This window comes from Manacus vitellinus, unplaced genomic scaffold (genome assembly GCF_001715985.3).
Source record: "Manacus vitellinus isolate BGI_N305 unplaced genomic scaffold, ASM171598v3 scaffold_9_pilon, whole genome shotgun sequence".
NCBI lineage: Eukaryota > Metazoa > Chordata > Aves > Passeriformes > Pipridae > Manacus > Manacus vitellinus.
The window spans coordinates 3488844-3633022 of NW_021940917.1; the positions used below are offsets into that span (position 1 = coordinate 3488844).

Here is a 144179-nt window from a genome sequence, read left to right on the forward strand (position 1 = left end):
CAGCTTCAGGGAGCTTCTTCAGTGTGGCACTAGCAGTCCCTGTAGGGGACAGATCTCATGATTCAAATAGACAGCATGTAGTTCAGTGGTCTCCTCCCCTGTCAAAAGCCAGCATACTGCAGGCTGAAGGCACTGCCTCTTTTGGGGTGGGGAGCTGTGGGTGCTCAGTTGAAGAACTATTCCTTAGCAGGGTGCTGCTGTGGGTGCCTGCACTCTGCTTGGCTGCCAAGACCCCACCAGGGCAGTGGTTCCTTCAGTTCCTCTCCCGGTCATTCCTGCACAGCAGAAGGTAAGACAAGTCTCTGTCAGAGACTGTTGTTCATGCCATCTCAGAAGTGTACCTTTGGGGAGGTGTTGCGAAGGAATAATTCTTTAAGGGGCTAGGTTCACACTTTCCCTTTGGCAGCAGGTTTTGGACACATAAGCAGAGCAGTTATCCCAAATGGCTTGTGCATCAGGGCACCTTCTTGCCCTCTCTCCTTTAAACGGACCCACGCCCACGCTTTAAATGGACCTTCCTTTTCCAGGCAAGACACGGAGGAGCTATGCAAAAGGAGTCATCCAGCACCACTACTAGAGGCGTTCCTGGGCCTGTCCCCCAGGTAGTAGCTTGCAATTGTTTATAGAGGAATATTTATATTAATGTTAAAATAGAGGTATATTAATTTTGAATAGCTTCTGCAGGTATTGCTCATATGAAGCATTTCAAACACTTATAGACAAAGGATTGGCTGCAGGACTGAAAATGATACAGGTCCCTAAGCACCCAGAGAGCTTTCACTTTCCCATTTACTGCAGCTCTGGGAGTGTGCAGGTCAAATGCAGCAGAGCATGGAGCACTGTGTGACTGTACAGTGTTTTCAGTCCCCAGACCAGCAGGTCCTTTAGCATTACTTGGGGCACACCCCGGTCCTGGAAGACATCCTCCCTGCACCCACACCACATATCTGCATGCTAGTGTGCCCAGCTTGAAGGGAGCCTGAACTGAGAAAAAAAACAGATGAATATGTGGGGAAGGCACTGAAAAATGGTATTAGTAATGCTCTGCATTTGCATGTCACATATGCGGCACATATCAGGAGGGCTCTAGATCCAGAACAGGGTGTACTGGCAGGGCAGAAAAGCCCAAAGATGATCAGAGAAAGGGTAGATTACTGGATTAGATCCCTTGTTTCTAAGGGATCACACTCTCACATTGCCTGTTCCTCTCACAAAACAAACCCACCAAGTCCAGTTACAAGCATAACCAAGCGTTTCTCTGTACTGTTGGTAATGGTTGTGCATAAGTGATCCCCATTTACACAAAATAAATGTGGAGAATGCAGCTATGTTTTAGTGACTCCCAGGACTAGGGTGATTTTATACTCTTTTTTTGTTATCTGTTTTCTACTATTTTCTTGCAGAATTAGTCTCAGGCATCATCCTTTAAATCAGCCCTATCAAGCACAACAGATTTATGCAGCTAAAAGAAAATACAGGCTCCTCCGTTATTAATATGTAAAGTCTGGAGATGAAGTCACATCTGTATGATGATCTATTTTGGTGGACCACGTGTGCTTAAATCCCAGGCTTGATCTTTCAAACTATTAAGTCTGCCATAAATATTTGACAATGAACAAGCTTATAAAAAGAAAATGCAAAATATGAATAGAGGGAGAGCAAATGTGTGATTCAATTTTTAATTATCAGCACCACTACATTCAAGTTCATCTTCTTTAAGAGGCAGAAAGTAACAATTTTCTTTCTCACTATAACCTAAATGATCAGCATTGCATTTGTTTGTATTTTTAAAGGAAAAGGATAAATCATTGTAGAAACAACAGAAGCTGGAAACAAGAAACAAAGTAGAACAGTCTGGTTTTATTACCATATGTAATCAAGAGCTTTTATTTCCCATTTCTCCTCCTTTTTTGTTTTTCTTTCTTGCCTTTTTTTTTTACAACCGACATTAAGTTGTGAATCATATGTTAGGGGGAAGTGGAAATGAAGGGAAACTGGTGACATCACAATACTTTACAACTTTACAACAAATGAGAGTCTGAATTTGTTGCATCTACCAGTGTATAGCAAGGGTGGAAAGCAAAGGCACACATAGGTTCATGAACCCCTCAAAACAGAGGGTGGAAGGGAACTGGGGGTGGGAAAGGATGAACACAGAAGACCCACCGAGTACGAAATGCACATTTCAAGGTCAACTCATTAACTGTGGTGTACACTGCGAAGGCAGATCTCTGCACAAGCTGTTGCCGTGATTATTCATCTCTATGTTTTGGGAGAATGCTTTGAGGGATAATATCAAGGGAACCTGCGTGTTTGGTGCTTCAGGGGTTTGGAGCTTGGTAAAAAGGTTGTGAGTTGGTTCTTTTAAAAAAAATTACCTTGCTACCTACTGTTTTCAAAGGGTTTTCTGTTTGTTTTTATTAAAACAACAACATTGCTTTGGATACAGATCTATCTACTCCAGTCTGCATAGTTCACTACGGGTGAACAAAACTGTTTCATAAAAGAAGCCATGATGAATTGAAAGAACATGCAAGCACCCTTGTTACACACTTTGGGGTAGACTATCCAGACTTTATATATACCATCTATAAACTAACGGACTTAAAATCGATCTTTTCAATCATTCAGAAACAAAACCAAAACCCTGAAAAACAAATGGAAGTATAAAATTTTAAAAAACAAATTGAAACAGAAACAACCACCTTACTCGAACATACTGTTCAGTAGAGATATATATATATATATATATAAAAAGCTTAGAAGCGATCCCCATCATTTTTCTACAGTATGTTGACACAGTTATTGTAACAGATTAAAAACACAACTACGTTTTTGCATAAACTGAAAGACTGGAAAGGAACTTACACACCTGCGCGCGCACACACACACACGCACACACCTGGGCGCGCACACACTCCCACACTAGCTACATGCACAGTCACACAAAAGAAACAAAGGAAAAAAACCCCGCGTTTTTCCCCAAAGAAGTATATGCAGCATCCTTCTGGAGCAGCAGGTAGCTACAGCAGGAGCCTGCCTGCCTGTCCTAGCTCCACGTGCCCTGCAGGCAGCAGGATGTGCGGCTGGGCTTTCGGCAGGGCTTGGCCCCTCTCACCGGTGCTCATCCCTGGCCAGGGGACATACCAGCTCCGTGGACATCATTAGTCATTTCCCTGCTGCCCAGTGAGAATGATCTCCATGCTGTAAAAGGGGAGCGGGAGGCGGGGCAAGGCAGAACCCCCAGCATGGTGCATTGGGAGCATCACCACTTGTGGGTGGTTTTGAGAGAGGACTTGGCACAGCTAGAAAGTCAAACTGCAGTGGAGGGTATGGAGCTAGCCTAGTTTCTTTAGGGATGTGGGGTTATGACAATAACCACCACTTTCTTTCAATGTCTTTACTCCAGTTTTTGAAGGGGCTTGGTGGAGGAGGAAGGATCAATAAATATTTGCATTACTCAAAGGGGAAAAAGAAAAAGGTTTTACATACTACAGCTCACAAATATACACAACTGAGGGTGTAAGGCACAAATTTACATGTGGAAGAAAACAGGCTATTCACAGATATATTCCCACGAAAAACCCGTGTGATAAGACCATAATTTATGCATGGTAACAGCCGGCATATTAGCTAGTTCACACTGTTTGAGGATTTTGTTTGCCGTCTCACATGCAAGGTGAAATGAGATGGCACATCACAAGCTGGTGCCTTCACAGAAAGTATTAGCTACTGACAAAGCCATGTTGATAGCAATGGTGCACAGATGTGCAGCTTTTAAGTTTCTCTTGCAGTTGCTTTAGAAGTTATGAACTTGCAGTATTTGTTGCTGTCTTAGGTCAGAGGCCCAGCCAGCTAATTAGCTGAGAGACTTAAATAGATATCCCCTTTTTTTTTCAGCTAACCAGGCAGTCCAGGCACAAAGTTCAGAATTCCAGCTCCAACTTATCTAACTCAGTAAATTTCTTGGAAAAATAAAAGAGTTCTAATTACTCCAGTTAATGAGATTCACGTTAAATAGGTGTAATTTTCAAGGTACTTCTCTGAAAAGCTGCTCACAGGATGATATGCAGGTCAGTTCTTTAGGAAAAACAAAAGTTGAACAATAAATAAGAGGAGTTACTTGTGTTAACAGTCAAGTGTTATTTATTAAAAGAGTAGAGGAAATCTATGACATAGTTTGCCCAACCCGGCATTTAACTGTTGTGACCGAATGGGTGTTAACACTGATGGGCATCATTTCACAGTACCTGCAAGTAGTAAACTTCTGCCATTGTTAAGTCAGAGTTAGCTTTATCAATTGATTTTTTTTCTTTTTTTTCCTTCTTTTTTTTTTCCCCCCGTTTGTTTGTTTTTTACATTTGTTTTGCTTTTCAGAGCACTCTTTCCCAGTTCAGGAATGCACTGTGCAGTTGGGGCTAGGGGGTGAAATGTCACAGTCATCTTTCACCTGTGTGCTTTTGGCTCAGTGTTTGTGATGGAGGATTAGTCTTTTGAGCAAAGAACTGGCAGGTTGTGGGGGTGAGTCCTGCAATTGAAACCTTCAACCATGGGTCATATGGCTCGGGTTTAAAAAAATATTCCACTTTTCCCAGAGAGCAGAAATCCAACACATTTTTAGCTTGCAACCACCATCTTCTCAGAGGAGCGAGTGATGACAGTTGCAGAACACTGGCTTTCAAGGGCAACTTCTGCTTAATTGCTGTCCTTGCCCCGCTCCCCCCCCACTCTGATTATGTACATGCATCGTTCGGCTTCATGGATGTGGAAAGAGGAGCAAAGGAAGGTTTGGGAGGTACGTCTGGCTTTAGCGAGGGCGTGCGTTTCAAACCTGACCTCGTCAGTGAGTTGTAGGTGGTGAGACTTGGCTGCCGAGATACAGTCACAGCCTGTGCCTGAGCAGCGTGGACTTGTATCGAGTCCACTCGCTGCGGGGCTGGTGGTGGGTTGTCACCCCGGCCGAAGCTCTGATTGCGGGAGAGGTGGGACGAGTTGGAGGAGTTAGTGTTGTTTCTTTTGAGAGTCGATGCCTGGTGACTTCTTGTGAGTGAGTTTGTAGGGTAGCTTCTCTTGTAGTCCATGTTGTAAGCAGAAGAGTGCATCTCCAGCCGCTTGCTCAGGCCACTCTGTGACAGCGAGGCCCCTGGGGGCCCGAGGGAAGCTTCCCGCTGGGGTACTTTTGGTGGCATGCTGTCAAGATTTTCCACCAGGTTAACCCCATGGCTGGGGCTTTTGCTACTGAGGTGGTCCTTGATAGTTTTGTACTCAAGAGTGGCATTCTGGTCCTCTGCAGACATCTGAGCCCCATCACTCATTTTTGGCTGGTCAATGTACTCATGCTGGTAGCCTTGCTGGGCTATGGGCAGGACCACAACACTGGGGATGTGGCTGGGAGAAGCTCTGAGCGGCAGGTCAGTTGGGATCACTGGTGAGGCCATCGGGGGGATATCTTTTGTGCAGGCATTGATGAGGTTCTGGTTTCTCTCCCATTCCCTGCTGCCTCGGCTGGGCTTTCTCTTCTGTTGCAGGGTTGGGGTGGACTCAGGGGTTGGCAGGGCAGCCAAGTCCAGATGGTGCTGGTCAGCTTTGATTAGCATCTTGGCAGTGCTGCCTGGGGTAGCCAGCTTGCCATTGTGCATCAGAGGCGTGAGGATAGCTTCAGGCTTTGGCTCCTTGGACTGAGCATCCCCAAAGAGGCCACTGAGCTTGGTAACACTGCTCATGGAGCCACGTCGGGAGTGGGTCAGCTCCTTTTCCTTCCTCTGCACAACAGCCATGTCTCTGCGGCGATGGTCGCAAATGCAGTACACTATGATTCCCGAAAACACGGCCCCCATGACAAAAGCAAGAATAACAGCAATGGCCAACAGGGTGACTGGCACCAGCTGATCATGACCCTTCAGGTAACTCTCTCGAATCACTCCTGCAATAAACAGCATACAGTGATTAAACAAATTAAGGACAAAGGAGGAGCAGGGAGGTGGGGGAAGCAACTCATCATTAACTACTTCATTTAAAGGCATGCCTCTGGGAGGTTAGCTTTTGTTTTGCAAGGTGATTTTGTTTATCAGGTTGCCCAAATTTGGAGACATACTGTACCTGTCAGCCATATCTTGCATGTGCAGCCTTGACTTTTCAGTACAGCTGGAGACTACAAAGTTCGGGAAGGGAGAGGGCAAGTGCAATTGGTTTGAAATCCTGGCCCTGGGCAACTCACACTAACTTCAGCAGATCAGAGCTATTAGCTCTGCTCCTCTGACATATGGCTCATTCCTCGCCTCCCTCTTTCTGATATCTCCTTGTCTAATACTCTCTTATTTTTACTATGGTAAGCCATTCACGTTGAAAAACCTCTAAAAGGAGGAGGGGAGATAGAATCTCTGCAAATACCAGAGAGGTGCATCCCACATTGTTTAAGGCTTCGTTCTCTGCTCTTCCTTCTGTTATCTTTGTCATATGTTTTTTAAGTCAGTGTCACATGCCTGAGCTTCAGGAGGATGCTTAAGTAACTATGAAGGATAGAGCACAGTGTTGAAATTTATTAAGCCTGCTAGATGACTGTACTGTCCTTGCTATTTTAATTTTAAAAGCTGTCTCCTTTCTAAACACATGAATAGGCTGACCTCTGTGCTGAAGCCTATGCTTTCTCATCTGAGTGCCTCATCTTGCAGTCCTGTGCTGTGGTCAGGTCATTGTCAAATCTTACTTGGCCCTCTGAGCACCTGCTGTCTGAGAAGGCGTCTTTGACAGAGCGCATCTCCTCCATCTGAAGTCCCTAATGCAGCATTAATGAATACTCTGAATTTCTGAGGAAAGTAGTTTGTTTTCTTTTTTTTTTTCTGATATGGTTGGGCATGAAGCCAGCAGCACTAATGAAACACAAGCACAAAGCCTATAGTTTGTTTTTTTTTCATTTCTGGTTTTGTTCTTACTGCTTAACACAGAGTAGCCACAGTCTGACAAGCAACTGAAGGAACATCTCTCCCACCTCTTTCTCCAGAGAGGACCTAAGTGCCAGGGCATTAAAACTCCACATGCTCAGCAAGAGACAACAAGACAGAAAATATACCTCCAAGGCTCTCCTGAGACTTCATGAAGATACAAAACTTTCATGTTGTAAATCAACTTCCTCTAAAATAATGTCTTTTCATGTATTTGGTACAGAAGGTACTTGCAGCCCAGAATTAGAACCAAAATGCTCCTCACAAACTATGTTAAAAGAGCATTGAAAAGCTGCCTCTACCCCACAGGTAGATATAGTATTGTTCTATATATATATATATATATATACTGTTCTGTATATATTCTAACTAGATATAGTATTGTTCCTATTTTTCTGTCCCAAATTAATTGCAGCATTTAGGTGGACAAGGGATATTTGCTTACAAGAGAGGAACTTTATATTTAAAAGCAAAGCTTTTGAAATCATAAGCACCTGCATGAGACATCACAGCTGGTTGCCACAGACATTATTGTGCTATGACAATATAGAGGATTATGATTTTGCAAGGTGAATAATTATCAAGAGTGGATGATCACTTAAGAAAATAAGATCCAGCATCCATATAAATATCTTAATAGTAAAAATGTAAGGGCAGGAAAGTAAATCTCAGAAAACAATATATAATTAGAAACAATCTTCAAATTAAGCGTTTCTAAGAGAACCCTCTTTTAAAGCCCAGCAGCTTCTTAAGAGGCAGATTTTTCTATTCTTTGTCATCAGTGCTTAACAAGCAGCAGCAAAACCTAGCTCTGTAATTTAAATCCATGTACAAAATTGCTGTATGTAGAAGCCCAGACTAGTGGTTACAGCACAGTCAGCAAAAACAATATTTCACTGCAAATGTGTTGGTCTCCTGTGGACTTTCACCTGCTGATATTTACGTGCTAGACCCTGCAGCATTTTGAGACCAAATTTATTTACACTGGTAAAACTGCAGTCATTAACTGGAGAATCAGTTACAGATACAGATACTTAAAAAGCCTAATTTCATGGACACCTTTCATGCACAAACTTCTCAGATATGCCCCTTTGGGCACTTAAGTCCAATGTTTTTTGCACGAAAAAGACTCAAAATCCCCACTCAGTGTGTTGGAAATGATATAATTGTCTAATTTTTAATAGCTTTAATTAACCTTTTGATTACTTGTATTAATTAATCATAGATGCTGTGTTAGGTCTTAAATCACTTCAAGCCAGCATTTAGCAAGAAGTTGTCATAAGCTACTTTTGTGGGAACATAGCTTGGGAAAAGTACTGAAACTGTAAGTTTTGTTAAAGGTTAACCTTGATACGCTTCAGTGAACAAAGCTAAGGAGAGAGAAAGATGTATTGTTGAAGCTGGACATCTGGAACCCAAGATTTATGAACTGCAAGGACTTTTTGCAGAAATCAGCAGATAAAGAAAGCGGCTAACAAAGACTCAATATATGTGATGGAAAGTCCTTTCCTAGACAAAGATACTAAAAGGACTAAAGATGTGACCTAATTATTATAAAAAGCAAAAAATTAATAACTAATAGGAAGTAAATACTAACTAATGAAAGAGAACTGTGTAATTAAGAACCAAGGAAAATTAATTTAACTGTTTGCTAAAAATGTAAAAATGGGTAGATAAATTATGTATTGGGGTCTATGTGGGATTAACTGAACTCTGTTAGTCTTACACACACACCTCTGGTCGGAATTAAGGTAATGCCTTGCTTTCTAATGCTAAAATGATGGTGTTAGAGAGTTTTATTTATCCCAGCAATTTCAGAGTATTTGGCAACAAGTGCCCACCTAATGGTGCAAGCACCTACAGTCAAAGCCAGCATGGGTTCATGGAGGGAAAAGTCATATCTTAGTAACTTAATATTCTTCACTGAAAGGGTGGTCAGTCATTGGAACAAGCTGCCCAGAGAAGTGGTGGAATTATCATCCCTGGAATTGTTTGAGAAGTGTGTGTCACTGCTGTCACATGCCACTTGAGGACATGGTTTAACAGAGACCATGGTGGTGCTAGATTAATGGCAGCACTCAGTGATCTCAGAGGTTTTTCCAACCTAAACGATTCTATGATGCTGTTATTCTAATATCCTGTTATTAAAGACTTTACAGTATAGACTGTGAACAAGAGGCTGAAGTGCAGCCCTGTGGGAAGGGAAATGGCAGTTTTGATTGATGGTAAACTCAATATGAATCAACAACATGTCCTGGTAGATAAAAGGGCCAACTGTATAAAAATATTGGAATGTGTCCAAAGGAGTGAAAAGACTACAGGGCATCACTTATGAGGAGTGGATGAAGATATTTGATTTGTTCAGCTTAGAGGAGACCTCAGAATCACAGAATATTCTGAGTTGAAAGGGACCCACAAAGATCATTGAGTCCAGCTCTTAAGTGAATGGCCCATACAGGAATCAAACCCATGACCAGCAGTACCATGTTTTAATCAACTGAGCTAGTCTCAGGGTCAACCACATGGCTGTGTACAACTTCCTCATGGTGGAGAGGGGAGAGGAAAAGTGCTGTTCTCTCTCTCAGGTATCTGGTGATAGGATGCAATTAAATAGCTTAAAACTCATGTTCGTGCCTGACACTTCCTACTGGCTAAGACAAACTTCAAGTTCTACACTCTCAGCCTTCTGCTTTAGGCTAAGTCCTACTCTGCAAGTGATAGCTTTAAACAGAAACATGCATCACTGCATACAAAAGCAACATGAAATCTTCAGTTTTAGGTTACCAACAGATATCAAATCATTAGCACTCACGTTACAAAATTACCACACAGTCCAGACTGAATAACCATTTGTGTTCGTGGGAGGGGTAGCTGGAATGAGACTGTGCATGCTGCAGGTGTTTTATCTGCATAAATTTATGATGGTCTTAAAACAGCCTGATTCCAGCTAGTTCCACTGGAACTCAAACCTTCCTGATGTTTATTATGTTTTCTATACTACAGGATATTTAACATTAGTGGTTTTGCTCTAGGCAGGCAGATCTTCTCTGGACACAGTGCCAGGTTAATGATATAATTTATTTTTTATCAGGGATCACATCCATGTATCTTTAGTTACGCAAGCAATCCCACTAACTTCAAAGTAAATAAAATAAAATGGGTGAGATTTGACCCTGCATTAGGGTTTATGGAATAGATAAAACTAAGTAATGAAAAAGTAGGAAAAATGTTCAGCATTCTATTGTCATGACCACAGGGCGGGTGGGGGGTGAGGGGTTGGAATTTAATACAAAATGGGCTGATAATTGTGGTAATTGTCTATCAGTATCTCAAGCCCCTAACATCAGTAGTAACTGCCTTCACAGACTGGGATGAATAAGCAGGTGTGTGATCCCAAACAAACCAGTTTGAAGCAAACAGATAGGACAGTGTTCATGCTGCTTTACAAACTGCACTGCATGTGCTTTTACCTATCCCACAGTTCTTAAAGAACAACACAGACCCCACGGCTCATTCATTTGCACTCATTATTCAAGGAATTAAAATTAATGGAGAAAGTACTCAGAAAAATGTAGGGCTTACATTTTTGAAAGTTAAGTAAAGTATTCAGACTCTCACTTTTGAGGAAATACCTGCTATTAAAAAAATCTTACAGCTATATGGTATCTGACATACTTCTAAGCCATCATGTACTGCAAAACACACTGGGCTGGCTGCATAAAATATAATGGAATGGGACTGTAAAATATGTTTGATATAATTATCACCACATTATTTTTATCTTATTTAATAATAAAACTATTATTCTAAATTAAATACTTTTAAAGTGTTATGTGTAGCACTTTCCTGTTTGCAAAGTATCATTTTTAAAAGTGAAAATACATTGCTTACTTCATACTCCTGTTTTCTGTAGTGAGACATCACTAGGGATAACAACAAGCTATTCTTTGGAAAGGGACAGTGTTGACACAGTTACCTGTATTAACATTATACTCGGGAGATGTGTGGTGGTAAAGATGATAACAGTAAAACTGAAAATGTTACAAAGATGCAGATGACATTAAATATTTGCACCTTCAAGGATCAGACCTTACATGTCACTAATGCCACAAACATGCTGGCATTTACTGACCTCCCTGAAGTCTTCCATTTAAATCAAGCTCTCTTCCTTACAAGTCACAGCTGGGCTTACAAGTTCAGGGTCTTCCTACAAGTGATGCATTATTATTTCTAGCTACTAAAATAGCCAGTCTAGTCACCCGATATTCTCCCCTTTTCATGGTCATTCTGATTCTCACAGACAACCTGATCCTTCCTCCTCCACTAACTTTCTGTAATTTCATCCTGTGTCTTTTTGTCTGCATCTCCTAACCTCACCACTCATTTTCTTTATACCTGGTACTGTAACAGTCTGGAACGTGCAAAATCACCTCTTCTTACTCATCTAATGAGAGAGAAGACCTGATATGGTATTGCATTGTTCTGCTATACATAATTCATTCCTTCTTCTGCAGAGCTGGTAGGTAAGGTAAACTGTTTTGGCTGGCTGGTTGGTAAGAGGACATTAAGAAAAATATTTCCAAACCTTAAGGGTGATTAAATTCTAAAATGAGCTAGTGCTTGGATGAATCACATGAAGAGCATTGATCTAGCTTGTTCACTAAAGGTAGCTGGGGGAAAAGCAAGGAGACATTACATTTTATGTCAGTAATACATATACTTTTTCTAAAGTTCTGGAAAAGAAGCAGACTTGTGGCATGTCTCTGGGTAAAAATAAGACAGAAAAGACCAGAGGTTATACAATGATATAGATCTCCTGTATACTAGATTATCATAAGCTGGAAGGTGAGGCTGCTTCTTAACAGAAAGTAAGGCTTTTCTTAACAAAAGTATTAAGGGCTAGGACAGTATATGTGCTAAAAAAACCAAAAAATTAAAAAGCAAGATGTGCACAGGGCTGAAAACATTACTGTATGAAAATGCTGATGAAACTATTCTGGGCATGCTCTTCTCCAACTAATTTTAATAGGAAAGAAATTCCAAGGGCAGAAATGTAATTAGGATGAAATAATCACAAAGGAATAGAGTTCATCATTCTAAAGAATATATGGCATGAGCAGAGCTGAAAAAGAATAATGAATATCAACACAAAAATCTTCAATAAAGGAGGATAGATAAGGCAAGACATGGAGACTTAATTATTTACTCCTTTTCCTGCTTCACTTTTCAACAAAATTCCCCACTCTGATCTGTGATCAGAAATATAACAAAGTCAGGGAATAAGTGTTGACCATGATAGAGAGAAAAAAGTAAACATATTTAGATAATGTTGACATTTTCAAATTGTCTAATGGAATCTGTCCCCAGCAGCTTAAGGAGCTGGCCAAAGCAATTTCTAGACATTGTACAGTATCTTGGACAACACTGGAGGTAATCTAAGTAAGAAGAGCTCTGGAAAAGGACAAGCATACTATCTGCCTTTGAGAAGAGCCAAAGGGAAGACCTAACAAAACACAGACCTGCTAGTACAATTTTAGAATGGGGATGACAATAGAACAAGTGATAAACCAATCAATTTTATGAGCATTCAAAGGATGATAAAGTAATTAAAAAAAAAACAACCCAGAGCAAATTTTTCAGTAATAAATTACATTAAACCAGACAAACTTTCTTTCATGAAAACAAAAAAGGTTTACTTTTTCTTTGACTTCTCTAAAGTCTTTGACTTATCTTCTCAGAAGTATATGAAAGTGAGTTAAACCTGCTGAAAAGTTGCAGCTGAAAAGTACTGATCAAAGTTCTACCTGGAAAGAGATCTGAAGTAAGGTGCATGTCTCAAGAGAACAGCAATTAACAGGCATCTGCAGAAAGGAAGACCTCAACTCCAGAGGCCTAGCAAAAGAGCTGTGTCCTTTTATACTGTACAGTTTAAAAAGAAACATGTCATGATGAAGCCTAAATTTCCTTGTCTCACCTGTGATCCTTGTGTGACAAGAATGGCAGAACATCAAGAAAAACCCCACAGTAACTTCTTTTAAGTCTAGCTTCTTCCCAGTTTGAATAGCTTAATGTGAGGCTGTTTTAGTGATACAATAGCTTGGATGTTGCCTTCTTCCACAACCAAGCTGAAGTTGGTGAGGAAAACTCTCAGGACAGACAGCAATACCTGGTCCGATCACTACAAGATCCCCTGTATGAACACCTTTCAGTTTGAGCACTACAGTTAGCTGTAGTGTGGAGACAAAGACACCTTTGTCCCCGAAATGATTTATGGCTGCAAGAGGTGTACCCTGGACAATGGGAAGACCACATCCCATGTGCACCAGGATCACTCTGTGATCAGCTCGGCAGGAAGCTGTCATTGCTCAACTTTTCAAAGTTGCCTGCAAGAGTTCGTAAAGTAATAACCCAAAATGGTGGCACACAAAGCTGAAACATGGAAGTGGGAAATGAAGAATGATGTTTTGGAAGGGAAGTGAGGGAATAACTATCAGGAAATCAGGTAATATTTATCTCTAGAGCACACATTAACTGCAATTAGGAAGGGAGTGTCATTGCTGCCTTAAACTTCACCTCTGTAGCTAAATGGGAATGTGCCTACTTCCATCTACAACACCTACAAAATCACTCGGGACTTTCTACAGAACAAGTCATTGTTCCAGAAAGACACAATGATTTCTTCACTGTTATTATTTAAGGGGAAAACTTTGCAGATAATTTCACTCTTCAGTGCAAGCTTCTCTGTCTGTTGTCCATCTTCTTCTCCTTAGGCTTGCAAGAAACACTGGTAAAAACCCATTATGAATTAAGACTTTTATGGGCTTCAGAATATATTTTTTAAATACCACTGAAAAGGTTTTCAACATGTGTCTCCAGGTGCTAAAACTATGTTTACAGGTAGTCTCATGCTGCTAAAAGACTATTTCAGACTGGAAAATCCCTACAGGTGCAAACAAGCTTTCTACCTCTTTTTAAACTAGTAATAAAAAGGCTGACAAATTTAGATTGGACAGCCAGGTTTAAAGTGACAGAAAATTCAGGAATGATCAGAGTCTACCATGGATTTCTGAGATCTTATCTCATGTTTTCCTGAAGGAATAATTTCAAGATCTGACATAAACAAAACACATTATAATCCCAATGATTTGGTGTTTGACACTTTAATGGAATTGCTTTCTTGAAAACAATAAGTAAGCTTTTTTCCTTCATCTTTGTTCCAGCTCCAAGAACTCATTCTGCTGATTCAGGGCAATACAACCCAGTACCCATTTTTCTGGACTCTCAGTGTCACTAGCTAGAAAAAAAATCAACTCAAACATTTGTAGTTAAACTTGCTGGCAAATGCTTTTTCCCCCTCCTCTCGCACTAAAGCTGTATTGTTGACTTGTAAAGGTCTGCAACTCTAAGTTCTGCATGACTGTGCTGAGAACAGTAATCCATCTCCCCTCAGATTCCACCCTAGGGCTCTCAAAGCCAGTTGCCTGAGCTAGTAGTCTGAGATACCCAACAAAGAAAAAGTGGATGCCTACACTTGGAGAGAATAATGAAGGTGGTAAAGAAAAAACCTTCAGTTACAAGAGACCAGAGGATCATTGGAGGCATAAGGAGAAATCATAGTTCAGAACTGTGAAAACAAAATCAATATATAATGTGACTGAAATAACAGATAACAAAGCCTTGAAAAGTATCTAAGCAATCAGATCGGCCTTTGTTAGGGTTTTCTCTCCCTTTATTCGACCTATTTCAGAAACAATCCCTCGAGGATAGGTTCATCAATTGATCTCTAATAGCGGTTTTATTTCTCCTTTTGACTGGTTCAAATTACATCACTTCACTTTTCATGACAGACTGCCAACATGACTCTCCATAGAAAAAAAGATGGTTGTAACTTACAAAAGGAGGAGAGATGAACATGTCCATATGAGATAACTTGTGACTCTCTGAAGTAATATTTTCAGAATGGATTTAAGTTATCTGTTTTTAGTTTGATAATGAGCCTGAAACATAATTTTTCTGCATGTCATAGTGGCCACACAAAACCCACACCATAGCCTTGTGAACTCACACTTATGAAATTTGAGAGATTAGAAACAATGGATTATAATAGATGGAAATGACAAGATCTAAACCAGAAAGTTCATGCTCAGACAACTCTCACACCCACTGAAGCGAAGGGGAGGTAGACCTGAAAAGACTGGAACAGCAAGCTCTTAAAGCTTTTTTAATGGTGTTACTTCTGAGTAGTATCTCTGTTATTAAGTTTGCAGGTGTGGGAGAAGGGTTGTTTGACACAACCTCCTGCATATGTAATATAATAATGAAAGTCATTACAGTCCTGAAGCCAGCTCAATTTTTGTTTGTCTCAGAGGCTAAGCTCAGGGCCAGCTCCTGCACTAGAAAGCATTTGACAACCTTTGTCCCACTGGCAGGTGGTATGCAGTGACTGATCACTTTGAACTCTCCTGATTTCAGTACTTTCCTTCACCTCTCACCCTTTCCCAGTGAGAGATGATAATTTTAGATGCCTGTGTGATGGCAAAAAGCAGACATAGCATGTCCTTTACAAAAAAGTAAAACACGGGCATTCACAGTAGTTAAAAACAAGAAGCATAAAATTCAAATGTCAAGGAAAATTAATTCTTTTGTAGTTTGTCTCGGCAGAGACAAACTTCATTCTGCTTTGCTTCTTAAAACACAAATTTCCTTTAAAGTCTGCAGCATTTCCTCTAGTGACGTAAGAAAAGCTCAGTATACATTCTGGGACCTTTCTACTATGCCTGGGATGAGCTTAAACATATCCAGCTGCTCTTTATTAGCTTACTTCGGGGGATCTTTCACAGCTGGGTTAAAACAGATTTACATATGTTTGGCTGAATATGCATGATTTCAGGGCTCTAGAGAAGTTGTTGTAGCTTGCAAAGTGAATTTCTCATCTTCACAGTTCCCATTTCACTGCATGGAGCTCCTCTGATGGTGCAGAACAAATGCTGGGTGTTTTTTTTTTTCTTTTTTTTTTTTTTCTTTTTCTATTCCTGACGTGAGCATTTTGTATTCTGGACAGCCCAGTGCCTTTCTGGAAGATGTTTTTATGAACAGTGTCAAGGAAAGAGAAGCTGTCACTGAGAAATTCTGTAGCTTTTCCTCTCCTTTTATACAGCCTGTTTTGAACTATGGCCTTTCTGCACAACAGGGAAAAGTGAAGTTTGCAGAATGTCAACATTAGCAGCTCTGCTTAGCAGGCTGAAGCTCAAAGCAGCTTTAAGGAAGAATTCGGGTTAAATTTCAAATACTGCATATGACCTAAAAGTGAAAATTGTTTCCTCATCAGCTCTGATCTTCTTTAAAGGCACAAAAATATAAATGCTAATTTTGAGCTACTCGTGGAACTGAACACATCACAGCTGAACTAACAAAGGAGTTATCTATTATACATTCAAGACATTTAAATAAGACATTACTCTATATTTCCTATTCCCTGAGGTCCCTGGAAATTATTATTAAACTGTTGAACAACTATGTGACCAAGCCAACAATGTTTATTCATGCACATAGACTGTATTTCTTAGGAACAGTCCTGCTGCCCACAGCTGGGTTGCTGATGCATGTTAGAATATGGCTGGACCAGGTCTGCTTTTATACAGAGAAAGGATGAAACCTCTTCTGTCATTAAAATGCTACCACTGTATATTGCAAACATTGTGGATTAACTCTTCATTTCTCCTACACTCGTGAACACAGGAGGTGTAGTTAAAAGACCTAGACTCAAGAATTAAAACATGCCCCCCATCACTCATCAGTAAAAGACAAGAATTCTTCCAGAAATATTTGCAGGGCTGGTGATGTAGGTAAAAAATAGCTTATACATATCTGATATTAGGTTTATATTGCAATCCCATAGCCTCATCTGCCTATGGATACATTAAGTGACTGAGGAATTGCGATGAGTTTGAAACACTGGCTGTAACAGTCAGCAAGACTCATTTTACTGCTAGTTCTTCATCGACATCTCACTATTCTTCAAATATAAATATCAGCACACTTCTTTCTCTGTTACATAAATTTGAAACCACAGTATGTCCACTAAAGCAAGCATAGTCACTCCAGCCACATCCTGAGGTAAAAGACAGTATTTCCCTGATGGACTTCTTGCCCTGGTGCTGCTATGATATCTCTCTTACTTAATTTTCTGTCTTCAGTAGTGATTTGCATTTTTCTGTATGTCAGACTTATAGTTCTTTGCTTTTTTTTAACCTAATTTTTTTACCACCTCCCCACCTTGCAGGCAATGCATGTACATTTATACTTTGATGCCAGAACTTCATGGATGTTTCCTTTGTGCATTTTTTTAACATGCTCAGTAACTACTAGGGCCGGTCTGCTTCCCTGGATGAGGTGAACCTGTAGCTTAATCTGAGAGGACATACTTTGGCAAGTAGGTATCTGTCCCAGCTCCAATAAAGCTGCCCTGGGGCCAGCAGTAATCTAACCACACTTCTGTGGGCAAGCCAGTGTCCTCTCCAATCCCATCCAGACACCCTCTTGACTGTCCAGCATACCTCTGGGTTTGCTTTACCAAATATCTCACAAACAGCAGTGTTGCTGCAAACATCAACTCCCCCAGCCTTCCAATCAGTTCTGGTTCTGGACAAATTTCACTTTTCTGGATTTACTGTAGTTGTTTGTTTCTGCTCATGCTCTTTAACACAGCATTTTCCAATGCTGCAGGAAAAACAGGAAGTTTGCACAGCTAGTTAATGAACACCAATGTAGGTGCAATAACAAGGAACGTGACTGGCTTTTTCACATTTGTAGACTAGCTCTCAAGATACGTTTACTGATCTACAGATATACAAACTTCTAAATGGGAGGTTAAAGCCTCATTTTTTCCTAGTATTGGAACCCTAGAAAATTTCATCACAATCTCTTTTCCCTCAGTGACCTATATTTATTCCCTCTCCTCTTTTCTAAACACAGTGTAGGTGAGACCAAACCTTTCAGGGAAGCACAGCTGATGTTATCAACTTGTCTTGCTATGAGCAACTACAGACAAACTTTGTCTTTCCAGGTCTTGATTCTGGGTATATGAAAGTAGCTGCTGATTTGATATTAGTAATTTAGTTCAATGACTGGAAGTGCACACTGAGATATACAAATCCCCCTGCGTACACAAAATTAATTGGTCTTACTGGATGACTGCCTCAAGACATTGCCTGTAGCTGATCATATTTAGACAAAAAAGATATAAAGTGCTGCAGGACTGTAAGACTTCTTTAAGACACTGAATAGAGTCTACTGTTTTGTAGAGATAAAGTTGAATGCTCTCTCCAAAAAAAGAGCAGTGCTCTTTATGCTCCTTGTTATGAGCCCTGATTGCCCAAATCCCTGGGCAGGCTGTGGTGAATGCAAGAAGTTCAGTGCAGAGAGCAGGCAGAAGAAGGGACAGAAGGCACTCCTGCTCTGTGCCCTTCTTTGAGAAGCACTGACTGGGACTCATTCAGCAATGAATACACATGGAGAATTGTTGAACTGTTTGATGGGGGCTATAAGCTTGTAGCAGAAGTTCAGTTTCTCCAGTGCTGGCCACAGGCTCAACGAAACTACCGATGGCCTTTTCTGCACCACATGATAAGACCACCTCTGTTAGTGTCTTTAAAAAAAAGTGGTACTTAGTGTTCACCCAGCACTGTAGCTGCTGTCTCACACATCCTTCTTTCTTCCAAACAGGAACTCAGCATAATTTTCTGACTTAAAGAATAAGAAAACACTTGGAACATATGTGCTTCTCAGAAGACTTTTGGAATTATTCTAGTGAAGGCTTTGGTGTAGTGCTGGTCAGGTGTTTCTGCACACCCTTAAATACCTTGTCTGTGCTGGTACTGTTTGTGTTCAGTAAATGCAGATCTTTCAGGCTCTCCAAAAATACCCCTCTGTTTCTTTCTACAAGAACATGATAGTGAATAGCAGTAGCTTTGTAGGGCTTCAAAAATGTGCCTGCTTACCCCCCTCCCTGTTTTTTTTTTAATAACAGCTGTTCTTTTATTTTCTATCACAATTGTGTGTAAAATTGGATGGAACATGAACAAGATGGCATGTTATTGACAGCATGCAGCTGGTGTTATTTTCCAATTAAAAAAATCCTTGTTGGGCATTTGAAAGAACTGTCTAGTTTATGCCCAGTTGTGACAATGCTATCAAGCTGCACCTTCAGCTGAGATTTTATTTCACAGAAGATAGCAATCTCTGGTTGCTGGTAGAAGACAGTTTAATATCCTGGCCAACACAAAGTTGGTGATGAATGTGCTGTTAGCCATTTCCAAATGTTTGCTGCATTGTATACCTGTGCCAGAAATGCCTCTTAATGCTTCCTGAGCAACTACTCTATAAACCAACCTAAGCTCTTCTAATGCCAATGGAGCTGTTAAAATCTACTTCAGCAGGGACTCTGACTTATTCTGCTCTGCTGGGGTAGTGAGAGCTGTCAGACTATCAGCTGGTGGTTTAGGAACACCTCAATGTACACAGAGTTGTTTGTGTATTTAGTTGCCTAATTGTGATGAGTCTCTTCTGGGCATGAGGGAATGAGATTTAAAAAAAAACTTACAGCTTGGTCAACAAAACTCTTTTTTCCCTCATGGTGATGTCAGGATGCACATTTTTGATACAATAGTAAATTCACACTATTTGCTGAAAAACTTCTCAATAGAATGCCTAAGACTCTTTTTTGTGTAATGTGAGAATAACAACATATTTTTTCCCTATCCTCTCTCTCAGCTACTGGCACAATCTTGGAACACATGACTGAAGTCTAGCAAAAGTAATAGCAACGGTAATCAGATACAAGAGACTACAGTGTCTCACTAAATGACTATTAAAAAGCTCGAAGTAACACCTACCTGAACACCTGACTAAACTAAGGAAATTCATAGGAACGACTGTTTTCCAAACACAATGACATTTGTTATCTCTATTTAATGTTCAATAAAATTACAATTTCGAAATCTCAATTATGCCCTCTCCAGGTTTTTCATTTTTTAATTAACTACATGCTGTTGATCAGTGAGCACCAGCCCATGCTGACACAAAGATTTAAGTGTGCCTTTTTTACAGTCTTAAAGAACACTATGAAAAATGGAAAAGAGTTATTTGGGATCCTTCCTACATACTAAGAGGGATGTTGATACCATTAACTAAAAGACAATCTATATTAGAAAAATGTAGGTGGTGTTTTGTACATGGTATGTAATTAAACTACGGATCGTATTAAGAGTACTCTGAACCAGGACTGTAGGTGTTTAGGTCATTGTAAAATTACTACAGGACATCTTACTGGTTAATTAATACAATATTTAAAACTAGGCACATCTTATATGAGGAAAATGAATCACTCAAATATCTTTAACAGCACATTGACATTTTAATAGTATACTGGCATTAAGAACCCTAAAAAGTGCTTTATATGTCTTTCAGCTACAAGATTGTCAATTTTCAAATTTCAAAGCAATTTTAGAAATCTCTTGTTTAAAGGGCTAGGCTGCCCTTTCAATTCATCATCTTTGTATGGCACGACATCTCCCTATAATCAATATAAACATCACAAAAATGAAACTGGGTGTTACTCAACATCCTGTCCACCAGTTATGCTTTGCTATTTCCAGATAGAGTAGTGGCCCTGTGGGGCAAGCACATCCTACAGTGAATTCACAGCTCTTGATAAATATGTCAGTGCTACAAGGGTCAAACAAGAGCACGAGGCAGTCTGTTCCTCCACCGAGCTGTCCTCACTGGGTGACTGTGGATGAATGTAGCTGGGGATCTAGTCCATCACACAATAGCTCTAATGCCCTGAACCCTGAGCAGCTGCCTTGACAAATTAGACATGGCCTCTTTTATTGAAAAAGCAGATCAAGGTCCTGGGGCAATGACAGTTTTTCTCTGTTTTAGTAAGACAAGCTTCTACTGCTCATTGCAGCCTGGAAATGGATAGCCTGACTTGAAATCTATGCAGGTGGACAATTACGGGTCAAGGATACCTGCTGTTTCCTGAAGCCACATTTGACATTTGATGTTACCTATTTTAAACTTCACCTTTCTTTTATTTGTAGGATCCAGTAATTTGGGAGCATAAGAGCTCTGTTTCCATAACTAGAGGTTGCAAATTGATACAACCTCTTCTATTACCAGTGATGTCTTTTTTTTTTTTTTTTTGGCTACTAAACAGCAAATGGCTCTTGGTTCTAATCTTACTACTCACGCTTTGACTTGTGCTAGTTAAATCTGAAATCTGTACTGCTAGTGAAATGCAGAAACGTTTTCAGTTCTGAAAATGTTAAGTGAGTGCCAGTGCTGAAGTATAGGCATTTCTTTAAGTGTGGCACAGGCAGCTGGCATGTGTTGGAATATTGCCCCTCCATTATTTTGATTTACTTATCCTTGCCTATCTTTTGCAGTTAAATTTGTTCATTTCCTTACACTTTCAAATGGCTACAATAGAAAATCTGTTACTAAATGAGCTGGAGCTTTTTTTTTATGTAAGGTTTGAAATGAAGACTTAGTCACAGAGAAGGCACTCTAAATCACTGCCCTATACTCTATTATAATGCTCATGTTTGACTAAAATTGCCTTAAGGATGTGGCCCTGCTCAGGGATTTAGTTCCTGACATCTTTGCTGAACGCTTTGTCTCCACACTCTCTCTTTATTCTTGTTCTCATAGAAACTTACAAAAACACAATGAAAACAAGTTTGAAGAAAGTCTGTTGTCAGAAGCATCCTTCCAGCATTCCTCTTTCATGAATTTTATATAAAATTTCCATTTTATTAATTAGTATCTTGTGTTCTACTGCCACTGTTTGAACTTGAGGATGTAATCTGAGATGACTAGTTGTCTGTAGCCCGGGGAGCAGACAGCCCATACATGCAAGACAGACAGAGGAAGGATCAGTGTCATTTCTCTGGACAAGTCTGGTGTGTTCCCTTAATCCCGGCTGTACAGCCCTCTGGTGCATGTCACAGGATACCAGCAATTCCAGTGTGCTGAAGTCATCAATCTTCTGGCATGTTTGCTAGTTATTAGCCTGGTTTAGTGACACAGGTATCTGGCCACTAAAAACTATGCTGTACAATTTGGTCCCATTTAACTGCTAATAGTGGCTTTCTGGTATTCATCTGATACAGAGGTTAAAATGGTGCTCCACAGTAGGTACGCTGTGATTAGTCTATGAGACATTTCTTTCCTGGGCAAGTTGCTCATTAGAGCCATTTTAGGCAAATATAGGGTTGTTTGTTCTTAAAAAGTGGTTTCTTTAGTATTTCGACCAAGCAACTAGCATATGTGACAAACATAAATAAGGCCTCCCTCTAGAAACATGGATGTTTACAGTAAGCTGATGCTAATTTACCTAAGAACATTTCTGAAAAAAAATCTATAGGTCTCTGTTTATCATAGACTCATTCAACCAACCTCTGTTTAAATCCTAATGGAAAAAGTAAGTCACCTTGTCTCGTCTAGGTAAAATCCCTTTGTGAAGGACTGCAGCTCTGAGTAACCACACCTCTCACTCCAAATCTCAGCCAAATACTATGTAGTCAGAGACAGAGTCAGGGCAAATTCTCCACTCCCTTTCTCACAACATTCTTTGACTAGACTGTGGGCAAAAGACTTAAAAGTGTAGTAAGTGAATGATCTGGTCTGATTCAATCTTCATTATTTCCTCAGAACTCAAAACATAGTGATCTGCAAAGTACCTGCAATATGTTTGTGTGTACAATGGCTTGAGATATGGGAAAGAATAGCAATGTTTGCCTAGTTTTCTCCCAGGTGCACAGTGCTTTGAGTTTACATCTCCTCCCGAGGCCCCTATGCAGAACTGACCACGGTGCAAATCCTTCTGCCATTAGCCTTACACTTTTCTTAGAATCAGTCAGTTCCTTCTGACAGTGTCAGGATGATGATACTGATGAAGTCCAAGCCCTTCTACTCAGACCTGCAAACACTGATTCAAAAGCTAAGTTTTCACAAATTTTGTGCCACTTTAATTCCTCATCTGAATTATTACATAATGCCAGCAAGATAATAACAACGTTCCTCTGCTTTCTCTGATTAAAACCCACTTTGAATCTTTAAGATCCGTGTACATATTAGCATATAACAATATTTTTGTGTAAAAACATACTCTGCAAATGTACTTCTGGTGCAAAACTCAGCTCTCCCATGGTGAACAACAGATGCTTAATTTATGCAAAAAAAAAAGAATCTGAAGCTTTGTTCTGCCATGGATTTTTTCCCCTCTCATTTCAAGTCTACTTGTAAAGTATCTTGTTATATCAGCACTTTATGTTCTTTATCATAACTGTACCTGAAGTTTCATATAATTCTGTCTCACTGCAACAGAATTTGCTTGAACATTTGCAGACTCTCCAGAGACAAGCATTGTCAGCACTTGGCAAATCTTTCAAGTAGTGATAATCACAGTAAAATTTAGTAATACTGCCACTTGTGTACAATATAAAAATCTTCTTGAGGCAGGTTTTGAAAGGAACAGCTCTTGGGCTCCCCAAGAGCACAGTCCTCTCCAAATAAAGGAGTTGACTATTGCTAATCATGCCCAATTTTGTATCAGAGGAAGAGCTGCAGTTACTACTACTACTAATATAGATTCGACAATCTATATAGATACTGTCTATAAAGGATCACTGTTGATATTCAAATAAACCAGCAACTCCTAACTCTGTAAACTGTTCATCACATGCTGCTTTTGATCAGCTTTTTTACTATTGCTACATGGATATCGACAAAAGGCTTGTTAAGGAAAGGAGATACCACCTCATAATCTTCACCTAATGAGTGCTGAGACAAGAAGGAATACAAACATTAAAGCCCGCTAACAGCAACACTACACCTTTGTCATTCAGTGCCCAGCTCAGGCCACTCCACCTGAATGCTGTGGAGAAGCTGTAGCAGAGCCATTAAATCGTAAGCTGAATTTGAAACCAATTTATCAAAACTGTGATTAAAAGGCGGGTTCCAGGCAATTAGGGAGCAAGTGAGAAAGCTGGGCTGTTGGCTACATTTGCACTAATGAACCCGGGATTTAAAAGCATGAGGCGTTTCTGAAGGGAGGGCAGGAAGGACAGGAGGCAGCAGAGAAGGGCAGCAGAGTAATGAGGGACAAGGCCAGCTACTCTTGAAGAAAATCACTTTATTTTCTTCATGGAGGCCTGTTGCAGAGCTGTACATCTCTACTCCCTCCTTCGTTAGTAGGACAACTACAGAGAGATACATCACTACGGCACTACTGGGGTGTAGAGGGTAAAGCCTTGGAGTGCCCCACAGGAGGAGCTTCATGACTGTGACTGCAAAGGGAGGAAGACCAAGTACAATGGCAGCAGGGGGGAAGGTTAGACAATGAGGTTAGGGAAACGGTTTCAACAAAGGTGAGAAACACACAATTAAATCAACACTAAAACACAGCAAGGAAAGAAAATAAAAGGTAAACATACTCTAGAACATGTGTTTTGGGGATTTTTGTGGGTTTGTTTTTGTTGGTTTTTTTGGGGTTTTTTTGTGTGTTTTTTTTTTTTTTTTTTTTGTTAGTTTGTTTTTGTTTGCTGGGGAAGAATGGGAGTAGAAGAGGAAAGGGGGGTGCAGTCTGCCCAATCAGAGATGGCTTTTTGTTTGCATTGTTTTGTTTGGCTGATTTTGTTTGTTTTCTTTTGTTATTTTGTTTGTTTCAGGTTTTTTTTCTGCAATAGAAAGAGCAGATTCCTTAATGGCCAAAATGAAAATGCCAATGGGATGGCAACGCATAATTCCCACCCTATGGGCTGCACTACACATTTTCATCTTGGCAAGAAATGTGATGTAGCTCCAAAACAACAGTCCCAGAGTATATTTAGCTACCAAAGCTGTGGCACACAAATGTCACATTCCCATGAGTCAACCCTTTTAAAGAACCCCTTTTCACACCCCCCCAGATCTTCCCCAAGATGCCTGCACTGAATTAAAAGTGAAGCATATGGATGGATGTGACATCATCAAAGCAACCATGCTACAGAAAAGAAAGCAGTAAGTGGATTCTATACAATTAGTACAATCAGTAAGGAGCCATTTGTGAGCACAGAAAAGGAAAGAAAACACTGTTCAAAGAATTTGACAAAACTAATGAAGAACAACACAAAGCACCTTGCAAAATCAGGAGAAAATGTTAATTTTTTTTTCTTTGTGAATGTGTGAAAGCAAAAGAAATCACAGCAAAAGTGAAAACAAAATTTTGATAAAGGGATAGTAAGCGTAACATTTCCTGATTTGATTTTGTGTAAGAACTCCTTCCTTTGCCCTGTTAAAACAACAACTCAATAGCAATTTGGGAGCCAACTGGCTCTGACTGGGCAAGGCAAGAAGTAACAACACACAAGTAGATGGTAATGGTAAACAACCATGCGGTCACCTCTGCCGCCATTGTTTTCATTGGTGTAGACTGCTTCCAGCTTTGTCAATATTCATAATTAGGCACCAAAGAATGTGTGATATTTAAATGACCCTGTCAAGTGTTTATAAGGCTCTTTGGTAACCATCCCTCCCTGGGGAGGGAAGTATGGAATGTAAGCCACTTCATCAGTCAGTGAATTGAAGCGAAAATGATTAAATCCAATAGCTATACATTTATTAATATTGTCACTGCATGTGCTTCTGAAAGCTGCTACTCGCATACAAGATGCTTTTTAAGAGCTAGCTTTCCATGTATTAAACGTTGCTTTGCAAAAGACTTGTGAAGCAGGGACCCACACATAACAAATAGTGCCATTAAAATGCATACACATCTCTGCATTCCTTTGGGTACATAAAGGGCCAGATTTCCCACTATTAGTTTCTGACACCGCTCTCCTGTCTGACACTAGCAGAAGAGCTGGGTTTAAGGATCCCTCCCTTCCTTCCTTCCTCCGTCCCTCCCTCCCTCCCTCCCTTCCTTCCATCCATCCATCCTTCCTTCAGTCCTTCATTCCTTCTTAAATCTGCTTAATGACATTTGCCCCTTTCAGAGTGGATGAGAGAAAGATACCACTTACTTTCAGAAGAGGGAACACTAGATTTTCTAAGAAATGTCCTCTCACCTGAAGCATTTTGAATGACAAGTGTTACTAGCAGACTGGACAGAGAAAGAAAAGAGCCTTATTTTTTGGCTGTCAGCATTCTCAATGATTTATTGCTGAGATGAAAGAGGAGAGCTAGTTAAATCACATACATCTTTAGGAGGGCATGCAAGTTTATCTGCCTTCTTTCCTCTCTACAGAAGTGATACCCAGAAACCGCTTTTTTGCAGTTGTCCTTCCACAGGTGAAAAGAAAGGGATGAGGAATTAAAAAAAGCGAGGATAATATCTCAAACTGGGTTTAAATAGGAATTAGGAGTCTGAGCTTTCGTCTTCAGCACCATAAGTCACTTGCACCCAAAGTTACGGTTTTGAGTTCAAGTACTGCAGCTGCCTGAAATTCTTCATCTGCCAAGGCTTAGCAGCCCACAGGTGTGCAGAGTGCAAAGAGGCTCTGTGCTTAACACACAGAGAAGTCTGATCAGGTTCTAGAAATTCTCTTTTTTGGTTTAGATTTGCAGTTATTCTCCTAGAATGTCTACAGGATTAAGCTCTGAAAAAAAAAAAATTGTTCAAAAGTTTTTCCCTTTTTTATAGGAAAAGCTGGGAGGTAGGGGACAAGTTCATATCTTTGCCTGAGGGAATCGAAATCTTCATATTCCATTTCCTGCCAACAAGCCTAAAAGCCAAGGCTACTAGATTAATGTTTGCCATGGTATCTCAAGAAATTTTACTGAGTCCCCTGCCTAATTTGACTGGCCTCCTCAACTGGAAAAATGCTTAAGGCTTTGTCTCTGCTGGGCCAGCCAGGTGATGCCCATTGCCTTTATGGTTACAAACTGTGAAGGCTCTTTGAGGTCAGTCCTGGGGAGTTCAGTGAGAAACCCCGGATATCCCAGGACTGTGGGAGGCATCCTGTATCTGGGGCTGTTGTGAATAACAGGCACTGAGGTCACAGTTTGGGTCCAGACCACCGGCAGCTGTTCATGCAGCTCTGAAGACTGTTCTGAGATGTTAATGTGCTCATCACCCCCTGCTGAAAGCCTCCTCAGCCAATGCAGAGAATTCAAGATTCACTGGGTCAGATGGAGGGGAAGGAGTATGATTTAGTAATCTACTAGTTTGGGCAGACAACGCAAAGCATGAGGTCTAGCATGCCAGTAGCTTCTCCAGGAACAGATGATGCTTTTGACTAATGAGTTTTTCATGTAAAATGCATGAACAATAGAGACTGGAATCCACATTTCAATTAATATTTTAAGTGTTTTATATCAAGTATTCATAGCAGAAAGGACTGAAGCTCACATGTGTTCCTGCCCCTGGTGAGTGCCCTAACCACTCAGCAAGTGAGTTTTACTCATACCCATCTTCCTTCTGACCCACTGAGTACTTAATTAGTCCACACAGAGCAAAACATCTTCAACAGAGCAGAGATTGAAAAAAGAGATCTAAGAACACCCTGGAGAAGAATAACAAGGACTCACATCTCTCTAGCAGTGGAGCTATTTGAACCTAACTCCTCTGTTTAAAAGGAACAATTTTAAACTCTTTGTGATACAGATTAAAAGGAGTTGGGAGAGTGAGGAGGGTCAAGATGCAATGAGAGGCATCACCATCCTTACCTAGGAGAAAAGGTTCTTTTTCTCTGAGTATGTTCTAGTGGCAAATTTAGGCAATTCTCTGCCTAATTCTCTGTATGTATCACAAAGGGAGACTGGTGGCCAAAGGGCTTGTATTAGACCTAGCTGGTCCAAGATGGAAGAGCTAGTGATCCCCAGGTGAAAGAAACTGGGCAAGAAAGGCAAGAGACTGGCATGGTTGTGTCAGGATCTGCTGGACAAACTATAGGGCAAGAAGGAAATGTGTCAATGGTGGAAGTAGGCACAAGTATTCTGGGAAGAGTATAGGAACACCGTCTGGACTTGATGAGATGCATCCCAAAGTCCTGAGGGCATTGCCTGATGTAATTGCTAAGCCACTTCCACGACATTTGAAAAGTGTGGCAGTTAGGTGAAGTTCTAGGCGACTAGCAAAAAGGGAAACTTGTACCCATCTTTAAAAAGAGTAGAAAGGAGTACCCTGGGAACTACTGACCTGTCAGCTTTACCTCTGTGCCTGGGAAGATCATGGAACAGATCCTCCTAGAAGCTCTGCTAAGGCACATGGAAGACAGGGAGGTGATTTGAGACAGCCAGCACAGCTCACAGCTTAACCAAAGGAAAGTGCTGTCTGACAAGTCTTCTACAGTGAAGAGACTCCATCAATGGACAAGGAAGTGGCTACTGACATAATTTATCTGGACTTCCGTAAGGCCTTTGACACACCCTCCAAAATCCTTCTTTCTAAATTGGAAAGAGATGGATTTGATGGGCTGACAGTTCGAAGGACAAGGAATTGGTTGGACTGTCGCATCCAGAGGGCTCAGAGGGTCAATGGCTCAGCGTTCGGATGGAGATGAGTGACAAGTGGTTCCCTCAGGGGTCCGTACTGGGACCAGTGCTGATCAATGTCTTCAGCAATGACATAGCGGCATTGAGTGCACCCTCAGCAAGCTTGCAGGTGACACCAAGCTAAGTGGTGCGACTGACACACCTGAAGATGGGATGCCATCCAGAGGGACCTGGACAAGCTTGAGAAGTGGCCCCATGAGAACCTGAAGAGGTTTAACAAAGCCCATCACAAGGGGCAGCACTGGAGTCAGGACAACTCCCAGTATGAATACAGGTTGGGGGTTGAATGGATTGAGAAGCACCTGAGGGTGCTGGTGGATGAGAGGCTGGACATGACCCAGCAATGTGCACTTGCAGCCCAGAAAGCCAATGGCATCCTGGGCTGCATCAAAAGCAGCGTGGCCAGCAGGCTGAAGGAGGTGATTCTGCTCCTCTAAACTGCTCTGGTGAGACCTCACCTGCAGTGCTGCATCCAGCTCTGGGGCCCTCAGCACAGGAAAGACCCGTGGGAAGCACCTGTTGGAACAAGTGAGGGCCACAAAGATGACTAGAAGGATGGAACACCTCTCCTATGAGGACAGGCTGAGAGGCTGGGAAAGAGAAGGCTCTGGGGAGACCCTATAGCAGCCTTCCAGTACCTAAAGGGGTTTACAAAAGAGCTGAAGAGAAACTTTTTACAAGGGCAAGTAGAGATAAAACAAGGGTGAATGACTTTAAACTGAAAGAGGGCAGGTTTAGATTAGATATATGGAAGAAATTCTTTACTGTGAGGGTGGTGAGGCACTAGTACAGGTTGCCCAAAGAAGCTGCTGATGTCCCATCCCTGAAGGGGTTCAAAGCCAGGCTGGATGGGGCTTGGAGCAACCTGGTCTAGTGGAAGGTGTCTCTGGTCATGGCAGGGGGGTTGGAATGAGACGATCTTTGGGGGTCTCTTCCAACTCAAATGATTTCATGGTTCTATGATTCTACGGTTGTTGAGAGAAGGAAATGTGAAATTAGCTGAGATCTGCTAGGAATTCAGACAAAGGCAACATAAAAGTGCACCCTTAAGAGCAATGGGAAGCTCGCATCTTGCTCTTTCAGAGAACAAATCAAATTTAAAGAGGGCTAAATCCCCACTATTTCCCTTCCTTTCATACATAAGACACTCTGTAAAGGCATGCACTTCTGTTTGTTTTGTGTGGTTTCCTCAGGCAGTGAATTATCTAGGACTGAGTCTAAGATTGGCTGTTTAGTTTCAGGCTTTACGATAAGCTTTTAATTATAGCACAAGAGTTTCATTACATGTTACTCCAAGCCAGCTGGAAGCAGTTACACTTTAGTCCTCCTCCCCCTCCCTCCTCACCACAGGACATCATTTCCAAGGCCTTACCCTTCTTGTCTTGATGATTATGGGATGAAACTGCCACATATGGATCTGTATTTTCAGATGAACCAAGCGGATCCTTCCAATCCAGCAAGCGTCCCCTAGCATCATAACCCTGTCGAGCGCGAGAGTCAGAAGTGGTGGTGCTTGGGACTAGGGAACTGGAGTGTCCTGTTTACATTATAAATACAGGTAGGGAAGACAAGTCTCATTAGTCACTTACCACTCTACCTCCCCATGCTCAGGAACACACGGACTGCTTTGCTTCCATGATGGGTGAACATCCTGCCTTAGGCTGAGCAAAACTCCTCCAAAACATAGCCCCAAGAAAGAGGAGATGTGAACCTTTCAGATCAGGGTGCTAAGAGGTGCTGCCACTGAGCTCGCAGTTCTTTGCTTTAACTCAACAGAGCTAAACGTGTGAAAGAGGGTAAGCACACTTCATTCAAGTCAAGTATCCTTTGGCTGGATTCAGTACACAGCCTGACTGAAACTGAAGTGTCAGCCCATACTGTCATGGTACTGGCTTAGTTAAAAAGCAATTTTAAAAAGAATTTAAAACAGAAAAACTTCTAAAATAGCCAAAACTGAATGGGAATGCCAGAACTACAAAATGGCAACATCAGTGGCACTCTGCCTCATGCCCCCAGGGGAATGAAGGACAGCCAAGCACCAGTGTGCTCACATGGTGGCATCCCTCTCCAGATGGGATATGTCCAGGGCCAGCTGCTCGCACCCGCTTGCACCATCACTATTGGTCCCATCTGAGCTGATGGTCCAAAATGACTCTGAAATAAGCACAAAACTGAATATGGTTTCTGCTCAGAGTGACAGTTAAGACAATGTCTCACTATGTGGATCTGCCCAAGAACCCATGACTCCAGCAGCAGCTGGACTGAGGTCTCAGGTGCCTTTTATCCATTACAAATGCTCTAGACATTGTTACCGCTGTCCTGAATAAGGCTGATTCGCTCTTTGCATATCAAACACCCCAACCAACAGCACATTCACAGAATGTGCCTCGCTGGAAACATGGCACAATTTTAAAGGTGGATTGGCTCAGGCAGAGATGTAGCACCCAAAACGTTTGAGATGCTTGGAGTCTACTGTCTCTGGAAGATGGCTCAGCTGCTTTGGGGAGGAAGTACCAAAAACTATCCACACTACACCATTTTGACCTCAAAACCACTCTGAAAGTTTCCTTTCAGCACACGTGCCAAAGTGAGTTATTTTGAGCAGGACCCAAGGAGTTCTGGACCTCCTTAATTTGAGATGGAGTAAGTGTATTACCCCTTGCCTACTCTTCTGAGACAGCCTATTGAAAGAGGTGTTTGTGACACATGCTCAAACACAAACTAACAGAATTGGATTATTCACATACAGAATGGCATATAGTGCTTTTCCTTCAGATAACACTAGATAGACTGACAGGAGCCCTTCTCCTTTTGAACAGCCCAGCAAACTAATTTTCCTTCCTTAGGTGAATCTCCCTTGGAGAAGAGTCCAATCACCAGGCTACAGACTGCCCTGGCAGGGACCCTTTCCCTGCTCCTTCCCTTGATCTTGCTTCACTGCTTGGAAGAATAACTTGAGACTCACTGGGGCAGAGACAGATCAACACAAGGAGCTGAAATTTAAATCCTCCCAGCGAAGGCTTAGAGCTGGGCAGTTAGAGCCTGTGCTTCTATAGTTTATTTTAAACACTCACTGGATAAGCACAAAGCTTTTGGAAGCTGCATCTCGAAAAAGCTGTTTAATTGCCTTCTAAAGCCATCCAGCCCCAACTCTCAGAAGAGAAGAAAGAGATGATGAACCGAGATCCTCAATTCCACTTCAGCAACCAAAATCTAATTGTTGGCCACCAATGTCCTCAGGCTTTTTGAAGTACCCATGTGCTTCATTTTATCCAGCCCTTTCACCAGCTTCATGGTGTTGAGCTACTGAGGAAGTCAGCAAAATACTGCAACTTCTATTAAGATGCTGTTATGAAGTCCTGCCGAATATTAATGAGGAAAAAAATGTCTGTGCTCCTCTGTATGTTTTCAAGGAGCCCTTCTGATTTCCTGCACAGGATTATAGGTGGAAACAGTTTGGACTGTGTTTAGCACAGGACAAGGACACAATGAACTCCTGTAACTTGTATGCTTAGAAAAGAAAGCTGGTCAAATTCACAGCAACAGAATTTAGCTCTGGACTTCAGTCTGAAGGCTTATACTGACAAAGGCACTGGATTATTTTTTACCCACTCATGGTAGAAAGTCTGGTTTCTCCCAGCCATCTTTCTTTAACATGGCAAATTAAAGGCTGTATTTTGTTAAGAGAGAGCTTTTAATGTCACTCAAATAGAAAAGAGAAGCCAAAATGTTATTGTCTTTTAAAAGGTTTCCATAAGCCACAGCATGGCTGGGAACATTGGTAACACACAGTTAGATAATGATGGACTCTGATCCAAATGTGCTGCCTACTCCACAGCAATCCTGCAGCAGGTCTGCTTGTTTCCAAAAGGACAGGTAGAGGTCCAGTGACTGAAAGCACACACATATTCCCTTGAAGTAAGAATATGTTGGAGCATGAAAGGGTTCACTCAACACCATTTTACGCTTGTCAGTTCCTGTGCTCATCCCCAACAAATAAGACAAATAACAGGGCAGAGAACATGCTAGAAAATGGAAATTATGGGATTTTTATGTTTTCTTTTCCCTAAGGACTAATCCACAGTTGCAGCATTCATGGTGTTCCAGACTCCGAGTTAATACCTCATTCAGCAACCACAATAATGTGTACAGTATTTGGTCAGCTAACAAATTTGGTCAGCTTGCTGCACTCAACATAAGAAAGCAATTAGTCATTGCTTGATAAGGAGGTAAAAGAAAAGAAAATTTTGCCAAGTAGCAATCATGGTTTTGCCTGTGTTTGATACGCGTTTATATACCCATATCTCTGTCCAGACACTTGCACTTTTAAGTGTGTTTAAAGGGGGAATTCTAAGGAAAAGCTATAAGTAAGGTCAAAGAAAAACATGTCATAATACAGTAATCTAGAGGAAGTATATGCCTAAGGGACGCATTTTCTGGGGAAAAAAAAAATATTTCCTGAACCATATGTTGCCAATACACAGAGAATTTCCTTGTAATGGAAAGCTAAGGCTTTGTGAAGATATTAATGTGTACCAGATGGTCACTAGGTGGAGAGGGGTTTTATACAAAAGAAAGAAATCAGTCTATTCTCTCTTACTAATGTGTTAGTCAAGTACACACTAAGAAGCAAGCTTCCACAGCTAATTGAGATAAACTTTCTTCCATTTGATTTTGAGGAAGCAGGGCAGGAGCAGATTAAACCTTAGCCTGTCCCAGTTGTGCTAGAGCAGTATTCTGCAAACACTTACTACTGGGCAGTGATACTGCTCCCTTAAGCAGTATCACAGTGCCCTGTAAGTGTCTGAATAGCCAGTCCCACTGGGTGAATTTCAGTTCTGAGCAGAGTGGCACCACAAATGTGTGAGCTACTTAAGTTTCTCTCATAAACAGAAAAGACTGGAGTGGCAGGCAACCCAGTCCTGGCCCTCTCACACACAGCCATTATTAAACCTTTACAATGTGTTGTATAGTTTGCAGCACATAGTGGGCCTTTTTTTCCCATTACACCATTTTTACCACTCTGACTGTGCAAATAGGCTTTGCTGAAATTTAAAGAGGCCTTTGCACATCTGAGATGTGGCCAGTACCTCTGTGTTAATAATGGTTAATACAAAATCATCTGAAAAACCAATTCTGCCTTTGTTTTAAAGCAAAGTGTCCAAATAACTGCACACATAGTGCTTTTCAAATGTCTTTGTTTAAAGCAAACACGTAAAAATCACACAGACACACTTTTAAAAAATCTGGTTTAGGTGCTTCCATTATTTGCAAAAACTTTTCATTTGGAGTGCTGTAATCAAGTAACAGAGGCAGAGTAAAAGCACTTAGTGTCTACAAGCACAGATAATGATTCAGAAAGGCTGCACTTCTGTAACTAGAGCTTGTTCTGAAGTGCACTTGTAAAACGTAAGCAGAATTTTTCAGGTTTAAAACAAAGACAGAGATTCAATACGTATTTGATAGTTTCTCTAATATGCACAAGTCATTAGGATCTCAGAGGTTAAGATGTCTGTGTGCTATCCTATTAACAACTATAGCAACCTAATTAGACAATTAGAGGGAAAAGCTAAATCAATACTACAGAGGGAGAAAGGACTATAGCTAGAGGGTTAAATAAGGGCCCAATTCACTAAGAATTGATGTCTCCAAAGGTAATTGAAGCCGCTTAGAATTTTGCAGAGGAATCTAGCCTAATCTCTTTGTTTAAATATGTGGCTCTTGCATAATTTCTCTCTGACCTTCTGCAGCCAGACCTTTAGTCTGCTATCCTCTCCTTGGGTGTCACTTGAATAGTCACCTGTGTGGACTTTGCACTTTACTTGTAAGCAATTGATCATGTAAGACTGCCCTAGAAAGAAGCCCACTTGCCAAACTCATGAGGAGTTTGGTGCCAAGAACAAAGATTAAGGGCTTGATTCTCCTTTCATTCACACCGCTACAGATTGGCAGTAAGTCTGTTGAAGGAGGGTGATTTATAGTGGAGAAAATCAAGAGAATCAGGCCTTAAGACTTCTTTTGTCTTAGTTTCAGATGCTTTTGGAAATATTTGGCCCACTGAATAAAAAAAAACCCTGAGCATTCACTTGGTTGGTATTCTGGTTTACTCCAGTGTTCTGAGGCTTAATCTATTACAACATGCCATTTACTTATGCATTAAACTGTACTCAGTAACATTAAAATAGATAATTCATAAAATTTTCATTTTCTCAAGAAAAAAAATTACTCAGATCAGTTACTACAGTTAGCAAACATGAACATGTTTACTAAGACCGGTTTACTACCTCATCCTAGGATTTTTGCACTTCTGATGTGGAAGATCAACAGAGGTGACTAGTGCATTTTCTTTCATATTTTGCCATGATAGGTGAAAAGAAAGACTGACTGCAATAATATCAGAATGGATACTTTAACTAAACTCATAAAAGGAGGAACTGACTTGCCTAGCAGCCTTGTTATCAGGGTGTACCTGAGAAGGGTCAATGAAATAACCTGTGAAAGACAGGGCATGAATGGGAATCCATGTTAATGCTGGGTCAGCATTTCTCCAGTGCATCTGTCTGTAGGGTTCTGCGGAGTCTGTCTTTGGGCTTGACAGTAAAATGAACCCCCCTTTTTTAATCCTACTCTTTTTTCACTCTGCTGCTCACTTGAAACACTCTTCTGCTTTTTTAGTCATATCAGTTTATACCGAAGTTCCTACTAATACTGTAGTTAGCAGGATCCAGAACCACAATCTCACAGCTATAACTTTGTAGCCTATGAATTCACTTAGAAACAGCAAATCTAGAACATTTCTGGCACATCAGCACTATGTCCAAAACCATTTTCTTATCTTTACATTCAGCAGTATGGATTTTGTTATTACTCTTTTTCAGTTGTTGCTCTGTGCATTGGAAATACAGCAATTTTATAATGAAAGAAAGTACAAACTGTATATGTAAGTGAAATTGTGAGTCTTCCATATATTACAAAGTCTTAACTTGCCTTTGATTTAGTACACTCCCTTCACTGGTTTTCATTATCATATTTTCAAACAAGTTTCACCTGCACATTTTTCATTTCCTGGTAATAAACAACAAGGGGAATTTGATTTTAGTTTTACAAATGTTGAACAGCACTATTGTGCCTCCAGTTATTTATATGCTGCTGTACTGAGCTGTCATTTTTTCTGTTTTACACCTACATATTCTGCAGGCATGAGATGAAAGGATCAATTAAAAGTTCATCTCAACTTCACATTAACCTATCTCTTGCTATGTTCAGTCAAATATATGGTGAATTCGACCTAGCCTTGCTGAACTGCTAGTCTTGTACATCCTGAAAGCAACACCTCAAGGAAGCTCCGACCCCATATGGAAATTTCCCACTGACTTCACTGGGAGCAATACCACATATCCTCAGCTTGTGAGAACTTATCTTTGTTCAGAATGTCTATAAAGAAAAACTATTGCAATGTATGCCTAGGTTTGAATTTAAAGTGATTATTTATTCTGCAATGATTCCTCATGAAGATATTTGTTCTTCACTCTTGCATAATCCACTTCCAAATATGCAGAACAAAGTGATGGAAAGCACTGTGAGCACAGTTTAACAGCTGCCTCATGGGAAACTGGTACTGTAGGCTTGCAGAAATGATCCTCTTCAGCTCAGGTAATTTAATTTGCTATATGAATTTCTTTTATTCTTTTTTACAGACTGGGCCTCATTCGGGCAATAAGATACTGCAAGAATGGACAACATAAATGACTCATCCTAGAAGCAACAAGAACCTTCAGGAACTGACACATAATCCAGTCTAAACTCCCATGGCTAGTTTTCCTTACGAGAGATCTTCCTACCCAAGGGTAGTTCCCCTCCTTTCCCTAAGGTGTCTCTGACTGGCTGCTGTAGCAGTAATGACACCAGCCTGGACGGCTCATGAGTGGGATGTGAGCTGCTATATTGTTTTTCCTGGTGAACAGGTAAGATGCATCACTGTACCCAAGTGTTCCTTTGAGTGTTCAGATGAAGCATACTCTTAATCATGTCTGCTGGCATGTCATTAAAATAGGCCTTATCTCACTTTATTTCAGTGGAGACAGTTTTGAGGGAGGACAAAAAAAGAGGGATTGAAAATCAAGAGGTATGACTTAATCCTAATTGTGATTAGTGAATCGGGCCCTAAAAACCAACATAAAACAAGTAAAAAAGGGTAACAGCTATGTGAGTACAGGAACTACTAACTAACATGAGGATCTAGGGAGAATTTTTAAAAACACTCATAAACTGACCATACAGTGTGTCGTAAGACATTTCATGATCAGGTGAAGCAGTTGAAATGTCTATGAACAAAATAAATTGGGAAGAAACATTTAATACAACAGAAGTATGAAAATACTTAAAAGTTTAGTAAAAAGTGATTCCTCCAAAATGTATTTGCTGTCAGTAAATAAAGAAACTAAGAACTTCCTTACCATTCAGGGCTACGAAGGAATCTGAAAGACAAATAACAAGGGAAAAATCATTATTTCTCACTTGTTTTTTCTTTTAAATAGTTTCCTGCTAGCAACCATTTACGTTTCAGCCGACATTTATAAGTATGTCGTTAGTACACTAAGGACCCAGGCAACACTAATATTCAAACATACCCAAAAACAATGTTGGGCTTTGAAAGTGTTCATGACCAGCTCTGTACAAGGAGTAGCAAGTGGGAAGGCCAGTGTCCTCCCTGCCATGGCTTTCCTTACAAGTCCTAATCTAATGCAAGGCATTGCAAGGGATGCAGCCAGCAATAAGGACAAAACTCAGATGAGCCATGACCACATGAAGTAATAAGATCAGCTAGCTTAGCAGGGAATGAAATCTACCCCTGTGCAGTGTCAAGGTTCAACGCATCATTCAGGGCTAAAGAGGGATTTAAGCAGGGCATGGGCTTTGTTGCTTTCTGCACAGATGCAGATCTCTCTCCAAGAGCGCAATGTGGTATTCCTGAATAATTTCCTACCCCTTCTTTTATACGTAACAGATAACAGGTACACTCCACTCTTGCCTAACCTATTTGCCCAAGGAGAGCAGAACTGGCTGAAAAGGGCAAAGATGACCAGCTGGGAACTGACCTGATTTTGGTTCTAACTCATTTTACAGGGAACAGAGGGCAGAGTATGTGTACACCTCCTTTGAAAATCTTTTGAGACAGCCTACACTACCCTGCCTTAGGGTAGAGGCTGAAATCCTTGCACTCCTTCAAACATAGTGATCACAGTAATTAACAGCTCTTGAATAAGGATGCACAAGGCATGAGAAAACTCTGGCTTTCTACAAAGCAGCTGGCCCACACTGTATCCCATGGCACACTCCAGCCCTCCATTATTTTGCTCTGTATTACAGCAGTAGTAACTCTCTAACTGTACATTAATTCCTCAGCTTCATCAGTTTTATTGCATGTACAGGCATCAGTGCAAATTGCACTGAAAAAAATGTGTCTTGATTTCATGAGGTTCATAAATAATATTTGGGGCTCAGAATTAAACCAGCTTTGGAGAGAACAAGAGCTGTCCTGAACACAGATGCTGGTATTCCTGAAGGCTCAGAAATCAGCATGCAAGGCTCCTCTGCATGTAGTGCAAGCTATGCACTTTTACGCATTTCAGTGCAAAACCGTAAATGTTTAAAGACTGTGTTTAAGCTTTCAACTCTTGGTGTCAGTACTTAAGGTTTACTATTGAAATTTCTTAGGCAGAGTCAGTAGTACATAACCCTTAACACCACTAAGTTGTCCAGACTGTGTATAAAATCCTCTAAGCTTCACAAACTAAGCAGTTGTCACTTCTTGATTCAGATCCAAAACTGAAGATATATTTCACTGTCTCCCTGTGCTGCATGGGAATGTAGTCCACATCACGGACTACACTAAGAAACCAAGCCACTTCTGTACATAAACAATCCAACCACCATGGCTAATAAAGACAGTGAATACCAATTCATTATGTCATTGCTGTAATCAATATCCTCTAGAGCTGAGCTTTTCTCACTATGTAAGTGCTTTGAAGTCTGATGTTTGTATAAATTACACAAACAGGGCTATTTTCCTCAAACACATTTAAACAACAGTTCCTCTTCTGAACCTGCATAGTTAGCTGCAGTTGCTGTCCCTGTTGGGGCTTACACTGCTACAAAAGAATGCCTGACAGGTATTCTGAGGCATCCTTCTGAGGCATTCAGAAGGATACTGGGACACATGGTAAAGAGAGGGTAAAAGCTTTGCTTACTTTGGCAGTCACCCAGGCCATCTGTATTGCCATGTTCTATGTCCTGTTCAAACGCCAGTCTGAATAATACAAAGAAACAAAACAGTATGAATAACAACAGTCACAGGCATAACCAGAAAAAAATTATCAAATGTGCAACTGAAACTGGCCATTTCTTTGGAAATTCCACACAAAGATTGAAAAATTTTAATACAGACATTTGAGTTATTCATCATTGCTTAATGATTTCTTGGCTTCTGATGATGCTCTGTCTTTATATTATTACCTCTAAAAAATCCACTGCATGCCTCACTACCAAGGGAGGAAAAGAGATTTGTGTTTTTTAAACTGTTAAATATGTGACATTATTGGGAACAACTATAATGCAACCTTAACTTCTTCACAGAGTGGACCAGGTGCACTGATACTTTGGTGTGAGAAGGAAGCTAACCAACTGGGCAGGTACTGTGCTGGGGGAAGACAATCTGCATTCCAATCATTTAGGTACTATGATGGATGAGACTGCAAGGCATATGGTCCAGCCCACAGAATGTATTCCCTTCAACTCAAGGCGCTCTACTGAAAAACACTCACAGGCTTTTCTGACATCCTCAGTTTATGCTCCCAACCTCTGCCTGTGATTTTGGATAACTAGTGAAGCTGTTCTTCCAACTTCCTGTAAGGTCAAAAGCGAACAACAAGAACCTTGAAAAACTTCCAACACAAGCCCTTGTCTACATTAGTTAGGATCCTGCCCTTGAGGTATAATTACCCTTGCAGAAAACTCATTCTCCACTCCTGGTCAACCACCACCTGCTCCAGGAGGGCAGCTCACATCTCTGCCTCCTGGTGGCTAGCTTAGAAGTCCACCAGACATCTCCACAGCTGCTCTGGACCCCTTTCTAATCACTGGACAGAGCATGAGGTGCCTTGCTCATTTCTGGACTTCACCATTGCAAGCTGCACTGCCTGTGTCTTGATGGATCCACTGATGAATGCGGAAGCTGCATTCCGTAAGGTACGGAAGTCCCATAGAGCTTGCCATGGAAGTTCAAAAGGACTCAAACACTTTTGGAATGCTGAAAAAAACTGATTCGGGCACAGGTGCATTTTAATATTATTCTACCAAATGTCCAGTCAGGAATGGCCCACACTTTTGTAGTAAAGCATATACAGACACATATATTACAAAGAATTTCTTTACAGAGAGGGTGGTCAGACATTTGAATGGGCTGCCCAGGGAAGTAGTGGATTCTCCGTCCCTGGAGATTTTTAAAAAGAGACTAGATGTGGCACTTGGTGCCATGGTCTAGTAACCGCAGTGGTAGTGGATCAAGGGTTGGACTTGATCTCTGTGGTCCCTTCCAACCCAGCTGATTCTATGATTCTATGATTCTATACAGCTATAACTTCCCCAGTGGACAAAATAATTTTAATTGAAACAGAAAGTTAAGAACAAGACAGAAGCACAGGGATTGTAACTTGTCCATTACATACCAAAGACCTGTACAGAAGCAGGGTTGAGTGGGCCAGCTGTGGGGCTGTCAAGGCTATGCTTGCGATGTCTGTGCTACACTTCCACTACTACATTGAGGAAGTATAGCTGTATACCTCAGAGTGAGCAATCATGGGGTGTGTCAGAAGTGGCCAAGAAATGTGAGCTCTGAAGTGGGTCTGCTCCCTGTAGCCTTCACAGACTTTCATTATTACAAAATAATGAAATTTTACTGTTAAGCAAGGGGAGACCCAGCACTTCTCTAAATCTGCTTTAAGCCCTTACTGTGCTCTGTGATTCTTCATAGTAAATTAGAAAGACTGGTTTTGTTTTCAGTGGACAAATTGCTTCAGTAATTTAATTTGGATTCTATTGCCTCTTTAATCAGCTGTGATGGCTCCAGTGTAGGCTGGTCCAGACATATCCATCCAGTTCGCTCCTTTCAGTAACACGCGGACCTTAGTACAGCTCTTTCATTTTCTTCTTCCTCCTCTTTCAGCAGTTACCAATCAGCTGACACTTCACATCAAAAAAATTTGTGAGACATTTCAGAAGTGAATGCAAATAAGGTAGAAACAAACACTTCCCACATTTTTCCTGCCCTAAGAGCCCCATGTTTCAAATAGCTGTGCCCAAGACTGCCTGGCGCCACTGCCAGAGCTTTGCGTCCCATCCAGCCAGAGCTCTTACTCACTTGGAGCCAAGGACCAGCTGTGTGCACACCCCGCTCTCCTTCACCCATCCACAGTAGGGGTCTCTGGACGCTATGCAGGCCCTTGAGAAAGAAGAGCACAAGGTGGCATTTGTGAGCGCTTCCGACTTCCTACGCCAACTGTTCGGGCTTCCGACACCATCAGAAAACACCTACTTTTTGCATCTGCCGTGACGCTCACAACGGCCCAAGGGAACCTTGATGACACAGGTGGAAAAGGCGATGTACAGGGCACTGCTGGGCTTGTCAAGCTGCATGCCCACGATCCGCTTGTCCTCCATACCATCATAGCTGCACCTGATTAGGAAAAAAGTGAGCTAAGGTTGCAGATTGGTTCTCCTGGGAAACCAGAGGAGACCTTAGTGATTCCTCAAGCTGAAAAAAACCCCCACAAAAAACTCCCCCCAAAAAACCCCTAAGAAAGATAGAATTGAACAAGCCGAGGAAAAAATCCTTACAATAGCGACTAAAAACACTGACAGACACATAAGCAAGTATTAAAAATGCATGGGACAGGGGAATAAGAATTGGAGAGAGACAGCACACCAGACAAGCTTCTGAGGGCCCTTCATTTTTTGTGTTTATTCTTCTCCAGTACTCAAAGTAGCTGAAATTTCTGCATGATTATGGCCCACTTCAAAGCCCCCTTAGGCATATTTCAGGAAGGCTGATGTGTGGAAAGCTTCCCTTTGAGAGCAGCTTCCTGGTTGTTGAATTATTTGGAGAGAAATCAGGGTTTTTTATGGGATTAGAAAATTAATCTTCCTTTGCAGAACTTCACTTTTAATTATCCATCAGCTGCTGCATAGGATGGGCTAGTTTCTACACATACTAAATAAAAAATCTTATTGCAATGTAGAGACTGATAAGCAGACATCCCTTCCCCAAACAATTTAAAATTACTGAAAATACTTGGCTTCTCTAACCAGTTCCCTTTCTGTGGGACAAACTACTCTCTGGGAAGTCAGAAGTTCAAAATCACCCATACATGACTACAAAGAATCAGATACACACTTTTCGGGATTGTAAACATTGATCTCCTCCAGGAAAAGGCTGTCATTTAGGAAACCAGTGTTTCCTGTCCGTGCCAAGAACTTCAGGATGATTCCCTTCTCTGACCCCAAGAAAACCACGGTGTAGTTCTGATAAGGCCCAGCAGCAGAGTCCACAGCAATTTTGGTCAGTCGGTATCTAAAATAAAAATACAGCATTTTACATCATTTGAGGTTAGATCGTAATTTTTTAATCACTTTTGCCACTTCAGATAAGTGGCATTGCAGCCTTCTAGCAACTATATAACACATGGAAGCACTTTTCCTACCTGCCTATAAGTCAACACAGACTGCGCCAGTTTGGCTCCCCAGATGTTGGGGAATTTTCTTGTGTTTGCACGTCCATATGACCAATAGCAAGCAGAATTGTCCACAGAAAGCTGAAGGGATGTTAAAAGTCTGAGGGCATTTAGGAATTATTGTTCTGATCAAAAGGAAAAGCCTGGTAATTTCTTCAGGCAGGGAAAGAGAGTCAGCACAGTGAACTTCAAAATTTCATGCTCTGTCACATTAAAAGCAGCAATAATGATAACTGAACGAGATTCAACTTTTTTTTTTGGTTAGGAAAAGCTGTGCCAGTACAATATTAAAATACTAAATACCATTTTACCTCACTAAAAATACAACCCCCACCAAGCGAATTCAGTACTGGGGTGATATCGAATCTTGGGATGACTCAATTTATTGAAAATGAATATACTGGTAATTTGGCAGCAGTTAGCTGGTACTGGCTATCAAGGGGAAGCACTCTGCAGTTTGCTGTTCTCATCTTTGGTTGGAGGCATAAAACCTGACATAAAAACCTGACATAAGACACATTACTAAAGTCAGATTCTTCAGAGCTAAACACTGCCCAGCAAAAAACTCAGCCCTTGTTCAGAGGAAGAGAGCAATATGGCAAACGTTAGTCATATTATTCTGCTCACAGCTGGAAGGTAGATAAGTAGTACAGTGACCAGAGTAAAGAGTGAGAATATATTTTGATAGGAAAGTGATGGTGTATTTACCACTTGCTGATGTATGAGCCTTTGTTCAAATCTGTTATTATTTGTCTTTTGTTGCCACAGAAAGGATACAGACTATGTGATTACTTACGCCTATATACTTTTGCAAACATTAAAGCATACCAGTAGATAACCTGACATACATCTACATATCCTGTGAACATATCCTGGCAGACACGTTTGTATCCTGTATACATATTCCTGAGTTGTCTGCTGATCCTTGCCCAAATTTTTCTACAGAGCTGTTCTCAAATACTGACATATAACCTGGCAGGTGGGTCAACCTTCCCTGCACAGCATTTCCTCCAAGATCCAGTTTCAGCATAGCGTGGTTGGAAAGGACTGAGGGTTTTTCCTATCTTGAAAGTTGCTCAGGGAATTCTGCAGCATCTGCTCAGCTCTGCCACCACTCCTTGCTGGATTCATGCCCAGCACACCAAGGACATTTACAGAGTTGGAGAGTACTTGGAACAAGGCTATTAGCACAACTTGACAGCTACAATGAGGACAAGAGTTCACTTAGTGGTACGTACCTGACCATTGTTCTCAGGAACCAGGGTCGATTAACAATTGAAGGTACAGCCTCATCCATCAGTGGATGTGTTTTGATGAAGTTCAGAGTATCATCTGGGAACTCATTAGATGTTACATATTTTTCTAATGATGCAGAGCCAGCACAGCAACCAGGCCTACATAAAACAAGAGAGTAAAACCAGAAAATTTATTTGACATCAAGAGCAAACTTCCTTTTGTTATGAGGCCCTCATTGAAATCTGATGTGCTTTACAAAAGTTTAAATGGAGGATTGAGAAGTCTAGCGGACTTGTTTAGCCCCTCAAAGTAAGCCTAAAATCTTGCTCTATCCTCCATTCAAAAGAATTTTACGTCACCTAAAAGCACACAGGCATTTCTTCATCAGGAGTGTTACACAGAGCGTTTGTAGTTTATCCACTCACATGGAACCTAATCACTGCATGCATGCATTTGGCTTGATTCTGCCCACTGGCACAGGTACTTTCCTATTTGTAACTTGCCTAGTTGACTGCTCTTTCATGGAATAAAAGCAGTCCCTATAATACAGAAGGAAGTTGATTTTTTTAATAACATGTGAAAGAATGCCACTTTCAGTCCTGTCTGGTAGAAAGCAGAGTACCGGAGAAGACAACACAGATAGCATCCATGTAAACATTGGTTTTACCTTTCACTTAATTTGGATGAGATTATTTAAGAATAATAGCACTTTGAGGACTTTCACTGAAATGTTATCTATCATTCTTTGCATTTTAAATGGAAAATGGCTCACCTTATTTCTAAAATCTACCCTGATCCTAAGAGGTAGCTTAAATTTCGTGCCCGGACAAGCCATCTCTACAAAGGAAGTAGAAAAATGCTTTGTCTGTTGTTTGTATTTTTTGGGCCATTTTCTCTAACAAAAGGTGCATTTGATGTCATTTTCTAGAGCACTATGACTCTTCAAATCCTTGAGCCACTGTGAGATGGGAAGATGAAAGATGGACCATTCACTCACAAACACACAGCAGCGTCCAATTTTCATCTACTTTTATGTGGATAGTCACTGACATCAATGGAGTAATGTCAACCTGAACAAAATACAACACTGGTCCTATCATATGTGTTGCTCAAATTCAGATAAATATTCAAACATTAGGTAAATAAATCTTATGTAGGAAGATAGCATAGGACTGGAAGGAACCAGCTGCATCGACAACTCTGGTACCATATGAGCTGAGGAATGAAAACTACATGCAGACACTGTGTCCTCTTGCCTCTTCATATCCAAAATATTTTGGTTGTCTTGTAACTGCACGTAGAACTAGCAAAAGAGGCAGAGAAGGAGAAACCAAAGGGCATTGCTAGTTTCCTAGGTCCCTGCAGGGCTCTGACTCATGAGGCAACATTCCCAGAGAACTTGAGGGAGCAGCCTACACCTTCTGGCACCGTGGTGCTTAGGCTTTCTGTATATCTAAGCTGGAGGCCTATTTACTCCTAAATCCTAATTGCATGATTGGATTAATCCTGTTTTAATCTCAAAACTGGTTTAATCCAGTAAACATAATGCCAAGTAAACCCTGCTGTTTGGCCAAACAGGAAAGCAAGGCCCCTGAAAGGGTCCAGTAGGTTTCTGAGAAATATTGGGATCAACAGGGGCAGAATCGCTTCTGTACCATTTTGAGATATTAAAAATGGCCTTATTTCAAAGGTGCCTCTCATGTACTTCAACATGAGTTAGAAGTAGTGATTATTTCTATTAAGCAGATTGATGGCCAAATGTTACATGAAATAGTGTTCAAAGTTCACCTCACATTATCTCCTGCAGGTTTAAAAAGAGAAGTATTATCCCATCTTCATCATAACTGTTAGCCTGCTATTGGCTCATCCCAAACTCATAATGCAACTTTCTTATCTTCCTTCTCACTGAAAGAGATTCGTCCTTCTCCTTTCCCTCTTCTCTGACAATATTCACTATTTGAGTAAGTTCTAAACAAATGACCTCGGAGCTGTTGGGCAGCCTTGCAGTCCCATGGCAGCCTATCATGTCAACAACTTGTTGAAACACTGAAGAATGCAGAAAAAAATCCAGCAACAGTGCTTGAAGGTGCCTTACCAAGTCCCAGACTGAAAACAAACACAGAATTTGTCAGATTTCCCAGTCACCTCCAAGTTCTTCTCTTGAGAGACAACTTCAGAATAAAGACAGCACAGGAATGCTACACTTGGCAATTCCAAAACATGGTGGACCAAATTCAGATTAGGCAGAAGCTCAGTTGCCACCATAAAGCTTTGTAGAATCATAGAATCACACAGTATCCTGAACTGGAAGTGATCCACAAGGATCACTGATGTCCACTTCCTGGTCCTACACTGGACCACCCCAAGAATCCCACCATGTGCCTGAGAGTGTTGTCCAAACACTTCTTGAACTCTCTCAGGCTTGGTGCTGTGACCACTTCCCTGGGAAGCCTGTTCCACTGCCCAATTACCCTCTGGGTGAAGAACCACCCTCTGATCTCCAACCTAAGCCTCCCCTGACACAACTTTAGGCCCTTCCCTTGGGTCCTGTCACTGGTCACCACAGAGAAGAGATCAGTGCCTTCCCCTCCTCTTCTCCGTACAAGGAAGTTGTAAATGCAATGAGGTCTCCCTTCAGTCTCCTCTTTTCCAGGCTGAACAAACCAAGAGACCTCAGTCACTCCCTGTATGGCTTCCCCTCAAGGCCCTTCACCATCCTTGTTGCCCTCCTTTGGATGTCTCTAATAGGTTTAGATCCTTTTTATATTGTGGTACTAAATACTGCAGAGAGTACTCCAGATGTGTTTTTCTTTGAAAGTTAATTAAGGTATTACAAGCAATGTAAAACATGCATTTAAGTGATAGAGCTTAACTGAGATAAATGAATTTTATTTATCTACATGCATATCAATAGCTCAGAGCAAAATGAGACTGGTGTAAATGAGTTAACAACTGTCTGTCAACAGCATTTTGTATGAAATGGGTACTTTCAGGAAGTACAAAGAGAGTGTAATAGAGGAGGTGCATGGAAACATGAAGGAAGTGGAAAAAGGGAAAACAACTCATAGGAGGAATGAGGCAAACTGAATCTCCAGTTTGGCGGAATGCTCTTTTTTTCTTTCCATAATGCATCCACTGTGGCACTTAAATTCCATGGTAATCATAGAACAGCAAACTACAGAACTGGTGCAGGCTTTGCAATAAGATATATCCATTACCGAACCAATTTGCAACAGGTGTGTAATTCACACCACTCTTAAGTGATTATTCTGACCAAGTGAATCTGATGCTGGCCTGATTTATGTTACACAAATCTTCTTTAAGTGGAAAAATTCTTGCTTGTATACTTTAGATCCAAATTCAACTGAACTTCTATTTTACTGTTGCAACATGTATAATTGTATCTGCACCTTACAAGGCTCTTCAAATTACCAAAAAACCTGCATGAAGGAACAGAACAATATCATCATACATGAAACGTACCTGGGCTTGGGCACTCGTTCATCAGGAACTGGTGTCCATGTGGAGTCTGGAGACTTTTGTTCTTTGAATCTCCCAGTAAATACATTGGCAATGTCAATCATGTCATAGGCACAGACTGCAGAGCCAGGGATGCTGCAAAGTAACATTTCCCAGAAATTGTTACTCATTCCACAGTTACACACAAAACCTTGAGCAAAAAACATGCTCTGTAGGAGTCATAGTGTCACAGGCTACTCACTTCTGAACTCTGAATCCAGTATTGACAGGAAAAGCCAGCCCCATGGAAAAGCCTGAAACATACCAATCAGCAGACAGCTCCTGCCAGCAGAATTTATTTCAAAGCCTCTACAGAAAGAGGTAATTGCAATGATCTTGAAGAAGGGAAAGAATCTGGGAAACTCTGGCTACCACTGGCAATGCATGAAGAGTAATGGCCAGTCTCATTCAAAGCCCATTATTTGGAAATCTACGTTCCTGTAAGTCATAACATCTCTCAGTACTAACTCTCACAGTCCCTGTCATGCCTCAAAAAATATACTGTAGACAGTTCAGAAGTTGGTGCTAATCAAACTGAAACTGTCCTGCAATGTGCCATTGACCTGGCATTTACGTGTAATTACTCCATCCTCCCATGGCTTGACTTCCACAAAGTTTTCCCAATGGAAAGGAGTTAACTGTGATCAGGAATTTGCTGCACTCAATGAGATGTAAAGAGCTTACAGAAGCAAATTCAATGTTGTTTTTAGATCATAATGTCGCAAATTTCCACTTTTTGAATATTTACATGCAACTGTACAACAGCATTGTCTAAACATAATTATATTCTTACCTACATAAGTAGGTAAGTCTTAGAGGTTTCCCATGGTCAGTCACTTGGAAACATGAATTATTCATTTATCCACCTTTCCTTTTTTTAACACATAAACTACTCTTCTGTCCTTTTTTTATACATGAAATACTCTATTTGTGTCTGGCTTTCACCACTTGATTTTATTGTGTAAACAGCATGAACTCAGCTGGCTGAGGCTTTCAATCCTGCTTTTATCTAGTAGTTTATTATACCCAGAGACAAAATACAGTAACTATAATACTGTTACAGAGAATAAAACTAAACTCATAAAGGTATATAAATTGATAGAAAAATAACAGTTTGCATATTAAAAGGTTTCAAGATGCGCGTTACTGAAGAAAAATAAGTAGGGGGACAGTATTAGTCTTACTTTGATATCCACAGATTGTGCTTTTACAGGGAAGGAAACTTTGAAGCTCTATATTAATGTGATACTACACAACAGAAGTTTAAAACGGAGGCAGTCCCACATATGTTGATGTAAAACACGGTCAAGGGTATATGTGGCCACAGAGAGGCCCTCACCCTAAAAGGCACCTCAAAATCCACTCTAGCAATAAGATTTTGCATTTTGCTGAATTCAGTTGTAAAGAAAAAAACAACGAACCTAAAATCTTGGGGTATGTTTACAGAACTAAAAGTGCTGAGAATTGTGCTCAACATGATGGAGGGATTGCTGTGGTTAGAGGATTGCAACATCTTTTACTATTAAGGATGGCAGTTTGCAGGTCTGTAGCACAATGAAGTGGTAAGGATGGAGTGTGCCGGGGGTTGTAGCCATGCCATCTCCGAGCCACTGGACTACAATCCATCACCAGCTTCTACCCTGAGTGACCTTAGACTAGACTGAGGAATCTCTTACAGTTCACTCTAGGGGGAAATTTTGTTCCAGAGACCAAAGGTATTTGTTGCAGCTTTTCCTTAGTGAAGGAGGAATGAAAGAGATACATCCACGTTAGAGATTTCACAGAATCATAGAATATGCTGAATTGGAAGTGAACCACAAGGACCACTGAAGTCCACTTCCTGGCCCTGCACTGGACCACCCCAAGAATCCCACCATGTGCCTGAGAGTGTTGTCCAAACACTTCTTGAACTCTCTCAGGCTTGGTGCTGTGACCACTTCCCTGGGAAGCCTGTTCCACTGCCCAATTACCCTCTGGGTGAAGAACCTTTTCTTGATCTCCAACCTAAGCCTCCCCTGACACAACTTTAGGCCCCTCCCTTGGGTCCTGTCACTGGTCACCACAGAGAAGAGATCAGTGCTTGCCCCTCTTCTCCTCTTTTCCAGGCTGAACACACCAGGTGACCTCAGCTTTTCCTCATACGGCTTCCCCTCTTCACCATCTTCGTAGCCCTCCTTTGGATGCTCTCTAATAGTTTAGCATCCTTCTTACACTGTGGTGCCCAAAACTGCACAAAATATTCAAGGTGAGGCTGCCCCAATGCAGAGCAGGGCAGGACAATCACCTCCGCTGACCAACTGATGATGCTTTGCCTGATGCCCCCCAGGACATTGTTGGCCCTCCTGGCTGCCAGGTCTGCCTAACAGAGTGTCTCCAAGAATATACGCTTCCTGTCATCTCCAGTGTCTGGCAAAAACTGGGGCCTATAAAATAGTATCTTGATTTTTACACCAAGAACTTAGATTTTAAAATGCGAGCTTTAAGGAAAAGAGTTATTCATGACACGCCACAGGAAATACTAGCAGAACAGGAAGACAATCTTAATTTTGAGATAATTGCAATATACAATCTATTTTCTGATGTTGAATCTCTGTTTGTTCACTTGTTTTTATTAAGCCAGATTGCATGCAAAGAGATCATCTTAATTTAAGCTTGTATTCCCTACTGGTAGCATAATTATTCCATTGCAGTTCCTATTGTTTTGACGTCAAAAGCAGTGATTATACATTACAGGCTCAGGCTTACTCTCATTTGAAGTCAGTTCTGTGAATGACCTCATTGAGGTCAGGCTTTGACAAGAGGTAGCAAAACTAGATGTGTAACTAGTGTATAGCAAAACTAGATGAATTTCACTAACGAAGCTCCCATTTTGCTCAAATGTTACTCTGTGAAATTGCAATATAGTTTTTAATTAGAATGTTACTATTTTATTTTAACTTCTCCGGCAGTCCTCAATAATTGGATAAAACTTCTAATAAACTCCGGAGAAACATGTTTTAATGTGTTACAGTAATAAAATCTTTGCAGGTAAATGCACACTTTGGGATAAACACATGAACCATGAAATAGGTGGTCTGGGGACGCTTCTTCCCAGCCAGCAAGACAGCTTAGGACCTTGAATCTCCCAGGAGAGTCAAAGATCAGCAGGGTCAATACAGGGTCAAGGATCAATGCAAGAGTCAGCAGGGATGCAAGAAATAAAGGGAAGGAGATAATGTGGTTCTTGGCAGACCCAGTCCTTTCTTTGTGAGGAAAAAAAATGGTATTTTCTCTTTGGAATAACATTCTGCAAGTTACATGCTGTAACACCTCTTGGTGGCTGGTGTGAATTATTCCCATGGATAGAAAAGTATGTCCAAGGAATGTGTCCCAATAGTTAATGGCTCAAAGCTGCTTTTAGTCATCAGATATAAAATGCAATAAGCAACACCAGGGTTCCTTAAAATGAAACACAAACTATTGGTAAGTGCATGGTACATAAAAATTATAGTGTATGAGCAATCACTTCTTGCACCTTCATAAAGTGAAAAGAAACTGCACTGAAAAGCAAAACATAAAGGAAATAGAAGGTAAAAGGTTATTGTGCCTATTACCTATTATACGGAGTGGAGAATGTAGCTAAAACAACATCCCGGCCATTGAAATGGATAACATCTGTAACTGCCTGCAGTATGTTGAAGTAGAAGTGTGAATCACCAGGAACTGAGCAGTTCAACCGGGCCTTGAGAAAGGAAGTCCACTGTTTTTCCAGCACTCTCTGAGATCCTCCCATGTCATTTTTGCAAACCTGGGCCACCCTTGGGAAAACTACCTGGAAGGAACAGAGCAAAAATAATGGAGAAAATTAAATGACTGTTTGAACCAAAGATTTTGCTGGAATACTGCTTTTAAAACATTAGGAATAACACAGTAAGGTGCTTAATTTAATATCACATTTCTGTAATTTGTGACAAATAAGAAACAGAGAAAAATTAAGCTTTGGAACAGTGTGCTATGAAAGATAAGACTGTGGCATTTACTATACAGCCATAAATCCTTTAGGAGATCTGTTCTCAACCCATATAAAACTCATTTCCATACAGACTGCTTAGCTTTCTATTTCCCCAAACAAAAGCACATTTCATTTTCACAATCCCTGCAACCCACACTGCCTGCTCTGACTCTTGTGTTTTCAGCACTTAAAAACTATGCAAATATTGCTGGGCTTTTATTCCTGCTCTCCACCTTTGTGACCTTGGTCAGCTTTTCTGACTGCTTAGTCAGAAAGCTATTGTGAAATTAGCAAAAATGCAAAAAGTGTTTAATTATTCTTTGCAGAATAGCAGAGCACAAAATTCCTGCACCTGTTTACTCAGCACTCCAATTCATATTTCTTACAGAAAAATATTTCCCTTCTTTGGAATCCATTTTTAACAATTATCTACTATACTGAACTAACTACATTAGCCTTAAGCTTTTTATAATTTCAGAAAAGCGACTCCAGCATAAACCATCACTGTAAGAAACCACAGTTTCCTTTTAAGACAGTGCAATGTTTCACTCCAACCAACCTTTTGGCTTGAGCAATAGGAATCCTCTCAAAATGATGACCTTGTCATCGTGATTTATAGTGATCATTTCAAGGTCACTCCTAACAGCACTGGTCCAAGAATAAGTTTTCCTCCTCCTGAATCTGACAAAGTCATTCAAGGCAATGTTTTTGCCCTTACCTTTCCCATGCTGTTGTACTCCACTGCTATTTCCCGGAAGAAGAAGTATATGTAATTGCCATAGTCCACTGCCTGAACAAAGTATGGTTCTAGAAAGAAACAACCGAAGATATCCTATTTAGGCACCACATACAGCATATAGCATGCCAAGAGAAGCCAAATACATTCACACTTAATATCCAGAGGTGAAACATCTGCATTTGAGAAACTTGATCAGTTTTCAGAACTAACAACATCGCCACAGAAGAATCACTGTCTGGGGACAGGAGAACTGGGGACAAGTCTGTGCAACATCACTGCAAAGTAGTTAAGTCTTTGCCACTAATATGTCTGCCTGCAAGAGGAGAAGTAAACAGGCATTTATAACTGTATGCCTGAGGGGTCCAAGCAGTGCTCTTTATGGCATGCAGGCTGTGAGCGGAGCGAATAACAAACCAGGTAACTGTTTCTGCCCACATGTGTCTGTAGCATCAAGCAAAGTGGGACAGCCAAAGTTGACATCTGGCAAAACATTTCTGCGTGCAGAAAAAGACTTCAAACTATGGCTTTGCTCACTCTAAAATGCTAACTTAAAATCACTACAAATGCTAACTATTCCTAACACCTACATAAAGCTAAACAGCACAGTTCTTAACAATGAGGGCATTTAGAGCACAGAAATTGCCTAATTTAATGACAGCAGTACAGTCCCTAAGAACTATAACAGAAAGGCTTTGTGCAATATTTATTTTCATTAATGAATCTTAACATTACTGGATAAACCTTCTATATTTCATAAAGCCTTGACTGTTACCTAAAAGTCCTGTGGCAGGAATATTTTCAAACGCAGCCAAAGCACACTGAGCCCTGCAAGTTCCAACCCAACAGATGTAAACTGGTGGATTTCAGCTTGGAAAGCTCACTGGAATACATATTCTGATCTACCTAGCTCACAGGTTCTGTCAGGTCCAGTAACTTGGGATCAGGAGAAGAGAGGAAGAGATAAACAGATCAGGGTAAGCAAGAGATGTAATCTAGTTCCTTCTTTCTGCCAGAAAGCACTGGTGAAATGACAAAGAGGTCTGTCAGGAATTCAAGTCTCTCATCAGAGATGCCGCTTTTTTCATCGTGTGTGTTTATCTACCTTTCAGCCACTTGGAGTCATGTTTAACTGTTCGCAGAGTTGGGCTGTCTCCAAGGCTCCGGTATATGACTGCATCTATTGCAAGGAAGTCGGTCACTGTGGCAGAATACAGCTTTCCCTCTGGAGAGCAAGGAAAGAAGAAACAAAGGGGAAGGAGCATTACAAATAATACAATTGCTTTCTATCACCAGTCAAATGAGATGGAGGACACAAAACCATCACAATCTCCTTAGGAATACTGGAGAAAAAAAAAAAATCCAGCTGGGTAAATGGGACTGAGTACTGAACAAAAGCAAGTCATTAGTTTGCAAAATGGTAATTTCAGAGGGATGCTGTAGGAGAAGAAACCTTATGGAATAATTCTTCTCCAGTTCACTGAACTACCTTATCCAGTTTTTCTGCACAAGCCTCTGGTTCAATGCTCTGAAATCCTGCCTAAGTATGTGAGCAAAACAAATATAACAGAACTGTTAGTTTTAACTGGGAGTGCAAACCAGACAGGTCTTGGAGACTGTAGGCTAATTGACACTTACGAAAAATTCTCCTCTTGAGAGCACTTTTCCTCTGCCAAAGATCACTAGGAAAAAATTAAATAGCGTGCTGGGAGCCCTGCTGAAACAGTGATGCAAAGAGATGGAGGAGGATTGCCCGTCAACGTTTCTTTTCTAACATGCATTTTAGGCATGAATTATGCATTCCTCTCTCTTAAGAAGTGGAGAACTAGTGATAAGAAAGAGTCTATAAAATGGCACCCGAAGGACAACCAAAAGATGTAACACTATCAGGAGGTAAAACCACAACATTTAGCAATATTTTTAAATTTTATTTGTTGCCTAATCTGTTTGCAGGTCATGGTAACTGTACAGGACTGTTTTCATGTTTGAGACAGATCTCGAAACACGATGTCTGGTACGTGCACAAGCATTGCAGCATGAGGACAGAAACTTGTGTCTCTGTTGCATTGCATAAAAACTAGAATTGCCTACATCTCCTTTGACAGAGATTATGTTGAAGGCAGCAGCACTGGGGACATACCCAGGACAAAGCACAGAGGCTTTTATTGGTCAAGGTCTCCTCATTGTACTTTCAGACATCATTTACTTTAAGACTGAGAGAGGATCTCATTAATGCATATAAAGATATCAAAGGTCTGTGCCAAGAGGATGGTGCCAGACTCTTTTCAGTGGTGCCCAGCAACATGACAGGGAGCATTGGCCATAAACTAAAACACAAGAAGTTCCACCTCTACATGAGGAAGAACTTCTTTACACGGAGGGTGGCAGAGCGCTGGAACAGGCTTCCCAGGGAGGTCATGTAGTCTCCCTCTCTGGAGACATTCAAAACCCACCTGGATGCATTGTATAACCTTCCCTAGGTGACCCTGCCTTGGCAGGGGGGTTGGACCAGATGACCTCCAGAGGTCCCTTCTAACTCTAACAATCTCTGATTCTGTGAATTTCAGCTCCAGATTTAAAATTCAGACTGTTCTTCATTAGCAGAACTGTATGCCTTGTTCTGAGTCATGCAATTCTTGTCCTTATCTGGCTACTTCAAAATGAGCATTTTTATTTAGCAAAGCAGAAAAAATAATTACAACATCCCCCTCTGCTGATACGAAACCCAAATTTAAAATAGAGTAAAAAGCTGAATTGTTTAGATACGGATGTCTGAACTCCTGTTAATACAACCACGCATTTATTTTCTTTCCTGCCAAGTTCCTGAATACCATGTGACCAATTACAATTCCCACATATCAGCTGTAATAGCTACAGGCTGCAAGAAGAGCCATATTCACATAAGTGCACCCAACAAACTCAGATGACCTGGATTGGTGCCCCAAACTGCTCTGAAGTGGCTTTTCACTGCACTCTGAAAAATTATCATGGGTATCAATATGTATGTCTTGTAAAACAGTGATTTTCTGAAGCTAGTAGATTTACAGGGTATATTCTAGAAGTATTTATTTGAACAGTATCAAATTTATTCTGAATCACCATGAAAGAGTATGACCATTTCTATAAATATTCTCTTTATTTTCAAATAATACGAAGATTTCTTATTATGGTAAAGTGGGAGTCATCTTACCAAACTTCATCTGCATGCAAAGTGAATGTTTACAATAGGCTGGTCACAAATGCTTTCTTGGCCAGTATAGTGAAAAAGGCCCTTCGGAAAGGTCATTCAGACTGCCCTGAGGATAGGGAATCTGAGATACATGGGAAAATTATTTCTCTGAAGCTGTTTTTCTCTTTCCATGCTTTATAAATTACCTGCTTCAATTAGAGAATTTCTCCTGTATGTTCTTTTAAGTGCAATTAAGAAATTACATACTACCACCATCATCATCACCATTATTCTTGAAACAAAAGGACCCATTTATTTACACTATAAAGAGTAAAAGAAAAACTTAAAAAAAATGAAATCTGTTAAAGAAACTCCTTTGTGAGGCAGATGATGATACCTCAAACACAGTAGTGCTTAATAGAGCCTTTTGGCCACAGACTCAGTTGAGAGTGGCTGAAATACTTTTGCACTCTTAAATCTTAAATATTTCCATGTGAGCTCCCAGGCTCTGCTTTCTAGCATCACACCTGTTGAAGAGGACTGACATTATCCTGGATGACTTCTTTATTTTCTTCACCGCCTATTTTACAGCCAAATCTAAAAACAGATCACCAGGATTCACTCTAAGAGAAGTTCAATAAAGAAAAAATTTAATCAGGAATTCATGAACAGACATACAAAAATACTACACAACCATAGCCAAAATTAACCCCATTATAAGCTCTCACTTTTTCTAACTATTTTCTAACTACTGTAGAAGAAATTAGAGCTAATTGTATTCTGCTGCATGCAGTATAAATCACCTCTAACCAACACACTTCTCTCCATTGCCTACAACAGCTAGTAAGACCATACTGAAATGTTTTCAGCTTTAAAATAAAATCAATTTTCATTGCCTTCTAGATCTAGAAAAGGGCACATCACAGCATTTTCCCCTAACTTCTTTTTATTATGAATGTTAACTTAGGCTTAGAGTTGTTAAAGAGAACATCCTGCCCAATCCTCATTAAAGTTCACACAAGCTTTGACTTCCTCTGACTTTTACAGAAGCTGGATGCCACCAGAAATTGTGTCTCATTGGTCATATTATCAAGAATACAGGAAATACCGAAATACTGAATCAGGAAACTGAAGTTTCAGGCAATGTTTATGAGCAAGGAAGGCTTTTTTGCTAGGGATTTCCTTATGCCCGCTATTTTTAGTCATTGTTCACTCCCTTTGCCACCCTTTAGATTTAGGCATTCTGGACTCAAACAAGAGGCACAGTGTTATGGCAAGCCTGGGCTTCAGGACAGAAAGCAAAAGTTCATCTCCATGAATTTACCTGCAAACAACGCAACGTTGGCATGCTTTGCATCATAAGGGCACCTGGCCATTCCACTGAATTCATCTCCTAGGAACTCCAAGGTATCCATCTGAAAAACCAAAGGGAGCTCCTCAGATAGAGAAACAGAACTTCTTACCCAAAATGAGGCTTATGACAGTGTTCTTCTTTTCTGGGCAGGGAGGAAGGTCCTTTCTCTAATTCTGCTCCTAACTATGAAGTAAAAACCTGAGAAAAATCATGCTGTTAAATAAAATCAGTCTGAAGAAAGTGTTGTCCAGTAAGTCAGGTATTCTTTTGGAACTAATCACTCTTAACACAACATATTTTACAAAAGTCTTCAGTCTATATTCTATCTGTACACAAGCTTTGTTTTGAACTGTAGCAGCTATGTGGTCTATGGTTCTGGCAAGGCTTCAAAATTTATCCTCAACAGGGACCTAACAGAGACGCTCTCACACACACAAAAGACTGCAAACCACAGTAGTCAGAAGAAACAGCATTAGAACAATTATCTCTATGTGTATTTTCCTCCTCCAGGTTCGGAGATCCTTCTGCTCTACTCTCAACACTGGTGCTCTCTTCCTTGATTTGCATACTCAGAAAGATGCTCTTCAAGCTTTACTATCAGTTGAGTCTGTCTCATGGAGAAATCCTCTTACCATCAGGCAAGAATTAATCTGTGCAGGAATTGTAAAATCTGAGGCTTATATGTAACTCTTGGGAAATAAATTCACCCTGGGCCCTGACGATGACACAAATATACAGATTGACTTTATGTTAAGTTCAAGAAGGTTTAATGAGCTAAGGAGTAAATGTACACCTCTTACCTCCTTAAGATTCTTATACTACTGTATTTTTGGAATAAGGACCTTTCTAGCATATTGAGGTAATTTAAGCAGCTTATACTGTATAAATCACATACAGTACAGATTCACAGAGCATGAAAAGTAACACGCATGGCACCATCAACTACTTCAATCAACTTCTAGTTTGTATGTTACAGCTTCCACATCCTCCAATGGATGATTTTTCATCATTCGTTTTCTGTTTACTCAACAGCTGAAAAGCATTTCATGTGATAGTGAGAGGAAAGGAGTTACAGTCCTGAGCAACTTTTCCTGCACCAAGCTCCACATGCTAGGCTCATCCCCACATCCACTGGCATGGCTGAGGGACAGCCCTGACTTCTGTTTAGCACATGTCTAGTTCTCTCTCTGTATAATGCAGGAATACATGCAGGAAGCCAGGGCAGATGTTCAAGGGACCTTCTGCAGACTGTCAGAGGGATCACTACCCAGTCCTGTGGCTCAGCAGCAGGTGAGGCAATCTGCAGAGGCTGTGCATCATGGGGAACGAAACACCTGGAGTAAGGGTAAGGAGGGCCATTTATATCCCTCACATCAGGATGGCAAAGAAATTTGTAGTTGTATTCAAAAGACAGCTTTCTATGAAGGGGATTGGTTGAGATTTGTTAGCCTCATTAATGACATTGAGAGTTAAAAAATTACAATTTGCACTAGGAGTGGGCAAGGAAAGAAGGAAAAAAAGAAACAGCAGTTAACAGAGTGGCTACCTGTACCTCACAGTTACCATGACAAAGGTTTGTATTTTTACTCCTCCACAGACTGAAAGAAAACATTATCCTTAACTTCTCTCCTGTGTTTCCTAGACTGCAGCCATCACAGTAGATAGACAAGGTAAAGCAGCACTGCACAAAAATCGAGGAAGAGCAGCAGTCACAGCGAACACCACTAAGAAAGTAGTTTTCCTGGATGTTATCATCTTTATTTTGTTTTTTGAACAATAACTCTGAACCCAAAAAGTAAATGAGAATTGTCCTATGACTTTCTCAGAAGCAGTATTAACAAAGCTGAATTTTCTTTTTCCAGAAGAAGAATGAGAAATGACCTGTGGGACTTAACAGTGCCTGGAAAAGCAGGGTCTGGCTATCAAGCACCTAAGTTAAAATCATTCAGCTACTCCAGAACCATCCACTGTTGGGAGTTATATCAGAATATACTGGTGAAAGCCTGAGAAAATAGGAAATATTTCAATAAATGGGTCCTGTTGAAATGCAAGTAACAGAGACACACTATACCAAAGCACTAAATTGGGTTCAGAGCATTAATGTCAAGTATGCATGGACCAGCACACTTTTCTTCACTGCTCTAGAAAATGTTTTGGCTTTGCACATCCCCAGCTAGTGTGGAATACATCACTGTCCTGCTGCATTGTTCCCTATGGAGATTTACTGTTCAATCACTTCCACAGCACACAATGCCGTAGGGTCTCCACAGCTTCCCTATCCGCTGGGTCCCCAACACTAAACTCAAGTTTTGCTGTCCTCAAGCAATGAAAGAACTCCTTTTGGCATTGAGAAGAGCATAACAGAGAATTTAAAACATGCTACTCCAGAAGTAACCCCCAGCATTAATCTATGATTTGATCAGTGACAAGCTGAGGATCTTACTGAGGAGTGACTACATCCCCAAGCAGAGACCTGAAGGACTCTTGCACTTACTGAGGGCAATGCAAAGTGGCAATGCTCTTGATGGGCAGGAGTTGTAAAGAAGTAGGTAATCAATCTGAGAAATTCTCAGAAATCCAATCAACACTGAACTCAATAGCGCTGAAATAAGTCAGGAAAAATGCTTCAGAGTTGAATGGTGCATAGCTGAATGACAACCTCATGCTGCTGCCAGTAGAGTCACAATAAATCCAACCAAAAGACAAGGCATAAATGAAACTCCAAAAACAGATCACATACCTTGTAGTTCCTGCAAGAAGGGTTAAATGCATTTGTTCCACAGATAAACAGTGTATCCTCACTTCTTTTTAGAAGAACCTTAATAAAGTTATGACATTCATCCTGAAGAAAAATAATAAAAACTATTTCAACTACTGCATCTTGGGTATCTGTATTTTTATACCATGATATTTCATTGTCAGGTTTCAAATGAAATTGGCTGGTAGCCACTGTGATTTTCTGACCCTTATTTTGTCTGTGTTAAACTGACAATGAGCAAGTTGCAACTGATTTATATTCTAGTGGTTTAAAAATTACAAAGAACTGAAGACACGACATTCACATTACAGCTCATATTTTGCTATTGTTCACATAGGTGAATTTTTGTTTGAAAGATGTTGCTTTACTCAAGACTGAATATGACCTTCTCATCTATGTGCTGTCAGACAGTAGCATCACCACTACAATGTACTGGCATAAAGCATCTGTAACTATAAGGGGAACTAGATGTGCAGAATCAAAGAGTCTATGTTTAATTATGTTACTACTTGTGTTAGTCACGGGTTACAGCAAGGTGAAATTGGTGTGAAAAACAGTCCTTCTACAACCATACATTCATGCTTTCTGAAGCTTTACACAAACGTCTCAGTAAATTCCTGCAGGGAGATGGACAGCAGTGTTAAAACAATGGTAAGCGAAATCAGTGCACTAAGCATTGAGTCCAAAACTCTCAATGCTTTAAGCATTTCAGGATATTACTGTGGCTTCTGTCGTAATATTTTATCACATTCGAAGTGAATTATTTTTGCAAATTAAAGCCTTCAGTAAGTTGACGAAAAAAGCAATTACTGGCAAGAAGTGAATGGCATGATCCATTCCACATCACAGACAGCAGCCTGAGATAATAGTGAAGCATCTAAACTAAAGTAGCAGATGCAGACAAAATGAAAATTGCCTACCTTATGTTTTCCCTTCATTCTGCATGTGTCTACATCGGCTTGTCTAGATTTCCATGTCAATTTCTGCAAGGATCAAGAAAGAAATCAACTAGAACTCAGAGGTATTTTGCATTTGATTTCAGAAGTAAAAGTCCCTTAGGAGGGACTAGCTGTTGAACATATATTTATCAAAAGTTTTCTACACACTTTCTCCATGATTAATTCACCACAACAATGAAAGATCACTGATGTGGAGCATCACTTAATTTTGTTTTGCCCTCTATTCATTAGATTGGAATCCTATCCCTCTTTTTTTAAGCCTAAATCAACAAAACTTAACAACAGGCCAACTCTGAGAAACGTGTACTTTTCTTAGAAGTACTAGATGCTCTCTTCTTTTAAACTTATACTGCTCTGCAAATCAGAATAAACATTTATGGACTATGAAGCTTTAATGGATTCTAAATGAAATATGTATTATGGAAGACAACATTTTAGATCAGCAAAGAAATCAAATTCAGGTAATTCTTATCAGTTCAGTTCAGCTGGCAGGCTCAGAAAGCCCTACCAAGACATTGCTGACTTTATCTGCTAACAATCTCTCTCCAGAATATTTGAAGGTGAATTCCACCCTGGATTTTTTTGTGATGAGTTTCAGGAATGGCCAAATGTGGAAGGTTCATTAATTATAATAAAACTTTGGTTAAAATCATATGGCCTAAGGCACTATCACCTTAGACACTATTGCCACAGTAGTTCTGACAGTGTTTCTGATAAGTAAACTGATGCACTGTGTATTCATGAAGGGCTCCAAGATGAAAGAGTAACCATAAACATAAATGTTTATTTCAACTAAAAGCCTGTGCCCTCATCTTTGATGAGTAACTGGGCATCAGTTCATCTTCAGCATCATTCATAGTTATAATGAAGCACTGTCCTCTTTCTACAGTGGAATTCATCCAGTGCCCAAATTTGTATGAGCTTCTGCTGGACCAAGGCTGTGTTTGGTACACATTACACAATATGACTGCAATGCAAAGGAGCTGAAGGGAGATTATTTTCAGTATGTTCACGTTAATATACAGTATGGTAATGCAGACAAAGCTCTTCTTAGTTTGAATGTAACTTCCCATGGAGATAACGTGAACGCATCTACACAGTGATGTTACAATAAGATTTTATTTAGTCAGTATTTCCATGAGTAAAAAAATTTGTGTGCATGAAAATATGTAACTTGCTTTTTATGATGAAAGTTTCAGTATACTTAATTGGGATAGTATAAATGTTATAGAAAGCTGCTGCATACAAATTAATAGATGTTTGACAGATGTTCCATCAGGGACCTCACTGTATTTCAGCACAGATTGCTTATCAGAAATTTGCAGAGGACACGATTGCTCTTCTAGCTTTCTCCAGATATGATTAGCAATGCCATCTTACTTGCTTATTACAGTTTTTACAGCAGCACTAGCAAGTTCTTTGAAACAATGTCATCTTCCTATTTATTTGAAACTTGTCTAGTGTCCTTGGTTTCTGGATGACGATAAAAGCTACTTACTTTGCTAAAATAAATTTCTTCTGTATGTGATGTGTCCATATCAACAGTATAAATATGGTCCCTGTAAACAAAGGCAAACAAATACAAAGTCAAATGTAGTAGTCAGACAGTTCATTTTCTATAAGAGAACTATCTATTACAAGATAATCCATAATACATTTTTAAAAAAATCACGGTCTTATGAGGAAACATTACTGGCAGCATAGCCTCCTTCTCCCAGAAAAGCACTTTTGCATATAAACTGTTTGCCTTCGCATTAAGAAAAAAAAAAAAAGAAAAATTATACCAAACTTCAAAGTAAGATTCTTTCCCAAAAGCAATTATTTGAACAAATGAGATTTGGGAAAGTAGATGAGTCTCATATGATTTCTCTTCTATCAGTCCTACAGCAGATGTCATAACCTAGCATGCAGATGTTTTCTGTATCCTGAAATCAGCTGCAATAGCTCTTGGGCAGCCTTTGCCAGATTCCTGTGCTAGCAGTCACTGCGTCACATTTAGCCATTCAGGGTTAAAAAGAGGTTAATGCTTCTTTCTTTCTTTTCTTCTTTTTTTTTCCTTTTTAATTATGTGTCTAACCTCAGCTGTTATAATTTGATTGACAATACGGTAGACAAAAGGCTGACAGCCACAAAACCATTCCCAGAAATCATTCTTCTCTTCACACACTGCTGGCCAAACTAAACTGTAAAATACTTTTCTGAAAAAAAGTTCATTTTTTTTTCCCTCACATTTACTGAGAACCTCTCCCTCTCTAAAATTAACCGCCAATCTCTTCTTGGAAAGAGGAAATAGACTCAGGTACTCAGGTAAAGAGATATTTTTAAGCATTCTCCTCCGTGTAAGCTGAGAACAAAGACAGCTCTGTATGGAAACCAAAATTTGAAAAAAACCCACCAACCCACAATGCTGTAGTAACCAGCACATCGAACTGGGACTAACCGTCTCATTTTTCCTTGAAATAACATTGGCTTTTTTCAACATGCGGGAAGCTGCGCAGCTGAAGCATGATCCACAGCATTTGAGGGGTCTGCTGAAAGCAGGATACAGGCTGTTTCTATTTTAGAAATCCCTGCTCTCAAGGTTAGCTTTGTTTTATTGGGTTTTGGGGAAACAGTACTAGTCTCTTAAACAAAGCAAACACAAAATACTGCTGTAAGAGAAATAAGCAGAACTTCTCTCAGGTGGAGAAAGAGGCAGCACTGGTGTGGGGAACTGGTGTTTAAAAATTTGTCTGCTATGGACCTTGAGGCTGTTTGCTTTGTAAGATGCCAAATTGAAGAGTTGTGGGTTTTCTTCTCCTCCAGACTGTAAAACTAGCACTGTCATTTTCTTCCAATATTGGTTTAATGCTTCAGTTTATTATTTACCTGACTTTAGTGACAGAGCAGTGGTCAGTGTTGGTGCTGGACTAAAATTACCTATTAGCATGATATCAGTTTCACAGATTATGGCACAGTTCTCTCTTTATGTACATTGCTTTCTGTTGCTGTCACTCCTGCTATATAAACAGTGGTGGAAAAAAATCTCTTGAATTGTAAATGAGGTGCTAGTGGACCTCTAAAAACCTTCTTCCAGCACAGCTCTTGATTTTAATCATCGGTCTTGCTTTCCAGCAGTTACAATCTTTTCATTTTCAACAAGACAATTAGAAAATACAGTGGTGGTACTCAAAAAGAGTAGAGTTATTTAGTTCCACTCTCAGTAAAACAGCTTTCAGAGGACTTATTTCTGGTTCAAGAAACAGTTCAAAGAAAACTCAGATGCTAAGTTATGGGATTGAAAGAGGGTTAGCATCAGGAAAATTACATATAATTTTCTCATGCCGAATGTGAAACATAGTTGCTGACAGTGTCAGGAGAGAGCGAAAGAGCTGTCAAATTCGGAGGAGGGCCAGCTAACCACAGACAATGTGGGATTGTTCTTGCCCTCCTTTTCCCACTGCCACCCAACTCCTTCTATCTACTAGCTGTGGTATGTGTACAGCTTACTGCTAATTAAGTTATTCTAACACAAATTTACTTAATCCTCGAGCTTCCGTTTTTCCCACCTCCAATGAGCAGAACCGAGTTTTGTTGCCATGGCATAATCTTGTCGAGGAAGGGAATTTAAATAATGCCACCGGCTGTGCTTGACCCTTGGCCATTCAGTGCATCGTCTGGAAACATGTAACTGCAAATGAGGAGGGAGCCATCCCATCCCAGTGCTCCAGAGATCTGTTTTGTACATACACATGAGGGGTGGCAGATAACATGAACAAAAGCTGGCACTGCATGAGACAATGGGAGGAGGAGACACAGCAAACTTAGAAAAAGGGGTGTGGGCGTGGGAGTGAGCGAGCGCAAGTGAGATGGTGAGGGAGTACCCTTCCCACGAGAAAAAAGAAAACAGAGCTGGTCGTTTGCAGACTGCAAGCCAGATATTCAAACAGTAAGGCTTCCTGGGCTTTGGCTGAGTTATTCTGATTTATATTGGTTGGGTATCTCTGCCCGATAACATGAAATAAAGCCTTTCTGAAGTGACACAAAATTTTACTTGGTAATAGCTAATACTGGAGTCACGTATCTCATACGACAAAATAAGCAACTGACAGAAATTTTGCTTTGTATCAGCTGCTCACTAATAAAATGTTAGCAATTCTCAAATTTGAGTTAGCCTCTCTGGTGCACAGAAACTGTCTGCAAAAATCAACACTGGATTTTCTAAAACAAGCAAACAAAAAAACCCACCCTAAACACAACAGTCCTAAAATAAATACTCTCAATATTTAATCATTTGTTTTGATTGCTTTTCAGATAATTGAGTACAAATATAAACTCAGCATTGCTATATTTCAATGTCTAAAAAAACCATGAAAGTAACATCTGATATAACAGTCAAGAGATTTATGTTAGCTACATTTTTCAATGAATCTTGTTACAAAACTCTTTGAGAAACACCTTTGACTGTGTACAATTTGCTTTCAGTCTCTACTACTGCCTCTGAAAGAGATGTGGTATTTGAATTACAAACTTTGAATCACAGTAGATACTGAAGGATGACTAATTTTCTGAATTTTATTACTTAAAGATAAAAATGACCTTCGAATTTTAACTTGTATTGCATATACTTCTCAGCTCAAGAGGGACCTTATTCAGTTACACACAGATGGGGAAAAGAATACGTCAAAGGGTTTTTGAGTTACCAAGGAAAAGAACTGTAAGAAGATTTTTTTACATGCTTGTATAAGCACAAAACAGACAAGGTCTTTATTCTTTTTTGTAGGTCACAAGACCCTAGTAGTATATAAGAACCTCATTGTAGCAAGTTTTTTTATACAAATACAAAAAATGCATATTCATATACTAGTACACATGCTGTCCCCCAAATATTAGCATTCTTTATATAATTTGTGCACGCAGTGGTTTCATATCCCAAAACTGTTTATCTGGGTTTTCCCATTATAATGCCAGTTGCTTGGGCACTGCAACACTCTAATTGTGTCAATCTCAGTCTGGGAATAAACTATGAAACAGCAAAGTAAAATCCACAAAGCAGATTTACTACCATCTCACTGCAAATGATTTTCTAACTCAAAGGGAAACAAATAAGGAGAGCAAAGGGAGCTCAGCCATGAAAAGAAGGAAATCCTGACACCACCTTTCAAATCTCTTTAGCCCTCTTCCCTGTCACACTCAATAATGACACTAAATGCAGCAAAAATACTGTCTCTGAGTTCTGGTAAAGCACAAGGCTTTGCCACTTGGTGCAGGGCTGTCCTCTCCTCGTGCCCTATAACCAACACCACCATAGCTCCTCTGCAAGGATACTTGCTCTTTGCCTGGGCTCGATGAGAATGTTTGGCGCGAGTGAGAACGCTGAGCTCTGCCACCCAGACCCTGTGCAAAGTGGCATATGAAAGAAGCCTGACGAAACTGCAGTTAGGCCGTGCAGCTGCAATGGCTGAGTAGGGCAACAGTTAGAAGTGTATTCTTCTAGCAGCCAGGGACATGACTCTAAAAATGTCACTCAGTGACCGTACTGGTGTAACAACTAATTACTTGGTGCTGGATGGAGATCCACAGGCAGATCTCCCCCACAAGATGCATCCGACCACCCAGAAGATGGGGAGTGGCTGCTTGAGAAGAAAGCCAGGCAGCTCCTGGAGGCTGCCAAGGGCTTTGAGGACAGGGCTGGTGGTGAGAGGCTGCCTGTTCAGCAGCTGTTCCCTCTCACCTCCTAGCCATCCCACCCGTCGCTTCTCCCATCTGCAGCAACCGCCTGGCTCTCTGTGGCACATGCAGAAGGGTATGTATTTCTCCAACAGAAGACCAGAAAACAGGCAGGAAACGAGCTGCTACTGGAGAGGCAGCTTGCAGGGAGGTCTCTAACAGGATCTGGGTCCAAGAGCTCTTAACCTGGACTAACCACCCTTGCTACTCTGGACCCCTCTTGCACTCATTCTGCATCCCTTGTGTAATTCCCACTCTAAAATCCCCTTTGCTAACATCAGGCAGGGAAATGAAGTGTTAATATCTGATCTGTGCCAGGTTGGCAGCTGTATAATGGGTGTAGCTCCTCCACTGAGGCTGATAGTGCCAAGCTGAGCTTTGCAAACTGAATGAGTGGCTCTATATGCAATTTTTATAATAAGACGTGCTTGTGTCTGCACAGTATAGCTCTCAAAAAAAATCCAGACACTCAATTCAGTTAACCTTGCAGAAGCATGTTTGCTTCTTTTTTTTTTGTCTTAAGACAAAAAATCATGCCTAAACCAGCAAAATTACATTTAATAAGACTAATCAAAAAGTGCATTTGTGCACCAGCAAAATCATTCTCTAAAATTATCATTATTGGTGAGCACAAGCAAAATAAAAGGATGAGGACAGACTTGCTCCTCCATGGGAGTAAGAAATTTCTCTGGCATCTTCCCTGTTGCAGGACTTAAGGGGAGGCAGAAGTCTGTAGTCTTGAAACACAGGTGTAGCTCGTCACAAAGCTGAACTTTAGCAGACCAACTGACAAGGTTGCCAATCTGTTTTACTAATTACTTGCAAAGCTCTGTCTGAGTGTAAGAAAATCCTAAAAATAACGTGTCCATCAGAGAACTCAGAACATTCCTCGTCTTCTCCTTCCTCCTCTTAAAGCAGTAAGACTGGGGCATCAAAGCAGGAGACTACTGACCTAGCAGCAACGTAGAGGGTCCTGTTCATGACCATGACAAGCTGGATGTCCAGCCGGTGCCTCTGTGTGGTGTTCCGCCCTGGTTTGTGACCCACAAACACCGGATACTGTCTTGTATCTGTAGGAAGGAAAAAAAGTCAACAGGGTCAAAAGAGGATAACAAACTGAAATGTGCTAACATGGGTTATGGGGCCCAGCTATAGGAGAAATGTGTGGCTTCTGTTCTGTTCTGGAAACACAGCCTGGGGTTGGAAGGCAAGAGCATAGGGAGCTGGAGAGTTCTTCAAGGTTACAGTCTCTGCAGCTGCAAAGGAAAAAGTCATCACCTTTGTAGAAGACAAAAACTGTGAATTTTGTTTAAGGATAAAGCTGTTCTGGAGCTCTTGGCACACAGGTAATGGCACTCTATCACAGTTTTTCTTTCACTGCTTGCAGAGCTCAAATGCTTGCTCCTGGCTGCCAAAGAGTGACTAGCAGGACAAAGCTGTTCCACAGTGGCCCATCAATCACCACAATGACTGGACTGGTACTGGCTAAAGCAAAAGACTTGGCTCTCCTTGGTTCAGACTGCCAGTTCCCTGGGTTTTCTACAGGACTGGACTGCCATCATACAACAGCTGCAGGGATTTCTGAGAAACAGTGAGAATTCACCACTTGAGTTTTATGAAGTGAAAGTCATTGCTTATTATTCTGGCAACCAGTCTGATACGCCAGTTCTTCTGGCAAGTAGACAACTTGAATACTGACTGGAAGGCCTATACTGAGCTTATGCTATCAACGAGTCAGCTTTCCCCCTCACTCTATCAGTCAACAAGAGCATTTATGGACTATTCCCATGATATTTTTTCATGAGTATTCGTCATACACAGAGTGTGCCATTGCTCTCCAGATGATCGGTGTGTACAACCTATAACAACAGCGGCCACTTTACAGTTAGACCTATATGTATACATCATCATGACATCTACATGCACAAACCAGGGAGCTAATTAAGTAAATAAAATGACAAAAGAAAGGAGGATAGTCCTCTGACAAGCATCATCATCAGTGCAGAACTGCTGTGTGTGTTATATAGAGCTGACTACCACCTAGCTATGCCTGAGCCTTTTTCCCATAAATATGCTCTCCCAAAAACCTGCATACGTTTGAGGAAGTCTATTTCTTCAGAAACTCACCCACTGCTTTAGGGTTCTCCTCTATTGTCTTCTAAAAGTATTCCACCTGTTAAGCTTGGTCAAAATATTGATTCACAGCATGGCTTCAGCTAAATACCTGGAAGTGCCATGTGTCAGAAAGCCTGTGATAAAACTGGACAGAAACAGGAACTTCTCTGCAAACCAGATGCTGAGAACTCCTGAAGAAACAAAGTAAAACACCAGGCAGGATTTATGTTCAGAAGCTTAATTCTTCTGAGCATGTCCTACATGCAAAATGCCAAGATTAACTGTCAGGCTGTTTTCTATCCAGTAATGTTTCCTCTGTAACTCAGGGATCTAGCATGAGCAGGGGGCCTGTATGTTCATGTGCACCTCAGCATGCCATGCTGCAGAGGACAAAGTTATCCCACGTTCCATTTCTCCAAGGATCAAGGCCAGCTATTTGTAAGTTAGCATGAATGATTAGCACCACCCTTCTGGAGTGAGAAAATGTTGGTGCTGAAGCCCCAGTGGTCAGTCTAGACACTAGGGGTTTCAGTGGGGCTTGCTTGAGAGCAGTTCTTCCCTGTTCTTCTGTCCTAGATGTCTATTAGCATTTGCAGAACATCAGGTGTGCCCTGGAGTCTTGTCTTTCAGTTGGTGTCACACAAGTTTATGGGTGCCAAGGCCATCCCTGAGTATAGTAAACATGGACAATCAAGATTCACTTTAAAGTCAAATTCCTGACCAAACTTAGGCCTAAACACAAGCCTGCTCTTGGTTGAGTTGCTACTCTCCAGGATACTTTTAGAGGCCCAGATCCTAAAGACTTTCTTTAAAACATATGAAACCTTGGGAATCAGTTAAGCTAGGCCTGATGTGCAATGTGAAATTCTGTGAAATGCACAGAAAGTTCTCCACCTGTTTAGCCAACAAATCTCAATATGACTTGCAGCTGTTGGTGTTACCCTATGTTTTGGAGAGTTTGTGAACCTCTGCTGGTAAGAAAGGAGGGAGATCCTGTGAAGGAGATACTTTGTCTTGATTTGGTTTTTAGCTACATTTCTAGCTTAGAAAAAAATGCCTAATGCTCAAGCAGAACTTAATGAAGTAAGTTCAATTATTTGTATTAGATCAACAAACAATAAGACCACGCGAAAGATCATGTTCCTATATTAGTATCTGAGAATTTAAATCTGGCAGAAATCAAGAAAAACAGCTTTATTCACTGCAACTGTGATAAAATAATGTTGAAGTCCCCTGATCAGTATTATATGAAGTTCTCTGTCCCCTTATACTTACAGTTGCCATGCGAAATACTGATAGGCTCAGAATCTTCTGGGAAACCAGCCCCAGCAAAGTGTAGCAGTATGAAATATAGCAGCAAGGCTTCTGACCTCATAGTAGTTCAGCTGTGAGGCTCCACTTCTTCACTTCACCCTGTGGAAGACAAACAAGAATTTATGCACCTTCTGTTGAATCAGTTTTAAAGAGTCAATGAAAAGTAGAGGGAGCTTTTCCTCTCCTCAAGCCTCTCATTGTACTTGAGGATGCATGTTGTGTTTCTAAGTGGAAACAGCCCTACTAGGTCAGTTCTTCTTTAGCCCATGCCCTAGGAGTGCCACATCTTACTCAAGGATAGACTAAAGTACCCATGTATTGCAAAGAATTTGCTACCTCTGCTGCTTATATGCAACAAAAACACTTCATCCCCTGCACTGATCAACAGCTGACAAGAGTTTTCCAAGAAATATTTTATTTCCCCCTTTGGTTTACAAAATTGGATGATGACATGATGACACACACCATAAACAAAAACCCCCACACTACATTATTCTGGTTAAAAGGAGATTAAGGGTTATACTATGGGACGCATTCATACCCTGCAGAGCTGTGAATCAAGTCACTGAGAGAACTTGATGGAGCATGCAGAACATGTCATTGGGTTTTACTATAAAAATATGTACCCATAAATTTAGGTGCTGCAAAACCAATACCGCAATTTGTGATAAAATAAGGGAGAAAAGAACCGTCCAAACCCAGCATTTTTTCCCCTGTGTTCCACTGATGCATTCATTCATTCACATTTCATGTACAAAAGTATCCCTAAATCTTGAAGATAAAAGGAACCACCGGGGCCTTTGGATACAGTGAAAGAAAACAGCACATAATACAGTAAATAGTTCATAATTCCCAGGCAAATTTCACAGAGACATTGATCTGCAGGAGAAATCAGTGCAAAAGTGGGGTTTTCTTTTCATCCCTTCCACAGTTTCAAACCTTTGATGCTGCCTGCCAAAGATTCCTTTTGAACAAAGCTATTTTACAGTAGTCTGTCAGTCATTCAAGATTTATGGGCAGAAAGTCAAACTTCATAACCTACATAGTCTTTGAAACTTAATTTGGCAAACAAAGTGCTAACTTGCCCTTCTGCAACACTATTTAATATTAGATACCTACGTCTCCTTTGCTGATGCCAAAAAAACCATTAACAAGTCTTGAGTGTTGGATTGTCATTTGTAATTTCACAGATACGGCTGATTCCTCATTTTTTAACCAATTGAAAAATGTCAAAATAATTAATTTGCCTCATCAGATATTTGCTTTCAAATAAAATTTCAGTTCCTATAAATGGATTGGAACAGGGGCTCTGTTGCAGGGTGGTAGAGTCCATAAGGACTAATGATTTATTATACCCTGTGTTAGCCTATTATTATTTCAACACACAAATTGGAAATCTGGCTGATTCTCTATTTCTATTAACAAAGTAACTGAGAGACAGAGTTAGACTGAGACTGGGAAAAAAAATGTAAGGCAATGACTGACATCTTAACTGAACAAAGTGTCAGATGGATAGCAAAGGATAAAAATAGCAAGAATAAATGCGACACAATGCAGACAGTCTGTCTATTATACCTTATAGGAGAATGCATACTAGAAGATAGTACATACAAGCCCCAAGAGAACTATTTCAATCTAGCACTGGTTAGGCCAATAGATGTGTATGACTACTGACACAGCTATGTCTGCCTGGAAACACCTTTCTCTACCTGATTCCTCCATTTGTCTCTTTAGTCACCTCTTACATTTTCTCTTGACTGCTAGCTCTCTGGGGTAGGAACTGTTTCTTTCGATTTGTTGTCATTTGGGGCCCTTAGGAATGCCCAAAGTAGAAATAAGCAGCAAGTAAATAGCACGCTTGGAAACACAGTTTCCCTCAAGAAGTGTTAATTAAAAGTAAGATATACACATTAAAGGGGTTTATTCCTTTAACTCTATATAATGTTTCAAAAGTCACTTTGCTGCTCAAAACATTTTGTCCCTATAAGCACCCTGCAAAGTGACAAAACGAACTACCTTAACACATAAATAGATTGAAATTCTTTTCTCCTTGAAATTCCTACAATCCAATGCAGAAATCTTTTCTGAAATGCACATGAGGAACAACTGTTTAATGAGAAGAACTTATCAAGCAATCCACATCTTCCACTTAAACTGTATTTATGTACAGTATTAGTCTGCAGGCTGACAATTCAAACTGCTTGGCCCGCAATGAGACTGGAGCATAAGAATAGTTGCCTTCTGTTACTCTCTATCAGCACATGATCCACTATCTAACAATGTGTATGCTGTGAGGAAAGCATCACAGTATTGCAGACATAACTCTGCCACCCCCCTTTAGAGCTTGAAAAACTTTTCCCATGGGTGAGTCTGCACCATCACTCCCTACTTCTCATTCAGACATGTGTACTGCTCTATGTAAATATGTATGGGAGACAGCTTCCAGGAAAATGAACAGTGCCCAGCACACTTACTTTGTGATTTCATGTGCATGCTATTGGGCCAGATCTGTTTTCTTTTACCTGGTAAATGAACTGACATAACTTTGTAGGTTTTTAAGCATATGAAATTCTCTGTCATTCTTAAGGGGATTTTTCTGGGCAAGAAAAGAGGGAGAAGAGAGAAAAAAACCATAATTCTCTGTTGCTCTAGTGCCAACATAATTGTTCCAATTCACACGAAGTACATGCAAAATGTCTACTTTGATCTGTTAATGATTCGAGTAGATGACACATATTTATCAATGCCTGTGCCAATAAATTAACACTGAGGAGGAGGATTCAAGTTGCACCTAAAGGCAGCTTTTCACTCAGAGATAATTATTCAAACATATTGTTACTTTTGCAGTTCTTACGATGGTGGAACAAGCCATACTGGCTCAGTGGAATTTCAGAAAAGTGCTGATTCGAGAAGGTCACACTTATTTTTGGTACAATTCTCCCTCTGGTTGGGCCCCTGGGAGTGATGTAAATGTTCTCACTTGCAACTGCGCTGCAACTACTTTCTAATCAAAAGTGAACACAGTGTCTGATGAAGCACGAGCAGTCAGGCAGTGATGCAAAGCAAGTACAGGCACTGTCTCCAAATTAAAGTTTTGCAAACATCAATGGAGAACTCTCCACCTTCCATGGAGAGATCTGAACTGCAGTTCAGTCTGGCCTGCATTAAGCCATACTGGATGAGAGAGAACTGGCTCTGAGAACTCCAGTTCTCCCTGTTCAGAACATTACTACCAGTAATGTTCTAACATGGTTATTACTCTTCTTGAAAGAAGCTAGTGGTGACAAGAAGAGTGAGTTTTTTATGGTGGTCTTCTGTGACCAAGTATGCTATCAAAATACAGCCATGCAAATGTTAAAGGGCATATTTTATAATCTATGTCTAATGCAATGACTTGTAGCCATTGAGTTGGCAGAGTAGATCGGATTTCTTCCAAGGTTCAAAAAAACCACAAATAAGCTGCTTTTTGCATTCCTACAACCAATGCAAATACAACTTTATGCTTTGGTGCTGGTGCTCTGTTCTTCTTTCTGAAGCTGATGGCTTCAAATACTTATATAAGACATTTTGTTTTGGCTACTTCTGTGCTTCCCTCCTTTTTTTCATATTATAGTTAATTATAAATAAACCATATGATCACAGTGTATATAGAAATCAAAGGTTTCTCTTTTTGTACACTTCAGCCCAAAGATGAACCACTTCTAAGTAGGATGTTTTGATACTAGTGCAATAAGTTGCTATTACTACTATTTTTATTTATTCAGAGTCTATGTATACATATACATATTCATATCCATTTATCATCCACATATAAATGCTGGATTTAGGGTCATTCAATTTTGTAAAATTCATGCTGTTGGCATGAAGGAGTTTCTGAAGCTAAGAAAGCAATGATCATTTCAAAACATGTAGAAAAGTCTGACATTTCTGTGCCAAGTGCTTTCCACTATGGCTATCCATGGCTATCCAAGCCAACAAGAAGCCATCATGATAAACTCTGCTTTTTGCTGCCTGATATTTTTAGCATTTACAACAGTCTGGGTGGAAGTACACATAGAATAGCTGTTTGGCCAAGGAATTCATTATGTGGCTTCTGCCTTAATACTGCAGTAACCAGGTTATTTTATCTATGGCTTTTAAGTTCCAGAATGGTTATACAAATCCAACGAAAAATCTAAATGGAAGAGCGAACTTCCTGGTAAACTCCATAAAAGTGCAAGGCCAGATTTGATCTTGAGATCAAATTTAACAGCAACAGCAATGACACACTTCTTCCATATTAGAAAATCTCCCATGTTGTTGCTTTGGCCTCACTGTATGTTCAGCTAATCCCAGCTTAACTCCAAGCAAAATCAAAGTATGCAACCATGTCAGAATTTTCCCATGGCATAGTAAGCCTGCTCAGTAATGGACAGATCTTGTTATATTCACTTTTTACAAACCTTCTTTTCACCATGACTGGCTCTGTTCATACACAGCAGCTGCACTTTGATCCACAAATTATGAAGTTTAATGTGAGAATTACCAGATAAAATTTAATGGTTTGTGTTATGCATGAAGCAGGACCAGAAACCCTATCAGCCCTAAAAGTCCATGACTGCCTTAAACAAGCTCTTTTGTTTCTACAAACATGTAGAGTTAACTTATTCTTCAAAAGGACAGTCTAATAAGAAGGAACAGCATTTAACCAAATAGTGAGGAAATTAAAAAGCAAAGCCAGATGAATCTGAACTCTTACATAAGGAAAATATGACTGGTAAAGCAGCAGCCTATGTGCACTGGTCCTGGAAATACTCAGCAAACAGCCCTTAGAATCATATGCAGCAAAAACAAAAGTACCATTAAAAAACAGGGAAGAAACCAATTTGAGTTGCATAATAGAGGTAAAAAAATTGGAGATTCTCCTGTGGTAAGAGTTTTAAAGGCATATAAGTGATTTAGGAACCCAAGTCCTACTTAAGTGTCTCATCAAAAGAAACTTACAGAGCAAGATCTACTCCCACAAAAAAAGCATGTATTGATCTATACAGCACATGCTTTGCTGTGCTGAAGGCAGAGTGCAGAAACCAGTCAGCCAACCTGACTGCTGCTTCCTGCTATGGTACTGATTTGCCATGAGATGCTGGCAAGTATCCTTCAACTCCTTTGGCTAAGCCTTTGGAAATCTCTGAGTGGAAAACACCGTTAGTTCTATTTACCCCTTTAAATTCACAGTTCCTAGAAAGTGAAAGACAAGAGTTCTGTACAAATCAGAGGAAGGAATTAGGAATAATGCAACAACAAAAACAAAAAGAGAGGAATACAACCTGAAGGCTGCAGCTTCTGGAGAATGAGGAAAGTTAGGCCAGAACAGCAGAGCTGTTCAGAAGCGCGTCCTTTGTCTATGCCTGTCTGGGTGGTGGGTTAGCTGCTGCTCAGCCACCTCGCATGGCTGCACCAGGCAGCAGAAGGGATCATAAAAAATGCCCACGTCGAGTGGTGCCAAGGGGATCAGACAGATGTGAGCAAACAGTAGATCAGTGAGCTCAAGAGAGTTGAAACACAAGTGGCTATCAGCAAGACACAGCATGGAGTGCCAGACATTACAACTGAATTGGCACATGGTAGGACATTGCCTAGGATGTCCTAGCTTTTTTGCCTGTGTTGTACTTTCTCTACTGATTGCTGCTCAGTCACCTGAATGGTAGTGCAGGTGGCCACAGAGACTTAATGCCTCACTACCAACTTCCAACATCTTTTTATGACTGATGATGCAGTCATCATTTGTCTTTCCTCTCCTACCCTGCTCCTGTTGTCTCTACAGCTGGCCATTCACTTCATGTGGCCAAAAAAGCACTCTAAGCACTCCAGGTAGCTGGCCCTTATGCCAGACAGGCTGGCACATGAACACATTGGGGTAATCACCTGCACTCCCCTTCAGATCTCATGATAACACGGGGTTGCTCCTGAACGCTGGTGAGGAGAGACAGGCAGTGCCCAAGGGAAGCCCCCACCTGTCTGGCAACACTGTTGACCCTAAATTATGTGTATAAAGTGTACTCTCTCTCCTCTTTGGTGTGTATCAAAAAGTTCTCACTGACTGTAAGAGGACTGCATGGGTGCCCTCTGCTATACACGCTTTACTAGCACTTAATTGGATTCAGTACTGCTTACTCATTGCCCAGCTGCTGTGGGCTGCATGCCAGGCATGACGATTAGGCCCAAGGGAAAGACACCAATGAGAGTGATTTTGCCTCATATAGTAAGCAACAGCATCTACCTTCATTAAAAAGAATAATACAAACTTCATTGCTAGTTTGGTGAAACACAGATACATGGACCATGCAGATTTTCCCACAAAGACTTGCAAAAGTGCATGTCTAAAATAAAATTTTAGCCAAAATACAAAGTATTTTCACACAAGTTTCAAGGGTACTTGCTTATTTTGTTCAGGTTTGTACAAACCTGAGTCTATACCAGCTTTCCTCTCCCCTCGTTTGCATCTTTACAAGGCCATACCTCACGCACAGTAATGTCAGCTATGATATGTAACATCACTACCTCTTGCCTCAGTAAGTGACAAACTGAAAAGATTTGGACAACCCCCAGATAGCAGTGATGAGCCTCGGCCTGTCGAATGGTAGTAGCAGGTGTCAAGTCAGTAGGCAAAACTCAGCATGCTTAATGCTGGCAACCTGTCCTGTCAAGATCCACATTGCTGCTCCATCCAGTGCAGCGCAAAAGGAAAATGTAAAGAACAAATGGAGGCCTAAATAGACAAAACCTTCTGCTGACCCGAGTGAGACATCCCTGATGACTGCAGCGTTAATAGGATGCTGCTGTTCAGAGAGGGAACTGTCAGATGGAAGATGAACATCTCCCAGATGGAATTAGAAGCATCTCAGGCCTATCGATTTTGGTTGTAACCTTTACAGTAAACAGTCCACGGGGGCCTCATCAGCCACCTGTTCAGTGATATTTGCATTGAAATATAGAGCCAACGCAAATGAGAAAATGGCCACAGTTCTCGCTAAAGCATCTGCTCTAGCAAGATGCATCTATCTGTGCATCACCAGTACAGTAAAGAAAGGTAAGGTTTTAAAGAAAGGGGTAATGCAGTGGCCCTAGCTCTCTCACATGGCACCGGAAAAACAAATGCTCCATTTGTCATGATGCTGATAGTGCTGGTAGTGGTATTATATCATGCAATATTTCACTTTCTAATAATTGCTCAGTTTTATACTGAAATCAGACTTGCCAAAACTGGGAGGAAAGCCATCTGTGCCTGAAGGAGGACTGCCAGAAACATTTGCAATTTTATTTTGGGGTTATAAACCTGCAAAATGGAACAAAAGCAATGCCTAAATAACCTCTTTCACTCAACACCCCCAATCATACAGAGCAATAGACCTAACTCTGGAACAGCTTGGTCAGTCATTACAAAGATGTCTTTATTATTTTTAAAAGCCTCACTCATTTAAGAGATAAAAATAGGTCTATTGATTATTTGCGGAACTTCGCAAAACTATGTCAAGATTCTGAATTGATTTAAGAGCTAAATGTAGCAATCACAGCCTTTTGACAGGAGAGAACACCATCTCTAATACATACTTTGCTGTTTCATCTCAGCATTCTTAATAGAAAACAGATACACTACTAGCAACACCATTACTCTCTCCAACCCTCATTTTGCCTGGGAAATATCAGTGCCAGTCAACTGACCTTCAATTCCCTTATCTGATGGATGGAATTAAAATTACGTAGCTGCAGGTGACCCAAAGCTGTAATGTGCCCTCCCTTTGTTTTCTTCTCCTTTTGGACAAAAAAGGTAAAAAACAAAGTCTATTTTCACAAATATATTTACAAATATATTTACAAATGTCACCGATTAAAAGTTTGACACAGCCCTGCGGACATTGTCTCAGCTGCCACATGCCTGCTTGTAAACATAACATTAGGATCAGGTAGTAATCTTCAAACAACTCTCACAGCTCAGCCAACTCCATTTCCCGCAGATACTCAGCATTTGCTTCATTTCACTGCTAGTACATACTTATATGGATTGCAGCCCTTCTTCACCCTCTATCCAGGAGGAAAAGCTTATTTTCCAGCCTTTTTACATCAGCATAATGGATCGATATATAATGGCATAGGTTACCCCTGAAGAAAAAGTTAGAATCTATACAACATTGCAACATGCAGTGATAGGACAAGGGGGAATGGCTTCAAACTGTTTCCCAGTGTGATTGCGGATGCACCACCCCAAGTGTTCAAGACCGGTTCGGATGGGACTTTGAGCAACCTGACCTAGTGGAAGCTGTCCCTGCCTATGGCAGGGGGGTTGAAATGAGACAATCTTTAAGGTCCCTTCCAATCCAAACCATTAAATGATTGTATTATTTTAATATCACTCTGTTTAATGCTTAATGTAATCACAAATATTCTCCTTTGCTTTTTATTAATGCAAGAAACATTCAAGCACTTAAATATGAACCCTGGCTGTATTCTTCGGGACTCTTGTCCCATTCATTTGAAATTAAAGTGTCCATGCTTTAATGCGACCTTCATGTTTAAGTCAACTGTTAGTCAGAGCACACTGCTTAGCTGTTGTGCAATTTGGTCAGTTCTGTCCCTAAAGCCATTTATGTAAAAATTGACTCATTAACCTGCCTTCATTTACCTTGAGTGAAACAGCAAGTTTTGTCAAGGTATTTTTTCAAAAGGCACCAATCAACTTTGTTATGAAGTGTTTTGACACAAAGTCAAACTACATATCTACACTAAAATGTGAATGAAATCTATTGTAACACCGCAAATGCTCAAGAACAGACATTATCATTTATGTATTAATTATTCCAGCTGTGGACAACATACTATCCCAAAATACTTTACCCTGATAGTCACTTCTGGAGAGTCCACCACTTGTTCCACACTGAAATAGTCCAGTCATGGCAGGAAAACTCAAGACAAATCTCAGCATTATATTCTGGGGAAGGATGCTCAGCACAAGGACACATAGACACACTGTAGTCAGGCAATCTGAGTACAATAGAAAGAAAAAAGGGGAAGGCGTTTCCTTCTGGAAACCTGGTAAACTCTTCAAGGTAAATTATGTTTGTCTGACAGATTTAAAAAAAAATTCAGATAAGCAAAGAGTTCTCAATATGTATTTATAATTTTAGCCCCTAATTATTTTATGAAATTAGTTTTGTCAGATTTCTCTACACCTTTAAGAAAAGCACGAGGGAAAAGCATGAAACAGATTACTACTACAACAATGAAAAATGTCCAGAAATTAAAAATGTCCACAAAACAAATGCAGTCCCTGAGGGAAAATTTTAAAATAGTTGTGGATAGACACAGATAGGGGGAAAAAAAAGACTTTGAGTACTAACAAAACAATCAAGTTAACTAGGAACATTGTCTCTCAGCACCACTTCTGAAATCTCTCTCCCTCAGACAACCATCCACTCACATGTGCCTATACCATCATAGACATCCACCCAAATTTAAAAGGCTCAGATATCAAAGGAAAGGTTCTCTTGTTGAAACTTTAGAGGAATTACACAGATCTCTATCTTTCATGATTAGTCTTCATTGCTCAATGGTTTTTTGCTGGTATTTTTTGAAATCTGGAAGGAATAGAATAAATCTAACTCTGAGACAGAAAATCTATGTAGTTTGCTTTTCCTCTCAGATGAGCACAAGGTTTATCATAATCCAGTTCCTGCAGCTTGCTAGTAATTGCCAGATGCAAGTGGCAGACTCTGAGCTTTACTCTGCCTAGATTCATGCCCAATAAATTTCCAAATTTTACATCATATATAATCCAAACAGCTTTATGGACAAGTTAATACAAGAAAGTACCCTATCCTCAAGATTGCCTTTCAGTAAAGAGATCACCTCAATATGCCAACATGACACATTTTTCACTCTGCTCTTCATTCCACCACTTCGGATTTATGAAGAAGACAGAAAGTCTAGCAAGAAGTCAACAGATACCTAAGAAAAATCCTGTTTCTAGGATAGTGCTAAGACGAACGATACTGTTAACCTGGACACAAGATTAATTACTGTAATTCAGTATCTTTTAAGGGAAAATACTGTATGCAGATATAATCAATTAACCCTTGAATATAAAAATCACAATTCCTGTAACTAATAGAACAGTGCAAGATAATTTTAATTACTGAGGGTCTATTATTGAGAGGAAACATGAAGTATCTGATGTGATTGCATGGGCAAACTTAAAATTGAGGTGGTGTGGGTCAGAAAAAAATAAGAAAAGAGACTACAGTTAGTGATGAGCCCCTGCACCACAGAAATACACTACTCCCTTCTCCTGACACACATTCACCCACATACTGAAGAATACAAGCATCCTTACACATTTGTTCACACCTGCTTCTTACCACAGCATGAAGGAATTAGAGCAGCACAGAAAAGGAAGTCAAAGCAGTATTGACAAATGCCTGTAGTACAAATTGCAAAAGCAGTTGCTCTGTTATTATTTGCTTTGCTTCTTTAGACATGCTGTGGAGAAAAAGGTTCAGCGTAGCAAGAGAGAACGAACCCACTGAGTATGACTGCCTGAATGGGGCATGATAGATGAGCTCCCTTGCAGACAGGAAAAGCCTCTAATCTGTTCTCTGGCTCATTGCTAGAGCGAGGCAAAGTCATTCTTTTCTTCTGAGGGAAATAACTTCTGCCTTTTCAATACTGCGTGCAGGGTTTTGCAAAGGACAATCCAGACTGTCACCCAGACGAGACAGCAGCCTGTTTCCACGTCCCACACCAGGGTAGGCTCAGCTATGCGGCTTAAAACCCCGAAGCAAGACAAAGATGTTTCTATATTGCTTGTGCTTCCTATGGCTATTTTAGGAATGATTGGCTGCATTCAGGTTTCCACTACAAATAATGAGATACACAGGAAGAGAAATCATTTTCACGGCACCAGCACACAGCTAGTGACTGAAACTGAAAACATCACTTCCAATATTCCAGATAATTTTATGGCATTGAAAAAACCTACTCTGTGTGCAATAAACAGAATGTAGACATCATCCCAGCAATGAAATAATGTCCACCAGCATCAGGACAGGAGGACTCTTGCTCTGGGGTTCATTGAAGAAAGTGTGACTCCAATCAAAATACTAAGGCTTTCTCAGACAACCAAAGACTTATTCCCAAACCTCCTCCTCTTCTCTCCCACATCCTGCAGCTTCATTCCATAATGGTGGGTGACACAGGAAAAGAAGTGATTCATTAGCTGACTGCATCTAAGTGAATTCAGCAAACTGCTTGACGGGTAGTCACAGACAGCTAAGGTTTTTTAACAAGTCTGCCAGGTGTTTTTGAACCCAAAAGAATCCTTCCGAGCTTGCCTGACAGAACAGAAATTCCTGTGCAGGAACCAGGAAGAAGACTGCGTAGCTGACAAACTGCTGCTGTTATTTCTTACTCTGCACTTCTGCTGGTTATGTGATTTATATCAAATGCTGCAGAGAGAGTTTCCTCTAACTCTAGGTTGGCCTTCATAATGTGGACATAAAGATGCCAGGAGCTGATCTACAGCCAACACCCAAATTCCTGCCAGCATTTGGAAGGGAAAAAATGCACAAAAGACATTAGTCCAGAAAATCAAATTATTCTTCAATGAAACTTAAGGCTGCATGCACGGACTGTGCTGAACCCAAGAGAAAAGACTGAAGAGATGCAGGTAGACATCAAGATGTGATGTTCTCAACTGGACTCCGATCCTGCAACCCCCTGTCAAGCCTTGCCCACATGTATGAACAATGTCTTACAGACTGTGCTTCCCTGCACCACAGAGCAGTGAGTCTCCAGCTTGCAGCACAGTCACACAGCAGTTACAAATAAAGGGTATTGGCTTGTTTTTGTTTATGCCAGTGAAAATGCTGACACTGACATCTGCTAGATTGTGGAGCACTGATTCCCACCAGACTTCAGAAAGACCTGTAACTGCTCTACAGCTTGTACAATCACGGATGCTGCTGCTTTACCTATTTATAAGCCTTCCGGTTACAGAGAACTGTATATATTTAATAGCTTCATCCTCATAGAAGTATGCATACTTTGATGAAGACTCAGTTAAATTCTGCTAACTTTATATGGGTTTTGGGCAAAGTCTAATGTTAGGAAATGGAAATAATCACATCCAAATTTCCTGTGAAATATAATGTTATACCTAATCTTTAAAAAGAAGAAATTCTTATTTTTGTTTGAATTTTGCTTTCTTAGAGAAAGCAAATCAGATGGTCTTGATCATGGTCGACACTATTTCTTCTAGTTAAAATTTTCCTGTGAGCAATTCAAAAGAGAATTATTCTTCTATGGTAAACATCACTACATCAGCTTGAAGTAAAACACATTCTTGACACATTAATGCCCCTATCTTCAACATATGCTTGTGAAAAAGTCCATTTTCAGTGTCTATGTCCATATACCTTGATAATTTCTGATATCCTGAACAACAGAACCAATAATGCCTGAAGAGTGTACTGTGGTGGCTCAATAAATACAGGTTTTTTCGAAGACTTCTCTCAGTGACTTGCTGTAAGAAAGAGATCTGAAGAACATAATTTCAGGCATTTCTCCTCTTCTGATGGAAAAATGTAACTTTGAAAGAAAGAACTTAACTTACAAAATCTTTACTGGAAGCTCTGAGGGACCCTGGTATCCGATACCTGCATTACCTCAGGGTGGTCAGCAATAGCTTTTCCTAGACACCAGCCGTAGAGGTACTTTGATGAGATAAACTGCCCAGAGCTTCTCTATGCTTTCACAAAAATTTCAGAGAGGAGAAGGACCTTTATTTAGTTCACTTACCAGTAAGTTTTACTTACTGCACGTGAAGTTAGAAGCATGTCCAGCCCTGGAAGACATGGCAGTCTGAGAACATGCTGAAGAAAATTTTGTTTAAAAAACTGCAACACATAAATATTGAGTATGTTCTCACATATTTAAAGTATTGGAGAAAAAAGGTGGGAATTCATCCATAATTTACCTCCTTGAATACTGGTGCCTACCACAACACCACTCCTCCATGTAGAGGTAGTAAGCAATTTTTTTCCCTCAACAAATTACCATACCTTTTTTCACTGGCATCCTTAAAAGTCTTACTTACTGTCCCAGGCAGGAAGAAACAACCTGCACAGAATCTGCATGGAGAAGCACACGGACAAGAGGGGCAACACAAACCTATGACCAGCAAGATGAAGTTGTAAACTGACAATGCTCCATGAAAAACTGCTTTCATAAAGAATGGAAGAAATTTGTGAAACTGAAAACTCTGATGCCTCCATGATAAAGTCTGTGAGGAAAGCTTGTATGCTTCCTTTCTGAACCCTATGGAGCTCCCCACAATCTCTTCCCTTCCTGACACTTACATATAGGGTCTCTCTCTCATGAAAGGACTTGGTTTTCCTCATGCAAGAACAGATCTGGCTTTCCTTAAACCAGAACAGATTCCTCCCCTTATTCACATACCCTTACGTTCCCCAAAAGCTGAGAACATTATTTCTGCTGCAAGCTCATGGGGACAGATTGTATCTTCCCTCCTTTTTTGGACAGTTTAAAGAAGATTGCTAGTACTTCCCATAAATAAAAAACAGCATTCGATGGTCAAAGGATGACTAAACTTGGAATATATCTTTTAATGTATATTTTAATAAAGCTGACTTGTGACTTAATTTATCTTAGCTCAATCCAGATAAACTCTGAATGCAGGTATTAAACAGTAAAACCAGGACAGAGAGATGTGGTTGCCTTCTCCCAGGAGTTGGGCAATTAAAAAGATGGAGAGCAAGCTCCTTGCTCCTGGAGCCCACCAGGCATATGCTTTCTTTTTCCATCATGGAGACAGATCAACTGTCATGCTCTTTCTCAGTTGACAGAGCCAGGCACCCTCTCTTCCCCATACCTGCCAAGGATAACTGTTTCCCTCCGCCAGGAACAAAGCGCGTTGCCCTCTTGCGTGTTCCCCAAGGGCAGGACACAGTCATCCAGAAGAATTTTGCCTGACTGGAAATGCAAATGAGGACAGAAATGTTTTCAGCACAACTTACACTTCAGTCTCTTCTCTTGCTATGCACGCTTAGAAGGACACAAAGTCAAACATGAGGACAAAAATGCTAAGCCACGCATCCCCTGTAGGGTCCTCCTGCCTAGTTCTCAAGTAGGACTAACTGTTCCACAATTGAACTAAAACACAAACTACCAAAAAAAACCTTTCATTTCCAATATGCCATTTTTAAGGTATTTACAATGTAAACATAGACAAAAGGTATGCTCTCTTTTATGACAAGACTGCAATAAGGCAGCTCTAATTAGCAACATCAGATATGGTATCAGAGGTAAGACAGTTTTCAATGCAAGGGTAAGAAACTTCTCTTTTGAGCTTATTCAGCAGCAAGTAGACATCCACCTTTCCTTCTTCTTATACTGTTTTCTCTTTGCCTTTGCAGATTTGTACAATAGATGAATTGATGATTTCCTGCAATAGTAATATGATTATTGCTTGCTGCTTTGTCACAAACCAATCAATCACACATCATCTACAGTCAAGCGATGTCCTGCATCAGTTGAATAATGAAGTGCAATGCACAGTCCTATCAACACCATAATTTCTATCACTGGTTGGACCCTCTTATAAGCTAGAAGACTGTAACCTACTTTCTGTCTGCCTTTGTTGCAAAAATAAAGTTTGGGCTACAACTCAAATGGCAAAAAACTGCTTGGGATTAAATCAGTGCTACCTATAGAAAGAAAAAATAAGTATCTTCACCAGTAGAAAATACTACTGTACTGGAGCTCCTTTTGATTATTCTTTCCTCAATTTGTGTTTTACCCCATGAATGCTTCGTGCTCTGCAATTTTTATTTTAAAAAAAGCCTTGTCTCAAAAAGTTTACAATCCACATAGACAACACACACATTTGTGGATAAAGGAGAATTATTTTTTTTTTTTTTTAATTTTTGCTGGTACAAGAAAAACTGATCTGACCTGCAATTCTCATGATTCAAATATGTTAGTGGCCTTGTTCTTTCTCTAAGCAAACATTTGAGTTACTAAACTGCAAAAATATTGACAGCATTTCTGCAGCATAACAGCATCCATAACCGACTTCCAACATCCCAAACTGCTCAGATCAACATTTTGGGCTCAAACAAATGCATTCAATTGCTAGTCTCCATCCTAGTACCAAGTCCTTAAAAACTGAATCATGCACACATGCACACATATGGGATGCATTCCGCAAGACAGAGGAGTTATTGCCTGCAGTTTTTCTTTCAGCGAGGACATGGCTTTGGAGGACAGTTTGGCAGTTCAAGGAGCACAAACATGATGATTCATTTCAGTGAAAATAGTCAACTCATAATCACATATTTGTTTAGTTTTTCCATTATTACCAACTGGTCAGTCGGAGCTACATCTTTTCTAGTTATATGTACACAAGTCACACAAATAATAAAAGAGTTATTATTAAATCTTTTTCCTAAACAGATTTTAGAAACACTAATGTTTGAGAAACCCTGTGCAGGGTCTGGGAACAGATGGCAGAATTAACCACTCAGCCTTGGTTCAATACCAAGAGAAACGTTGACCCACATATTTAGTTGTCTTATGAAAGATTTCCATCATTCTGACTAATCAATCAAGTTAAATTATGTTTAATTATTAGACTCCAACATCTGGGCTTAACCAGAATAATCTAATCATCACAACAAATCCACATTTAAAAGCAAACCTCAGTTACAATGTCTTGGACAATCTGAAGGTTTAACATGCAAACAGTTACCAAATCATACAACTAAAAGAATATGGTTTCACTCAACAGTAATTAAGTTTAAATTCCAGCAGTAATGAAAAGCAAGATATCAAACATTACCTTTCTTTTTTAAAGAAAGAAAGAAAAAAATTCAGTACTGAAGGAGGAGAGTGTCACTAGTATCAGGGAAAAAACAGAAGAGCAAGAACAGCCATCTCAGCACATTAGAGCTTTCTGCTAAAGCCACAGTCAGATCTGGTACAATAAAAACAGCAGCAGCCATTCCCTTGGGACTGCAATGTTGTGTGAAGCTACACACAAAACACTTCATTGATGTCTCTAGAGGACCAGAGGAGGCTAAAGGTCTGTTTTAGCTAACTACTCTAATCCTCCCATTGCCTCCTCCCAAACCAACACTTACCTTCTTCAACAGCCGCAGCTGAAAGCCTAAGTATGCACTGTTTCGAGGATCTTGCACTTAATAAAGCTCTGTAAGTTTGATTTCTAAGTAGAAGGTACTAAAACGGTACTATAAAGCATACTAGTCTGTATCTTTGATATCCAAAAGCAATGAAGACTTTTGAGACACTAGCAGGTATCTCTGAAAAAAAGTAATAAACACTATCACATCTCAGTCTTTGCACTGCTTACCATTTACTCCTCCCCCTCCCCTTATTTTGTTGACAGCAAGATGGACAATACATGAAAATTTGATTCTTGGTAAGCCGAGTAATGTAAATTAGCTTAATGAAATAGATGACTTTGTGTATGTCCCTTTGATACTGATTAAGCTCAAGTATCCACTCAGCTAATGACTAAAGCAATACTATGAGAGCTCTTGTGGAGGTGTCATAGCTATACTTCCTTTTTTTTTTTGAACAGTCCTTTACTCAGCATTTATTTCTATCTCAGATGCCCCTGGCCAGGAAAACAGGCCAGCTTCCAAATGGCAGACAGAAGCAGTTAACAGCTTAAGACATGAGTGATGTAACGTAAAAATCTGCAGTTACTTTGCACAGCTTGGGCCTCAATGTACAAAGGAGATATGCTTTTGTGCCTCCAGTTTTCAAAGCAGATTACTAGTGTGCTGCAAGAGGCTGCTTTGACTCTGTAATTATAGCCATCTTAGTAATGATCTGCTCGATGGCTGCCTACTGCTGGTGCCCAGACAGTTTAATCACCATGCATTCGGCTGTAGAAAACTACCTATCCTTCCTGTCATTTGAAACATGGGACATGTTGTGTGAAGGCAGTGAAAATGAGCTTCCTCTGAACTAGTTGGCTAATACACTTTCATCATTTAAAGCCTAAATTATAAAACAAACCAGTAAAAGTGATAATGCATTGCCTCTTATTACAAAAAGATGTTTCACCTCAGCTGCACTAGATGAACAGTCACTCCTACCAAGCCCATATATATATTATTCATTGAGCACCAGCTGTGTGCTCAGCACTGTACAGACACATAGAGATGTGCTCCCTACTCCTGGGAAGCTTTTACAGTCTAAAGCAGTGGAGTTTGGCATTCATTCTGCCTGTAGAAATCCTATTGACTTCACTATGGGGAGCAGTTGCAGAAGCAGGTATTGAGGAAACTACTGTGAAGACTGACACAGAAGAGGTATGAATGTACCTGAACATATGTGTAGATGCAGAAAGATGATGCAGTATTAAAAATCCTAACAACCATTTGTGCTGATGCTGGCTGCACGTTTTCACAGCCCACTGCTGTGTGGTTGCTGCCTTAGTATATTCTCATATTATGATGCTTTCAAGGCAATCCTGATCCAGTAACACCTAATATTGGAAGAAACAATATCCAATGTCCTCCAGTGCCAGAGATTTGTTAGGACTCCTAGCTAAACACTAGGAGTGGGCCTAATGTGAGTGAGAATGAGAACCACCAAAATGTATTTTAGACTTGATATGAAATTCTACTCCTGGATTCCTATAAAGATTTCCCACACTAAACAAGAGAAGTGACTGAAAGTACAGTTTTATTTACACACAGTGGATGGAAGAACCTGGAAAAGAAATGGGGAAGAACAAGGCTAAAGTGGGGAAAAAAGGAAACAGATCTGAGTATAGGCACTGGGAAACAGAGTACAAAGACTGAAAACTGGGAGTTGGAGGTTCAGACAGGTGAAGCAGGCTAGGGAGGGAGAGCTGTCACGGCATCTGGGCATGGAGGGAGACAAATGATTGGCAAGTGGGAAACAGCAAAAAATACAAAGATGAGAAGGACCTTTCAAACTGAATATAGCCATAAAAAGACTATGAGGTAAAAGGACAGATGCAGGAATGTGTAAAGGGATCTCTAGAAGTGAAGGAAGGCAACTATGGGTAAAGGGAGAAGAAAGGGAAAAGATTCAGAAGATTCCTAAGAAAATGGACGTAAGAGGACATCAGCTACACGGAAGGAATCAAAAAAGTAAGAAAACACATAGTTAAGGCCACTGTTGTGTATCACACTCCTTTTCATCTGGAGTCTATGCTTGAAAATTTGGTCTCTTAGGTGCACAGTATTTTGTTCCTTTACTAGCTTATCAACTTTTTAATCTCAGAGAAGTATTCGAGGAGAGAGAAGGATAGAAGGAAGTCTTCTGTGTTATCAAATGATGCCAAGATTATCGGGATGTATTACAAGAGGCAGTGATGTTTCCCTCCCAGTAGCTGGCTCACAGGAAGGCTGTAGGTATGAATACTGTAACTACATCAAAACACAGGTTCATGGTTTGTGTCCTGTGGCTCACTACAGGATGAAAAGACAACTCCCCAACATTTCTGTCAGCATCTCTCTGATCACAAGCCATCTAAATCATTAAAGTACATCAAAAATTTGCTTAAATGCACTCTTCCATGACAGCAATCACTGTATTTGTCTCAGAGATGGAATTTAATCATAAAAGAAAGGGAAAGTAGCTTTTAGATCATGGGTGGGAAGGCAGGTGGTCCACCAAACAACAGTATCTCTTGTGAAATTCACACTGAAAAACCTGGAGACTTGCTGAGCCAAGAAAATTCTGCCTATGCATGAGAACTGTCCTTATGCTTCAGAGATGAAGGATTTGGTGTCTGGGCCCAGCTCCCTGTGTGTATCCATGTGTGCCTTGATTTATATAGTAATCATGTCTGTTGCCTGAAGCACAGGGACTTGATACAAAAACACATGAAAACATCCTTCTGCAGAGCATTTTCATACACCTTAGTTAGCAGCCTTCTTGGAGAGGACTGACGAATGGCCCACAAGGAGGAAAAAAGAATTCTGAATCTCAAGGTGGAATGGAAGAAGAGTAAGACAGAAGAAGGACAAAATTAGGGGAGAAGGAGAGGCAGAGTGAAGGGAATCTGCAAGAAAGAAGGGGGAGCAAGGTTACGTATAGAAAGCCTATGGGAGTTGGGTAGATGGATCTAAATGGAACAGGTCTCTATTTTCATACAGCTGCAAAGAAACATGCTTCCCATGAAACCACTATAAACCCTTCTTCTTCAGGGTTGATTTAAAAATTGTAACTCAGCTGTTGCAATTTGTGTCGGACTTGGATTTGGCAATCCCAGACACCAAATCAGTTCCAACTGAGAAGGGGACTTACAATGCTCCATTTTATAGCCTGAAATTGTACTTTCAAGGGTTTAAAATTTTTTCTACCACCAGTACAAAATGACAGGAAGATTATATTAATTTTTAACATGAGGGATCAATTTAGCTCTCAGTTGAGTCAGTAGAAAGATTTCCACCAGATTTATAAGATCCAGTTGGAAATACAGATGATGATCCTTCAGCATTTTCACTCTCAAAAACACCAATAGTGAAAAAGCAACAGACAAAGCACAGATATTTAAGGCAAGAACACTTAATTCCTTTGATGTTGGTATATCACTTAACAGTCAGTCATGATGTTATCCAACTTACTGCTTGATTATACACAGTCATTCATTAATTTCCATGCATTTTTCCAAGCTTTCCTTTATCAGGAGCTGTGGACTGTTACACTTTCAAACTGTTAAAAATATGCAAACTGTGGGTCTAGATCCCGAAAACTGTAGACAGACAAAACTGCCATTGAACTTAATAGAGTCAATGGGAGTGTAGCCAGCAAATAAGACTTTATGAAATTAATATTCTGCACTAGCTAGTCTGTGAGTTTATGTTATAGGATGTGTTGGGCAGTGTGAAACGCAACATACCAAATTCAGCCTCACACAACCCTACAGCAGGAATGTTCTGTTTATTTATATGGAAACGTTACTACTAAACAAGCACTGGAACCGCGAAGCCTGGCTGTTACAAATTTGTGTCCTGATGCTGATGCCTTTAAAAGGACAGAATTCCCCACATGCCCTTTGCCAGTCTTTCACCTGCTTGCCTGGTTTCAGAAGAGGCCTTGTAAAACCATTATGCAGCAATCTGAGCTAAGTCAGCCCAAAAATTTACAAGTTACTGGGAGGTAACAACCACCTATATAAACACAAGACAACAAGTCTTGTTTCTTTAGGACATCAGGCTATAAATATAGGTATTTGCATTAATTACTCAGAAAAATTTCAGCTCTGCAATACAGTGGGAATTGTACCCCTAGTTGCACGGAGACAATTTTAGCCTGGAGGATGAATGAGGCTGAGCTTCTCTCTGATCCCCCTCCCTTCTGTCAGTTTCAGACTCTTCTTTCACCCTGTCCTCACACAGTTGTTTGTGCTTAATTTGAAACGGTTGAATTTCTTGTTAACTAGTAAGCAAACAAAGCACCCTCTCCACCGGCACTGGGGTCCTTACTTCTCTGACTTAAATACATGAGCCTGATCAGATACTGACCATCAGCTCAGTGAAGAAAGGGCCATTGTGTGAGAAACCTGCATCCCTCCACCAGGGACCCAGACAGTACACTGCCCATCACACTCTGACCGTCAGCTTTGAAAAAGTGGTTTTGGAAGCCAAGAAACATGGATCTTTATTATGTTGGGAAGATGTCATCACACAAAAATCGCAGAACAGGGCTGCCAAGCAGACAAAAATTCGTTACTTATTTACAAGGATTTTAGAAAGGGAAAGGCAGGGAAAATACCTCAGCTCTGCACACAGTGATCTGGAAGATCCCCAAGCCCAGCTTCTCCTGAAAAGCTCAGTGCGCCAGTGTTTCCTGCAGGTACTACTTCAGTGTCGACAGCAAGATGCTCTCAGCAGCAGAATAACAGCTGCACAATACGAACAGCAACTGAATGGTTGAACAGCTCTTTTTACAGGCATGGTGTGATAAAAACCTGGTGTTCTTTTGTGCTTCACAAAGCCCCTACTTTGCTGACTCCAAGTTCAAATCTCACGGGCTATTAGGAGAAGGAAGAAGGACAATGCATTAACATGCATGGTAGAAAAGAATGTGCTCTATTCTGGAAACCAAGACTGCACTAGGAGCTGTGTTATGTCCTAAATACCAAGCCAGAAGCCGCTTTCATGTCAATTAAAAGGTATGCATTTTGGCATGCAAGGATCACACACTTAGTCACAGTACAACTCAAGCCTGTTTTTCATGATGAAATGTTAAGTGGACCATTTTCCCCTCACTAGTTGTGCTCCCTATCAGGGACAAACACTGGAGATATAAAGCTCTCACCAACTAGTGGTCTTGCAGCTTATTTTTTAAAGGTTGGGAAATGTGATTTTTTTCCTAGTTTCCAATTTTTTTCTCCCCAAAGAATAAATCATAGCCAAATAACTGATAGGCAGGAAATTCCCTTAAGACTGCTGAGTCCAACCCTGTGTTAGCAGACAGTTAAGCCACTGCTAAGTGATTTAAACTGCATTTGGAGGAACAAGAAGAAAAACAAAACAAAGTATAAGAAGAGACAAAAGCAGAGCAGAACTGGAGTGGCTCTTCAAAGGGGAGAGTTACTAGCCAAATGAAATACCAGGTCTCCAAACTTTTTTATTTTTGGTGAGGGGAGAGAGTTTTTTTAATGTTTTCCTCTTAACATTAAAGGCAATTTTTATCCAGGAGATAAAATTGGAGTTGTAATGTCTGCCACGCAGACATGCCAAATTACAACTGAGCAATGTATGGGTGGTTCACTGGTAACCACCAGCCCACCAGTACGTCAGCTCATCTTTGCTCCCCTTTATAATCTCTCTTGAGAATACTGATGACTTTGCTGAGTGCCAGGATTGCACAAGACCTCTGTTTATATATTTGCAAATCAGTGTTGTAATGTAGTACCTGCTTCACAAGGGTGTTATGAGCTTCCATTAATTCCTGTAATGTACTTCAAGTTAATCAAATAAAGGATGCCAGGCAAGAGTACAGTAATGTTATTGTGCCCTGGGAATCCTTCGTTTTCCTAGTTGGCACAATTCTGACTTTTCCCTGCTTAATTTTAATCTCTCTTAGCCCTTGGGCTACAGTTTATTGCTCTGTCTCTAAATCGAGGCCAAAATCCTCTTTGCAAATATATTTCTACTAGCAAAGTTGAGTCAGTGTCAAAATTTTCAGTGTAAACTTCAGGAATTCAAACATGCCATACCAACAGTAACACAAAAATTCATCCTTGCTGCAAAAGCTCTTAACAGAGCCCTCTGAAAAATGACAAAAGTCAACAATTGTTTTTGTGCCATGTGGGCTGATGGCTGAACGTCCCTGTGAACACTTGCACAGATGTGGGGGTGGGGGGCAGGTGCACGATGTAATGAGGAAAAAAACCCCAGCAATAAAGGAAAGCTTGAATTACATGCCGGCCTTGCTGAAGCAAACTACTAATTAACTGGAATTAGCTTAGTCTAAAAATCCTGAACTTGTTTGAAGTGAAATCAGACAATGAAGTCCTTCCATCTATCAGTCTCACAAAAACAAGGTGTCCATTTTGAGGAGGAAAAGAACAACTGCAGAGAGATTTCATTTGAAAGCCATGATGTTCTGAATGATTATACACAGTATGATCACACAAAGCATACTATGCATATATTATACAACTATATATACTGAAAATATAGCTGAAGTAACTGCTAAAAAGGAGACTGCCATGGGCACAGGAAAGGGTTAATTATTATATACTGAACATGATAATCTACTCACATAACTTTGGTCTTCCAGTACTTAACATGTTATTGTCATTACAGGTTCAAACACTTTAGTAATTCTAGCAGACTTGTTGCTGCTACCTTACATGTGGCCGTACATCTAAGGACAGGAAAAGCTCTAAATTCTGCAAGCCATAAAGAAGCCTGAAGTATCCCCATGGGAGATCTCCTGCCTAGCTGTATCATGTCCTTGTTGACATGTTTTTTTCCTTTCTGCAACCCCCATTACAAAATGCTTTCTTATTTCAGTGACTTATTTCACTCTTCTTCCAGGTTTCATAAAATCCCTTCAGTCACAAAAAAAATCGAAAATGTGCAGCAGACCCTACCCTGGCGGACTGCAGAACGTGCTGAGGACTCCCTCAACCCTTACTGACATTTGTTCACTGACATGGTGCTCCTTTCAGCAGAACAAACGAAGTACTTCAAGCTTCAATTTATCAAAAAATATGCAACCCACTCATCCCAGCAAGGAATATACTGTGATAGCAATAGCAAACACTATGCAGGAACTCTCCATGTTTAAACTCTCTGCAGGAAAATTCCACATTAGGTTCCCACTAAAATAAAAGATTGTTACCTAACTGCCACAAAGTTGATCCATACTAAACAACTGTATTGGCTTCAGTGATGTAATTCCCAGCTTCCTCTGCTGTGAGAATGAAATGAGGCACAACATGCTTTTTACTAGAATTCAATGGACAACTCAACTCCATGGTTCTAATTAGGAACTGTATATTTTTAGCCTTTGCAATCCTTAATAACACGGTGTTTTGCTAAGCCAGCTTTGGGGGTCTTTCCCTCTGAAATAATAAATAATATATTTAATGCATATTTTCTATTGCCCTCATACACCAATTTATTAGCTATTTTTGTCTTTGCCTAATGAACTGAAAAGCCTGGTTTACAAACAGTTAAGAAGAACATGTAATTTCCAGTATGAAGAATTCTTTTTTTCAAGAGTCGCATACATGAAGGTTATGGCATTTCTCGCATCAAGGAACCTTTAAAATACCTTAATTTCACTTTTTTTTTTTTTTTCTGAACAGGTTTTGTACTTCATTCTTTGCTTCTTAAAAAGCTCAGTTGTCCAGTTATGAGGCTCCCTTCTCAAGACTTTCTGCACTTACATTTGTCGACTCATCTTGTGATGAATAATCAACATGTTATAATAAGCTGATAAATCTGAGTTTCCATAAATCTCAGTATTGTGGCTAGAAACCTGTTTGATCCTACATGGCATTTTTATTTACTTGAAGATTATGGAAAGTTTTGCAGATGAAACAAGGGCAAAAGCATATACCTTCACCTTTGAGCAAAACGTTCTTTCTAAGGCAATGAAGGTGATGACAGGTTTGAAAGAGTGCCAGCTGCAACCCGCTCAACTTCAGAGTACCAGAGGGTGTGCTTGTTATTTTTTTCTGTCTGGACCTGAGGAACTGTATCTTGGATACGCTCCTTGTTAATGTAGTGAAACAACCCCCATCACCAGGGATTGCAGCTGGACTGTTTCTGGGATCTACTAGCATACTGAACCTGAGACATGAAAGGTCATCCGACTTTTCCAGCTTTCTCACCCTCCATTTCTCTTTCCCTTTTGAGAACTTATTTTCAACTGAAAATATCTCTGCTTTCACCTTTGTCCATCATTAAAATCAAGAGAAGAAACTGCAAGCTATGTACACACCAGAGTTAATATAAATACGCTTAAACTGCTACAAGCTTTCCAAACCAGGAAGTATATACTGCTCTTTGTTACAGTATATACTGCTCTTACATACACAACAGACCTGTGCACTAGTACTTCTGAATTTCAGCTTTCAAAGTAGAGAGAAAGCCTTGATCCAGATGTGAGCAAGAAAGACATGGATCTGCACCAGAGGTAGTTCTGTCTGCTGCCAGTTCAGAGGGCTGAGACCACAGGTAAGGAGTAATGAAGGGCACCCCTGCTGTTTCATCCCTGGATAAATCTACACGTTCAGAAAAGTCTGTCAAGAACCTGGAACAAAATCCCAGTTAGTGAGAGTTTTTCCACGGACCTCACAAGTGCAAGTATTTCTCTCTTGCTGTGAGGCTCACATTCATAACGACACCAATAGGAAAGCACCCGCTTTTTGTTAAGATGAAGAACAGGAAAGTACCCATTCTTTTAAGATGAAGATATGTTGGTGGATATTTCTGCATAAAGTCCATAATCTAAACAAAAGCTTAAAAAGATACAGCTAATCATGTAGACAGATGTACAGATGACTGGTTCCTCTAAGAACACACGATAGCTAACTCTTCTGCTGCTGCAAAAATAGGCATCATTAAAAACTATTTAACTACCAAAAGAGCTCTGCCAGTGATGATTCTGTTCATATTAGCAGGTTAGTTATTAATCGAACTATTTTCAGTGATACAGAAAAATGAACCCAAGTCTTTGCCTTCAACATAACATTATATTTTTGGTTGAGTAATTGCTTTTGTTAGGAAAAACTAAGAACAGGCTGCAACTGGAACTCCAGCTCAAATCCTGAACCCCATCTACATTTTCTTCATATTTGCATAAATAATGCTTCATTTCTATGCCAGACTCACTATTTTTACAGAATATATATACATATATATATATAGAGAGAGAGAGAGAGAGAGAGAGAGAGAGAGAGAATCAGCAAAAAAGTTGCCTGCTTCTCAGGGACCTCCTAAACTCAGGAGATTTAAGTTTTCCTCAAAGACTGATGGTACAATGCCTCAAAGAGCCTGAAGATCAGACCTTTGGAGTCGCTGTCATATACTAGAAGACAAGGGCAAACAATCAAGTGTAAAGAGTCAGAAACTAAGCAAAAAAAAAAAAAGAAGAATAGGAAGGAGGAGGCACCACTGCAATCAAGATGTAGAGAGACACGCAGTTGCAATTACAGAGAAAAAAGGAGAAGGTTTGAAATATGAATCTTTCAGAGGAAGAAAGGATTTCGTTGAACTGCAGTAAAGATTAGGGGCTTGTCAATATTGAGATAGGGAGGAAAGTCAAGACAATTGAAGAAAGATGTGAATTCAAAGGTAATTCTTAAAACATACTAATCTTCTGAAGCATGCAGAGTTAAGCTGTGGTAAGATGACTTCAGAGTAAGATCACTCACACAGGGGCCATTGCACTTTAATTAAAATATAGTTGTAGATAATGAGTCTTACCTATCTATCCTGGAGAATAAGCACATGGTGACATACAGAAAAGGAGATATAAAAAGATAATACACAAAGAAAATAAGAGACCTGAAAAAAACGAGAGGCCTGAAAAAGCCTGGTTGGCAAGATAATAGTAAGACTTTATCCTAAGCAACCAGATCCTCATCTCTTGACCATCTGTACTCAGTTTCTCCAGAACCTGTATATGCATTGCCCGTAAATCGCAAAGGTTGATTCTGTAGGTTCAGCAAGAGATTACATCCTAGAAGGTTCCTGTAGATGTTGTGAAGATCACATAGCCTGCTGTGACTAATCAGCTGGATATCCTGTGTATTACTACAGGAAATAATGAAAGCAGCAAAGGCATTTCAAGTAAGAGAACAGGATATTTCACCTCCCCTGTTCCTGTTATTTAAAAATTTAGCTGAGGCGGTAAGACTGCAGGACTTTGACATGAATTGGACTGTTCCTTCACACATGAACCCACTTCCCACCTCAATCCTGCCAGGAGCAGTTTGCAAGTACCACTGATTCCTTTCCAGCTGTCCATCTGACATTTGGACACACAAGTTGTTTGTTTCTCTTCCTCCTTTCAGACAAAACTTTGTGAGATATTTTTAACTATAAACTACAAAAGCCTACTGAACAAATAAAACAAAAGTTCCTTTTCTCAAGTGACTCGTCGAGTTCTCTGATAAGGATAAAGCCAGTACAAACAACTGCCTGATGTGGAGTAACTCTTTCCACCATTTCCAGCCAGTCACGTCTGGAGTCTCTATTTACCCTGGAAGAAGATAGCTCCAGACCCATCAGTGGAGGATTCAGTCCTGTGGAGTGCAGGTGCTGTACTCCATAAGGCATGTAAAAATGCTGAGGTCTACTGTAATTAGTTTTCAGATTAAGTCTGGCAGTTTAGTATGTCTTATGTGCAATGAGTAACGAAAATAAAATGTGTTCTAAAATTAAAGGGAGTTGAAAAAGAAAACAAAGCTAAGAAATATTTCCTTATCTCTTGTTTCACAATAAAGAACTATTTCTGCTTTTGAACTGCAAAGCATAAACAGCACTTTCTTCACCAGCTCATAGAATTTATTTATGGTTCAGACCCTTTCAGTGCTGTCATCTCAGCTCTGAGGGCAAACTGGACACAAACCTCTGTAGCTGAGACGTTTTCAGAAAGAGAGCTGTCTGATGTTGGCACAGAGCTGCCAGGTTGTGTCCTTAACTACTGCTTCCCAAAACACCACCGTATGGGAAGTAAAGAAGGGAGAGAGGCTGTGAACAATGCCTCTTTGTATCCTACCGATTTCCAGGAATAGTGCTGCTGGCCCCAGGCTGTGACACGGTTTTCACACACCTCTCCCCCAGCAAATCCGCAAGCTAGGCTTTCATAACCAAGGGCTGCTCCAAAGGGTCACCATGCCACGTGCAGTATTCCTGCAGGTTTCTGCCTTTTCAGGGATCTTATAAGCTATTATGGGCAAAGGCAACTTTGTAGAGTCAAAGTCTATAGCTTCCCCCCACTCCTTTCAAACCCTGAAAATTACAGTATTGTTACTTCTCTAAGGAAGGAGTTTCAGAGTGCTGAAAATAAGCTATGTGAGAACTGGGTTGAATAATACTTTCTAACCACTGTGAATTCCAGTAGGAAATTAATTCTCACTAACTGACTTTATTTCAAAAGTGTTAATACGCTACAATGGTTGGCTGGAAATGTGGTTTCCATGTTAACTGAAGAAGGAAGTTTTTTTCAATGACAAGTAATTATCAAATATTTCATCTTCCTGTTATGAACAGAAATACCATTAGTTTAACATATTTACTTTACCTGGAGATTATATCCTGTTGTTGAAAACATGCAAAATCTTAATATCCCTAATATCCATAAGTCTATCTGATTCATTTGTGAACATCACCAGAAAATATCTACGTTTACAGCTTTTATACTCCTTTTCACTTTCTATATAGAAATATTCAAGTAAATGAGTTCATTTCATGAAATATTCCATAGGACTGATAAGTATCATTTTGTGTGTCCTTTATACATAAAGTAAAACAACAGTGAGTCTACATCAAACAGGAGCGTGAGTGTATTAGGAGACTTTGAAAAGCAGAGTTTTTCCACCCTGACAGAGCCTTGTGCTCATAAAGCCATGCAGGTTCTGCACAAAATCACCAAGCGACAACTGGTAAACCTCTGCCTACTGAGCTGTGATAATGCTCCTCCTATTTCTACACTTCAGCGCCTACATGCAGCGGGGTAAAAATGCTGTTCCTTGTCAGTTTGCTCTTGCAAGAGCATCTAGCTGCTGTGGGCACAGGGCTGCTGCAAATTCATTCATCAGACAGTGAATGTATTTGAAACAAACTTACTAGTCCTATTCCCAGCTCTTTAGCAAGTTTTTTTAGTGGGGTCATTGCTAGATGTGCTGGTGACTGTGGAATCACCTTCAGTCTATTCACAGCAACCTTCACTTTTCCTATTATTTTCCTGTGTCAGCTGCTGTTCAGTAGCCTTGGTTCCTACTCTCAAACCAACATGGCTGACAATCAGAGTTCTGAAAACTGTTCTTTTTTTTTTTTTTTCCTGCATATGATACTTCTTTTCCCAGTGATAATATGATTGCTGGTGACAGTCTAAATTTCTTGTATAATTTTCAAGAGGCAAACTGCAATGTCACTGTTCTTCATATTCTTTACAAGTTGTAAAAAGCTATAAGTTACACTCTTCCCAATTTTTTTTGTTTTATTTTGCATTTAAATACACAAAGCAGTTGCATTTTTCAATTATCTGCTTTAATAACTAACTACAGGAGGGACTCTATGCTGATCTTGTTTTCCAGTCTCCTAGTATAGAATAAAAATGTTTAAATCATGAGTTAAATCCAATGACTGACTAGCAAGAAACCATCACTGAACAGTCTGAAGACCTACTATTAGTTTCACATACTGTTTGCTCACAGGGAATGTTTCCTTTTTTACTGACATACCTGACAATGAGTGAACAGTAACATCAGAGTTTACAAACTCTTTATTTCTTTATTTTTTCATCAAGTCATCTTATGTGTTAAATGGCAGGTGATAAAAGCATACACCTTTTTGAAGATAACTTGCCAGCTAATGCAATGTATGTCTACATCTTTGAAGAAAAGTTTTCCTCTGTGCCAGTGTTGCTAATTATAATTTTTTATCACAAGGCTATATAACATTGAGTATTTTCCTCAATGCTCTGACTTCTGGAATAAAGATATTAAATTAATTTTCCAGCAGTAAGGGAACCCTTTGGTCCCTCAGGACACGTTGCAAGCTTCCGTATTTCATAATTTTGAATATCTGATCAGCAGAACTTGGAAACATCGTGTCTCTTCGCATTTCCAGAGACTCCAGAAAAACAACACTCCTATGAATGTTATGAAAGACTTTGTGACGTATTTTATCACCACTTGTAAGAGACCCAGGCTAAGGAATTCAAAACATTGACAGAAATGAGCTTTCTGAGTACCACTTCTTGCAGACAGAGGTGAGCTTGTTCTGGCCCACTGGTAGAGCTCAACAGAGCCCGGCGAGGGGCTGGGATGGTAGCGCCAAATGGGCTGATTCTACCTGATCCAAATGATCCATGTGGATTTTGCATTAACAAAATGCAAAGGCCAGTGCTGCCTACTCTTGTAAGCAAAAAGCACAGGTCTGTGGCCTGCCCTGCGAAAGCATGCTGCACCTTACAGTGCCACCGACTGCACCAGGACTTCTTGAATATTCAGCAGCTCTGAAAGTCGTGACACCTCTCTTAAGCCTCCACAAATGCAAATGAAGCTAAAATCATAAGAGCAAATCCTGGGAGAAAATAAAACATTAAAAACACTTTATGTGTTGGGGGGGGAAATTATCAAATGCATCTTCAGTAAAATATTCCCCTCAACATTAACCTACTACTATTAAGCAAAATAATAAAACGTATAGCTCCTTCTTATTTCTATTAAAATACAAAGTGAGTAATTAATAGTGCATCCATTCATGTCTCTATATAGGAAAGAATATATTTTTTTCCTATTTTGAAGAAACTAGAGAATATATTTAGTGGTCAGCACCAAGCCATGATCCTGAAGGGATCAGAATGAAAATAACTGTATCCACAGTGCCTTCCTTGCCATGTGCAGCTCTCCCGCGTACACTCAGCAAACAGGTCTCAGATAATTAACTCACATTCCTCTTCTACATAATTATACAAAGAAAAGGTATTCAGTCATATTTCCATTTTACTTTACACCGTCTAGATCAGTCCTCATACATATTAAATATTAATGAACTACCAAGAAACAGAAAGATCATCCCAAATAACATACATATATCCTCCAACACCTTTCATCTGAACACAAATTTTAATGTCTGCATATTTTCATAATCTCAATACAGTCTATTTCCAATGCCAATTTCTGAACTTGCCATTTTCTCACACAGAAGACACAAATGTGAACAGCACTTGTTTTTCATCTAAACTCTGTAAATGAACCATGGAGCCTGATGGTTGCCACATGTTCAACAACATTTACCAGGGCTGCCAAAAGGTTACAAGGGGATCTACTCTCTCAAGTATTACTTAATACCACCAGGCCTGCAGTCTTTAATTCTTTGTCTTGAAATTAGCATTATGAGGAAAGACACAAGTCATTCTGCTGTATGAAAAGTCCATGGAAATTACTGTGTTACCAAGGTGGCTCTTATGGTTACCTCAACTTTCCCTTTATTATTTTTTTGCCCTGTTCCCAGCAAGGAGCCAGAGTAGTAACACTGTATTTTTTTTTTCATTTAATCTGCATACAAAACTCCACCAGTATGTCTTTTGCTGAACAGCCGACAAAGGCATATGTCCAAATCTCTCTATACCATCAAAACACTGGCATGGAGATACTGGCTATTATGACCAGAAGTTCACCTACCCTGGGTATCCCATCTTTAGCAACAATCACGAACAAACCTCCAGAGTGGAGCCAATAACAGAAGCATTACCAAATGTTTGTAGTATTTCACAAATTGAAGCACTTATGGCTTTGTGCCATTTTCCACATATTTTTGAGAATATCCAAATTTAGTGCTTTAGGTACCTTCCTTCTATCTACAGAGGTGGATAGGGAGGGGAAGAAAGGAAAAACCAGTACCTAACTCAAAATTCTAAACTTTGAAATCGCCCAATCTAGCATTTTTTCAGGCACACTAATGCTATACATTCTGATACCTGCAAGTCACACAGCGAGTAGCACATTTCTCCTTGGAGGTATGGAAATCTTTGGCTCTGCATAGTGCAGAGCACTGATGCTTGATATGGGAGTAGTGAGTGAGCAGATACAAGTCACCTGGGGGTCCAGCCATCTGCCTCTCTCACCCTACCACATCAGAGGATCTCAGCTTTAAATCTATTTCCTACCTCAGCAAAAAAATATGTTTTACCCTTGGCAAATGTGTGCTTAGGTAGGACATTCTTCATTTCCTCAGTAAAAAGGCAAACTTCCTATCCCAGGCTGGGCTATCTGTTGTTTTTTTTCTCCTGTAAGAAAATGGCAGCCCCCTGAAGGTGTTCAAGAAGGCTAAAATGGTTAAAAGTAATCTTGAGGGAGAATTAGGAGTAAAGTAAGTAAAGTACAAGTAAGGTGGTCAAAAGTGTGTAATAGATGCTATTTAACCTCTGACTGTCATTTGTCATGGGTGTCACTGAGCACGTGGCATACACAAAAATATTAAAAAAGGCCTTTCCCATATGGTGGGGGGTTTTTTTGTTTTGGTTTGTTTGTTTGGGTTTGTTTGGTTTGGTCTTTTTTTTAGTTCTGAATTTTAAGTTTGGTCTGAATTAAGCTTTAGCTTTTTTCTTTTTAATTATATTTTATTAGGTAGTTTGGAAGAAACAAAACAGTATTTTACAAACTTTATTTCAATGTTGATAAAGGATAATACAAACTCAGCAATTGCTTACCATATCTGTTCCCTCAAGACCACCCTGAAATCCTAAACAAGTCAAAAGGGCCACACTGAGAATAAATATCAAAGACATTGCCAAATTTGCCTTTCTATTTAATTAGCTGACAAGCTCATTAGCAGAAGAGTTGTATAGGAGAGTTTGCCTGCAGCCCTCGCTCACATCAAGGACTGCAAAGAAGTAGGTTGCAGTCACACATGCTAAAAGCCACACAGTGCTGGCAGCAAGAGTAGTAGATGGCAGAACTGGGGGCAGGGATGTCTGTCCTGCTGCAGGTGAAACTCTGCAGCACACTGTGCTGAAAAGCGAGATTTGGCATCTTTGTGGGGGGAGCCAAACAGTGGATTCTACAGCACAGAGCACAACTAGCAGGGCACATCCCTGGTACATTTCCTGTATGTGGGAGGAATGGGTGGGAAAGACAATCCATGTCTACAGCATCCCAACTCTGACCTGTCTCACGGAGCACCGCATGGTGAATAAACCAACACAGTCACAGGTGGCAAACAAACACTGCCATCAGAAAACATATGCAATATTTGTGTGCATGAGAAGGGATGAGTGTCTGCACCCAGTCTGCACGGCATGAGGCACAGTGGCCTGCTTCTGGGTCAAACAGCCTGTCACTGAGCAGCACCATTTATTATTTTGTTGGATTTTAGTACTTGTTCAGCATGCAGCAGCTAATACTCCGAGAGTGCTCTAGGAACTGAAAAGACTTTGTCTTCTTTGAAGTAAAGGCAGTTCATTGCACTCTTTCCAAGAATGAGCGTACCCATGTAATTATTGCTGGGCTGTTGTCAAGCACATTTTAGCTTAAAATACAAACAAAATCTTAATTTACAATAATTTGAGGATTTCTTCAACCCCTTTCTACTGAGAAAATAAAATTTGGGGGACTCGAGGAGTCACAGTTGTTACTAATCAAATTTATTTAAGAGAGTAATGTGAAACATCATGTTTGCGCAAGTTCATAATCACAGCAGAATTAAATCATTTTTACAGAACATTTATTTGAAACATTCTGTACACAAAGTTTGAATATGGCAGAGAGTATTTCCCTTGCAGTTTAGGTTTGATTTCATTCCTGGAAACTGCTACAGAAATCCTGCTCACTTGCAGTAGGGTTCTTTATTTACGCTCAGTTTTAGTTTTAAGACCTGTGACAAACACCAGACTGCTCACGTTTGTCACGACACAGGCAGAGTCACCACACATCCTGCCCTGCCTCCTGGTACTACCCTGCTAGCATGACATGCTCCTGGCTCACCCTGGAGCAGTTGGTTCAGCAGGTTTTTGCTTCTGTGGATATCCAGGTTTGGAACTGGAAAAGGGAATTTGAACTTCATATGCCTCCCTGGCATATCAGCACTTACAGCCACAGCGTCACAATCATGTCTTAAAATGATGATCCTCATACTGATGTTACCCTTCCCCTATTACAAAGATCAACCCTGTACTGGTTGTCTGTACGGAGACAAGTCCTGCTCATCTCAGCAAGAATTTTGGGTCCAGCAGAGACCTGGAGGCCTCCTGCCTTCAGAGCCACCCAGCACCCTTTCCCATCCTCACCCTCAAACCCCTCTTTTCAACAACACATGCTGCTATTTTTTAAAAAGGTATAATATACCAAAATCTAACTTTTAGGAATTTTAACCTTGGTGCTAAGCCAGGTTTTTTTTTTGTCCGATAAGACTACCAACAATTTTCCTGAATAGTGCCAGGTGCAAGGATTTTTTTAAGGGAAGCTTTACTAGTTCAGTGGAAACTGGCCAAAAGCCACGAACTTGTTCCAGCCAGCTGACCAGCCAGCTGCAAAGGGTGATTCCAATGCCCTTCCCTCATGGCTGTAAACATGTCAGCTCATCATTGGCCTGTCAAGAAGATCACACAGCCCACTGGCAACTTTCCTCAAAATGCACGTACCGTAAAGCCTCTTTCCATGTCTTTGCCTAAGACTTAGCACAACAAAATTGCTTACTGTACTTGTCTTTAGTGCCTCTTACCTCTGCATTGCTATGTGTCAATCTCTCTTCCCCATAGAAAAAAAAACAAAACAACACCTCTCCGAACCAATCACACAACATCCTTGGCAATGGTGGAAAACCTTCTTTATCAATAGCTTGTGACAGAAGTTGAAGGAGTCTCGTGACATTTCCCTCGGCAAGGAGAAGAGTGTGAGGATGAAGAAGAACTTAATCTGGACTTTTTTCCTCCCTCACCTACCATATTCTGTATGAAGGGTAAAGAAATCAGGCAGAGAGACAAACGATGTCACTTCAGCTCCCGTGTGCCATCTGTTTTTTCCATTTCAAGCTTCCCATATACTTTACATGGTGACAGCTCATCAGAAAGGAATCGTCCCACAGCATACTTCTGGTTTGTAAGGCAGAGAGAGCACTTTCTTCCTGTTCTACTCTCCTATATTTTGGCACTTCAGCTGTCTCTCTGTACCAGTCTGACTTTGTACCTACAGCTATTCCCTTAATCCCTCTGTTTCTAGAAACATTCCACTCCCCTCAGCCTTGACCTTACAGCTACTTCACTTGCTAAGTATAACCATTTTTTCCTTAAAAGTTACTGTAACATATCTGTGTTTGTCCCATCACTTGGGGGGCGGGGGGAGGGAAGCTGGGAGCCAGTAAGAGCTGCATGGTACCACAGCTGCATACACTTATAATTTCAAGGTTTACGGGTTTCTTGTTGACGTAGTCATGATGTTATTTTTAAAAGATAATGTTTTTGATAGATTACACATACCAAAAGCACTAACATTACCTATCAAAAACATCTTTCTCGTTATTAAAATACTTTGAGTGAAGCTTCAGTCAAAGAAAAAAAAAAAAGTCAAGATAAAATGATACCTCAACCAGGACCATCTTTGTGGTTTTGCTATGGGGAAAAAAAATGTGCAAATTATTCACTGCTTGCAATCTCTCTTGCAAGCTCATAGAGCAGGCATTAACCTGACATATAAACTTTTACAAATATTATTAGCACTTCAAAGACACCACAAATATTGAAGCAGATAAATTCTCTATTACTTATTCGCCTCCGATGTATCCTTAAGCAGGACAACACACCTTCTCATCTTTTGCCTGCTGAGTTAAGGCTGAGAATATGCATTAGGTATGATGTACTTGGTTCAAGAAAAGGGTTTCATTTGAACTGATAAAGTGAGAAATTTTTCTGTAGTTAAGGGAGACATCTCGTCCTTAAATTTTCCATTTAGTCCTGTAGGTTTCAGAAATATGTTTCATCTTTTTATATCTCACACTGTAACATACAGTTTCAATGGAGTTTTAAGCAGAGAATGATGGCAGTGACTTTAAGATATCCTAGTATTTTCTAAGCCTACACCATGGTCAAAGACAGTGACTGTTTCACACCTGTTGATATAATGGAAATACTCTGTACTTTCTTGGGAGGTTACGGGTTCCATCATTAGAGTGTATAATAATATTTTATAGAGTAGCCCACTTATTTCTTAAAACATAATCATTGTAGTTAGCATGAACCACTCAGTGGCACTTATGTTTCATTCTAACTGGTTTCACCACACTGTTGCAGAAAGCACCTTTTCCTGGTTGAATCAGTGAGACCTAAGCTGGAGCTACCAGTGTGTTGTCTATAGAGCCAGGGCTGCAGAGGCACCACTCAAAAAGATGACCTGGTGCTAGGACACACTCTCCGTGTCTTGTGTTTGTTGTCCTGAAAGTGCAGCACACTCTTCAGTGTCCAACCTCTCTATTTTCCAGGCTATGCAGTGAGATTGAGATGGGCTATTGAGATGGGCTTGGAACAGATGCCGGCAGAGTCTGCGGTTTGTACTGAGAAGAACTGGAGGCTTCGAGACTTAACTTCTCTATATCTCAAGTTATGAGCTTGCACAAAGTAGAAATCTAAATAAACAAATGCCTGGTCTTCAAAGTTTGGTTTACCATCAGGTTACAAGCGTGAGTGAAAAAATCAGGAAACATCCTTAATTGCAGATGAACTTCCATGTAACACCAATGCATTTCCAGTACAACACCTTAACAATGCACCCAGAAAGAGAAAGCTAGAGTCTTTTATCATTCTTTTGGCACATCTGATTTATTTATGTATGCATTGGAGCTGTATCTGTTTTAAGTCTCTAGACATTTTAGTCATGACACATTTAAACACACACAACTTGCTTTTTTAAAAAAAATGACACCTGATCAGATGAGACTGAAGAACTAAGTGCTTTCTTTGTGAACACACTGCCTTTCTTCTATACACAATGCCAGCTGCTTGACAGATCTAAGACTTGAGGTGTGGACTGAGTGGTGGACAAAGGTGTGAACTCAGGTCAGAAGCAAGCATCTGTCCATAGAGCAATTGCAGGATGCACATACAAACACACCACACTTTCAGAAAGGTCTTCCCCAGATAGGAATTCACTGTACCCTGGTAAAATGGATTCAGAAAGGGGGCACAACACACACAAAAGTTTCAAGCCACAAGAGGCCCAAAATCAACATGTGTGAGCACAGGCATCTTGATCAACCAGCTGTGCCCTTCTGCTGATCTCTTAGCCTGTGTGGATCTGAGGAGATCAGCAGGAGTGGGAGAAGAATGATTCCAAAACACAAAACTTTCTCCATGAGTATCTTGCTCTGAAGTAAAAAACCAACCAACCAACCAACCACAGCCCCAAAACATTCTAACCCTTCCAAGTCCTTTTTGTTAAAGACTTGAGCATTTGGTCTTGAGTCCTTAATGCAAAAGCAACTCTTGAGTGGCTAGAAGCCCACTCCCAGAATCTGCATTTTACATTCCCTACATCCATAACATGACTATTGTAAAGAAAACGAGGACTGAAAGATGCTTTGTCTCTAGCAAGACACAAACGAAATAGTTTGAGGTGAGCAGTGCGTTCACGTGGGACTGACCTGCGGTAAAATCCCAATCCAAATGCACAATATTTCTCAAGAAAATTAAAAAAATTAACTGGAAAATTGAAAGTTAAAATTACCTTAGATTCGTGGATCAAGCCTATTTTTAGCTGACTTCTAAACCACTTTTATAATTCTTATAAAGAATTACTTGAATTAGTATTTCTTTATTTTTCTAAACACTGAGGCAACATATAGCTGCTGCAGTCCATTTTTCTGCATCTTGCAAAAACTTTACATAATTCTGGAAGCTCTTTAAACATGAGAGAGTATTTAAATACTCTTTTGAGATACAGAAAATATACTTCATAGGAGCAAGGGGATGTGGTAGAATTACTGCCAGAAACTATTTAATGGCTTGAAGCAATTTCTATCCTCCTGTTTGGAGAGAAAAAAAACCCCACCTGTTTAAAGGACATGGAATATCTTTCTATCTTCCCTTCTCTCAAAAAAAAACCCAAACAAACCCAACAAAACAGAACAACCAAACAACTAATTTGCCTTAACTTTACCTGTGCTTTTAGCATCCCTTCCCTGTGAATACTGAAGAACTAAACAGTAAGAGGAGTTCAAGATAGACTTTGTGAATGTTAATCTGGGACACCGTTTTGCTAATAAGCACAGCTGCTGTTTCTGCTCAGTGCAAATTGTATTATTTTGTGTTCAATTGTTTGCATTTGTATAGTTTGACAGCCTTATCAATCCTGTAGGGCTGACAAAAATGGCACAACCACTGAAACCAAACATGAATTTATTTTCTGTAAAAGCAGGGCTGAGACACGGAAGCTGTGAAAGAAACTTGTTAGCAATTCCTTGTGTAGGCAGCATGTTTCACTTTAATCATATGCATTATGGCCTTTACCAATCGCTTCCATCTCACTCCTAGAGCTTTTCTGCACATCAGTTTGGCTAACCCACTTTCTGATGTCTGTGCCTCTGTAGAGGAAAGCTGAAAACTATATTGCTTCTTAGACTGCAAACAGCAAGACAACACACACACAAACACAGAGGGAAAATCAGTGCCTTTGGAGAGCGTGGCTTGTGCCCATCATCCCTTGGTTCTGCTCCGTGTTTTTCATTCTCCCGTTGTCAGCCGGACGCCTGTCGCGCCTGCACTGAGCTATTTAAACACAAGAGGGCAGGCGACATGCAAAGGAAAACATTTCCCCGAGAGTTTTCACAACGCAAATAGCCAATGTTGAACAGGCTGCTGGAAAACTAAAGAAGCACTTTTCACTTTGAGCACAAGGAAACATGTCACCAAGCTCTTCTCCGTTTCTCCAGTCAGTACATTATTAGTTACAGCTGTACCTCTGCATTTAGAAACTATGTCAAAAGGTGAATGGTTTTTTTCTCTTGAAACCTGTAGCAATTTCTAAGGCTACTACCCAACAGTAAGAAAAGTTGCTTTCTCTTTTTCCAAGACTTGACATGCAGTTTAGTGAAAATGCAACAGATTCTCCCTCAGTATATTCCACCTGCTGAAATATTTAAGGCTCTCCCCACCATAAATGTATTTCGGAGTGTTGTGCTCGTTCTTACACAACCCTGCTATTTAAATGTGGGTAGTTGTTAGAGCAGGCTGTCATAGGACGGCTGTCTAGAAGTAGGCAGTGCAGCTGTGAAGTAGCACTCCAGCCCCCCTACTAACACATTCTCTGCTGGTTTACTGTTGAAAAATTTCCAGTACTAGAATCTTTGAAGCTAAAATACCAATTCATTTTACAGATGCCACCACAGTACAATGTATTTTGCTATTATTATTGATATTTTGAGCTTGTGAGTTAATTTTGTCAACAACAACAAAACCCCCCAAAACAGTAATAATTGACTCCTAATAAAGTCAGCAAGGTTTATGGCACCAATATGAACAAGTCACGGGTTAGATTTTCGAGACAAATACCATGCCTGGTAAAATAAATATGGAGATGCAATCTGAAGCAAAATTGTGCCCTCGTTTTTCTGTCTGATGCTAACAGATCAAAAGTTAGATCCTGCTAACCCATATTTTCTTGTCTCTGCCCAGCTCCTCTGCATTTATCTACATAAGCAATGTAATTGGTTCTGATGACACATTCATATAAAGAGACTTGTCTGAATTGTTTTACAGCTGGGAATTCAGATATTTCAATATTTGGAGCCTGGCATAAAGGAGAAGGTCAGGATTAGTCCTTCTAAAAAACACAATGGTGTAAGCATCTGTGTAGATGCTCCAGTTTTTGAAAAGTTCTTGAAATTCTTTGACTGTGACAACAATGAATTCTTTTATCTGCTTCAAACTAAAACAGATTACTGACCATTTATGGGGGGGGAAAAAAGAAATCTAATGAACTGATTTGCTATTCAAGGTAATTCTTCTCTGACATTAGTAACCATTATACAGTTCTACATTTTCTACAGCACATCACCAGCATTTATTGCACCAACACATTACCAGGAAGGGCCCAGCTGAATTGCCTCTCTCACATAAACAACACTTGAGCTGGGTGTTATTGCTTTGGGTTTTTCTGCAAATGAAGTAAGGATTTGGAAGCAAGCATCCTCCAGGATTTTAGCTAGGCAAGAGAGCTTATGACAAAGATGAACAAGACCAAATGGTAATAAATGCAAAAGGAATTAGAATTCATGTGTCAGCGAACTTACTCTATTCCGCAGTTTGCCTTATATTTTCAAATTTTTTCTCAGATAGATACTTAACACATGTATGTAGTACTCTTAAGAAGAATGTTCTGAAAATCAAAACTGCATTTTTCTCACAGTCATCCAGCCAGTCACCAGCCTTCATCTCACACCTTCAGGCCATTAGCTCCAGGTTGGCTAAATCTGCCTTTTGGACTACACATGTTGATGAACAAGAACAGGATCTTTTTTTGTTTTGTTTTTATCTTGGGAAAGGAAGTGTTCTGGCAGTATGTCTAGGTCTTATGCTTAGAACAGGATAAAGCAAAAAAGACAACACCACCCTGCAATATACGTGTCTCGTGATGGAATTAATCAGTGTATCTGAACAGGATGAACTTTCCTACAATAGAATTAAAAGGAAACACCTTGCAGATAATAATGAAAAAGTGTAGTAGCTCATGCAAAAACCTTTCCTTTTCCCACAACAGCTCTTAAAGGATTCAGTTCTTAATTTCTTTTTAAAGAAAAAAACAAATTCTTATTCCAAGTCAAGAATATTTTCAATGAATGAAAAAAAAAGCATTGCAAAGAATCCCTAGAATAAAGTTTGTCTTCTTACTTTTACATAAAGTCTGAAATGATTCTCCACTTTAATTCCTTCTAAAGAACAACAACAAAAATATCTGCACCATATATTTCTAGAAAACAAAGACTTAGTGCACAGATACAGTTCTTAAAAGATATGTTACATAATCACCCTCATGTAACAGACTACAGTAAATTTTTAAAAATCAATTTAACTGTAGTAATTTCTGATTTATTACAGTTTGGATCAGCACATTGTAATTGCAAAAGCTGCACATTTGTAATTAATGAGTACAAATTATTCAGAAGTGGAATGGGTTGAATATTATTAGAAGTTTATACACATAGCAACAATTCTGTTCATACAGAAAACTAAATTCAGAAGTTGACTTTAATGCACAATGCCTTTTTTTCATTAGCGAGCTATGATGAAAAGCCAGTACTATAAAGATTATGACCTGAGGTTCAAGATTGAAGTTAAACAGCCTCTAATCCTCTCTATATAATACTAAAGGCATTTTGAATCAAATACATACCCATGCTCATGGTGCAAAGTAGTACTCAACAAAGATAATCCCATGGGACTCCACCTCTGCTCTGCCATGAGGCCACAGAAAGGGTGAGTAGAGCAACTGGCGGAAAAGGCATTTCATCCCAACCTTTTCCTTGCTGTGGTATTTTAGGACAGGATGCAGCAGTACGCTCCTGGCTCCTGGCCTGTGCCGACCGCAACCACTGCATTTCCATGGAGACCCGGACATGTAGGCCAGGACTCCAGCAGCCCTCCAATCATTCCTCCCCATCCACCTGCTCCAAAGGACCAGTGGAATAGGTGAGCTCTGCCCACACCTAGTGACCAGCTGCAGGCACGAGGGGAGCTTTGAGGCTAAACAGAGGACAACTCTCTCTCACGTCTGTCCATGAGCACACAACTCAAGACAAGCTTCAGCCTCCCAGGAATATTCAGACAGTAAGATGTGCAAGATTTGTAAAACAAATGCCGTAACATTGCTTAAAAGACACAAATAGAACAATTACTTTCCCAGAAATTATTATTTTCTTTTCTTGATAAGATCAGTACATTTGATGCTAAAATTCAGCTGCTTGGGGATGCAGACAACCTTTTACTGTCAACCATAAATAAACTGAAACAGCAATATTCCCAGTGAAGTGGCTGAGTCATCAACTCAGGTATTTAAGAGATGGGTATAGGTATATAAAAGATGTGTAGATGTAGCACTTAGGTACATGGTTTAGTAGGGGACTCAGCTGTGTTAGATTAAGGGCTGGACTCGATCTTAGAAGTCCTTTCCAACCTAAATGATTCCATGATTCTATAGTGAACTATAAATGGAGTAAGGGCTTGTTGCTGAGATGTTCAGTAGAAATTCTTTTTTGCTATCCAGTGGGAACAAGACTGGCCCTTTATACTGATGTATCACCCACCTCTCTGTTTCTTGGAGGTAAAAACAAAAAACAAGACAAAAAATGTCATCATTGCTAAAGGATGTACCTTACAGAACTGCTTAAGTTAATTTCTATACAGAGAGATTCTAAATGGAGTTCTGAGAAGAAAAACACAACAGAATTTGTACCCCTACAGCTTTTGATCCAAGATATTTCCCCACTGCAACAATTTTCTTACTCAATCACCACCTCCCCATTCCAAAGGGAACTACAAAATGATCATGTTCTGTTCTATCAGACTGCCAATCTACTAGAGACATGCACATTGTGAGTTTATTAGGAAAAAGGCTGAGATTAATGTAAAATATTTGTATACAACAGAATACGCAGAAGCCAGACTACAGACCAGAAACTATATATATTATGTAGGAGTATAAAATTACAAATACAGATATTGTGTGCAGCTACCAAAAAAGTTTTAAAATTCATGTGAAATTTTTGGACTTCACTTTGTTCAGTTTGTAGGACTCCTGAGGGTGGATTATATGTAACAGCCACATGTTCTCAATCTGCTTGTTGATCTCACTTGAAAAATTGACAAGACTGGGTAGTAAAGTTCTAAGCTAAAGCTTTAAAACTCATCCTTGAGTGCAAGCTAACCATTTGAAATTCAAAAAGTGGCTAATTTTCCAGACTAGTTCCAATTATACTCAATTCTTTAATCTAAACTACACAGCTTTTTAACACTATACTTTGATTGATATGAATAGTCAAGGCTGGCTTTTTCTTTTTGTGAACAGAAGGTACCTATCAAGCTTATCTGTGCAAGACTCAAATTGCTTATTAGATCTAGAGGGAAATCACATCATTCTGGAGGCACTGTAAAATCCAGAAGAAAAGAAGAAATGGGATTTAAATATCTGCTAAAACACGTAGCTTACTATTGCTCACACAGAAGTGATGAAGCTTTTTTCTCAATAGGAAAAGAAAAAGGAAAAGAAAAAGGAAACCATTATTTGCTTATTGAAATATGTTTGTGCATTATTTTATATTCTGCACAACTGACAAATCCATTAATACTGAGCACTACATTGACAAGTCAGTCTTCCAGGTACTTTCCTGTTAGACATATTTACTACTTTACCATTTTTCTTATTCATCAAAAAAGCTATTTCTAACTTCTCAAAGACCTGCATTTCTGAAAGTATGTATGTTTTAATACTGAGTTTGTGAACAAATACTGAATATTATTCCAAAAATACTGCCAGTGCCAACACAGCGCTGTAAGAGCACTAGTTATGTCTGAAAAAAGTTTATTTCCCCTTTTTTACTTTGTAATTCAAGCTGCTCTGCAGCTAACAAAAGCGTTCTTATTGTAATTTTATTAAAGGTAACAATAAACATTAACTCAGTCTCAAACAGGATATGATGCTGTATGTAGCTAGATTAAAAGGGAATGTAAAACAAATTACCTGGATTGCTTAGGAAACCCTAAATGCCCTAATATACCCAACCATTTCTCAGAAGAACTAATGAAAAGCCTCTTTTGCTCTTGAAATGAATTAAGGTAGCCAGCAGTCTCTGAAATGTACCATTTTACCAGCAAGAAAAAACAAAAAGCAAATCTTGGGAGTAAATATCAGCTGGACATTCACATAACAGGGTCCAGAGAGACATATCCAGAAGTTTCCGCTTTTAATCCAACTCTGAATAATGTTGGATGCTGTTCTCTGTTCCTTCAGAGCTCTTCTTCTGCCAAAATAACTGCAAGGTTTGCAAGTCCGAATGCATCGCAAGCCTTTCCCAAGGCACCCCAACACTATCTGAGGCACTGAAACTATGGCAACCGAATAAGAAAGCAGCTTCCATGATTAATAGATGAAGATCCCAGTGCCTTGCTAGGCCATAATTCAGGAATGCTAGAGGAATTAGCATAGAATCTATCTCAATCTACCAATAAAAAGTAGATTTCAAAAGGTATCAACAAAAATTACAATTTTTTTCTGCTCAAAACAACAACAACAAAAAACTATGGAACTATAAACTGTTCAAAATCTCATTAACATTTCAATGAATGGCTGCCTCAAATGCAAGTAATGGATAAATGTTCATGAACAATGGTGAAGGAAGGAACATAGGAAATTTCCCATACAATTACCAAAGCCATATGAGGAATATATAAAACATCTGAGTGAAGCTGAGCAGACAGAGATAGGAAAGTAGAAATAATGTTTGCTGCAGTCAGGAATATATTTGGATGCAGCTTTTCCCACTGTGCTGGGGATTCATAAGGGACAGTACTTTTTCCATCTGCTGAACTGGAACACACGACCATATCTATTATATGTATATTCTATATATTTGCATTATTAGAACATCCCATGAGCCTGTCAGGGTCATTGTAAAATTGATGATGGTTAGGAATACCTTTTATTTTTAAACACGTAATAAAACTTCTGCTATTATCTCTAGTAAAAATAATAGTATAGTAGTCCTTATCCAACTAGATGGCCTCAGACTAAGGTGAAAGGGTATAACAAAAACATTTTTTTTTTTTTCTAATTCCATAAACATTAAGTTTTCTCTAAAGGCAACTGGTTACAGAGATCACAAAAGCGTAGGAATGCTTTTTTTTTCTGCCTGCTTCATGGAAAGGGTATAATCCTGCAGTCAAGGCATGGCTCTACCTGGGGAGGGTGAGAGAGATGATGCCAAAGGCCTCTCATACTGAGGACAGCACACATACTGTCATGTCACATGATGTACAGCAGTGCTGTGCATCTGCCCCCGGAAACGCTTTAAGGTCAGAACTTCAGGCATGTTGCAAAGTGTATTTGTGTAGAAAGTTCCTCGGTAGCAGTTTTGTCAGTAGCTCAAAAAATAAAAAACAAAAAATGGCATGGGGTAGTCCATGATATATGAATTTCAAGTATGTAGTGTAAATACTTTATATAGAAGTGCCTATTATTAACAATACTTTTAAAGGAAAGGTCATCACTGAATGTAGTGAATTACCATATGTCTTCACTCTAGAGATACAGCAACTGGCAGTTCTGTTAATAGCTGGTTTATCTACTTCATTTTACATCTCTATTTCAGCCACTGAAGAAACACTTTGGGGCTCAGAGAAAAATTCTTTTCATACAAAAATGACCCTGTATTCACATCAAGCATAGCACAACCCTCCTTCTGGCTGATAAATAACTACAGTTCTAAACTGGGAAATACTTTGTAAGGCTTTGCAGCAAATTATGGGAAAATTTATGTTGAGTTTTTCTCATTTTCTTCTTCCTTTTTTGAAAATTGTTCCTTTTTTTAAATGAAATCTACTTCCTTTTTATTAAACTGTATCTGGAGTTAAACTTTAGATTTCAGAGGGCATAAATCTATTAGCCTTATTTATATTCATCTGGTGCACGAAAGCTGAGAACATGATTATTTTATAGGGGGAAGCATAGATCTCTCATCCCCTTCCCTATTTCCAGTGCCCTCACTATTAACTGTTAGCAGCCTGTGTAAGTCTGAAGTGACAAAAACTGCAAATGCCTCTGTGTATGCCTGTCTTTCAAAGAACCCCTTCCAAGACCTCCAGAATATCCTGATTTTGTAGGTGCAGAATGCTTTTCTGTTTTTTGATTTCTCCGTTCCCATACCAGATTTAATTTTGAATCCTTTCACATCTTCCAGTGGCTAAAACAAAACAAGCAAATGAGCAGCTTGGGAACTCCACAAAGCATACGGGAGGTGCAATATCTATAACTCTAACACAGTAGGTGGCACTCTTCCCTTTAAATCCTAAGTCTGTGCCTTGGAGCTGTGCTGCCATATTGCAATCCAGATCCAAAACCAAAGCATCCTTCACCATGGACAATTAAAGATCCCTTAATACTGTATAAACATATGCATTCAGTTATTTCCATGGCCATAGGTAACACAGCACATAAAGAAAATAAACACTCGTAAACTCCAGTCTGTCAGGTTGCCACTTGAATTGGGGTAGTCCACTTCTGTCTTCACAGAACCTATGCACATATAAGCTGTTCTTCACTCAAGAGACTGGTGCAACAGGACAAAAATAAAAATATTCCTTTAGAGACCCGTCTGGCTCAGGACCAGGCTTTCCCCCAGCTGCTTGTTTCTGCCTTAGAACACTGTTCACAGTTGCTGTATGCCGTTGATCAGCAGTCGGACTCTGTGCTATTGACTGTATCTTACTGCCAAAACATTTCACCCGCCTCAGAGTAACCCTGATAATCAGAATTTTTGAGCATAAAATGCTCAAATGGTCACCATTAAAGAGCACTGCTTATTCCTCTTATTTTTCTGTTGCCCCGTCAAGCAAAGCTTGTCACAATTTGTCAGACGTGATTTGTTCCATGACACGCAGACCTACGTCTGATTTAACATTAAAGATCCATCCAAAGCAAATGTACTCACATGGTAGCTTCAGGTCCTTAACAAGTACCCAGCAGAGAACAGTATTTTCAGTTTGGGGCATAAACAAGAAAAAAAGTCCCCATTTAAGTAATATTTCAGCAACTGTCTTTACTCTCGGAAAATTACTCAGGCGAGCAAGGCTTTCCTGGGTCAGCAGAACTTACTTGGTTGAATGAGGGCTAAAGATTTACTTCATCAATAAATGAATAGTAGGAGGTCAAACACTGCAGCATCTGTATCAAATTAGGATAATGAAGACTTCTGGTTTACTATAGTTCAACTTTTCTCTAGCATATGCTGTGTGTAATATAATTTAAATGTTGTTTTCCAGCATTTACTGGCTTGTTTGTTTTCAGCACTCTGCTGTGGCGTATGGGAATCAGGTACTATACACTAAACATTTGTTTGGGTAGTATTACAATGTGTTCTTGCAAACAAGTTGGATGTGAGGCATGTATTAGCTCAGGTCAATTTAATCCTAAAACATTTTATGTCTCCCCTGCTGTAAACCATGTGAACTCCTTTCATGTGTATTTATGTATGGCTCTTCAAAACAAGATGACAAACTTCCCCTTCCCCTCACAAAACATGCACAAGCAAGTTCACAATCACCTACTTCCTTTTTAATGCAAACAGTTCTAGTCTGGATTTTTCACAAGTCATTAATTTTATCTCTCTCGTTTTCTTTCTCTTTTTTTTTTATTCTTTTAAAAAATGCAACGAAGGCAACTCCTCATCCTTAGCCCAATCAACTTCCTTCTTCAGTTTTAAACTCCAGTAACTGCAATCTTCTATTTACAAACATTAAGAGGGGTCTATGGCTAACATATAATATTCACTTTTATCTTCAAGCAGCTAGAAATGTTAGCTAGCCATGTTTCTCAGAGACGTCTGTGCCCAATTATTTTTTTGTTCAAGCAGTATGAGTTCTGTTGATAAGGTTGGTTTTGCCATTAAGTAAGAATATACGGTTTTCAAGTCGACTAATTGAGTATACACAGAACATCTGTGACTGCATAATTCGTACTCCCTGAAAGTATTCACCCATCCTTCAAGCATTTGATTCCCACTACATGAACAGCAAATGTTGCAAATATACGTTACGGTATTACTTACTATTTTAAATTTTGTTTAGCATTTAAACAGAAATCTTATTTGGGAATTCTGCTCCTGAACTAAACTTCCACAAAAGCCAGATATTTTCTCCAGTGAAGAGTGGTGGAGAACAGAAATCAAATTTTTAATGCATAAGAACATGTTTGACTTTAAAAAGAGTTAGTTCTCTTGGTCTTATAATTTTTGAGAGCTACAATATTAAAACCAGGCTCCTACTAGATAAAATTATACCCTTGACAGCAAAACACTTTGGTAACTGTACTTCTCTAATAGTTACAAACCTTCCCTATCCCACTGAAGTAGGTATTTGCTTTCAACCATGTCTGAGGCAATTCCATGAAGAAAGGGGTTTGCTGGAGCAGACTCACGTTTTTTCACCATACATTGGAATAGTCTCATTAAAAAAAAAAAACAGAAGCTAATCATAGCAAGATCATTTTGCTTTTCTAGTCTGAAATGGCAAAGGAAACCCTAAGCATGATAACAGCTACATAAACGTTACTCTGAGAAAAATGCCACAGATTTCTCAAAATGAATTCTGTGATTAAAAGAGCCTGACTACTGGACTTCATGACATTGATGCCAAAGGATTTAATCGCCAAGTAAAAATTACTTGGATGAGAATGGCTTACTGGATGACACAAATTAAATGAATGCACAGCAAAAGCAATCACTGAACTAACTGTAGTGAAGACAGTGCGAAAATCACACCTTTAGCTACTATCTTTGAGGTCAAGTTAGTAATTAATATCGTTGCTGTATGACATAAAACAAGTGAGCAGAATCTATGTCAAATAATAAGCCACCTCGTGCAACCCTGTGACAGAAATTGGTTGTACAGACTCGTTATTTACAACACCTGCATGTTGTGTATGCTCCTTTGGAAAATGAAGCATTCACCTTGAAACGTCAGGAAGTGGCATCTTTTACAATATATTACACAGCTAACTAAAGCCCTTATTTTTTTGCCGTTCTATTAGTGAAATAATTCTCCGCAGCAGCTAAACATCCGCGCTGTACAGATGCTGGCACAAACGTGCCTGTTTACAAACTTCAAAAGCGGCAATTAGCTCGGGAGAAGAACAGGAGAACAAATTACTCCCTGAACACAGAGCGGTCAAGGTTAGAAAAAGACAGAGCCATTTGCCTAAGGAAGACCCAGCAGTTACCGCCTTGCGACTCACCCTGAGATGAGCCAGACAGGGCAGAGGCGCGGATGATGGGCAGAAGGGCATCTCCGCTGCAACTGACCGGGCTGCAGCCTCAGACTCACTTCCCCCGCCAGCCCCCGACCCACACGCCGTCCGGGCCACCCCCGGGAAACACCTCCCTTGGATAGCCAGGCGCAAAGGGAAGAGGCAGTGGGGCGGTCGAGCCCACGCAAAGAGCAGGTACTTTCTCCACGCATGATGGAGACCCGAACTTTTAACCGCCCTCCCCGGCAGCGGAACGAGCGGCGGTGTGAACTCTCGGCCGCCCCAGGGCTGCCCGAGCCCCCGCCGTCGCCCCCCGTGCCTCAGCACCGCGCCGCCAGCGCACCACAGACGAAGGCACAGCCTCCTAATTCACCCTGTCCTCGGCCGGGACTCTTCCCTGCCCCTGCACTTGAGGGGACGGGAGGTGGGAGTGTGTGCAGGGGGAAATCCCTCTTCCCTTGTTCAACACCGTTTCCCCTCAGCAGCATCCTGTCCCCTCCTCGGCATCAGCGGCACGAAGGAGCCCCGCTCTCAATCCCCGCCCGGCCTCCCCGCGCCCCGAGCCGGCCCGGCCGCTCCGCGGCGGCGCGAGGAGTTTGCGGGGCGCCGCCAGCCCGCGGCCCCTCCTCGGGGGCCGGCCCTGCTATTCTCCCTTAAAAAAACTTTCCCTTTTCCACCGTTTCGTCCAGCTCCCGCAGGGCCCGAGGGTGGAGAGGGGCCGCTGGAGCGGCAGGGCGAGTGCTGGGCGGAGAGAGCTGGGCTGCCTCGCAACGCTCCCTGCCCGCCGGGCCGCCCCGAAGGGGTCCGACCTTCCCCAGCCCGTCTGCCTGCGCTCCCCGGCCGAGCAGAAGCGGCTTGGCAGAGCCACCAGCCCGGGGGGAGAGGTGGTGGCGCCAGGCAGAAAGGGGCGGGGAGCATCCCTGCCCCAGAGCCACCCTTCTCCGCGGGGCTGCGGGAGGGCAGTCGGCAGCCCACCTTGGCCGGGGCCAGGGCGGAGGGTATGGCGGCCACCGTCCGCGGGGAGCGGGCGGAGAGGGGAGCCCGCGGCCCCAGCCCACAATCGCGAACAAAGCCCGCGGCTGCGCCGAGGGCTGCTCCGCGGAAGAAGTTGCCTTGGTTCCAGGCTACTTCGCCCCCAAAAGCAACCCAGCCTTGGAAAAAAACCCAGTAAATAAATACATCGGCCGCGACCCAACTACCTCGCGGGAAGAGCAGAGACGGCAGGGTTACGCCTCTGCACGGAGCGGCCACATAGTTCTTGTAACAAAGACCCCACCACCCAGACCCACATGATGCCCGGGGTGGCGGGCGGCGGCCTCGGCCTCAGACCCGACGTCTCGCGGTGCCCCCCGCCCCACGGTGCCTCGACGGGCGCGACCCCCTGCGAGCGGGACTCGGCGGAGGGAGGCGAGGAGCCCCAGCGCCGCGCATGCAAGCCGTGCCAAGGGCTAGGGGAGGCAACTGGGGCTAGGTGTTGGGCAACTGGGGGAAGGGGAGTGAGGGAAGAATAAGAGGGGGGTGTGTGAAAAAAAGATAAAAGAAAGACGAAGCCACGAGATGTCGGGAAAGTGGCAACAGCAAGCGCAGCGCGTGCACTTGCGGGCGGCTCTCCTCCTCCCTACGCGCTGCAAACGATGTCGAGACAGAAGGCAGGAGCCAGCCTCAAACCACACACCACCCTCGCTCCTTCCGAGCCTGCCCGGGCGACCCGAGAGCCTTCCCTTCCGAGTAACCCCCAAACAGGAATACGGACGGGGGAGTACTGTACCTTTTCGGTGCATGTATCTGGGCAGCTAGAGGACAACTAGCTGATGTAGTGTCCCATTTAGTAATCCATTTTAGGGGATCTCTCTGGGAAACTGGAGCCACTCTCTCCTTTGCAATCCTTTGTCATTACTACATGTATGCTTCCAGGGGGATGGTATATTTAATATTTCTACTTTCTGAATTGCAAAAGCAATTTGTTCATTTCCAATGATGGGCGAAAAGGGGAGGGATCAGGTAGAAGAAAAAAAAAACAAAAAAAAGCGTTAGCAACTCCTCTCCAGACCCAAATTCCACTAAGGTTCCACTCCAGCGAGTCCCCTTCAGCCGAGCCTCGGGAGGTAAGTCATTTCGTGGTCTCCTTCTGGTCCCTTTCTACCAAAAGTGCTCCCGTTGTGACGGCTGTTTCAGGAAAACTCCGAGGCAGGAGGCACTCGCTGTGCCACGGAAGGAAAGCGCAGTCGCTCCTTGCTTCGGGCTGCCGGGCATTGGACTGTGCGCGGCGAGGACCAGGGAGCCGCTACCTTCTCTTCTCCCCTCTCATCTCTCTCTTCTCTCTCTGTCTCCTGTCTTCTCGACGCGCCGCCTCCCGCTCAGCCGCCGTCTCCCGCGCCGCCGCTTGCCCGCGCCCGCGTCTGCTGTCCTCCAGGGATCTGCGGCTTCCGCCGGCGGAGGCGGAGACAAAGCACCGGACCTGGCGCGCGCTCGGGCGGGCGCGCCCGCGCCCCGCCCCCGCCCCGCCCCTCCGCTGCCGCGGGCGGGGCGCGCGCCCGGAGGGGGCAGGGTCGCGCGGGGCGGGGCCGCCCGGGGCGGGGCCGGCCCGGGCGGCGGGGCCGGCTGAGGCCGAGAGTCGCGGCCGGGAGGGCGGGAGTGAGGCCCGGCCGGGCGGACGGGGGTTCGCGGTGCTGCTGGCGCTGCTTGCCAGCGACACCTCGGGGCGGGTTTTCCGGGTGGCACGGGCTTGTGCGAGTCAGTGCTGACGCCGGGGCGCGCCGTCTGCTCGGCTACTAAATCGCCCGCCCCATCTGCAGATGCCGCCCCCTCCAGCCATCACAGTTACTGCACGCCGGCGGGCGCGGAGAGTCTGAGCGAGGCGTCGCCTTGAGCGCGTGGGGGGAAGAGGGCGGCCGTCCGCAGCCCCTTGCGGGGGCACGGGCGCGCACAGCGAGGCTGGCGTGCCTGGGGTCGCAGAGCAGCCCGCACATGGAACCGGCCGTTGCCCCCTGGCGCATCCCCCGCGTTCCCCGGGGGGAGCGGGGCCGGGGCCGCATGCTGGCTTCGTCCCGTCTGTCGCCTATTTCCTTCCTCCGCCCCAGTCTCGCCGCGTTGGTCGCTGGCTGCGCTAATCCCTAGTCTCGGCGTCCAGCCGGCGGAGGAGCAAGCGGCGCTAATACATTAATTCCACCTCTCCCCCTCCCCGCCCGAGTCCCGCCGCGCCGCCGGCAGTATCCCGGATCCAGCCTCTGTGGGTATGTCGGCACCCGCCTCCCTCCGCACCGGCACGGCGGCCGAGCCGCCCTCTGCCCCGGCGCGGTGCCAGGACGGCGGGAGCGGGAGGTGCAGAACCTATGCGGGGCCCGCAAACCTGTCCGGGGCCAGGCAAGCTCAGCCGCTGCTCGAGGGGTTCGTCTCGCCCGCCCGTGGGTCCGTCCTGTGGTTCTTCCCCCTGCTCCCGCGCGCCGCTGACCTCTTAGAGCATCGGGACTGGAGCGGACAAGCTGCGGGAGCGGGCTGCGCTATAAACCCTACAAAATAGCCCAAAGTCTTCGAGCTGCAAAAACCGCGTGCTCGTTTCCTTGACGGCGGCATGCGATTCCTCAAGAGTTTTAGCAGTCATTTCCACCCTGTAGATCTCGCTGGAGTTAAGGCTGCAAGGAGAGCCTTTAGTTACTTCAGCGCCAAGGTATCTGATTTCCAGGGGATTCATTTACATGTGGAATTACTTTAACATGATTTATATTTATTTTTTTCCCCAACCAGATAAGTGAAAGAACAGAATGCAACTAAGGGATTTGCTGTCAGGTCACGAAGTGTGGCATTAAAATTAGAATAACTACTTTTTATCACAGTTGCTTTTTCTTCCTTTTATTTTCAGATCATGAAAGGACTCTGAGACATTGGTTTTGGTTCTGTACTTGATTTGGGTTCTAAAATTAACAACATATCCACTCAATTTCTAGTTGTTAGATTACAAGAGAAAACATTCATCTGTATCAAGGAAAAGTTTCTTCTTTCCTTTCTGACGGTTTAAACTGAATGTATACTTAGTGTAATTTTTTCACCAAAGGAAATGAGACTAAATATATATTTTCTTTCTTTCTGCCCCTGTAAATCAAAGACAGAGTAATTGCTGGGGATAGATAAATTTTAGTGAAACAAACCCTAGTCCTGAAAGCAATTAGAGAAACACAAGTGGTACAAATAATTTCTGGGTACCCAAGTGTGTGTCAGGGGCGTAAACTAGATGAATGTACCTTGATTTGCAAAGACCCCTAACCCCATTTCCACAAAGAGGCCCTAGATCATATCATGATACTTCTCCCTCTGTCAGGAAATGAGAACAGAGACTGAACCTAGTCAGGATTTGTGGAAAATACCCATTTGACAATGGCAAATGCAGACATTCTGTCATTCTGTTATGTTCAATCACTGCATACGTTTTGAGGTGTTCAAAACTACCACTGACTTTGTTGTGGCTTTGAACTGTAGGCAGATCTAGGTTTGATCTTTACTGTGTGCTTCAGACACTTCACGAATATTTCTGCAATACTGAATGGTTTATTTTACACTTACATTTCTTCAGTAATCAAAAAAAGGCTCTCTGACAGAGAATACTTTCCCCTCCTATAAATAGGGTTTTGAAAAATACAGACCAGATTTTTATAGAATAAAGTTCTGTAAGAAGCAGCACTAAAAAAATCCTATTTTCCAGACACTGGTACTAGCTAAGGCATCAGTTACTAGAAGTTTCTTGTCCAGGTTCTTTTACGAAAGTGTTCTCTATTCATCCATTTTCTTTCTCTGTCTTTAATTTCCAAGCCTGCACTCCCTAACTTCTTCACTTAAATCACACATTGTAGCCCTTTTTCATATAGCCCTCTGCCAAAATGACAGCCATCTCTTCTGTCCTTTGTTGCTGCTCCTTCTGCTCTTAACTTACTAGAACTGATTTACAAAATCAGACTTGTCTTCATTGCTTAAAAACCCACTGTCTTTTGTTTTACCTGACTCCCTGTTCCTTTTCTCACTCGGTACCCAATCCAATAAACTATTCTCAACTTTTCTCTCCCACCAAGTTTTTTAGGCTCTTTTCCTGGAACTTTAATGTCAATCTCAATTCTCCATGCTGTCAGATTTTCTGAAAACAGAGACACAACCTTATTTGTTTTGCCTAGACTAGTTAACTGTGGGCTACTCACATGGGCTTGGGGAGGGAATTATTACCCTTATTGATGGGAAAAGACATATTTTTTCACTGGCTGCTTTTTGGCAGCTGCAGCAGTGGAGTGCAGTGGATTTTCCAGTCACAAATTCTTGGTGAGGTCTCCATGGAGCTGTGCATTTTAAAAGCCCTATCTGAACAATGCACACAAGCTATAGAGAACTTCTCCAACTCATTCCAACCCACTTGCAGAGTAGATCTCTACCAAAGATTTGACTTGAGTTCATAAGAAAATGTTACCTCTACCCTTCCTTCCCCATCATATATGAAATATGTTGACTTAAAGTTTGTGGGACACCTGGTTTATATTGAGGAAGGGATTTGGGTCTCTTTCACTGGCAGCAACTGCCACATTCAGTTGGGATGTTCAAAATTCAATGCTAATTGCCATGCTGAGCCCCACGTTGTATTCATCTATATTTTCTACTCTACCAACTTCCCAGAGTCATGTGACAGTATAAGCAGCATCCCCTTAGATATAGCTCTGAGGAGCTGGGATGCAGGGTTGCAATGGTACCTTGTTGACCTCACCCCCATTCATTATCTTCCTGCATGAGAATAATATGTGCAACATTCCATTCAGCTTGTTCTTGCCCCTATTTCAAAAGTTCAAAATGCAGCAGAGTTTTACATTGTCAAGAAACAACACACAAGTGGTAGAGCTGAGGATTTTGACAGCTATCTGAGAAACACAAGGGGGTTTTGCCCCACAGAAGGTATCAGATAGTTTTGATGTCCATGAAGCACTTGAAGCCTGTAATCTAAGAAGGGCTTGTACTCCTTTTTTCTCTCTCCTGTTCTGGCATCAGAGGAGATGCTTTTACCTGTGGAGATATATCTCACCACAAATAAAAACAAAATGTTGAATGCAGGCACATCTTATATAAAAGAAGTGTTGACTTCTTTAATCTTACAGCAATACTGAAATCACATCAAACTGCAAATATGATTTTTGTCAAGACAAGATTATTGAATGTCTGGCAAAGTAATTACTCCTACGCAGAGAAAAATAAGATCTTTCTTTTAATCACTTCAGGGGAATTCACCAAACTTAGCTGTACGCTGAAAATGTGGTTGAGAGTGGGCAGATTTTTCTTCAGCCAGAAGCTGTTCTTGGGTATAGTGCAGCTAAAGTAAAGAAGACTTATAAAAACTAACACACACAAAATTCTCAACCTCCCAAAGTAAAATGGCAACTGGTCTTTTTCCAAATTGACTCCTACAGTGAGGTTCATAGTTTGAAAGTGTGAGCACTACTAGACATTTTACAGATCTTTCCAAACATGTAAAATGAGATTAGATTAAGAACAATGAGTTTCCTCCATGGATGTGATTTTTAATGTTGAATCCCTGCAAAATTCTTTCTGTAACTGAGGACCTTACTAAAAATGCCACATTTTTAGGTTGCTGGATGGCATATATGGATTCGCTTTTCCCAATCACTTTGTTCAGACATCTTCCAAATGGATATGCAGATGACTGTAGGCTGACATGATATGCTTAACAAGGACCACCCAATGTTTTGAAAGGTCAGCAAAATAGTTTGAAAGGCTCACTGGAAATCCTTCACTGAAGGATTTGCCTCTGCTGGGAACCCAGAGTGTTTCTCTGCCAATTCTGTGCAGGTTGGTCTCTACAACTATGGAGGATTTTGGAAGGCAAGCAAGGCTGCAGAGCAGATGTTTTATGCAGGAGGCTACCCTGGTCAGCCCCTGCTGTACTGTGCCAGAAAAATCAGCAGAAATTCATGTTGCGTTGTGAGCAACATTCACATGTCACTGTGTCATCTAATTCCCAGAAGAGTAGAGTGTTACGTGATGGTGAAATAAGCAAAGAATACTGTGGATAGCAGCTGGTCCATATGGTGAAGGGAATGGTTCCCCTTTAAAAAAAAAAAAGGAAAACAACATAGCATGTAAGATCAATATGGGTAAGTGATGTAGAATTTAACAGTTAAAGTCAACAGAAATTTGCAGTGATTCATTATCAAATTACTCTAAACACATGTGGGCCAAATCCTCCTGTGGTGTAAATTAACATAATGTTATTAATGTTGGTGCATCTGTATTGATTTCACCTGCTGATGTTCTGTTTTGTAAAATTTCACGAGGAAGGGATCTTACAGTGCTTTTTAACTAGCCTGAAGAGCTCCACAACAGGAATATAACTGATCTGTTGTATTCCATAGGCACTTAAACTTAAGTCACTAGAAAAATTATTTGCTATTAAACTCTATTGGATTTTCCATAAAGAGAAACTTAATTTTTTCACACAGTGGATGTTGATGATCTCACATTAGTCTCTTCTAGTTAGAGTCTCTGAGAGGAAAATTAATCAGAAACTGTAGAGAGAGCATCTAAAGAGACTTTTCAAATTTTATTTCCCCTCAATTTTACTATGAGAGAAGACAGCATGCTCCTCAGGTACTTCATGATGATTTAGTTTCAAGTATTGTGCTCTACATTTTTAGTTCACTATTTCAGAAGATCCACACACCCAGCGATTCCAACATTGTGCTTAGGTGTTGCATCCTTTTTGAGTACAGTGAGGAACTGAACAGAATAAAATGTTTCGGCTGTTGTTTCTCGTTATATGATTAAGGTTTGACACTAAGGATTGAGGACAGCAAGTGACTCTTTGAAAACTTGCAAAACATATTTTGATTGGAAAGTTAAGGTAAATTAATAGAGTTTTCTTGGGGTAAATCCTCTGTTCTCATCAGGACTCCATAAAATCAGGCTTGATCAAGAGCTTAAGGAGAACAGTGAGGAAAGACATTTATTTTGGCTTTGCCTATGCTCTTGCAGAGGATAAATACGGTCCAAAGTGAACCATTGCAGTGGCTTTCCAAAAAAACAATGAACATTTCAGATCTAGATGGGGTAACTCAGTGTAAACTTATCGTAATTGAAAAGACAGCACTGAAAAAAGTAAATATTATAATAAAAATGTTTTAAATACAATTACAGCATCAAACTGAGAGCGAAGCCAATTTTAAATAATAAGAAATGGTTAGTTTATTGAGTCAAAATCATTGCTTTCAGTGTCCCTTCAGCTGAACTGAGCCCTTAGGAACATTCAGTACGTGGAATTGCCAGGCAATACAATATTACCAAAGAAAAACCTTTAATGGTTTCAGTATCTGAAATAAAGAGGCTTTATTCCATCCTCCTCCCCAACACACACACTTTAATTCATAACATTAAACCTCATCCAGCTGACTTCTTTTTTTTTTTTTTTTTAACCCTCAAATTGATGGCAATGGGTAGGAAAAAGGATATACAACTGACAAACTAAAAAGAGAAATGTGAAAAACAGAGGGGAAAAGAGGAGCCAGGACAAAATGGAAGAGACTAGAAGAAGGCTCCAACTGAGAAAATTTATGAAGCAGAGTCTGCAGTGGGCAAGAAGGAGGGAAACTAGAGAGAAGTTATGGGAGGAAAGAAAAAGGAAGGAAGAGAAACAAGGAGAGAGGAAAGCAAATAATCTCTGTGTGCAGCAAAAGATTAGTGAGATATAATAAAGCAATGTAGGAAAAATGGGATTGGTTAAACCTTGACCATTGAACAGCTGACAGGAAATGATCTTTTAGTCAGGTTTTATCCTTTGATCTTGTGAGATTACTGAGTTGAAATATTCAAGAAATGAGAGACTGAGTTGTTCTAGGTTTACACTTGCTTTTAAATAATATAAATATTTTTAAATACTAATGGAGAAATTAATGTCAAACACATTATGGCCTGCTAGGATACAGACGAGTGACTGAAAATGTGTTGAAAGACATGACAAAGTATTTGGGAAGAAAAGTGTGTGTCCTGATTTTGGCACAACAATTTTCATCAGCGTCAATTACCTCCCAACACAACCTATTTGGACCCAATTCTGTGTGGAAAAAGTGACTCAGGATAGCCAGGAAACAACAGTGCTCCAGGTTGAATGGTGAGTCAGTCTAGAAAGGCACCAAGGTGACAAGCAGTCATGTATCCTGTGTGGGATAGATGGAGTTTGGCTCCTCTTAGCTCACACCTGTGAGCAAGGCAAAACCAAGTGAAGGGAAAGGTCTCTCACATTCTCCTTGTGCACCTTCCCTCACCAAGGTTCAGTTAATGTCCCCAGTGTTTCACAGGGAAGAGCAGAAATTTATTCCTTTCCAATGGAGAATATGGGATAAGCTGTTAGTTTGTAGCACAGTGTGTTTTTTATGGGTTACAGTGGATAGTTGATGGGGTCTTTTCAGTGATTTCTGAGAATGCTCTGTCTAGCAAAGATATTACTCAGCAAAAAAGCTGAAGTGGATATTTTCCTTTGTCTGCTTGTCTGTAATCATTTTTCCCAAGAGGAAAACTGATCAAATGGTGTTTCTAGCTCTAGTTCATGTAACTGGTGCAGAAAGGGCTCTCTTTTGGCTTTTCCCTGTATTGCATTGAGCCAGGAAAAGTAATAATAAGAATTCTGGACACTTATATTCAGTAGTCTAGATTTTTCCAGACCTGTACTCTGCCAATGGTATTTGTATTTAAAAGAGTTTTACTCTGCAAGAAGCTTCACTGAGGGTAGCTGAGGAGTTGGGTATTTCTTACTGTATGCAGAGGTGATAGCTTCTGGCCCGTCTGAGGATGATGATGAGTACAGCATTACTGCCAGGTACAACTTTTCCCTTCCTCCCTCCCTCCAGTCTGGTTGTAATCTGGAGTTTCCTGGTGATTATTAGAGCTGAAAAGCATTTGCTAATGAAGTCTGCACTATTACCAAGGAATGAGGGAAGGGAAGCAGAGACTTCCTGTGTTTGCTCATTCCTGGCAATCATTACCTAGCTGCTGCTCCCCACTGTGCCTCTCTCAGGTAAATCACAGCCTAGACATTCCAGTCTTGCCTTAGTGAGTTTCAGTCACTCTGCTGTGCTTGATATTCATGTGACAAGATTGAGAGGAAGTGAGTGAAAGCTGTTTGGAACATTAGTCACTGATCCAACATAAAGAACAAGAGACCATGAAGAAACTGACTGCTAAGTCAGTTTAACTCACCATGAAAAGAGTGTTTCCATTGTTTGGAGATGCATATTTGATTCCTGGCTCAAACCATTGTCCTTTCCATAAACCATCATACCAACCATAGTCTTTTAGAGTGTACTTAACAGTGCATATGTGGAAGTTTAGCATATAAAGAAGAATACCTTGAAGGTGGAGAAGTGGCAAGACTATGCCTAAAGAAAAAGGAACATGGAGGAAAACATCAGCTTGCATGAAATAAACCACAGGCATCCTCCTTTTTGTGCCATCAGTGATGAAACTCCCACTAGCTGAAAAACAAATTAACATATTATTGGCCAGGGTATCATTTATAGCAATACTCTTGGTCTCTTTATTTGGTCTGTCCTGAAGACAACTTTGTTTCTCACTTTTGGCAAGGACTTCCTGTGGATGTTTTTTGGATTGTACTTTCAACCCTGTGTGGAATCGATGTTCACAGAAAATCAGCAGAAAACATATGTGCATTTTAATATCTACTTACACACTGTCAAAGACACAAATAGAGATTGATGTTGGAGTATTAAATTTTTAGTGGGGCCTCTGTTCAATTGAAATCTTTAATTTGGATGTTCAGTTAAATAAAAATCAAAGTAGATTTATAAATGTGCTATGTTTGATGTGGACTAAATTGCTTGGGGAAAAGAAGTGGAGTTGGAGAGGTCTTTGAGAGTTTTGTCATGGACTTTCATGGGACCAGATCATCACCCAAGATGCAAAATCTGTAACATTAACCAGTTTGTAAACATGCCTCTTAAATATGTGAAAACAGAAAATTAGGAAGATCAAAAGTGTGAAATAAAATACCCTCTCCCCTCAGACTGTAAAGTCTGGTTCAATCTTCGTCTTACTCAAACCAATTACAAAACTGTAGCTGACCTCAGTGTAGTGAGACAGTGATTTTCAATTTCAAATACAGATTTTGGTGTAGTCTTGTTGTATGTTAGATAAGACATACACAAACCACCTTTCCCCACAGTCTAAGTCATGCTAATGAAATGAATATCTCATTCCTGCCTCTTGAGAACTGGTTTCACAGTGACTTAAATCATAATATGTTCTCAGGCACCAACAGATAGATGTGTTTTGGTTGGCTGGTTAATTGTTTTTTGGTTTTGTTTTGGTTTTGTTTTGGTTTGTTTTTTTGTTGTTTGTTTTTGTGGGGTTTTGTTTGGTTGGTTGTTTTCTTTTGTTTGGTTTTTTTTGTGTTTTTTTTAAGGCGGAGGAGGGGTTAAAATCTTGTTTTGTTTTGTTTTTAAATGGTGTTTCTGTTGTTCCTTTTTCATTTGGCTTGTCCAGAATTTAAAAGTTGGCAAGACTACTGCAAAAGTACTCCTTGGTTATCCTTAAACTTTCCAGCAGAGTTACAAAACCGTGTAAGTAGGGAGCTATAGTGAAAACTCTACAGTGACCTTAGTGATGGTGGCAGATTATAAAATGCATGTTGCTAAGATATCTGGTTAATGAATGTCAGTAGGATTAGAAAATGATGAGTGCACTTTTTAAGGTTGCCATGCTGTGATAGATTTCTATCACTAATAGCATGAAAGGTGCACAGGAATCTGTGGACACTGCCTCTTTCTCCCAGAAATCAGCACTGTCTCTTATTAATTAAATTGATTACAGAACAATATAAATCTCTCAGTGCTTATTACACTCATTTCATACATACTAATGAGGATGAGCTTCTGAAGCTGGTGGTTGGGATCATTTATTCAGTGGTGGGAAAAATAACATCAGGATTCAGACCCCCTGCTGACTTTGCACACTGTTGTGCTAGATTTATATTGGCCTACTAATAAGTAACTGAATACATTAAATGAGGCGCTCGTCACTGCAAGGGTTACAAGGGACTCCTTGTTTTTCTTCCTTGTGTATTCTTTAGTGAGGAGATTAGGGGAGATGGGCCCATTATGTGAGTCTCTCCTCTTGGTATTTCATCCACCGGTTCAAAGCCCTCTTTTCCAAATAAAACTATGCCAAAGCTCTCATCAATCATTAAAAGTCCCAGCAGTTACAAACTCTCTGATTTTGATGTGAAGTGCAAAAGTCCTGCCTTTTTTTTCACATAAGAAAGTGAATCACACTATGCTTAGCAGTTCAAACTCCACATTGCACAGTATGCATGATTAGTGAAGAGAGAGAATACAGGACATTCAGCAGCCAAAGAAATGTCTCTTTAGAGCTCCTCTTTGGGAGGAAATACAATGAAACAAGCAAGCTGGGTATTCCAGTGCTGCATATGTGGCTGCAAAAAAATGCTGGGCGAGTCCTGTATATCCACATCTAATTTTGAACTGATAAACTCAACTTCTCAGCCTTCTGGATTTAGGATGGGAAAAAAGTATGTGCTGTGCTGCCAGACAAGTGGCTCCTGTTACAAACCTAAAATACAGCAATATGACCACATTTTGTAGGAAATGCCCTGTGTTCAATTCATCAAGTTGGGTAGGGAAGTGTTGAAAAAAGTACTGTGTGGAAACAAAGTAAATGAAGACTTAAATATCTGTGACTGTTGTATTTTCTCTGTCCTCCACTTGTTAGAAGACAGGCAAAATTCACCAGCTATTTAGATCAGTAAACTGATGCCTTCTACAGATGAGTTTACTGTGAGACATGGGAAACTCAATTAGCCTTATTAGCTTAGCTTGTATAACTGCACAGGTAATTAAGTCAGGGTGACCACCTCTTTGAAAAGTCCCATCTGCACTATGTGGCTGTACACAAAATTGGGAGGCACTTTTAACGTGTTTTGCAAGCAAATCAATGGGAAAAAGACAACAATTTCTGAAGAAGAGGTAACATATTGGATGCAGATGTGTGCAAGTAGGACTTCTATGTATCCATTGTCCCCAAACTGGCTAAACAATTCACTTTTTTGGATGAGTTGAAGAGAAGGTTCCAGTACACTACTAATTGCCTTCAAATTATGTGACTGGAATACTAGGATTGGATGATTGTAGTGATGAATGAGGGAATAAAAAAAATAGTAGGGATTAAATACAGTCTATTCCTTATTTGCATTGTATGTGGCAATACAAAGGTGAAACTTTGTAAGAGATTTTAGTATATGTTCCAATTGACTTTGCATTGTACATATCACCTTGTGAAAAAAAAGTACTTTCCATTTTGCCATGCCTCTTGCTTGCTATGTTTTCTTCCATCTGACAGCTCTTGTTGGTAACTATTTTGTGAATGGATCTACTCTTTCCTTTGAAGTTGTAATTTGCCTTGGAAGAACTACCTGGGAAGCACTCTTTTATTGTCAGACCTTGAATCAGTGTGGGGACAGTTAGTCACCTCTGAACACTTGGGTTAATCACAAATAGTATCTTCTATCTTAGAAGTCGAGTTTTACGTTATAACTTTTTTCATTGAGGAGTGATGCTATTACACTCACTTCCTTGTTTATGGAACTGAACATTTCAACACCAGCACAAAATATGATTTGTTTAGGACATATAACCTGTCAAATGCTAGTGTCTCTAGGTATTAATTATGAAGTAAACCAGCATTTGGAAGAATTCAATGAGATACACACATCAGTCAAATAATTTTGCTATAGTGATAGCAGCAAGGTGTAGAGTTTTTTATGCAGAACGGATCTTAATGCATTGAATTTACCTCCCTTATCTCCCTACCGTTTTTGTTTTGTTTTTTTTTTTTGGTTGAATTTTTTTGGTGTTTGGAGTTTTTTGTTTGGTTTGGTTTGGTTTTGTGGGGGTTTTTGTTGTTGTTGTTGTTGTTTTTCTTGTTTGTTTTGGGTTTTGGTTTTTTTCTCATTTTTATTGCTATGTCTCAGAATCACAGGTTTTATGGGTGTTTAACTATTTAGAGGAGGCACTTGGTAATAAATGACTTGTCGACACCATGAACTCTTTGTTTTGGCTCCAGTAGCTGTAGGACAAACTCTCTGTAATGGACACAAGAAAAGAAATAAAAGAAATTCTAGAAACCTCTGTTACTTACAGTATGTGTAATAAATATGGACACAGAGCCTTAAATCTTTTAGTTCACCAATCCTTTTTTGAAATATTAAGAATTAGTTGCCCCATGTATTTACTGAAAGTATCTATGAGTGCATCCCCAAAGTTTGGGCAGAAGGAAAGAGTCAGCTGTATGGATGAGGTAGAGATGGAAGTTTCTATGGGAAGTCTGTAAGAAGTTGTTGGACCCTGAAGATCTTTTCTGGATGATATCCAATCTTGGGATGCAAATTTTCCTGGCTGCAGTTTACAGCACTGAGAGTTTAAAATTATGGCAGATACTTAGCACTTGAATGTCTGATTCCTAGACTTCTGGACCACGTCTAAAATTATGCTATTGCTTGCTGAAGATTATAATCCATTCTCTGTTAAAAGAATTGTCATTAAAATTGCAGGTGTTATCATTAATCACTTATACTTGCAGATCTATATCTATGCACTATTTACCTTTTGCATTATAAGTATAATGAGAAAAATTACGTGTAAGGATTTGCTCAGCAAAATATCCTATGTGATTGGCACAGAGCATACAGAGGGCAGTTAGGTGAAGTCAGATCCAGAAAGGGATGTTGGTAGCTAGCATGCAATTAAGATACCATATCCACACTGTAACCTGTATTTGTGACTCTACTTCTAAAGCAAGGGACTTAACTAGACACAATGATACTGACTATTGCCAGTTATCTCTGTATAGTTTAAGCAGGCATTTGAGTCACAGAGTTTTCTTGAACAAACAAGTCATGCTTGAGAGGGGTTATACATAAATGAGAAAGCTTACAAATTCTGGAATTCTGTGTTTTAGATCAGGAGCAGTATAAAAGAAGGACTGAACAGCAAAGCTGGACCCAATGCAAATTTCCATAAAAGAACAAACCTATTCAGACATAGAGTTTAGATTAATTTCTGCAGCTCAAATATGTTGGAAGTGCAAGACTTGTTTTTATGTGGATTTGAATCCATTGAATTCTTAGGCATTATTCCTTGTTTCCTCTTCTAGTGATGTACATTATATTATTGGTGGCTCATATTGAATAAATGCTCAGTTCTCTCTACCTCCTTTTATTTTATGTGTATGTATATACTATATGACATCCAGGAGATGTCTTCTTGTCTGTGTCTGATAGAAATTATTAATGCATTACACTGTGACTGAATTCATCTATTTATTCAAGCAGTGCACAAATGTCACTTTGCTGGTTTAGGTCTCCTCCTTTGGCAGTTGATTTCTGTCCTTGCAACACCCATACAGCTCCTAGAAAGATGAGATAAGCAGCTTTTCTCATGGAATCATTTTATTTCTCCTTTAATTAGGGAGCGGTAAGAACACACCTGTGTGCATGATCAATAGGCCTTGCAGGAGGTAAGGTGTTTAATCTCTGTGACATGTGTCATCTCAAGCAGCCCTGTGAGCTGGGATGCTGAGGCTGTTCCTGACACTGATCATTTGGATATGACCATAAGGTAAGCAGGTTGGACTGACCTCCAGAAAATAATTTTTAACTGCAGCTAGTAGCAGAACACTGTCAAAGTTTCAAAGGATTTAACAATGTTTCTGAAGGAAACATTTAAAGGGCCTTGTTGAATCAAACATTCCCATCTAGCTCTAGAGGCATTCCTGTCCCAGGTCTGCAATGTTTGGTTACACTTCTATTGTTTGATGTAGAGCCTTAGATCTTCAATTAATATGCAATTCAGTGTTCACTGAGACAATGGCAGGATCTACTCAGCATTTTGGCAGCCTGTGAAACAGATAAACTCTAACCTTTGCCAAATGCAAAGGATGATAAAAGCAGAAGTCACTTTTTTTTAGCTGAATTAAAATAAACTGCCAGTGTCTTTGTAGTCCTCATCTTTTTTCCTGCTTTACTGTTGTAACCTTCAGCTGGCATTGCATGGTGCCTATAAAATACATACTGTAGAATTAATAAATAGAGTTGCAGCAGCAAGCAGGAAGCCAGAGACATCGAATTTGCCCTCAAGTACTATTCATCCATTAGATTCAAAGTGTAGTGTATGTTGCTAGATTTCTCTAGGCTGTTCCTGGAAATAGGTAAGGAGTCCAATGCCACAGCAATCTACCTTAAAATGCCTTTGAGTTCAGTGGGACAGGATTTCACTGAGTCTGTTAAATGGGAGTAGGTCATGATACCATCATGGAGGTCTTTTCATGTGCCTATCGCAGGGCTGAGATGTTGAAAAAGTCAAGTACAAAAACTGTATGAATACCTGTGTTCCAGTTAAATTATTTGAAAATTAGGAGATAAAATTTAAGGTTATTCTTTTACATGGGAGTCAGCAGGCAAAGGCAGAAAAATCCCACACCCAAAAGCAAAAACAAAGACCTAAAATACGTTTGAGAGTCCTTGGTTTGCATTTTACGAAAACCTCTGTGTGTGATTTGATAGTTCATTACTATATCTCAGGGTTGAAATCTAGTCCTGTGTAAAACAGGACAGTATATTTACAATAGCTTTTCTCTCTTTTTAGCAGACATGGGGAAAAAATACAAGCTCCTATGACGTGCTATTTTTAGTCACTCACAAAGTTACAATGGTTCTACATTTCTCCTGCTTAGTGCAAGTGTTTTGTCTTTGAAATATGTTCAGAGAGAATAGGTATGAAAGACCCTCATGTGCCTGTTTAAACAACATTTTATCTGCCTTAGACAAATCAAGTATTATGGCTTTGCCAGTCTGACACGTCTATATTGAAACGTATTAAAGAGAAAATCACACAAACAGCTCCCCTGGTAGATCAAAGAGGGTGATAATTCAGGCGGGATGCAGAAAGCTGACCTTGGAGAGCCAGAGTTGTCACTGGGTGTTGGAGTATTTAAAAAATCAACTGATTAATGACAGTAATTCAGTACTGTGCATCCAGTGGTTAACACAGTGTGAGTTACAGACTGGGTAAGCAGACGGGGAAGCTGAGGGGTGAAGTGAGGAAAACTTCACATGCTCTGCTTCAAGTTCAGTGGAGTCTACTTTTGGGCAGATTTTTAGCATTGACGTGGTTGCAGTGGCAGTAGTCTGGGACTGGTCTGTACAATGGCTCAGGAAAGGCTTGGATTCAATCCTCTCCTCCCTCCCTCTGAGAAGACTCAGTGTTGGTAAGCCCCAGGGGAGTGCTGCTGCCTCTGACATGCTGCCAGGCTTGGGAGGCAGAGTCACTCCCAGCCCTGTTTATGACACTTATCCCACTTCTTGTCATGGATCCGAAGAACCATTGCACCAAGACAGCAGTAAGGCTGACAAGATATGAACAGGGAGATTGATCATCTTGGAATAAACTTTGGCATGTTGACAGAGGCAGTGTGCTGCAAAAGATGTCATGTGAAATCCTCATGGGGGGACAACAGAGATGATCTTGAGTGAGCACACATATTACTAGCTCATAACATGAAAAGGGGCATAGGCACCATTGATATTTCTTCCTTGGTTTTCTGAAGCCTACTTTGAAGATTGCTAGGGTTGTTTGTTCGTTTGTTTGCTTTTCGGGGAGTGGGGATGGTGTAAGTAAAAAATGATTTAGCAAGTTTACAACTAGTTTCAGGACCATGAAGCCAGGGTTATGGCTTAAATAAATGGGCTGGTAACTGGTTTCAAAAGGAAAAAACATACCCAGTCATAGTTCTGTTATTGTCTGATTCCTGTTAGGTGATCACATGATCATACTCCATGGAAGCCATTTTAAACATATAGCTTATATTCACAGTTATTTCACTGTAGAAAATTGAAGTCAAATGGAGGCATTTATGAACAAATATGTTAAGATTATTTTTACTCATAATATGTGTATTAAGAAACTACTGCATCTCTAGAAGTCTTGAAGAAGTACTGGCAGGAAAGAAGTTGAAGTTCACATAAAGTATCTGTGATCAGAGGAGATGATACCAGTTAAATCACTGACCATTTAATTCTGTTCACCTTTCCTCTCTTGATTTGCTGCTTTAATTTCCTACATTTGATTTCTCCAGTGATTTTAAATTAGCTCCTCTTCAACTTAAAAAAAGGGCTAGATTGTCAAGCTTTCAAGTGAGTTTGCTGACCAGAAGAATCTCTTAAGAGACTCACAGTAAATCCAGTGGAACAGTGCGTTTTTTTTCAAGTGCTTGTCATTAAAGTTTGGAGTGCACAGTAGACTTGAAAAGAGTTTGGAGGACTGATTCAAGTAGTAGCATTATTTTTCACGAGTGCATCAAGAAAGGGCATAGAGGTTGATAAGAAAAAATTTGAACCATGGAAAAAAAAAATCAATTCATATTCTCATCTCTTTTTAATTAACTTGCCTTCTTTTTAGTCTTCATCATTTACACATAGCTTGAGTCCCACAGCTTTGATAAATAGAATGAGGAATTCATTTATAGTGGTTGATTTTGCCTATATAATAATTATATCACTGAGAAAGGAAAAAAAATCCATGGTGACTTGAAAAAGAAGGAAAATTATTAATCCAGAATAAACAAGGAGATACTGCTGGTTGACTGATATGAGCATGTTCAACACTCACTGAATATCTTTTCTCTTGGCTTGCAGTATCTGAAGTTAGTCACTGAGCACTACCTTTTCAACTTCTTCCTTAAGAAATCTTTATGATAAAGCTATGAAGTCTCCAGTATAAAGCTTTACTCACAGAACTAGCACAAATACTTCCATCCAACATGCATTTTAACTGAGGCTGACAATTTCTGGCACAAACCTGCATGCTCAAGACAACTATAACTCCCTGCACAGCACAGCACAGCGGAGTACAGCACAGCAGGGCACAGCACATTACTGCTTGGAGGAGCTTTAACTGTTGCTCTGTGATTTAAACAATGGGTTGCTAGAAGGACAGGCTTGACATATCCTCACAGAATTTCCTTCCCCCTCTCAGTCCGCTGGCTCTCTTTACTGTTTTTTTTACACCTACCCAATGCTACTGTAAAGCTTGCCTTCTCCTTCAGGCTTCTGAGTGATAGATGTGAGCAGCACGAACAACCACAGCAGCAGTCAGAGATAGAACCATATCAAAACTGACACCACAGCCAATGGTTTTCACTGCAATGCCTTCAAGCTGCACTCTCTGTCTCTCCAGTGGAGCTCCTCAGAGCTGTATGCTGCTAATATGTTGCTTTTTCCCCCCCTCAACCACTGCTTCTCCTGCACTTTGAATAACCATTGTCTTCTCTTTTTCTGTCTCCTCTCCCTCTTATTCTCACTCTTTTGGTCCCTCTTTCTCCTGGTACATTTCTGGAAATGTGCAAATACACAATCTTCCATTCAAACACCTCTCACCTACCTTTCTCTGATAGTGTGCTATTGCTGCTGCAATACTTAAGCCTGGCAGTAACCATTGGGATTAAATGAAAGGCATTCTATTTAATAAGAAAGGCATTAAATATTTCCTTATGGGTTCAGCACTTCTCTCAGCAGAGCCCTACACTTGGTGGGAAACACCAAAGAAACTGGTGACTGATGCTATAGATTTGTGTATATGTTTATACAGTGGCAATTATGGAATTAAAAGATCTCTGCCTTGTACCTAGACATATATGCTGATTGATGCTTCAGAGTATGAACTTTTACTACATGACAAAATGTGTCGAGCTTAAAGACTGCAAAATGCGTGGATTTATAAATCAAAAGAAATAAAAATAAATTTACCTTGACAGGTTCACTATCCTCCTGTTTTCTGAATAAAGCAGTGCAGGATAATACACCTGTCTCTATTTCAACTTATAACTGAATTATTGTTCATCATTTTGATCTGACATAACTCCCTGCTTAGCAGCATTTTGTTCACCCAGTGAGTCAATCAGTAAAAACAAATCATTTAGTAGGACAGACCCTCATCTGAAAAAATGAACCACTTTTCTTACTATCTAATGTAGATATATAACATACTGTATCTATCTGTCTAATGGATACTTTACACAATCTGAAACAATTTTCAAAACTAGTTTTTTTTTTGTTTGTTGTAGGAGGATACTGTTACAGCAGAAGGGATAATGATATAGCTTGATATACCAGGAGCCCTTATCAGAGATTTTGTCATCCTAAAAGAGCCTTAAAGGGAGAGTTACACTGTTATGGGATACTAATAATGACTAGATGTTTCAGAGGTTTCTATGGAGGATAAGCTAGAGCTGGGAACTTACAGAATAGATGCAGATTTTCAAAAGCCAAGTATGAGAAACTGGTTTTATAGACAATGGTACAGCTATTATAAATCTTTTGAAACAGGAGCCTGTATACAGCTAAAGCAAGTGTAGAAGGTGTTGAATAAGAGTCAAGAATAAACATCGCTCAAATAGCTCCAATAATGAATATCTGCTGAAGCTTAATCTTTGGTTTATGGATATTAGCTTTGAAAATTAATTGAGAATCTCCTATTGTGATCTTCTGTTCTCAGATCTAAAGTATAATTATGTCATGTAACAGTTATTGACAAGGGCAATTGCCTAAAAGAGAAAACCAGAATGGAGATATGTCTGCAACAGAATGGATTATGAAGAGAGAAGGTTCTCATAAACCATATGCTTGTATATTCTGATTAAAAAAAAATCCTTTATAACATAATAAACTAATGGTTCAAGATCCAAAAGTCAGTCATTAATGTTTGTCTTCAAGGATCTAAATGTATCTTAAAAAAAGAAGTTTTAGTTTCAGATATTATCTTTAAAAGTTAGATATTTATATTAAAATGTCACTGCTTTTTCATAGATATATAGACATTTGAGTGTTTTGAGGACTAGTAAAACATGCCATAAAAGAACTCACTGTTATCTCTAATGGATCTTCTCTGCTTTGAATTTTAATAATCACCATCACAACTTTAGTTTGCCGAATACCACTCATATGCATTTTGCATTCCAAGATCCTTATTCAGTTTTGCTTACAATATCATCACTCAGAATCCAAGTAATTGGTTTTTTTTAGCTCCTTGAGCTAAGACCAGAAAATGGCTTGGCTGTCAATTGTGAAAGGAAAAAATGAGGGACAGGTGCTTTGGGGACAGGTGTGAACACAGGAGTGAGATGAAACAGCTCACCCAGAACTTATGAAGTATCTCAAAATGCTTTAAATTTATGTTGTGCTTTTCACAGGATGAGCACCTGCAATTAGCTAAGACACGTGTTGGTCATAGTTCTGACCCCCATATTTCAATTTCCTCTGTTAAAAGTGTAGGAGATTCACAAATGTTTGTGTAGAAATCACGGACGACAGTGGATTTGTGGCATAAAACCTGTCTTTCCCAGTCAAAGGACACAGCTATTGCTGTGTCACATGTCCCAGTGTGGGCTGGCCTAATAGAAGTATTCAGTTGCAACGATGAGGCTACACCAGCATGACTCCATCCCCCAGAGTCTGCTCACACTCCTGTACAGATGTGGGCTTGCGTGTTACTGCTGGTTTTGTGAGCATGTGTTTGCTGAGGACCTGGGAAGACCACACAGACACAGTCTTTTCAACAGAGACCTTCACAGAGCACAGGGAAGGTCTTGTTTAAGAATCTTCCCTATTTCTAGGCACGGCTTTGTTAGCAAACCCTGGCTGCATTCTCAGCGTATGCATGCCTGTACAATACAAAATCTCCATTGCAACAGTTGTTTTAGATCATTACTGAGGAGAAAGACAATTTATTGGATCATTTGGAACTAGAAGGAATATAGATCTTAAAAACTATTCTAAAGAAGATGGTTTTGCATTTAGAGTTCCGCAGACCCCAGGCATGGTGTCAGCCCATTTAATAATGCAGATAGTCTATAAGGCAGTTTTTACAGACAGGTAAATATCCTAACAAACTAAGTCAAAATTACAGTGTTCACAATCCTTGAGTTTAAAAAGATCAGAAATCTCCTAATTCCCCTGACACTTCCAGAAAGCATTCTCACTCTCTGCCTAACACCACAGATGGTCTTCCCTCTATGTAAGCCTTTCACTGATTCAGCAAGAGATCTGAACAATAACATGCGAGTAAGAAGATTGACTGAACGATGAGGAAAGAGAAAGGTATTCCCTCAAAATTTTTGGCAGCAGACAACTGCAAGAGGTCCAGGTATCTTGCAAGGAACTTTGTGCTTCATGCAGAACATCTGAAAACATCAGTACTTCCAGTTCTATAAGTCAGTTAGCGAGACATGTTGAAGTTATCCATCCATCCATCCATCCACCCATCCATCCATCCATCTATCCATCCATCCATCTATCAATCCATCTTATCTATGCATGTTGTTTTATTTTTTTCAGAGGGGTGGTGTGGGGAGGAGGAGGAGGGTCAAAATTATTGTCTCCTTTTAAATTTGAGGAATAAGAAAGTTTGCATGATATACTGTGAAACATAAGGGCAAAGTGATAGGTATTCCTTCAAGGAAATAAATAGATTAGATACAACTACCCACCAAAATATATATTCCCAATTAACAGCAGAGTTAGACCATGCCAAAGAAAGTAATTGATTTCTCTTTAATTTGCAGCATTAGTTTGGTGTACTTATTGTTTAGAGACTGTGGGACCCATAAATTTCCAGGCATAAAGCATTATGCTATTCAATCCAATGCACATAAAGTATAAACCCCAAACACTTAAATCAATAGGCAAAGGGATTTCACTGCAAGAAAGGAAAATAGTGGTAATTTTTTTTATTAAAGTTTGTACAAAGGTAGGTGGCAAAGCCTGTGTGATTCATTATCTGCAGCAGCAGTGAAGCTAGTGACAGGAAATGACCAGGTGCTTGACAGTTTCTGTTGGCTGCATCAGGTTGTCTTCCTGTAGGATGCAGCTGTTCACGTATTCTTTAGTGAAAGCAGATGGAAAATTCATGTAGCTAATTGGTACTACTGACATGGGAGTGAAAGAAATGTTGTTACTTTTTTTTCCCCCCTTTGACTTCCTTTTCTTCACGCTGAGTATTAACATTCCAGATGGGGAACATTAAATTATGTGGAATTTCAATCAGAAAATGTTTGTAAGTTGATGAAAAATGTCCATAAAATAAATAAAGGCTGGTGAAGACACATGCTATCTATTTCTTCAATTAGTCATGAAGTCTTTGTGGTATTCTTAAAGAACTGTGGGAGCCCTGACTGAAACATTCATTATTTTTGAGGATACCACTGTTGGATGAAGGGAAAATAAAATTCCCAAACTGAGCTGTGGAAAGATGTTGCTTTGTAGATGCAGAGGTGCTGGTAGTGAAGCTTTATATAAATATGGTTGATGAAGTATTTGTACAATTCTTTCTCAGTAGGACCCTAAGAGATTATTTTAATCTGCTGAGTTGAAAGTAAGACAGATCACTCGACTTTGTTTTCCGAGAAAATATGAATTTATAAAAAATTAAACTTAATATGTATACTGTGTCTAGGGCTTATTTATAAAGTCTTCTCCAGCTAGAATATGCAGGATTATTGAGAATAATTCTAGAAATAAAATGATGTGACTTGTCTACCTTCTCATATGATTTAAATACTCAAAAAGATTAATGCACTTTGTTTTCTCACAATGCCTTGAGTTTTGATTTCCTACATATCCTTAAAAACAGAAACTTGTGGAAAGTTTTAGACCCAGAGAAGCCTGTTAACAACTTAACAATAAAAATAACAAATTTTAGTGTAAATTCTGCCCTAGTTAAAAATGCTGGCAACAGATAGACCACCGGGGGGTGGTGTTCCTGGTGTGCCAGGGCCACTCAGAAGCTACATTTTGCTACTGTAAAAATCAACATATAGCACAGGCTGGAAGAGAAGGAAGTTGAGGTAGTTGAAAAAGTTGTAGCCATGTTGTGAAGCCACAAGGAGGGAGCGCCAGCAGGCCCTCCCCTCCAGCCCCTGGCTGGAGGGCCTGGAGCAGCACAGTAGCTGAGTGGAGCCCCGTCTACGAGGCTGGTGCTCGAGGGGGACTCTGAAAGAATCGGAGAGACCCCTAGATCACACCTTCTTTCCCCTCTTCTGTGGGGGGGGAAGGAAGACAGCTGTGTGCAGAGCTGAACAGAGACAGCAGTGGCTGAAAGCCAAAAAAGGGAGCCAGGCTCAAAGACTCAGAGAGATGTCCTGCAAGGAGGGAGAGCTGGCAACAGAACAGAGAAAACTCAATGAAGACTGTTTTGGGGGTAAGACTGAATTAAATCTCCCCAAAACCCCTTTTAGAGACCCTCTTTTGGAAAGAGAGGTGGACTTCCATTTGAAGGGAGTTCTGAAATGCAGCAGCATGAGAGAGGAGGAGTGAAAGTCTCTCAGGAAGTCCCTTGAAGGCTCAGGCTTGAAGGATTGGGATTTTCACAAAATAAGAACAGAAAAATTCTGACTACAATACTCAAATCTGCTGCCTTAAAAATGAAAGACGCTAACTAATACCACAGAAACTAATTTGAAGGAACTGTGACCTGAAAAGTGACAAAAGGACTTTTCTATTTTCTTCCTGGACCTTTGTTGAAGAAAAAGAGAAATTTAATCTAATGTAAATATATTATTTTATCGTAAAAAAGATAGTTAGGTTGTTACCTATATATATATGTATGTAAATAAACCTTGTAGGTATTTTACCCTTCCCCCAGTGCTGAGTAGTTATGTTTTGTCTGAAAACCCTCTCACACTGAAGCAAATTGTAGGAGGGGGGCTTGGACTTGGAAATTGGATTTTTGAGGGATCTCAAACCATGAAAACATATGAGACTTCCTTTCTTTAACAACCATTTTTAGTATCATCATTTTTCATACAAAAGTAAAATATTTCATTGTATTAGTTGAACTGATAAGACCAGCTTTTCTAGGGCCCTCACTGTTCTCTTCCCTTTTCAGTTAAAATAAAGTTGAATAGAACTCAAACAGAAAAAGAAAATCCTTAATTTTTCTATTATTTTCCCTTTTGTTAATGCCCAGAGAGAAAACCGCACAGTTTCATTATTCAACAAAAAAAGCACTAGATTAAAATATTAACTTTACTTGCATGCTGTATATTTTTTCTAATTACTTGGAATCAGCATCCCAAACATTGAGGCATCTTAGAAAATGTAATTCATTTACAGTGGGGCGTCCACATTGTTTCCCTGAGAAATCTGTGGTGAAGTGACCCGGTTTTTTTAACCTCAGTGAAGGTGTATCTTAATCACATCCCCCAGCCTTTCACGATCAAATCTGTTGGGAGGCCTCTGCAAGGAGGGGTATAATAACAAGATAGGACAAGGCAATGAGTAGGAACGAGAGCATTTTTTTTCTAGAGTTTTCTTGGACTGCGGCTGTTCCTCCAAAAGTATTGCACAGCCTAGGCTTACGTTGCTTTGATATGTTCCTGGGAATAAAGGAGCAATTCCAGAGTCAAATTTCTGAGGAATAAGGGAATGGGTGCCATAGATGACTGGGAGACCTCTAGATGAACACACATCTTATTAGGGATCTCTACAGATCTCAGAGAGAGGTTTAGTGACTATTATCTGCAGGTCAGCAAGCTATATGGTGGGAAAACCCTAGTGAGGGCAAGCCAGCAGAGCCACAGGACAATTAGCTGGTGTAAAGTCAGAATGAACTTCTCTGGTGGGTTAATACAATACTGATGATACTGAAAGTTCTAGTGGCTTGGCACAGAGTTTTAGCAGAGTTTTATGCTACATGATTAATGCAAAGATTAATCAAACTTGCCTAAACATCTTTGGATGAGAAATGGGCCTGTAAATTTCTGGAAATGTAATTCCACTAAAGATTTTTTCTTTTACAATATTTTCCTGTTTGCTTTGGCTGAAATTAGAAAGAAAAAAAAAAACAAACAAATGAAAAAACCCCAGGACAGTTACAGAAAGGAAAAGAAAAAAGGTAACCAAAGCAAGGAATCCCGTGACATTAACAAACTGTAGAAACAGGAGTAAACTGAATATAACGAAAGCAAGTACACCCCACTCCCTCACAATGGATGGATTCCAAATGAGAGACAGGAATCATCAGTTGCCAAATTAGGACTAGTTTTTGACTAAACACATGTTCAGCTCCATTAAAAACTGAAAGTTGTCAGGGGATCCAGACAGTCCAGGGTTACAAAATACTTGTTCTACAGGCACAGTAGTAGGTCCATCCGTCCTTCCTTCCTTCCTTCCTTCCTTCTTTTCTTTCTTCCTTCCATCCTTCCTTCCTTCCTTCCTCCCTTCCTCCCATCTCTTCCATCCCTTCTTCCTTCCTTCCTTCATTTCTTCCTCTCCTTCTTTCCTTCTTCCTTCCCAGAAGAAGCAGTTTGGAAGTGCTATACCTCACTGACTGCCTCATTGACTGGCATGCTGGAAGACAACATACAGCATCAGACATCCTGCAGTGCAGTTTTGGACTGATGTAACTGAATGAACAGTCTGAATATAGGTCACTATATTCAAATTCCTTTAAGTTATTCATACCTCCAAAATGTGCACTTGAAAATGTGCACATTTAGAGCAGACAGTCTGCCTTATTCTTTCTACTTAGATGTTTTACATTAAACAGTCATTTGATAAAATATCTGATGTCAATACACAGGGACTTTTCTTAGTATGACAGATGGACAGGTTCACGCTCACTATCTGTCCCGACTTTATTTTGATATATTCAATAGCAAGTGGATCCACAACAGGAAAAACTGATGAT

At 40.4% G+C, this 144179-nt stretch overlaps 1 protein-coding gene across 3 annotated transcripts; it reads right to left on the reverse strand.

The window, feature by feature from the left end:
* Positions 1 to 1840: 1840 nt before the first annotated feature.
* SEMA6A (semaphorin 6A) lies at positions 1841 to 119678 on the reverse strand. 3 transcript variants are annotated; one of them, XM_008923293.3, is made up of 20 exons: positions 119147 to 119678; positions 69087 to 69224; positions 66649 to 66766; positions 61486 to 61546; positions 59949 to 60011; positions 59011 to 59112; positions 56241 to 56331; positions 52853 to 52972; positions 51730 to 51818; positions 50614 to 50831; positions 46985 to 47116; positions 43504 to 43659; positions 41929 to 42105; positions 41071 to 41211; positions 40897 to 40977; positions 38729 to 38787; positions 36935 to 36955; positions 36752 to 36802; positions 29851 to 30015; positions 1841 to 5923 (listed from the first exon to the last, which is right to left on the reverse strand). In XM_008923293.3, exons 2-20 carry the CDS (start codon positions 69184 to 69186, stop codon positions 4734 to 4736), a joined length of 3135 nt encoding a protein of 1044 aa, XP_008921541.1. In that variant the 5' UTR covers positions 69187 to 69224; positions 119147 to 119678; the 3' UTR covers positions 1841 to 4733. The 3 variants fall into 3 exon arrangements, with proteins under 3 accessions (XP_008921541.1, XP_008921542.1, XP_017941568.1); XM_008923294.3 differs by lacking the exon at positions 36752 to 36802; XM_018086079.2 differs by lacking the exons at positions 29851 to 30015; positions 36752 to 36802.
* Positions 119679 to 144179: the final 24501 nt, after the last annotated feature.

Excerpts from the sequence above, each read along its gene's own strand:
- SEMA6A (XM_008923293.3), bottom strand. The coding sequence starts at position 69,186 with ATGAGGTCAGAAGCCTTGCTGCTATATTTCATACTGCTACACTTTGCT. Across the intron at positions 43,660-46,984 it reads GAACGAGTGCCCAAGCCCAG|GCCTGGTTGCTGTGCTGGCT; the intron begins GTACGTTTCATG and ends TGTTTTATGTAG. Across the intron at positions 42,106-43,503 it reads TTCCTGAGAACAATGGTCAG|ATACCGACTGACCAAAATTG; the intron begins GTACGTACCACT and ends TTTTTATTTTAG.